The following is a 144,179-nucleotide window of genomic DNA, read 5'->3' as shown; positions in this document are numbered from 1 at the left end:
AGGGGCTTTACCACTCTGCATGGACTGGATTACCAGAGTAGTTTCATCATCACCTATTGAGGCATCCATGTTGGTTTGTTCATCTGAATTGAGTCAGGGTATGTCCAGATGTCTCGTATGCATGCATTTCTAGACTGTGTCATGGAAGAGCATCTGACGAGTAAAGAGCAGAATCAAATTGCTTAAATTGATGGTTGATTTCGTTGGGATTGGTAGAAGTTACATCAGCTGCAACACAGATTTCAGGTATGCCGCTGCTAGCAGCGGATTGTCGAAGCTGATGAGGTAACAACTTACCAACTTTCTCGCCGTGTTCATAGAATTTTTGCCTCAACTTAAACAGAAGCTGCGTCGTTTGTTTGGTGGAAATATTGTCAAATTCCAATTGGTGTAGCAGTCTCTCTTTGTAGAGTTCAGGAGTCAGAAGAGATGCATATCTGTTGTCCACATCTAGAATGAGTTGAGATAGCTCCAATAAGCATTTGGTGCTCTGTTTGTTGTCACACACTATATATGAAATAATTTGGCCCCTTAGTTATACTTTTAACAACTCTCACACAGTAGAGACACGTCAGGGGTGCAGTTTATCTGTAAAAAGACAGCTACGCGTCTTCATTTTGTGCATGGCTTTCTGATGATCAAACAACGAATGTAACGGAGTTTCACGTTTTTGAATAGCCTAAAAACGTAAAATAGACTAATAATGAGGGAGAACAAACAATATCAATAGCCTTTAAAGAAATCGAATGACAAGTTTAATCTTATTAAATGCGAGGTTGAAAATCAAATGGCCAATAACCTCTGTCATGCCTGCTCCAGCTCTTCCCCGGGTGCCAGGCTGCCCTGCATTACGCACACCTGCCTTCCCTCGTCACGCGCATCAGCGCAATTGGACTCACTCAATCTCTTGTTTATTACCTCCCCTATATTTGTCAGTTCCCCAGCTCTGTTCCCCGCTGCTGTCTTTGTGTTTCCCAGTTCTGACGCTGTTCCTGTCCTGTTGCACGTCCTTTCCTAATTAAATGTCAACTCCCTGTACCTGCTTCTATTCTCCAGTGTCATTCCTTACAGAATGCCGCAGCCAACACACAAAGCATCGGGGAGTACTTGCGTTCCGGTTGGTGGTGACGCCGGTCCTGGGTCGCCGCTGATGGAACCGGGTGTGCCTAGCCAGCTCATTGGGCTTCCACGCCCTAGCTGGCTCAAGAGGTTTCCTCGCCCCGGTTGGCTCGGAAGGTGCCCATCCCTTGTCGGGCCTCAGCCGGATCATTAGGTCTTGTTCGCCCAGAGGGCCCAGGAGTTTTCTTGTTTTGTTGGTGATGTCGAGCTTGGATTTCGCCGCCGATGGAACCGGGGGTGCCTAAGCCAGCTGGTCGGGCTTCAACATCCTAGCTGACTCGAGAGGTTGGCTCGGCAGGTTCCCATCCCACGTCATGCTCCGCCAGATCTACAGGCTTCCACGCCGCAGCGGGATCGACAGGCGTTCATGCCTCAGCCAGATCGTCAAGCTCCTATGCATCAGCTGGCTCGCCAGGCTCCCACACCCCTGCCGATTTGTGGGGAGTTTACCCCAGCCGGCTTTCCCAGCACCCATGTCTCGGCCCTGCTCGCCCAGGTGGGACGCTGGATGGCGCTCCTAGAGGGGGGTACTGTCACGCCTGCTCCGGCTCTTGTTGCCCTGCATTACGCACTCCTGCCACCATCATTTACGCACATCTACCTTCCCTCGTCAACGCGCATCAGCGATATTGGACTCACCTGGACTCACCCAATCTCTTGTTTATTACCTCCCCTATATTTGTCAGTTCCCCAGCTCCCCGCTGCTGCATTGTTTGTCGTCTATCTTTGTGTTTCCCAGTTCTGACGCTGTTCCTGTCCTGTTACATGTCCATTCCTAATTAAATGTCAACTCTGTCAACTTTCAAGTGTAAGGCCAAGGGAAGTGGCTTACCCAGATCAAAATTGAACATGCAGTATGTCATCAGCACGTTACCCCATCCTGTACTCCCTGATCACCCATGACTATGTGGCCCCCACGCACGTCTCCAACTCAATCATCAAGTTTGCAGATGACACATAAGTGGTAGGCCTGATTTTCAACAATGTGGGCCTTGGTGGAGTGGTGCAGGGAAAATAACCACAACGTCAACAAAAACGAAAGAGCTGATTGTGGACTTCAGGAGACAGCAGAGGGAGCACCTCCCCCATTGACAGGCCACAGTGGAGAAGGTGAAAAGCTTCAAGTTCCTCAGCATACACACCACTGACAATCTGAAATGGTCCACCCACACATAGTGTGGTGAAGAAGGTGCAACAGTGCCTCTTCAACCTCAGGAGGCTGAAGAAATTTGTCTTGGCCCCTAAGACCCACAAACTTTTACAGATGCACCATTGAGAGCATCCTGTCGGGCTGTATCACCACCTGGTGCAGTCATTACAGGGGCATCAGAGCTGGGACAGAGAGACTGAAAAACAGCTTCTATCTCAAGGCCATCAGACTGTTAAATAGTCACCACTAGCCGGCCTCCGCCTAGTAACCTGCCCTGAATTTTAGTCACTGTCACTAGCCGGCTACCACCTGGTTACTTTACCATGCATCTTAAAGGCTGCTGCAATATGTACATAGTCATGGAACACTGGTCACTTTAATAATGTTTACATACTGTTTTACCCACTTCATATGTATACTGTATTCTAGTCAAGGCCTATCTTGTTTAACTATTGCTGTACATATACTATTCTTCAGCTATACTACATATTCTATCCATATACTGTCCATATTGTCTATACAGTGCATTTGGAAAGTATTCAGACCGCTTGACTTTTCCCACATTTTGTTACATTACAGCCTTATTATAAAATGATTTAAAAAAAGGTTATTAGAAATGATTGCACATTTATTACAAATAAGTATTCAGACCCTTTACTCCGTACTTTGTTTAAGCCCCTTTGGCAGTGATTACAGCCTTAAGTCTTCTTGGGTATGACGCTACAAGCTTGGCACACCTGTATTTGGGGTGTTTCTCCCATTCTTCTCTGCAGGTCCTCTCAAGCTCTGTCAGATTGGATAGGGAGCGTTGCTGCACATCTATTTTCAGGTCTCTCCAGAGATGTTCGATCGGGTTCAAGTCCGGGCTCTGGCTGGGCCACTCAAGGACATTCAGAGACTTGTCCCGAAGCAACTCCTGCGTTGTCTTGGCTGTGTTCTTAGGCTTGTTGTACTGTTGGAAGGTGAACCTTTGCGCTAGTCTGAGGTCCTGTGTCACACTCTGATCTGTTTCACCTGTTCTTGTGCTTGTCTCTCCCTCCAAGTGTCGCCCATCTTCCCCATTATTCCCTGTGTATTTATTCCTGTGTTTTCTGTCCGTCTGTGCCAGTTCGTTCGTCTTGTTTGCCAAGTCAACCAGCGTTTTTCTCCTAGCTCCCGTTTTACCCAGTCTCTGTTTTTTTCTCTTCCTCCTGGTTCTGACCCTTGCCTGTCGTGACTCTGAGCCCGCCTGCCTGACCATTCTGCCTGCCCCGTACCTCGAGCCTGCCTGCCGCCCTGTACCATTTTGGACTCTGACATGGTTATGAACTCTTGCCTGTCCCTGACCTTCCTGTTGCCTACCCCTTGGACTATAATAAACAGAGCGAAAATCATCTGCCTCCTATGTCTGCATCTGGGTCTTGCCTTGTGTCGTTATATCCTGGCCGCTCTAGAGCAGGTCATCAAGGAGCTCTCTGTACTTTGCTCCATTCATCCTTCCCTCAAGTCTCCTAGTCCCTGCCGCTGAAAAACATCCCCACAGCATGATGCTGCCACCACAATGCTTCACCGAAGGAATGGTGCAAGGTTTCCTCCAGATGTGACGCTTGGCATTCAGGCCAATCTTATTTTCATTACACCAGAGAATCTTGTTTCTCATTGTCTGAGAGTCCTTCAGGTGCCTTTTGGCAAACTCCAAGCAGGCTGTCATGTGCCTTTTACTGAGAAGTGGCTTCCGTCTGTCCACTCTCCATAAAGGCCTGATTGGTGGAGTTCTGCAGAGATGATTATCCATCTGGAACGTTCTCCCATCTCCACATTGGAACTCTGGAGCTTTGTCAGAGTGACCATCGGGCTATTGGTCACCTCCCTGACCAAGGCCTTTCTCCCCCAATTCCTCAGTTTGGCCAGGCGGTCAGCTCTAGGAAGAGTCTTAGTGGTACCAAACTTCTTCCATTCAAGAATGATGATGGAGGCCACTGTGTTCTGTGGGACCATCAATACTGCAGACATTTTTTGGTACGCTTCACCAGATCTGTGCCTCGACACAATCCTGTCTTGGAGCTCTACGGACAATTCCTTCAACCTCATGGCTTGGTTTTTGCTCTGACATGCATTGTCAACTGTGGGACCTTATATAGAGAGGTGTGTGCCTTTCCAAATCGGCTTTTTTGGTCCTCCAATAATCGGTATCGGCGTTGAAAAATCATAATCAGTCGACCTCTAGCATGGACCATGTTAGTTTGTTTGTGAAGTGTGGACACCAAGGAACAAAGCTCTCAACTTGCTCCACTGCAGCCCCTTAGATGAGAATGGGGGTGTGCTCGGTCCTCTTTTTCCTGTCATCCACAATCATCTCCTTTTGTCTTGATCATGTTGAGGGAGAGGTTGTACTGGCACCACACGGCCAGGTCTCTGGCTTCCTCCCTATAGGCTGTCTCGTCGTTGTCGTGATCAGGCCTACCACTGTTGTGTCATCGGCAAACTTAATTATGGTGTTGGAGTCGTGCCTGGCCGTGCAGTCATGAGTGAACATGGAGTAGAGGAGGGGACTGAGCACGCACCCCTGAGGGGCCCCCATGTTGAGGATCAACGTGGCGGATGTGTTGTTACCTATCCTTACCACCTGGTGGCAGCCCGTCAGGAAGTCCAGGATCCAGTTGCAGAGGAAGGTGTTTTGTCCCAGAGTCCTTAGCTTATTGATGAGCTTTGAGGGCACTATGGTGTTGAACGCTGAGCTGTAGTCAATGAATAGCATTCCCACATAGATGTTCATTTTGTCCAGGTGGGAAAGGGCAGTGTGGAGTGCCATAGAGATTGCATTATCTGTGGATCTGTTGGGGCGGTATGCAAATTGGAGTGGGTCTAGGGTTTCTGGAACAAAGGTGTTGATGTGAGCCATGACCAGCCTTTCAAAGCACTTCATGGCTACAGATGTGAGTGCTACGGGTCAGTAGTCATTTAGGCAGGTTACCTTCGCTTTCTTGGGCACAGGGACTACCTAAAGGTTTCTGCCAAGGAACACAAGCATGTTGACCTTTTCTGGCTTTAATAGACTGCGGAGTGGGGTAACAATATTGCCTGCTGTAGGCCTACTGAAAACACGTTCAGACGGAACGGTACCACCCATCACCATATGCTTGCTTTATATTTATTTATCTGCACACAAGAAAATACAATATTGGTAAGGTGATTTCCACATTGTAGTTGAATGACTAGATTTTAAATTGGTGGTTTGTGCATGACACAGGCTGCATTACACATTGTTTACATCGTTGATATACAATCGTATACCGGCGATGTTGGGACAGGTTGATGGGACGATGTGTCATTCCAGTCTCCACCCAACCCTAATCTACATAATGGGACAGTTCCAAGGACAGACTGGGATGGGATGGGATGGGATTAGAAGCTATTTAATTGTTAAATACGAGACAGCCAGGTTCAACAAACGGCACCGTAAAAAACTAAATTCATCTGGCTGCACACTGGTTGGAGTATGTTCCCAAAACTGCTGTTCTTATTCCATGACGGACAATGGTTTGACCATTGTAATGATAGAAAAATCCCCCCCCCCCCCCCAAAAAAAAACTTGCCATTGAGAGTAATCCTCTCCACTGCAAAAAAGGCAGTGAGTGTTGACAAAGAGGGGAGAAAATCATGAGTTTCTCCTCGCTCTAAACTTAATTGAAGATTCATTTGAGAGGGAAACAAAATGTCGTGTTTAAAATCACAGAGCTACAAGTCATCCATTCACGAACACTTGCTGACATTAGCATAGAGATGGTCGGCTAAACAAATAGGCCCTTGTTGACCACGGTCAAGTGGAGCCCAGAGTATGTATCGTTTTAAGCTGTGTGTGTTTGTGCTAACTGCTTTGATCTCTGTATATCGCGATCACGTTACAAATTTATACTAACATTAAATAACCTTGAAACAACACTTGATCATTAAACTCCCCCCTCAGGCTGACAGTCTCTCAGATTGAGCAGTGTATCTGGGGTTCCCTGTAGAGGCAATCTGCTCATCTGATGCAGTGGTTAAAGTGGAACTGACAGCGTTTTTAACTACTTTACAGTTCTGAAACAAACAGACAATCATAATAGTTTAAAAAAATATACAATTCCTAGTTTATGCTACAAAACCAACTTCATAAGAGGTTTTTAAAATAGGTTCTATTTGATTAATAAAATCCATGACTTACACTAAGGCATTGTTGGCTGAATAGATGGATGCAAATCAATGCATTATTAATATAATTCACCAATACATTTCTTGGTAATCCAAATAATATTGCTCTCACGTTGTAAATCACAGCTGGCCTGGAACATTGTTTGCTGCCATTCGTGATGCATTGTTTCAGTTTCAATGACTCACTATTTGGAACAAAAAAGGACGACTATAACTCAGGCTGGGAATGTCAATACAATAAAACTAGCAATGTGAATCATAATGTGGCTAATGGGCCCATGTACGTGTCATGGGCCCATTAGGACACAAGCGAGTTAACAGTTGAGTCATCTATAAAATTGCAGCCTAATGTTCTTGCATAGGTGAATTCAACTTCAATTGGGCTGCTTTTGTTAGTCCCGTTTACAGCGTGCAGCAGAGGGAAAGTGTGTAGACACATGCCACAATCCTGGCTAGTCTACTAAAATGTTGCAGTCTGGCTTCAGTTTTTAAAGCTTGATAATGAATTACCAAAAAAACTAAACCTGCAACAAAACACCATGCAAAGGTGAAACATGTAGGCCTTTACAGCTACATTTGAGCAGTAGCCAAGGCTGAGCTAGCTAGCTGCTGGGAGGATGTCATGTTATTGGAGGAGTGGGTGAGTGACCGACTTCCAAATGGGCAATGACAGCAAGTATACTTTCAAAGTTGTGGCAAAATTGCTTAAGGACAACAAAGTCAAGGTATTGGAGTGGCCATCACAAAGCCCTGACCTCAACCCTATAGAACATTTGTGGGCAGAACTGAAGAAGGGTGTGCGAGCAAGGAGGCCTAGTAACCTGACTCAGTTACACCAGCTCTGTCAGGAGGAATGGGCCAACATTCACCCAACTTATTGTGGGAAGCTTGTGGAAGGCTACCCGAAACATTTGACCCAAGTTTAAATTGTTTAAAGGCAATGCAACCAAATACTAATTGAGTGTATGTAAACTTCTGACCCACTGCGAATGTGATGAAAGAAATAAAAGCTGAAATAAATAATTCTCTTTACTATTATTCTGACATTTCACATTCTTAAAATAAAGTGGTGATCCTAACTGACCTAAAACGGGGATTTTTTCCTAGGATTAAATGTCAGGAAGTGTGAAAAACTGAGTTTAAATGTATTTGGCTAAGGTGTATGTACATTTCTGACTTCAACTGTAAGTGCTCACTTGTCATAAAATGTTTTTAACAAGTGTCATATTGTCCCTATGGGTGTGTATGAACAGATTTGAATACGATTTCATGTTGCTAAAATGCTGTCAGTTCCCCTTCAAGCTCTGATCACCTAATGCTATTTGCGCCATTAAATTGACATGGATCCCTGTCCGCCTCCCGACACCCTCAACCCTACGCTTCCTCCCCATACACGCCACAGGAGGGGAGTCATTAACACCCATCGCTAAGGCCAAAAGGCTTCCATTTGCACCCCCATCAGATGGAGAGAGAGGGCAATTCGTATACGACCACATTAGAGGAGAGAAGAACAGATATCCTGTAGTGATACAGTAAAGGTGATACTGTAGAAATAGAAAGGAGAGAGGGAGAAAGAGAGTGAGAAGAGAGACAGATGAGCACATTCAACGTGCTTTCAGCTGGATATAACACCTACTCTGACAACTAATGGTGTTACTTTTCTCATGTAAAAATGTCTTCGATATAATTGGTTCACAAGCAATGTCCTTTGAGTTTCCATGGTAAAATTAAGCTTTGGAGGAAGCTTCCTAAATTGGCAGCCTAAACTGAGGCATTGTACAGTAGGAAATGCTCTGTACAAGAAAACTGAAAACTCTTTAGGTATTTATGGCCGACAGTGCATTATTTTGTGAATTTCCTTTTGGCATGACATTTCAACATAAGATACATTATTAAATAAAAAACATGTGGCTCCGAGAGAGAAAGGAAGAGAGAAAGAAAAAGACCCATGAATCCAAGAGAGAGAGAGAAATCCAAGAGACAGAAAGAGAGAGAAAGAGAATCAGTGGGCAAGGCATGGGTTGTGTGCTGACGCATGTAAGAGCCCTCATTGAAAACTTCCAGAACAGATCAGAACATTACACATTAACCATGACTCACTAAATTAAGGGCCCCCTGTCTGAATCATTAGCATAATAAAGGCTTTGAACCCGACACCATAATTTGACTCCCATGCATAAGCTTGGTGCGCTCAGCTAGGTGTTACGTGCAATTAGGTAGTCTAGGAGTGCACTTAGACTGGCTTAGGCGAAAGGGAGGACTGGGCTTCCTGGTTATGGCTGACGTTTGATAGAATTACTTAATATAATTCATTTTATGAATGAACCCAGCTGCTATGAGTCTGAAAGCTACAGATGTTACATGCAGAGACAGTGGCTATCGAGCTGGCTGGTGTGTGTGTGTGTGTGTGTGTGTGTGTGTAACAATGGGTATCAAGACACAGCTAATGTGTGTTCAGCTCATGAGGTCCATTTCCACATCACACGTAAAAGTTTACTAGTGTACACTTGTTCTGCGATTGCACAACTCTCTACTCCAGGTAAAACATATGTAGCCCCAAGGCACAGATCTGGGATCTGTTCACTGTGCCAAAGTTTAACGTTAAACATTACACTACAGCAACATGTCTCATTAGCTCAGTAAGCTCCTAATGGGCTTGACCCAAGGAGAGCAGCCTTGACAGTGAAGGGATGCCATATGTACACAGTTTGATGTCTCCCTTTACAGTTCAAGGCAAAGAATTTGGAGCGTCTCCCACTATACAAATGTCTACCAGCTACTGCATGTATTAATCCACAAACCGGGCTTTAAATACAGTTGGCATCTCATCACATTCACAATCAACACAACATAGGCTATTCATGATGGTTTTGTTATTGCACTGAGGTTACCAAAGAAAGGTCAAACTAAACAAAAAGTATGTAGATTGTTTCAGATTTGACATCTTACAGGGGCCAGATGTAAAAAAAAAAGAAGGTTAATTGCAGGGGGTCCGGACATTTTCCATATGCGATTATTCTTCGGAAGAACTGTATACAAAAAGCAACGCACACACACCAATAAAGCACTTTTCTTCAAATGAAATGTTGCTAAAGTAATTAGGAAAGAAGTGGAGAGTGTTCAACCAACGAGTCGAGGTGCAACCAAAACATTTGATCATCATTGAAAAGGAAAAGGCACAACGCTCGCTCACCATTTTATTTTATTTGAATAACTATTAAAAGCTTCTTAATTAAAAGTATATCGGTTTTAAAAAGTAAGTCATTTTAAAATCATCTGAAAGCTAAGTATCTCAAATCAGGTAATGTAAAATTCCAGGCTGAAGGAAGTATGCTTTGAATTAAATTTCCCTCAGTCATTTCCCTCACACTCCCTTTTAACGAGTCCTTGTGAGCATCAGAGAGGAAACTAGAAGGCATGTTCCTGAGAGTCATAGGTCTCAGGAATGGGGTCATACTATTTTGTAGCTTAAACTGTTTAAACACTAGAGCCAAATTCATATGAAGAAAAAATTATCAACATGCCACATAGGTGCTTGAAACCACTAGAAACCACACCACAGACAACGACAATAGTGCTTGTAATTTTGGAACAGAACTTCAGATTTTGGCAGATATTTTTTTGCATTTATTTTATTAATGTTCAATATTGATCAAAGGCCCAGTCTAAATTAATAAACGGTCCGGATGGTTGGTTGGTTTACATCCCTGTTAGTGAGCATTTCTCCTTTGCCAAGATAATCCATCCACCTGACTGACAGGTGTGGCATATCATGAAGCTGATTTAACAGCATGATCATTTCATAAGTGCACCTTGTGCTGGGGACAATAAAAGGCCACTTTAAAATGTGCAGTTTTGTCACACAACACAATGCCATAGATGTCTCAAGTTTTGTTGGAGCGTGCAACTGGCATGCTGACTGCAGGAATGTCCACCAGAACTGTTGCCAGAGAATTGAACGTTCATTTCTCTACCATAAGCTGGTTCCAACGTTGTTTTAGAGAATGTGTCAATACGTCCAACCGGCCTCAGAACCGCAGATCATGTGTAACCACACCACCCCAGGACCTCCACATCCAGCTTCTTCACCTGCGGGATCATCCGATGGGGGTGCTGAGGACTACTTCTGCCTGTAATAAATCCATTTTGTGGGGAAAAAGTAATTCTGATTGGCTAGGCCTGGCTTCCCAGTGGGTGGGCCTGGCTGCCAAGTGGATGGGTCTATGCCCTACCAGGCCCACTCAAGGCTGCACCCCTGCCCAGTCATGTGAAATCCATAGAGCTGAATGAATGTATTTCAATTGACTGACGTATATGAACTGTAACGCAGTAAAGTCCTTGAAATTGTTGTATGTTGCGTTTTATATTTTTGTTCAGTCTAATTTATTGTCCATTTAGATGGAAATTCAGCATACAATTCACACATGCAACAAAATGCATACATGCAGTGTGGGAAACTGGAAAGTTAGCACACAAAGTTGAAAATGTAACCTTTAAGAGCACTAAACTAACACAGTTAACACAACATCTAGCAACGAAATTTGTGTAGCACTATCTGTACATTATAAGGCAGTATAATAGCCTATTTTCATCTCCTATAGATAGAAATGTTACGGTGAGTGAATGAGGACCCAAAAGCGAATTAACTTAAACAGAGCTTCTTTAATTACCAAACATAGGTAGGCTCAGACGGACCGGCAGATTCCGACAGGACAAGACAAGGTTGCAGCAAACATGACGACAGTCTGGTTCAGGCATGAAACACAACAAACAAGAATCCGACAAGGACAGGAACAAAAACAGAGAGAGATATAGGGGACTAATCAGAGGGAAAAAGGGAACAGGTGGGAAAAGGGGTGACGAGGTGGTTAGGGGGAGACAAGGCACAGCTGGGGGAAAGAGGGGGTGGAAAGGTAACCTAACAACGACCAGCAGAGGGAGACAGGGTGAAGGGAAAGGACAGAGACAAGACACAACATGACAGTACATGACAGTACCCCCCCACTCACCGAGCGCCTCCTGGCGCATTCGAGGAGGAAACCTGGCGGCAACGGAGGAAATCCTCGATCAGCGCACGGTCCAGCACGTCCCGAGAGGGAACCCAACTCCTCTCCTCAGGACCGTACCCCTCCCAATCTACGAGGTACTGGTGACCACGGCCCCGAGGACGCATGTCCAAAATTCTACGGACCCTGTAGATGGGTGCGCCCTCGACAAGGATGGGGGGGGGGGGGGGGGGGGGAAGACGAGCGGGGGCGCGAAGGACGGGCTTGATGCAGGAGACATGGAAGACCGGGTGGACGCGACGAAGGTATCGCGGAAGAAGAAGTCGAACTGCGACAGGATTAATGACCCGAGAAATACGGAACGGACCAATGAACCGCGGGGTCAACTTGCGAGAAGCCGTCTTAAGGGGAAGGTTCTGAGTGGAGAGCCAAACTCTCTGACCGCGACAATATCTAGGACTCTTAGTTCTACGCTTATTAGCAGCCCTCACAGTCTGCGTCCTATAACGGCAAAGTGCAGACCTGACCCTCTTCCAGGTGCGCTCGCAACGTTGGACAAAAGCCTGAGCGGAGGGGACGCTGGACTCGGCGAACTGAGATGAGAACAGCGGAGGCTGGTACCCGAGGCTACTCTGAAAAGGAGATAGCCCGGTCGCAGACGAAGGAAGCGAGTTGTGGGCGTATTCTGCCCAGGGGAGCTGTTCTGACCAAGACGCAGGGTTACGAAAAGAAAGACTGCGTAAGATGCGACCAATAGTCTGATTGGCCCGTTCTGCTTGACCGTTAGACTGGGGGTGAAAGCCGGAAGAGAGACTGACGGAAGCCCCAATCAAACGGCAAAACTCCCTCCAAAATTGAGACGTGAATTGCGGACCTCTGTCCGAAACGACGTCTGACGGAAGGCCATGAATTCTGAAAACATTCTCGATGATGATTTGTGCCGTCTCTTTAGCAGAAGGAAGCTTAGCAAGGGGAATGAAATGAGCCGCCTTAGAGAACCTATCAACAACCGTAAGAATAACAGTCTTCCCCGCTGACGAAGGCAGTCCGGTGACAAAATCTAAGGCGATGTGAGACCACGGTCGAGAAGGAATAGGAAGCGGCCTGAGACGGCCGGCAGGAGGAGAGTTACCGGACTTAGTCTGCGCGCAGACCGAACAAGCAGCCACGAAACGACGCGTGTCATGCTCCCGGGTGGGCCACCAAAAACGCTGGCGAATGGAAGCAAGCGTACCCCGAACGCCAGGGTGGCCGGCTAACTTGGCAGAGTGAGCCCACTGAAGAACGGCCAGACGAGTAGGAACGGGAACGAAAAGAAGGTTCCTAGGACAAGCGCGCGGCGACGGAGTGTGAGTGAGCGCTTGTTTTACCTGCCTCTCAATTCCCCAGACAGTCAACCCGACAACACGCCCCTCAGGGAGAATCCCCTCGGGGTCAGTGGAGGCTACTGAAGAACTGAAGAGACGAGACAAAGCATCAGGCTTGGTGTTCTTAGAGCCCGGACGATAAGAAATCACGAACTCGAAACGAGCGAAAAACAGCGCCCAACGCGCCTGACGCGCATTAAGTCGTTTGGCAGAACGGATGTACTCAAGGTTCCTATGGTCAGTCCAAACGACAAAAGGAACGGTCGCCCCCTCCAACCACTGTCGCCATTCGCCTAGGGCTAACCGGATGGCGAGCAGTTCGCGGTTACCCACATCATAGTTACGTTCCGACGGCGACAGGCGATGAGAAAAATACGCGCATGGGTGGACCTTGTCGTCAGAGAGGGAGCGCTGAGAAAGAATGGCTCCCACGCCCACCTCTGACGCGTCAACCTCGACAACGAACTGTCTAGAGACGTCAGGTGTAACAAGGATAGGAGCGGATGTAAAACGATTCTTGAGGAGATCAAAAGCTCCCTGGGCGGAAACGGACCACTTAAAGCACGTCTTGACAGAAGTAAGGGCTGTGAGAGGAGCTGCCACCTGACCGAAATTACGGATGAAACGACGATAGAAGTTCGCGAAGCCGAGAAAGCGCTGCAGCTCGACGCGTGACTTAGGGACGGGCCAATCAATGACAGCTTGGACCTTAGCGGGATCCATCTTAATGCCTTCAGCGGAAATAACAGAACCGAGAAATGTGACGGAGGAGGCATGAAAAGTGCACTTCTCAGCCTTCACAAAAAGACAATTCTCTAAAAGGCGCTGGAGGACACGTCGAACGTGCTGAACATGAATCTGGAGTGACGGTGAAAAAATCAGGATATCGTCAAGGTAAACGAAAACAAAGATGTTCAGCATGTCTCTCAGGACATCATTGACTAATGCCTGAAAGACAGCTGGAGCGTTAGCGAGGCCGAAAGGAAGAACCCGGTATTCAAAGTGCCCTAACGGAGTGTTAAACGCCGTCTTCCACTCGTCCCCCTCCCTGATGCGCACGAGATGGTAAGCGTTACGAAGGTCCAACTTAGTGAAAAACCTGGCTCCCTGCAGGATCTCGAAGGCTGAAGACATAAGAGGAAGCGGATAACGATTCTTCACTGTTATGTCATTCAGCCCTCGATAATCTATGCAGGGGCGCAGAGACCCGTCCTTCTTCTTGACAAAAAAAAACCCCGCTCCGGCGGGAGAGGAGGAGGGGACTATGGTACCGGCGTCAAGAGCTACAGACAAATAATCTTCGAGAGCCTTACGTTCGGGAGCCGACAGAGAGTATAGTCTACCCCGGGGGGGGGGTGGTTCCCGGAAGGAGATCAATACTACAATCATACGACCGGTGTGGAGGAAGAGAGGTGGCCCTGGACCGACTGAACACCGTGCGCAGATCGTGATATTCCTCCGGCACCCCTGTCAAATCACCAGGCTCCTCCTGTGAAGAAGAGACAGAGGAAACAGGAGGGATAGCAGACATTAAACATTTCACATGACAAGAGACGTTCCAGGAGAGGATAGAATTACTAGACCAATTAATGGAAGGATTATGACAAACTAGCCAGGGATGGCCCAAAACAACAGGTGTAAAAGGTGAACGAAAAATTAAAAAAGAAATGGTTTCACTATGATTACCAGAAACAGTGAGGGTTAAAGGTAGCGTCTCACGCTGAATCCTGGGGAGAGGACTACCATCCAGGGCGAACAAGGCCGTGGGCTCCTTTAACTGTCTGAGAGGAATGTCATGTTCCCGAGCCCAGGTCTCGTCCATAAAACAGCCCTCCGCCCCAGAGTCTATTAAGGCACTGCAGGAAGCTGACGAACCGGTCCAGCGTAGATGGACCGACAAGGTAGTGCAGGATCTTGAAGGAGAGACAGGAGTAGTAGCGCTCACCAGTAGCCCTCCGCTTACTGACGAGCTCTGGCCTTTTACTGGACATGAAGTGACAAAATGACCAGCGGAACCGCAATAGAGACAGAGGCGGTTGGTGATTCTCCGTTCCCTCTCCTTAGTCGAGATGCGGATACCTCCCAGCTGCATGGGCTCAGCACCCGAGCCGGCAGAGGAAGATGGTAGTGATGCGGAGAGGGGGGCGACGGAGAGCGCGAGCTCCTTTCCACGAGCTCGGTGACGAAGATCAACCCGTCGCTCAATGCGAATAGCGAGTTCAATCAAGGAATCCACGCTGGAAGGAACCTCCCGGGAGAGAATCTCATCCTTTACCTCTGCGCGGAGACCCTCCAGAAGACGAGCGAGCAAGGCCGGCTCGTTCCAGCCACTGGAGACAGCAAGAGTGCGAAACTCAATAGAGTAGTCTGTTATGGATCGATTGCCTTGACATAGGGAAGACAGGGCCCTGGAAGCCTCCTCCCCAAAAACAGATCGATCAAAAACCCGTATCATCTCCTCCTTAAAGTCCTGATACTGGTTAGTACACTCAGCCCTTGCCTCCCAGATTGCCGTGCCCCACTCACGAGCCCGTCCAATAAGGAGAGATATGACGTAGGCGACACGAGCAGTGCTCCTGGAGTAAGTGTTGGGCTGGAGAGAAAACACAATATCACACTGGGTGAGGAACGAGCGGCATTCAGTGGGCTCCCCAGAGTAACACGGCGGGTTATTGATTCTGGGCTCCGGAGATTCGAAAGCCCTGGAAGTGGCCGGTGGATCGAGGCGGAGATGGTGAACCTGTTCTGTGAGGTTGGAGACTTGGGTGGCCAGGGTCTCAACGGCATGTCGAGCAGCAGACACTTCCTGCTCGTGTCTGCCTAGCATCGCTCCCTGGATCCCGACGGCTGAGTGGAGAGGATCCGAAGTCGCTGGGTCCATTCTTGGTCGGATTCTTCTGTTACGGTGAGTGAATGAGGACCCAAAAGCGAATTAACTTAAACAGAGCTTCTTTAATTACCAAACATAGGTAGGCTCAGACGGACCGGCAGATTCCGACAGGACAAGACAAGGTTGCAGCAAACATGACGACAGTCTGGTTCAGGCATGAAACACAACAAACAAGAATCCGACAAGGACAGGAACAAAAACAGAGAGAGATATAGGGGACTAATCAGAGGGAAAAAGGGAACAGGTGGGAAAAGGGGTGACGAGGTGGTTAGGAGGAGACAAGGCACAGCTGGGGGAAAGAGGGGGTGGAAAGGTAACCTAACAACGACCAGCAGAGGGAGACAGGGTGAAGGGAAAGGACAGAGACAAGACACAACATGACAGTACATGACAAGAAAACTTCATCTGAAAAATATTATTAATCCATTTTTTTTGTATTTAAGCATTCACTTTTAAATACATTTTCTAAAGGCAAAAAGCTAAATTAGACAGACTATTTTAGTAAAATTATTCTAATAGTTCTAATAATAATATAGTTCTAATAATTTTCGCCCAATGCTATAATTACATTTAATAATATATACAAAATATATAAGTGTCAAAAAGTAGGTTAATATGAATAAATGTAGGTTTAATTGACCTGATATAATTTATTTCGACTATAAAGACAAGTAAAAGCATAATTAAGTGCAAGAGCTCTCATTTTCAGCACCCCAGACAGCGGTTTTAGGCTACATGGAAATCCTTGTCTGCAGTCGCTGATTTGCTCTCAATTTGACAGCAGCGCGTCCCTGTAAAACGTGTAGGCTGGCAACTGTACTAAAACTTTTCATTATACACTGGGTTATATTAAATTGGGTTGGTCATGTAGTAAATAAAACCCACGACAACTTGTGCTTAGCCTACAACTTCACCCAAATACAATAACAGACACACAGACGCTTCCTTAGTTGCAAATCAATTTCCTCGAGCAGAAAACAACATGGCTCAAATCAGAAACAACAAGTGATTCCCCCCCGCAGGGTATCAACCTCAGAGCATAATTGGGATTAGCGAAGTACACGTCATCCCTCTCAGGCAACACACTGTGCGCCGACTAATAATATTAGACTGGATTTAGAGAAAGAGGGGTCGGTCAAGTGTTTTCCCGGAGGACGTACCTTTGTGTCTTTGCAAGGCAGAGAGCTGCGCAGCTCCGTGTATGACTCGGCAGCTGGAACGTTCGGACAACAAAATGTCAGTCAATAATGCTTTTCAAGTGGCTAACATTCCATGGAGGAATAACAATTTTACCATGTCGAATAAAGACCCACCTTTCTCGGATCAAGGGGAGACCATTATAGGAATATACCTGCTGGTGCTAGGTGGGAGAACTTGCTCATGTAGTTGGAATGTAATTTCGTTTTTGAAATGCAGCTTTGCTTTTATGCTGCAAAGACTTGCTTTAGTTTTGCTTTCATGGCAAAAAAATCTGGAAATATGTCACTAATGGCTTGTTTACCACTTCATCATTTATATTTTATTACCTAAACGTAAAGGTAAGATGAATGACAGTACATTTGACCAATTGTCAAAATAAAATATTCAGATATCTTGTTCATTTTTACTCTCCCAAATTTTGGCATCGCAATATACAACAATTGGATGAAGAGTTCGATTGCACTGCAGAATACAAATCACCAATACCAGCAACCTTTGTTATTGCAGTTGTTATACTACTGTTACTGTCATTGTAGTGTATGGGCAACGGTTAGTGGATTTGGTGCTATAAGTAGACCAGGACAAATCTTCTCCTGGTAAAGAGGGGTGGATCCTGCAGTCATTCAGATCCCGTCTAAGCTGTGGAAATCGTCAATCAAGAAGGGATGGCAGCCAGCCAGCCTGACCTTCTTTAAGAGAGGGCAGAAAGACTTGTAATTACCTGTTATTAGGTGCAAATAGATTTGAATTGATCCTGACTTTTGAAACCAATAGGGCGACTGTAATTTTATTTACAGTATAGGTAGGCTACTCAGTGCACCAACTATTAACTCAAAAGGAAATTTAATGAAGGAAGGTTTATGCTCCTTTTGGTATTTGAATATGTAGTGTCTGAAGAGGTCAGTAGGTTAAAATCACCGATGAGGCACTTTGTCACCTCAATGCTTCATGCTGCTTTTATGAGCCGCATTTTGTATGGTGTGACTACATTTCCATGACATTTCACAAAACTGACAAGGCCTTTGTTCATTTGGTAGTGTGGGACACGCTGGTGATAGATGGGGTGAGCTTCCATCCACGTAGCGCTTTTAGTGTCTGGAAAAGAGTTATAAAGCCAATCGGTTTGTATGTCAATGGGTTTTCTCCTCGTCAGGTTGGATGTCGTGGTTCGGCAACAGTATCGTGATCTTCGTCCTGTACAAGCAGCGTGTGTCACTGCAGCCCACGGACTATCTGACCTTTAACCTGGCCATCTCCGACGCCAGTATTTCCGTCTTCGGCTACTCCCGGGGGATCCTGGAGATCTTCAATGTGTTCCGGGACAGCGGATACCTGGTTAACTCCATCTGGACATGCCAGGTAGGCAAAGAATATATCTGGTTGGAGGGGGAAAAGTTGTTTTGAGAATTGAGAGGCTTCAAATTTGTTTTGTACGTGAATGGTAATGTGTTGCATGTGTCATCCTACTGCAGGATCTGATACTATACACTCACTCACAGCAATACTCACAAGACACAGACATTACCGCTATCCCATAAAACATGGCGTGATTGGACACGACTTTAGTAGTTCAGGTCTCCTGGAAGGTGATGTCACGGAGAGATGCTAACTTCGCCATCCTTTACACAAATATCAAATACACAAACAAGACAACTTAACTTTGCGATTGCAGATGTGCAAAAACACCGCTCTATGGCTTTGTTTCTATTGCCAGTTCTTTGTCATTTCCTGCTAATTGCCTAGTTAAGAATATCAATGGTCCACTCAGAATGGAAGACTAAGTAAACATAACACAATGGAATAGAGCATTGAAATGTGTTGCAACAGATCATTATATTCACTGCACTACAATGGTTCTTTGGGGAGATGGTCCTTTTTATTATTACTTGGTTACGAATAGAACATTAACAATGGGTGCACCGGACAGGTGTCACAAAGGTATTGTACTGTTAACTACAGTACAGGAGAAACGGTCTGTAGGCTTTACCTGAAGTAACAGAATTGTAACACTATCTTAGGGGGGAATAAGAATGCTTTAGCCACATCAACAGCCAAACATAGTTGGATGGTTAAGGTCTGGCACATGCTTATAGCATTTGATAAAGAGGAAGCGTGATTTGCACAAGGGCTTGCGTACACGTGATTGACAAGCACTATCGATTACCTTGTTTTGTCGGGGCCTCTTGAAAATATACATTTTAGTTCAAGCCTATCAATCAATTTACATTGGTGCACAATGTGAGAAATGACCACCTTAAAAAAAAGTCCAATGAATGAATGCAATGTCTGTGAAATTACAATGTTATCCTTGTTCTATTTGTATCAAATGTGTTAACACAACAACAGTGTGTGTGTTTTAATGTTAATTACAGTTATTTCCCCAAGCAGGTGTTTCTGTTTGTTTGGGACAAATCGTAGTTGAATAATGTCCAACTAACACTGAACAATAATATTTTAATTTACTATTGGCCAAAGCTAAATACAATAGGAAAACAACCACATGAAAACTACAGTAAAAGGAGAGACAGAAATTATTAAAAAAATACAATAAGTAACAGGGCAGAGAGGGCAGATGAGGAAGAGAGAGGAGAGAGTTTCTTCTGAGAAAGAAAAGTGGTCCTGAGGTCAGGAGACACTGAAAGCTGGATTATAGAATGTATGGGTCAGAGTGAGGGGAGAGTTGTCAAAGATGAGATGGCGGACTATAGTGTACCTATTAAGGCCACCAAAATCTAAGTTTAGACATTTCTAACATATACTTGTCGTAATTGTTGTAGGAAAGGTGGAGATAATACGAAAGATGAATCTCTCATGTTAAATTGTATGACTTGATTTACCCTATTGTTTTATGTAAGAGAAACATATTTGTTAAAATATGTGGAATGTCTGGACTGGGTCCCACCTGTGGGACGTTTGAGCTAATATGCGCTAATGCAATTAGCAGGAGGTTGTAAATAAGAAGAACATTTCCCAGGACACAGACATATCTGATATTGGCAGAAAGCTTAAATTCTTGTTAATCTAACTGCACTGTCCAATTTACAATAGCTATTACAGTGAAGGAATACAATGCTATTGTTTGAGGAGAGTGCACATTTATGAACTTGAAAAGTTTTTAATTAAACCAATTATGCACATTTGGGCAGTCTTGATACATCATTTTGAACAGAAATACAATGGTTCATTGGATCAATCTAAAACGTTGCACATACACTGCTGCCATCTAGTGGCCAAAATCTAAATTGCGCCTGGGCTGGAATAATACATTATGGCCTTTCTCTTGCATTTAAAAGATGGTACAAAAAAATACAGAAAAACGGTTGTTTTTTCTTTGTATTATCTTTTACCAGATCTAATGTGTTATATTCTCCTACATTCATTTCACATTTCAAGTCTTTCAAATGGCATCAAGAATATGCATATCCTTGTTTCAGGTCCTGAGCTACAGGCAGTTAGATTTGGGTATGTCATTTTAGGCGAAAATTGAAAGAAAGGGTCTGATCCTTAAGAGGTTGGGTACCGAATGTACCTTTTAAGCCCATAGGTGTCCCAACAATATTGTCACAAGTGTAGAGAGGAGTAGGCAGGAGGCAGTCACAGGTTTAGAACTACTGAATCTATTAAAGCCCTATAGATAAAAGCAGCACGAAACTCCAAAATAATAAAGTACTCAGGAAATAGTACGAGAGATTCCTCTACAGGAAAACAAGCAACATATACAATGACCGACAAAGACATATGACAGAGGGAGTATATATACAGTGATAGAGTAGGGATTGGAACCAGGTGTGTGTAATGATGATGAGACAAGTCTGGGGTTGATGAGTGAAGGGCGTTTGCCAGCAGCAGGTTCGGCAGCAGCTAGAAGGCCGGCAACGCCGAAAGCCTGAGCTGGAGAGGAGGGAGAGCCAAAGCGAAGGCTGGTGTGACAAATATGACTAATGCGCCTGGCTCTAACTGCACAAGTAGTCATCCAATAGTCATCTTCATGTCCCTCATTTGTTTCCATTTTTTGTCCACTACTTGTTGGTCTTCCATCCCTGATACCCTTCAACCCTGATCTTATTCTTCTCTCTCTGCATCAATCAAACGTCTTAGGGAGAGTACAGAGGCTTTTAAATGTTCTTAATTGTTTTTAATGTTGGTAAACATAACAATGAATAGATGCATAAATGTAATTTGAGTATTTTAATGAAAATAAATGTGAAGAAAAAACATTTATGCTCAGATTCATTGAATTTTAGTGATATCATCACACAATCTCCATGTGTTTCAATGCAAACCGGGCTACTGGACTTAATTGGAACAGTGATTTATGGTTAAAAAAAAATCTGAATAACAAAGTTCAATCATAAAATATTTGGAAACCAATGGTTTGGGGTATAAATATACACTACAATATTATGTGATGTTAGTATTGAACAATATTATTTTATTTTCATTTACATTCTGTTATGTTGCTACTGTATTGACTGACGTGGTACGACCACTAGTATGAAAAATCCATATTTGCAATTGGCAAGAAATAGGCATTAATACCTATGTAGTATACTATCTTGTGCATATATCAACACATTCATCTCGCAATTTTACATGAAATGTGATCACATCCGAAATGGTACAGAAAAAGTTTTTTTTTTTTTTGAATAAAGTGAGTCACCTCCACACCAAAGTTTCTTTGAAGCTTTGAAATGGACCACTAGTAGGAACATACACAACTGTCAATAACTTAATAAAAAACATCTGATTGTTATTTCCAAAACATGTTTTATTCTAAGACAATCAGATGAATTGGTTGAAACATTAAACAGCAGGAAATGTGTTTATTTATTTTTTTGTCCAAAGATGGAAGTGGGCTTAATGGGTATGTGGGCTTAATAGGTACGCTTACCCTAACAAGCAGCAAGTAAAATGCATGATGGGACATGAACTCTGACATGTAACTACTTTCCAACCAGACCTGGGTTCAAATACATGTGTATTTGAGTATCTGGTACTTAAAATACTTTTTTTCTGTGTATTTTAGTTTTTTTTTAGATACACAGCCCAAAACAAGTACTTTTATTGAAGTATTTGAATGGTTCTTTGTAAAAACCAAATCTACCAAATTAACTGTATTTAGAGTATTTTCAAGTACTTTCCAAGTGTATATCCAAATACATTAACATATTCAACTACTTTCCTTTTCAAATAAACTATATCTGTATACTTACAGTGCCTTGCGAAAGTATTCGGCCCCCTTGAACTTTGCGACCTTTTGCCACATTTCAGGCTTCAAACATAAAGATATAAAACTGTATTTTTTTGTGAAGAATCAACAACAAGTGGGACACAATCATGAAGTGGAACGACATTTATTGGATATTTCAAACTTTTTTAACAAATCAAAAACTGAAAAATTTGGCGTGCAAAATTATTCTTCACAAAAAAATACAGTTTTATATCTTTATGTTTGAAGCCTGAAATGTGGCAAAAGGTCGCAAAGTTCAAGGGGGCCGAATACTTTCGCAAGGCACTGTACTTTGAATATATGTAAAAGGAATTGAGATATTTGAAATAGCATTTGAACCCAGGTCTGTTTCCAATTATGGAGAAACCCCATTTGCAGAAAATGCTATGTTGCTCGAAGCATCCCACCAGATGTTTTTGAAATTATGGGCCAAGGTTTTTCCTCCAATAGACTTTGCATTGTCCTCCAAAGTGTATCTGACCGTTAGGCAAAAGTGAATGGGGCTTGGATGTAAATATATTAGATTAGATGAAGTAATCCGATCAGTCAAAGTACATTTGGTCCTGTCTCTACTAGGAAGAGAAGTTAATTCGGTAGAAGCTGTCGATCTTGATCAGACATACTCACCACTGCTGACCATAGCTGTGATGGACCGATCTTTAACTCCATTCAATGTAGCTAGATCAGCTCTTCTGTGTTCGGGCTATATAAATGTCCAACAGGGTCAACTGAAAACTGAACAACCAAGAAAAGGAGTTGGCAAAAGTAGGGAGGAGCCCTATTCACACAAAATCCGTAATTGGTTAATGACGGATTTGTCAAGTACATGAGAATCCAGACGACTATTCAATAGCAGAATAATTGTTTTCAACTTGATATTCTGAGTGATTGGGGTCCTTCAACTTCTGCAAGAAAGTGGATGTCTGTTTTTTCTAATGTATTTGTTTTGAGATTTTCATCCCTGTACGTTTCCCCTCTAAGCTTCCCTAACAGTATTGTTGGTCTTTCCCAGGTGGACGGCTTCTTCACCTTGGTCTTTGGCCTCAGTAGCATCAATACTTTGACTGTCATCAGTGTCACAAGATACATCAAGGGATGCCATCCGAGTAAAGGTAATGCACTGTGACACAACCTTAACCTTTAATCTTCATCTCAATAATTCCAGAAAAATGCCCCCTATAGGCTAGATGTTCTGGTCAGACATAATGTTATTGTGGGAACCTTTCTTTTAGCTATCAACTCTTTTCCTTTACCTAGCTCACTGCATAACCAACACAACCATGGGCATGAGCCTAATATTCATCTGGTCAGGGGCTGTGTTCTGGTCGGGAGCGCCTCTTCTGGGCTGGGGGAGTTACACAGGTGAGATAAACATGGCTAGTAATCATGTGACATACTATTTGATACAGAGGCACTTACTTGTGTTAGGTTCTTGTAACATTCTGGTTGGGCAACATTTTCAAGATGTGTTTGTGCACAATGACGACAAAACAAGAATAGCCCTTAAACAAGTTATCTAAAACGTTAGCAGAAGACAACCTTTAAACGAGAACTGACCATATTGACCTATGCGGACCTTTTTTTTCACACTTACCCTGACTTCTCTAAGGGCCAAAATACAGGAAATTCTTCGTAAATGTTCAACAATCTTCACATGAACAATGTGTTTGTGTCTCAATCTCCTTCTTTTAGATCGTGGATATGGAACGTGTGAAATCGACTGGGCCAAAGCCAACTACTCCACCGTCTACAAGTCCTACATCATCTCCATCCTCATCTTCTGCTTCTTCGTCCCCGTGCTGGTCATGCTCTTCACCTATGTGTCCATCATCAACACAGTGAAGAGAGGCAACGCCATGGCCGCTGAGGGAGACCTGACGGACAGGCAGAGGAAGATTGAACGGGACGTCACCATTGTGAGTAGGATTCAAATCACAGCCATGTTTATTGGTCACATACACAGATTTGCAGGAATTACAGCAGGTGCAACGAAATGCTTATGTTACTAGCTCCAATAGTGCACTAGAATGTCTTGCAAACACAATACAAACATCTAAAAAAGAAATCAAGAAATGACAGTGTCCAATAAACAATCCAGAGTACATATATTAGAGTGTGTCAGAATCCAGAAAATAACATGTACAAATAATACTACATATAGACCAAGCTTTAAAGGAAGGGTTATGATTTAACGGGCAACCTAATTTAGGTCATTCTCCCAGGTATCCATTGTCATCTGCACAGCATTCATCCTGGCGTGGTCGCCGTACGCCGTGGTCTCCATGTGGTCGGCCTGTGGCTTCCACGTACCCAGCCTCACCAGCATCTTCACCCGCCTCTTTGCCAAGTCGGCCAGCTTCTACAACCCGCTCATCTACTTCGGCCTCAGCTCCAAGTTCCGCAAGGACGTCGCCATCTTGCTGCCTTGCACCGGCGATGGCAAGGACACGGTCAAGCTCAAGCGTTTTAAGCCGAAAGGCGAGGCTCACCAGGGCTCCGGAAGAGGCAATGGACTCAAAGCACATCCTCATCACCAGAAGGAGATGAAGGAGATGAAGTATGCCCCTGGAAATCCGTATCTGCTCACGGCGACTAAGGCTGCCCCAAGCCCAGATTCAGGAGTGGGGAGCCCCCCCTGTACTCCTCCCGCCAACAAGGAGATGTACTTTATCGAGGTGCCCCTTATCGAGGTGCCCCATCTGTCTGATGGACCAGAGTGGGAATGTGACAGACTCTAAGAACAATCCGGGTTTTTTCTTCTGTGTTACCTTTTTATTTAAAAACACATGGGATTTTACTTTAAAGGTGGCTACTTGAATTTTAGGGGATAATGTTAAGGATAACTATTTTGTATTTGATTTGTGTAAGTGTGTATACCTGTTGATACAGTTTGTTATTTTCTTAATGAATTGTGTTTATACTTGCGAATAAAACTGTTTCCATTCAAAGGGAACAAGTTGAAAGATGTTTGCAATATCAATGCTCATATTGTCACTCTTTTGAAATAAATTCCTGTCCAACTCAACCCCATTTAGCAGACATTACAGAAGACATGACAGAAATGTAAGTGTATCTCTTATGAAAATGCTCTGAGATGCTCAGCTCACACATAGGCGACATACCAGTTCTAATGATAACTTTACTTGAGTGAGGCAGGCGTGCCTTCACGGGCTGACTTGTTTTCGTCCAGTGAAAAAATCATCCATCTGTTCCCCATAATTCCAAGGAACTCCACACAAACCAACTTTACCTCAGGTAGGACATGTACCATAAGGAACAGTTGAAGTGAATTAAAGTGCGTTCAACCTTGACAGGCTACAAGTATAAGCTACAATACGCAAGAGAGCTGTATTAAAACAAAACAGAAAGCAGATACTTCTCAAGCCCCTGCAATATGCTCACATTTTTTATTTATTTTTTTTATTTTACCTTTATTTAACCAGGCAAGTCAGTTAAGAACAAATTCTTATTTTCAATGACGGCCTGGGAACAGTGGGTTAACTGCCTGTTCAGGGGCAGAACGACAGATTTGTACCTTGTCAGCTCGGGGGTTTGAACTCGCAACCTTCCGGTTACTAGTCCAACGCTCTAACCACTAGGCTACCCTGCCGCCCCATGTTGGCCACCTGTGGGTTTGGCACGAAACGATCCATTCCACATGCACACTCTACTATCAAATGCGACTGACTGCAAGGTTGATTGTGTCGATGGTGAAGTTGTAGGCTGCTTTAATAAGTAGTCTAAATCAAGTTGAACATTGGAAAGAGGGAGAAAGAAAAAAAATACATTGAAAGGGTCTTCAATGCCCCACAGGACAACTGGCTGGCAGATTTTATTAATGTTTTCTTTATCTTCATGCTTCCCTCAGCTTATTTCATGATGCATCATACGGGATGATTTCTGTATTTTCCTTCAAGGAGCCTACCGTTACTCCTTCAGGTCCAAGGACCTAGTACACTGAACTAGAATATGAATGCTACATACAACAAATTCCTACGATTTTACTGAGTTACAGATCACATAAGGAAATCAGTCAATTGAAATAAATAAATTAGGCCTTAATCTATGGATTTGGCATTACTGTGAATACACATTCGCATCTGTTGGTCACAGATACGTTAAAAAAAGGTAGGGGTGTGGATCAGAAAACCAGTCAGTATCTGGTGTGACCACCATTTGCCTCATGCGACACATATCCTTTGCATAGAGTTTATCAGACTGTTGATTGTGGCCTGTTGAATGTTGTCCCACCCCTCTTCAATGGCTGTGCGATGTTGCTGGATATTGGCGGGAACTGGAACACGCTGTCGTACATGTCGATCCAGAGCATCCCAAACATGCTCAATGGGTGACATGTCTGGAACTGGGACATTTTCAGCTTCCAGGAATTGTGTACAGATCCTCGCAACATGGGGCCGTGCATTATCATAATGAAGCATGTGGTGATGGCGGCAGATAAATGGCACGACAATGGACCTCAGGATCTCATCCCGGTATCTCTGTGCGTTCAAATTTTCATCAATAAAATGTGATTGTGTTAGCTTATGCCTGCCCATACCATAACCCCATGCTACCATGGGGCATTCTGTTCACAATGTTTGCATCAGCAAACCGCTCGCCCACACGATTCTATACACGTGGTTTGCAGTTGTGAGGCTGCCAATTTCTCTAAAACAGTGTTTGAGGCATTCAATTCTCTGGCAATAGCTCTGGTGGATATTCCTGCTGTCAGCATGCCAATTGCACGCTCCCTCAAAACTTGAGACGTCTGCGGCATTGTGATGTGTGACAAAACTGCACATTTTAGAGCGGCCTTTTATTGTCCCCAGCACCTGTGTAATTATCATGCTGTAATGATTATGCTTAATCATTTTATTTAGACGCCACACCTGTCAGGTGGATTATCTTGGCAAAGGAGAAATGCTCAGAGACAGGGATGTAAACAAATTTGTGCACAACATTTTTGAGCATATGGAACATTTCTAGGATATTTTAATTCAACACTTTAAATGTTGCGTTTATATTTGCTCAGTGTTTGATATCTTCGGAGGTAGGTTCTGGCAGCCAAAACAGTCAAATACTCAATCTAAACGTGAATCAATTTTAAATTGCGATACGGTTCTAGAAACATAAAACCATTTACTTTCATACCACATATAAATGCAAAATAAACAGTATCTGTACACTGTTTTAACACATATAAATGCAAAATAAACAGTATCTGTACACTGTTTTAACCTGGCTTTATCACAGTTGCAGCCGATAGTATTTTTCAGTGACAACACATTTCTGGCGTTACACACAGGTGTTTGGCGCAAGCTAGATAGCTAATTCCGCCCGTCTTTCGTAATCACGCGCTGTAACATGTACAGTATGGCCGTGTGGGAACAATAACTCTAACCCTATAAAGGTGGGTGTCAATGTATCCTTTTTTTAAAAAGGTTTTTATTATTTCTCGCAGATATGAAAGATAAGGTCTTTCTGTTTCCAAAACCTTACCGCAAGCGATGCGTGTTAACAAAACTCCCACCGGACAGGAGACACCACCGTCCAGTGACTCTTACGTGTAATGAAATTCAAACTGAGAGTCATGATCAACGTCTAGCAGGACAAGTGTGGACTTGAGCAGCCCTGTGAAAGCATAGCCTACTGTCAGTGCTTTCCCTGCTTTTCCTTTTTAAAGGAACACCCCCATATAATAAGGCTGCTGTTAGGCCTGAGTTAACTCATTGGATAAAGTAAACATTCCAGTGTGCTTTTGAATCTGGTGAACTCAACATGCTGATTTCCAGCGTGATCTGCTTTGATAGCTCTCCTTTTATGGAAAAGATATAGGTCTACATGACTTGACAGAGAAACATGAACTCTTACGTCTTTACCTTGACAAAGGAATGATGTTCTATCCCAATTTAATTTAATTTAATTATTATTCTTTATTTATTCAGGGAAAACCCATTGAGGCCAGGGTCTTATTCCCAACGGTGCCCTGATCACAACAATACAACGGCCAATACAATGTAAAACAAAACAGCAATCAATACAAAACACAACATTTACGAAAGACTGCTGCTAGGTCCTCAATGAACACCCTAAACTGCCCGAGAGGCACGACATCTAATTGTAATGAGTTCTGCAAATTGCATTAAAACTAAAAGTGGATTTACTTCATTCAGTGGAGACCCAAGAAACCTCAAGAGTTAACCAACCCCTGTGAACGGGTTTGGTAACACGTGTTTTTATACTTCAACAACGAAGTCAGATAAATCAGAAGCTTGTGTAGTAGAGCTATATAGTGTAGGGTAATCTAGGATCGTATTGGTCTTTAGGACACTTGCAAAGACCTACTAGCTTTTTGACAGGAACCAGGGCAGCAGATACAGTACATGGCTGTGTGGCTGTGCCTGATGTCACATGGACTGTTCACCTTGCTTCGGCATGAACATACTGGATCTCATTCACAGTCTCCCTGGCATTCCACAGCAGTAGAACCGTACATAAACATACATCTTTAGCAAAATAGCTCCCTGCTTCCAAGATACTGTTTGTCACTGCCGTGACGTACGTATCTGCCACCTATAATAACAGTCAGTGTTATCAACAATCTGTGTCCTTATCCTCCATTGGACATGAATATACTTCCATAGGATGGATGCTAAAGTGTATAGTCCGGCTGTGCTCATACATTTTAACAAACTCCCCCAAACCAGGGTATAAATAAAGTTTTTTTTTTGAGTGCTGAAAAAACGGTGGGCTGGAAGGCCACCAATATATATTATTTTGTAACGCTCACAGGGTGCCCATATTCATATCAATGCTTATGGGTGTGGCCACACAACTGGCCACCTCTGTCATTTGAACCATGTCAAAACTGCCCACCCTGTTGACCCACTAGACTGTTCCTGCTTTCTGTGATTCCTCAGATTGGTAAATAAGTGTGGTCATTACTGCAATTCTTAAAAACTTTCCATTTGTGTACACACACAATGTACATAAACCTGCATAGACTTTATGCCATAATTCAATAGAATGAAAGCAGACTTCAGTCCTCCTCAGGTCTTCAGGGATTCTTTATCCTGATATTGGAGCATGCTGTAGTGTCTGCAACAAACAGTTTACTAGTCTAGACCAAGGTTAAATTAAGATTGTTTCTTTGGGGATATTCCATCACTGGCGTCGTGAGTCGTCGTGACATGTTCTTTCTCCAACTGTGCCCACATGTAGATTCAACTGAAGAGGTACCAAACAGCTTTGGACCGGTTTCAACTCTGCAGTGGTGATGTACAGGACAGGCCTCAACTCTGTTTGTGTCTGTAGGTGTCCTTCAAGAAATCACATTACCCTTTTAATCTCCACCATCACCATTCATTACAGATTACAGGACCACACACAGAAAGCTTTGAACCGAATGCGGCCGGTGGAATTGAATTGAGCCTGATCTGTTGGGGGTTCAGTGGGAGTTGAGGCAGGGGATCAATCTGTTTAACTTCTATTAGAGGGAGGAAAAATAGGGCTTATATTGAAGGGTTGTACAGTAACCAGCTGTTACTTAGCATTTTAGGTGAAGCGCCTCTGCCACCTTGGCTATAAATTAACATATTTCACACACAGCATATGATTATAATGGAATTTGCCTTAAAACTCAGTGACAACAGCAGTAATGTGTACATTTGATTTATTTCCAACACATGTAAATAGTCATTGTACATGTTCATGATGGCCCTAAAACCTCCACGTGCATAACTCAAGTTTACTCACAAATATTCCATTGACATCGGTGGATTAAACTGAAATTGCATCCAACTTTCTATGGCTTGTTTTAAAAACTAGCAATATTTTGGTAATTATTTCATTTTCAAAGAACTGAAAGTGAGAGGTTGTAATCTGAATCAAGGGAAAAAGCCATTCTTGAACATAGGGTGAGACATTCTTACTAATCTGCTAGACAACAAGTTTGGATTTAAGTATAACATTTGTATGACTGACGCCTTTAGTGAGCGGTATAATGCTTTAATATTTAAGAATTTCAGCCCTCCAAATTCACATTAATTATTTTAATTGGCCCGTTTAATTTTGTCTGGCTTGCCGTTCCAAATAAAATTACATTTTTTGCTCATATAATTTAAAAAGCAGGTCGCTACGTGTAGGCCATTAGACCATTAGCAAATAGGTAAACTGGGATATGACTAACGAGTTATTCATGGTGATTTTTCCACAAATAAACAGGCATTTTCCTTTCCATGGTAGCAAGATCTTATCTATTTTTGCTGACTTTATATTAAAATGTATTGTAGTGAGATTATTTATTTATTTCAGGATATGTATACTGAGTATCAGAAGTGGGACCAATTCATTGTTTTACAAGTAAGTGGCACTGAAGTCCCAAATCAAGACAGGTAAGTCCGAGTCAAGTCTCAAGTCAAGAGCGTCAAGTACCAAGTCAAGACCGTCAAGTACCAAGTCAAGTCTCAAATCCTAAACTTTGAGTTTCGAGTCCTAAACAAGTCATAATGTGCTCTTCACCAAATGTAATATATTTTTAACAAGAGTAATAATTAGTATATTAGATTTACGCAAATCATGAATACTTTAAAAAATATCTATGTATTTATTACTTTCAAATGAACGTTATATTTCCATGGAAATACATGGGTAGCCATGAGAAAGACCCCCCCCCCCCCCCCCGTCCCAATAGTGATCGACTATCGAGGATCGCTATGGGGTGCAATCGGGCGATGCAGTCTTGTGCACACACACACACTCTCTCTCTCTGTCTATGGTTGCAGTAGGCTAACATATGTCAATGGTTTAAGGAACAGCAGGCAGGATTTAGGCTACCAACTGCCTAGCCAGTTGTAGCTCAATCTTGGGTGCAATGATCACGTTCCCGCACTGACTGTGTGGAGGCTCATTGATTTAACGTTACGTTAGCCTACATGATACCCTAGTAAAGTAATAAAATATATAGCTGTCAGCTATATTAGCCACAACTTACTTTTTGCAGCTTCAAATGTCGAACAAAGTTGGAAATTGCTGTGCATCGATCAGTAATTTCCTTCCGGCCTGTTTTGCAAGTTGCAATCTGTTTTTTGTTGATACAGCATCGTCTTAATATCCGAAAGTAATAATTTGGGGTATCATCTTTCCAAGGGCTCCATCTGAATCCGCCGAAGTTCCTCTGCACTGCCACGCACAACTTTTTCTCAACTGGCACAATTTGAATGGCTGCTGTCCGATTCAAACTGTAATCCGTTAAATGAATGACTTTTTTTTAATAGCATCATTTTTTATATTTGGGCTTGGGGAGGGTATCAATTCAGGTCGAGTCATAAGGCTCAAGTCCAATTTAAGTCACGAGTCATTGATGTTAAAGTCAAAGTCGAGTTGCAAGTCATCATATTTGTGACTCGAGTCCAAGTCATGTAACTCGAGTCCACACCTCTGCAGAGTATGTCCACATCACTGTCATACCATTTTATTGGTAAACTACTCGGTAATGTTAAAGTTGTATTTTTTTTATAGATCCAATAAGTAATATAGTACACTTACCATAATTTGGATGTAATGCAGAGAGGTTAGAAAAAGTATCTAGCTATTCTATAAACCTGTGGAGGGATCCAAATTGTGGATTTAAAAGAAAACAAGAATCATCAGCATACATTGATACCTTTGTTTTTAAGCTCTGGGTTTCTAACCCCTTGATATTATTGTTGGATCTAGATATGCCGATAGTGGACAACCTTGTTCTACTCCTCTTGACAGTTTAACACTTTCTGAGAAGTAGACAATTTTTTGTATTTTACTACCAAGGGTTACTGTACATAACTTTAACCTAGATTTATAAAAGATTTTCCAAAATATACACTACCAGTCAAACGTTTTTGAACAGCTACTCATTCAAGGGTTTTTCTTGATTTTACTATTTTCTACACTGTAGAATAACAGTGTAATCAACATAATCAAATCTATGAAAAAACACATATGGAATCATGTAGTAACCAAAAAAGTGGAAAACAAAGGAAAATATATTTGAGATTCTTCAAATAGCCCCCTTTGCCTTGATGACAGCTTTGCACACTCTTGGCATTCTCTCAACCAGCTTCATGAGGTAGTCACCTGGAATACATTTCAATTAACAGATGTGCATTGTTAAAAGTTAATTTGTGGAATTTCTTTCTTTCTTAATGTGTTAGAGCCAATCAGTTGTGTTGTGATAAGGTAGGGGGGTATACAGAAGATGGTCTTTTACCAAATAGGGCTAAGTCCATATTATGGCAAGAACAGCTCAAATAAGCAAAGAGAAATTACAGTCCATTGTCACTTTAAGAGATGAAGGTCAGTCAATACGGAAAATATAAGGAACTTTGAAAGTTTCTTCAAGTGCAGTCGTAAAAACAATCAAGCGCTATGATGAAACTGGCACTCACGAGACATCCACAGGAATGGTAGAGTCAGAATTACCTCTGCTGCAGAGGATAAGTTCATTAGAGGTACCAGCCTCAGAAATTGCAGCAAAAATAAATGCTTCACAGAGTTCAAGTAACAGACACGTCTCAACATCAACTGTTCAGAGGAGACCATGTGAATCAGGCCTTCATGGTCGAATTGCTTCAAATTTGTCTTTTGGTCTGGAGTCCAAATTGGAGATTTTTGGTTCCAACCGCCGTGTCTTTGTGAGACGCGGTGTGGGTGAACGGATGATCTCTGCATGTATATTTCCCACCATAAAGCATGGGGGTGGTGGTGTTATGGTGTGGGGGTGCTTTGCTGGTGACACTGTCTGTGATTTATTTAGTATTCAAGGCACACTTAGCCAGCATGACTACCACAGCATTCTGCAACGATACGCCATCCCATCTGGTTTGGGCTTAGTGGGACTATCATTTGTTTTTCAACAGGACAATGACCCAACACACCTCCAGGCTGTGTAAGGGATATTTGACCAAGAATGAGAGTGATGGGGTGCCGCATCAGATGACCTGGCCTCCACAATCCCCCAACCTCAACCAGATTGAGATGGTTTGGGATGAGTCGGACCGCAGAGTGAAGGAAAAGCAGCCAACAAGTGCTCAGCATATGTTGGACCTCCTTCAAGACTGTTGGAAAAGCATTCTAGGTGAATCTGGTTGAGAGAATGCCAAGAGTGAGCAAAGCTGTTATCAAGGCAAAGGGTGGCTATTTGAAGAATCTCAAATATATTTTGATGTGTTTAACAATTTTTTGGTTACTACATGACTCCATATGTGTTGTTTCATAGTTTAAGTCTTCACTATGATTCTGCAATGTAAAAAAAAATGAAGAAAAACCCTTGAATGAGTAGATGTTCTAAAACTTTTGACCGGTAGTGTATATAAATTCCAGTCGTACTTAATCAAACGCCTTTTCAAAGTCAGCTGTGAGTACCAGGCCTGGTTTCCCAGATCTTTCATTGTGTTCAGTACTTGTCTTATATTATCTCCACTGTATTGTCCATGTAAAAAAAAAACTTTCTGATTAGGATGAATAATATCCAACAATATATTTTAAATTCTTTGCGCTTTGCATTTAAAAAATAAATACAATTGCATCACAACACTGCAGTATAAAGGGGCCTCCAGTTTTTGAAATGGACTGGATCTTTATATTTACCACTTGGATCCTGTTTCAGTAATAAGGAAATCAGACCTTGTTGACTATCTGATAGTCTAAAATTTTTATAGGAGTGGTTAAAACATGCCAATAACGGTCCTCTGAGTATATCAAAAAAGGTTTAGTATGCCATCCAGCCCTGGAGTTCTCCCAGACTTAAATGCTTTAATTGCATCAAGAAGTTCCTCCTCTGTAATTTAGCCTTCACATGAGTCTTTCTGTACAGCTGGTAATTTTACATTCTTATTTTTTTTTTATCCATACAATTAACTTCAGTTAGTGGAGATGGAGGAGACAAACAAAAACATATGCTTAAAGTACTTTTCCTCCTCTGTCAAAACATTGTAATACATGTATCACTAGCCACTTTAACTATGCCACTTTGTTTACATACTCATCTCATATGTATATACTGCACTCAATACCATCTACTGTATCTTGCCTATGCCGCTCTGTACCATCACTCATTTATATATCTTTATGTACATATTCTTTATGCCCTTACACTTGTGTGTATAAGGTAGTAGTTTTGGAATTGTTAGCTAGATTACTTGTTGGTTATTACTGCATTGTCGGAACTAGAAGCACAAGCATTTCGCTACACTCGCATTAACATCTGCTAACCATGTGTATGTGACAAATAACATTTGATTTGATTTGTTTGGTGAATCATGGATGACTCCATCAGTTCCATCAAATTTCGGTAAATTATCTTTGGTTGCGTTTCTATGTTGAAGAAAAACATATATATTTGGCGCATTTTCCCCCATTTCCATCCAGTTCGTATTATTGTTTACAATAGATTACACTTGATCTTTCTTGAATAGGTCCCTCAATTTCTTTTTTCTTCTTCATCTAAATCATTCTGAGTAGGGTAGTTTTTATTGCTATCTGTTCTGTTAGTCCTTCCATTTCCTTTGTTAATATGGACTCTTTTGAACGAAATTGCTTTGTTTTAGAGATGAGTACCTGAAATACCCAGCTTCACACAACTGAACTCGATTACAGTGCTGCAAACACTGCAAACATTTCCATTGGGATTTCACTTTAAAACTATTTAAGATATGATTTATTTGCAATTGCCAAGCCTTTACATCTAATTACTACATAATAACCATAATTACTACAGTATTAGGCTGCAGGTATAAGTCATAGTGGCATCTATAGAGGAAAATAGAGAGAAATGTTAAGTATCTCAAAATATTATTTGTCCCCCCCACCCACTGTGCTGATTACAAACAGTATTTTGGACTTTAAATTAATATATATAACTAGCCCCTGTTATAAGTACAGTTTAAACATATTACCTTTATGAGGTATAAGAAAGAGAAGCGGAGTCTGATGGGCAGAAAGGTAAACAAAATACTGGGATAGAGGACAGAACGGGCGGTTGCTATACTGGTTGGAGAAAGGAGGACAGGAAAATAACAGAATAAGATGGAGCAGAAGAAAGATTGAAAGAGGTAGTGTTAGTTGGCAGATGGGCACTACTAATGCATCCCAAATGGCACCCTATTCCTTACATAACCTTAGTGCACTGCTTTTGACCATGTGCTCTGGTCAAATGTGCACCATGTAGTGAATAGGGTGCCTTTTGGGAAGCACACCAGGCCACTCATCCATCTCCTAGGCTTTGATTGGGTGTCAACATGTCAAAGCTAACTGAAAATGGACTAAGGTGAGGTGCTGCCATGTAGTCGACAAACCACTCGTCATCTGTACAGCACTACTCCCCTTAGGGCAGTCAAACAGACTTAAAACAGAGCCCTATGGGTCCTGGTCAATAGTAGAGCACTACATAGGGATTAGTGTGCCATTTGGAACACACCCCAGGCCTCCTCCTTCACCATCATGCTTAATGAACATCCTAGGAGAGACATTTTTGACAGATGGGAGTGATGGATATTGATGGAGAGAGAGAGGGGAGAGGGGGAGAGATAATACATGATGTTGTCAGACTTAACTGCGCTGCCTCCCTTTTCCCCCTCAACTAGAAGAGGACAAGAGAAATGTCAGAACAAGATATTTGATATGGTCATTAGGACATGCGTTCATGCAAACAAAAGCAACTCACAGAACTTTGGTCCCGTGTAGCTCAGTTGGTAGAGCATGGCGCTTGCAATGCCAGGGTTGTGGGTTTGATTCCCACGGGGGACAAGTATGAAACATGTAAGTACTCACTACTGTAAGTCGCTCTGGATAAAGGGGTGTGCTAAATTAATTAAATGTATCTATTAACACTGACAGTGACCCATTACTTCAATAACACCCTGGTGTTGCCAGCACCATGGTCTAACACACTCAGCCATCTTGCAATGTAAGAGATATTTGAATTGATTCATTACAATAGGTAGGCAATATTAACTCGGTTCAAATACAGTACAGGTGTGTTCTTCCCAGTGATAGTTTGGACTGAAGGTCCATCTCAACCCCAAGGATCTTAAAATCAGGCTCCCGAGTGGTTTACTTTTTCCAGGCACTGCATTTCAGTGCTTGAGGCGTCACTATGGACACCCTGGAATTCAGGCTGCATCACAACCGGACGTGATTTGGAGTCCCATAGTGCGGCGCACAATTGGCCCAGCGTCGTCCGGGTTTGGCCAGTGTAGGCCGTCAATGTAAATAAGAATTTGTTCAAAAAATATAAAAATATAAACTTGATAAAGCCTTAAGGCTTATGTCCATTGTGTGCAACAGGATGACAGGCAGGCAAGGTTGACACTCATTGCAACTTAGAAAAACAACATGAATAGTATGGTTTGGGTGGGATGGGTTTCCAGGGATTAGACACAATACGTGTCTAATTGCAAGAATGATTTAAGATTTGTGTAATCCTACAGACTTTGTTTACTTTGTGAAACAAAGATGATGGACTTCCCCGGGAAACCTTTGATTAAATAGCAGGCTTAATCTAAACAAAGAGGCTTCCATCATCAGCATCTATTTAAAAAACACATGAGAATCTCCATCGAAATCGCTTGAAAAACGACAAAAGAAAATGTACATAAAATTGTATTGTAGATCTACTTAAAATTCATATAGTACACATATACTCATTAAAATCCATGAGTGACACCAAGCCGGGAGCCGGGGGAGTTGAATTGTATTCAAGCTCATCCCTTCACAGTACTGTGTTTACATTTTTTTGTTACCTCTCCAACACTCCCTGCTGTTTTAGTTAATGACTGAAATAAGATTCCCTCCAGGATATGCAGCCTCATTAAACAGAGAAAAGGGAGGAAAAAGACTTGGCTCTCTGGTAGTGCTTGCCGTGCGGTAGCAGAGAGAACAGTCTATGACTAAGGTGACTGGAGTCTTTGACAATTGTTTGGGCCTTCCTCTGACATGCCTAGTATATAGGTCCCGGATGGCAGGAAGCTTGGCCCAGAGATGTACTGGGCTGTACGTACTACCCTCTATAGCGCCTTACGGTCGGATGCCGAACAGTTGCCATACCAGGCCGTGATGCAACCGGTCATGATGATCTCAATGGTGCAGCTGTAGAAATTTGAGGACCTGGGGACCCATGCCAAATCTTTTCAGTCTCCTGCGGGGGAAAAGGTGTTGTCGTGCCCTCTTCATGACTTTCTTGGTGTGTTTGACCCATGATAGTTTCTTAGTGATGTGGACACCAAGGACCTTGAAACTCTCGACCTGCTCCACTACAGCCCCGTCAATGTGAATGGGGGCGTGCTCTGCCCTCCTTTTCCTGTGGTCCACGATAGGCTCCTTAGTCTCGCACACGTTGAGGGAGAGGTTGTTGTCTCTGACCTCGTCTCTATAGGCTGGTCTCATCGTTGTCGGTGATCAGGCCTACCACTGTTGTGTCGTCATTGTGTATTGGACAATTTTCCAATCTTTTTGATGAGGAATCTTTCAGTTCATGATTTGAAACATCAGTTAAACACACTTTAACTGACAACCTCCGTCATCTCTTCTCCCTTCCTCAGGTGGTGTCGGGCCGGCGTCTTCTTCTCCCTGCCCTTTGCCAGTTGGTTCTCCTTACTCTCCCCCTTACGGCCCCTGATGGAACGCGTGTTCCATGCCCCACCTGGTGTGTAGCCGCACCTGCCTCAAATGCCCATGACCTCATCTTCCTAATGGATGGCTCCTGCAGGATGGGCACCGCCCACTTCGCCACCCTACTCAAGTTTGTCGCCAATGTTACGCCGACGTTCGACATCTCCACCATGGACACACGTGGCGCTAGTGCAGTACACAAATGAGCAGAGGTTGGAGATATGCCTTGGGGAATATGGTGGAAAGAAGGAGCTGTTGGATGCCATTTTGGGGATAAGCTACTGGAGGGGGGGGGATCAGCACAGGGGTGGCCATTGCGTTCACCACCCAGGAAGTTTCCAGCCAACCTAACAGAAGTAAGCAGGTCATAGTAATCACTGACGGCATTCATATGACGACATCAGGTCCCCTGCTCTGGCCACTCAACAGTTAGGTAAGTAAGGTGGGGAGGGAGGGTCAAGAGCTGAGTGGCTAAGAGGGAACAATGGGGGGTGGGAAATAATTGTAGCAGGGCAGATGCCACATTTGAAGACTGAAAATACACCTCTCCTACATTTTTATTTGGGTGACTTGAGTGAATGAAAGCAAGGTTTCACTTTCCACATTATTGCTTTCATCCATTTAATCACACCAGAGACAACCTTGATGGAGAAAGGGTTCATTTGAATTTAAGTCTTTGAATGGAGCAAGGAACTGATATATGGTGTGTGTATTGTGTGTGTGTGTAAACAGGTATAATTGCCTACTCCATTGGTATTGCTTGGACTTCCCAGGAGCAGCTAGAAGACATAGCCAGAGTGAGCCAGTCAAGGAGCACTCGTTCTTCATGGAGGACTTTGATGACCTCCATAAGCTGGTGCCCACTATCGTACACAACATCTGTCAAGAGTTCAACTCACAGCCCCAAAACTGAACCCTTAAGTTGAACACACCAAAATGACGGTCAGCTGAGCGTACAACAAGAGTGCCTCTGACCAGAATATCAAGTCGCATTTTCTGGTCATTTTCCAACGATCCTACATGTTAAATTGGCAAAGAAAACAGGCACTGCTCCCTATGACCCCACGGCGGAAGTAATTGATGGAACGGCCTACTACTTCGCTCGGCTGACCACCGTTCTGGTGTGTGTGGTCTCTTACACACTGGGAGAAGTACTACATTGTCAACAAATGGTACTTACGTACATACCAGCTCTATATGTATTTAAATAATATACAAGTTAACATAAAACATGTTTTGAAAAGTATTATTGTTAGGACTTTTGAATGGTATAAACATTGCTATTGGATTACAATTAATATGGGGTTACTTAAAGTATTAATCAAATACAAATAATCAATTAATTAATATGGGGTTACTTAAAGTATTAATCAAATACAAATATATAGGTATACACTTGAAATGGGAAATGTGTGAATGTTGAAGCAATGAAAGGCATTATTCTAAAAGGTGGGAAACAAATACTACATTACCAGTATGATATACAACATATTCCTTTATTGTTGTTATTGATAAATCTGTCACTCTCCCATCTGAGAAAAAATACAATACATCATGAAAAAAAGAATAAACTATAACGACAATAATTATATGTACTGTATGTACAGTCCAATTAGCATATTTATCAAATTCACATCTTAAAAGAATTCTCTCTACAACTGGAGGTTAAAAGGGGAATTACTTTGATTTTACAACAGGCAAACTTGGCTCCGCCCAATGCTTTGTGTTTTGTTTTCCCATTGGTTATTAATAGGTTCTTTGTTTTGTGTGATCTCTTTTCATACACTTTGTAGTGCTTGTAAGCAACACCCCCTGCTGCTCAGAACGGACAAGTGAATTTTAGACGCATATCTATGAGTCACCATTTAGACTAGAGCATTCTGCTTTTACACTGCCTATAACAACATGATAATTCTTTGTTCAAATCCTAGTTCTTGTCCGACTCCTGGTTCTGGAGGACCACTGTTTGCTTGGTTATTATTATTCCAATTGAGGACCGTATGCAGTCTTGATGGACAAACAGCGAACTAACAGGTCTCAAAAACGACAGCTCAATCAAACTGGTTTGGAGAAAACTAGTATCTAAAGTGGTTCTCCATGACCAAAAACACACACAAAAAGAAACACTAGCTTATGGTCAAGCCCTCACTATTCTGTCATTCAAATAGACATAAAGCCCATTAAAAGACATGAAATGTGAGCCAACCTGGTGAAATATGCTTCTTCCACATTGTGAGCAGCAGGGGGCCATATACTAACTCCTCTTTTGTTCAACTACTCAGTGTTGTGATGAGACTACTGTACGTTTACCACGACAAGCGCACCCATACATACTGACTCCATTTCACATCACCATGTTTAGCCACTCAATATACTGTGTTAATAAATATCTTCTTTTTTTTAATATATACTTTAAAACTGTACAAGTTTTCTGTTCGCTCCCTTACATTGTCTAAAATTACCTGACACCAAAGAAAAATAAAAAGGAAAAAAAATCTTTGTACAACGCAAGCACACCGAATTCCCCACAGATTTTGATCCATCCTCGTCATTCAACAGTCCTTATTTTAGAGACCAAAGCATTTGGTAGATAGCGAAATTCTAATCTCTCACATGTTCAACTGCAGATGAGACAATTTTGAGAATAAATGACAAAAATCTTTCTTGTTTTGTAGTGCTCACAACCAAAGGCATACAACTTGTGATAAGACCGGCAAATCTCCAACCATTCCACTACAAAATAAACAAAGTACACAAATCCCAAGGAATAACTCCTAAATGTTCAAGTAAAACAGAAAATATTCTTTAAAAAAATATTTACCTGTATTTAACAAGGATTTACCTTTTTCACCAACCAAGTATAGTAAATAAAAAACTAGTAATTGCTCAAAATAATTTGACAAAATTCTATTTTCAAACAGTTATTACCTAAAGCATTTACCCTGCTTTCTGACCAGAGCTGGTCATATCGCCTAAACACAGGAGCGTAGCTTGTGTGCAGTTGAGTACTGAGAGACCTCAGTTCTGCTGTCAAAAATGGGAGCCAAGGGGCTAACTCAGGACAGGGGCAAGCAGGATATCTATGAAGAAACTATCTTAGCAGTCATAGCCAACTTAGCATTAGCAAAATATCTAACTTAGCATTATAAGCTGAAAGAGCCAACTTCACGGTCGCAGGAAACTTTACATGTGCAGGCTCTCTGTGAAGCATCTTGTCGTTGTAAGACAATACTTGGTTGATTCTTTTGGCTTAAATGACACGGAGGCATAAATAAATACACAGCTCAAATAAAAAAAAATAAAAAAAATGAATAAATTGTTTCACTGCAAACCATTTTTCAGTGCAGTTTGTCAGGTTGCTCAACTATAAATACACGATAAAAGCAGCATGTATTCAAATGAGGTCAAACCACAACATTGATCAATCAATTCCATTAAATTGTGAAACAAAGTTTGAGTAATTCATCTACCGCTAGCAAAGTGTCAAAGGACAGATCTTGTTAAGAGTTAACGCTTCTACTTATGTTGGTACAGTATATTACAATGTTGTTGTCCTATTTATGTAAAGAATGGAACATCCAAACAACAAAAGAGGCACTCCTTGTACCTAGGCGAGCTGAAGCTGGAGCATAAAAGCATTTACAATTGAATTGGAAACTAAATGAAGTTGAAGGATGTGGCCTGGTTAAGTCAGTGTTTTGGCTGTGTACAGGCAATTTGTATTTGACCACTGATTCAACACCGAAGCAAAGCAAGCTGGAATACAAGGATGGCTTACTCACTCAGGTGACAGATTCATATGGGCTAATATGTAGGAATTTTGTTAGCAAAGTTTCATCACACAACTCAATTATTTTCATGGGGTTGGCTTTTCAAGAGGGTGCAAAGCAAGAGTATGGACAATAGGCACTACTTAAAAAGCTACATTTTTACTTGTTTTAGAGATGAATTAATGGAGTCATTTCCAATTCGTTGTGATTACATACAAAACCACATGGACATATACAAAAGGCTATAATAAATCCCACACCAAGGAAATGCAGGCTCATGGCCTTTACTTCAACTTCAAACTGACTTTCAGGTTTCTTTAAACTTATTTACCATTTTCTTATTCAGGGGGACTCGAGTTCTGCACGCAACTGTATATTTCAGTGGATTGGAGGGCATTGTGGATCTCAACTCACTTGTTCAATAATTTAAACAGTACTGTGACTATTGACCACTAGCCATATATATGCTGTGTACATCTGATGCAAATATAATTATTTTTAAACTCAGTTTTATGGATCAAATGGAATAGACAATGTCCAGTACTATGTTGGACAATAAATTATAACTTGTTGTTGAACACCCTGCCCACTCCTACTTTGCACACAAACTGTAAAATAACGTTGTCTGCAAGACTGACGAAAAAGGCACATTTTCATGAAATCTTTGAAAACGATGACATTGAAGACACAGGCAGTCTTAGGGGTGCCCGGGTAGGGAGGGGGGGGGGGGGGGCAGAATACGAGTATTGTGTTTCTGTTAGTTAGGAAACAAACGCAATGTTTCTAAACGAGAGTACAGGTCTTGAGAATTTCCTGGATATCCGCTTGGTCTTTGTGATGTTTGACCACATCTCCTTCTGGTTTGGCTGTAGCACCCAGGCCCGCCCGGGTGGAAGGATAGTAGAGTAGCCCTCTTTCTCTCAAAACTCTCACGTTCACCCCTTTCAGCCTTCAAACCATCAGGTGTCTAACCATCCCTCTCGACTGCCACTGGTCAAGACTCAGACACCAGTGGCTAGTTACCAATCCACCTCACTACATTTCCTTTCACACTGCCTTTGAGTTGGGCTCCAACTCCCATCTCTCCCTTCAGTTACAACACAACGCCGGCCCTTTTTGATGGTCTTTCGAGCCGGACGCAGCTGTTAGCCATTGGGATTTGCGGTCATACGAAGACCTTGGCGAGCGCGTCGGCCCCGGCGCTGCCGATGTAGCACTTGGTGGGGTGGAACGCCACGTCGTGGATGGCCTCGTCCGACTTCTTGCGGTGCGCTGTGAATTCCTGGATGCACGTCTTGCTCTCCATGTTCCACAGTCGGATGGAGCAGTCGTGGCCTAACAGGGCGGAGGATGGATGAGAACAAAAATATAAAGAAATAGGGAGGTAGAGTGAGAGAGGACGAAAGAGAGCTAGAGGGAAACGTTACAATTCTAAAACTGCCTTTTAGTGAAAGTTACCACAAGAAAGGGGGCTTCCGTTTCTATGCTCAGATATTTGCCACAGTCAGTTTGTATCTCCAGTTATGCAAGGAACAATATTGCTGTAATTACATGAAACGCTAACCAACATAAACACTAGTACTTCCCCGTTTCCAGATAAATACTTACTGCCAGACATCAGGTACAAGCCGTTGGGATCCACAGCTAAACTGGTGACTGCGTCCAGGTGGGCTACCATGGAGTGAATACATTTCCCTGTAATAGGAACCCGGGATGAGTACAAAATCACTGTCCTCAATGTTGTATTTATACCAACTGTTATAAGTACACTTTATATTGTGACAAAATGTGTTTGGCTTACTATGTATACATTTGATTTAAATTCCAGCTGGAATGCCGGTTCAAAGTGACAGCCTTCTAGCTCACCCGTGTTGTTGTCGAAGAACTGGATGTGTCGGTCCTCCTGGGCCGTGATGGTGATGGGCAGAGTGGGGTGACTCAGCACCTTGTTGATCTTGCACGGGGCTTCTGTGTGTGACAAGACATGGAACTCAATTGAACATTGCCCGATTAACCTTTCTCATTTACATTTAGTCATTTGTCAGAACAACAGGGTAAATGGGAGTTATAAATCGAGACAAACTGATTCTAAAGTAGGGAGTTGAAAGGAAAAGCCACAGAGCTATAACATACTTGGTGGGCACTAGGGTTATATTGCAGACTGTACTGATATACCAGCTGCTATAGCCTATTGCTAATAAAACAAAGAAATAGCTAGGGAAGCTTTCTGAAGAGAGTACACCAACAAAATAAAAGTATGACTTTTAATGCACAAACAAACATTTATGTTGTGACAAGAGGGGTAAAGGGCGTTGACAGGGAGAGCGCAAGAATAGGCAGTGAGCACATAGTGCACTCAATTACTCTCTTTTGAGTTACAAATCTATACAGTCACTGTGTAGAAATGGCAGCGGAGCTTACCAGGCTCTCCGGTCTGGTCCAGCTTGAGGATCAGCTGCCGCGTCTCCATGTTGAAGAGTCCGATCTCCCCCGTGCTGAACGACGTCACCATGTGGGCCGGCTCACTGCACACCAGGTCCACTGACGTGGGGACACCCAGTTCTGAAACCGACAGAGTTGGAAAGGTTATGAGCTAATCTTAGAGCAGGAGTTCTGTTGAAGGGGGCAGGATTTGAGTGTGGTGATCATAGAAATAGAATGCCATTCTATACATCTATTTCTATGGTGGTGACCTGGTCCTAGGTCAGACCTTTTTTATGGGGCTGATAGTGTCCTGAATTTAGCTAATTCTAGATCAGTTTCGCTCTGAATCAGACAGAGGGTTAGGGTTAGGCTGTGGGGACCTGGCTGGTCCTAGGTCAGACCTCTTTTTGGGGCACGTAGAGTTCTGAATTGACTCAAAGGTTCCCAAACTTTTTTGACCCGCGACCCCACCATGTAAAAAAAGTTATGTAATCAACAGCCAATGTTTACTTTTTAAAAAATTGGGACTATGACAGTCTATTACAAAATCAGTCACATTATTTTTGACAATTTTTCAATCTGAAGACAGTATGGTTTGAAGTGACTGAAATGCATCAGAAAGGCATTGGGAAGTTCAGAAGATCAGCAGGCAATAATATTGTATGACTTTCTGTGTAGAAAAGAACATCATTGATGATGTTATTTCCCCCCCCAGTCTGATTTAGTGCCTGGTCTTGTCAATTCTGTTCTAATGGCCTGTGGGCATAGTAGCATAAACCATTCAAAAGAAGGACACATTTGTAGGAAGAAAACAGAAACCCTTCTGATTCTTACAACCGCATCTATCGGCTACCTTCTATGAACCAAGCGTCAATTTTATCTCGCGACACCAAATCCCCCCCCCCCCCCATCAGGCATGGTCTCGCGACCCCTAGTTTGGGAAACCCCGGAGTAACTCTTTATGGAGCGGATTCTAGGTCATTGTATAGAGTAAAATTACAAATATATTTTATAAGCTGATCCCAGAGCAGTGGTTATGTGGGACAGTCCGTGTAAGAGGGTCAATTAGGTGCTTTGTAAGCTAGCTAGAGCAGGCACTGTGGAACATTAGGTGAAAATGTGTGAGGCATCTGTTTTATGAACTGATCCTGGGGCAGTGTTTGTATGGGGCAGCCAAAGTAAGTCTATTGGGGGATCATTTCGTCGATCTGATCTGCGTTCAGCTATTCACCTCCTTTCTCGTTGAAGACGGCGAGTGCGGGGGAGGTGTTGGCAGCGTTCCACAGGCGCACAGTGCCGTCCCCGGAGCAGGAGAGCAGGCGCTGGTGGGCCGAGCTGTAAACCACTCCCCACACTGAGTCAGTGTGACCAAGCAGCGCCCCCCGCAGCACCGAGGGCTCTATGGCAGGAAAGAGAGAAGGAGAGTTAGGAGGGAAAGGGAACGAGAGATGAGGGAGAGATGCAGAATTAAGAGGTGGGGAGAGTTAAGAGGGAGGGGAAAAGGAGAGAGGGAAATGATAGAGAATGAAAGATCATGTGGAGACAGGGGGAGAAAAAAAAGAGTTGGATAAAGAGAAGAGTGAAAGAGGAGGATGAAAGGAGTGTCAGGTGGAAAGTTAGAAGACAGCAATGTAGTGAAAGGGAAAACAGAGGTAGAGAGAGAAAGAAAGAGTCAAGCGATCAGTGAAGAGATGAAGAGAATATGAAACAAGAGAAATGCGCTAATAATCAGAGGCATCTTGGGGGAGTACCATATGAGTCATAGGGGTCGATATTGGGGTTGGGGGTGTTCCAGCTCTGAATGGTTCCATCCACCCCCCCACTGAAGCACTGCTCCCCTGTAGAGCTCATGGTCACACACAACACCGCACCCCTACAGAACACAGGAAAACTCATCTCATCATTAACTACAACTTGTTTTGGCGAAGACAAAACACAACACCTCACTCCTACAGGAGAAAGTGGCAATACCTGGCATTATAAAATTCAACCATTTTTCTTTCACTTATGCAAAGATACAAAGTTAATTTGCTTGAACAAATGATTCATGTATACAAGAGTATCGGTCCAGCTGTCCATTTCTAAAAAGGTTGGGTTAGAGTGGATAAGGAAGGTTACTCACCGATGGGCCCGGAATGTATAGATGGGCTCCACATCTAGGGCAGCACACCTAGGAAGACAGACAGGGGATATAACTACCTTTTGATGTACATATTCAACGAACATAAGCTAAGTAGAACAAAATGGCCCATTACAGCCATCAGAAATGCATAAGCAGAAAAAGGCATGCTTTAGCTATCGATTGTCTTTCCGCAATAGTGCTCTTAACAATTCCAAATGACTCTTACCCCATTGAAAGTGACCAAGTTACCCACGTTCACTACTTAGGTACCTGCTTAAAAGCATCATTGTCTTTGACTGGCAGCTGGGTCGTATTCATTAGTGCACACCGAGAGTTTCTTTACTACTACTACTCTGAATTGTTTTGGGGTCTAGTAAATACAACCCAGGTGTTTGACTGACAACAGTGTAGGCCTATGTGAGCTCTTACTTCTTGGCGGGGGCGGTCTTCTGGAGGTTCCACAGTTTGAGGGTGTGGTCCTCGGAGGCAGTGACCAGGACGGGCTCCACGGGGTGGAAGGCCAGGCCCCGGATGGAGTCAAAGTGGCTCCGCAGCGTGAACTTGGGGCTCCATGTCTTCCGCAGCGCATCCTGACTGTTGGTCACCTGAGTTAAAATGACAAAGAGTTTCAATATCAATTGGAGATAAGCAACAAAAGGCAAGTTATGCCCACAGATGTCCCCCTTCTGACCACCTCCTCCCTTTGCTCAAGCCATGTGGTTCACTCTTGATTGTCTCTCCATCTGTTTGAGGCAACAACTCCGGCTGAAAATCGCAGTCCAGACCTACTGTCTTACAGCTGTTATTTGCTTGTTTTTTGTTGAGCTTTTTCAAGCAAGCACTTATTATTAGGATTCAAGCTTAAGTGCTGTACAATAATGTTTCAGAAGGTATAGCAAGCTAGGGAGTCACTAGTTTTGACTTATTTATTTCAATTTACAAAAAGTAACTTACGTGGTCACGCCAGACTTAAAAAAAAGGGTTGTTCCTGTTTGCAATGCAAGTTCAGTGGCGCTATGATCTTCACAGAGTCTGCTAAATATGTCTGCAATGTGCCTCTTGTGCTTGGCCCCGGTCACTGCTTATCCTTTTAATTTCCTGCTTGTTAGAGCTGCAACATCTTAGTATGAAAGTTACCATACAAACGTTAATGTTATCTAACGCACACAAATCCATTCCTATTTTGCGATGAGTGTGTCCATCATATAAATATAATTCTAACACTAAGGTGTCCTCCCACACTGGGTCCAACTGAGCAATATGACACTCAGTCTCTTCAACCACAACCTCAATCTGCATGCTAGCTCTCCACAGCAATACAACCGCAGTTCACTTCACATTCAATTGATCTGGAGTGTGTATGTGCACGTATGTGCCTGTGTCTCTGTGTGTGTGAGTGTGTGTGTGTGTCAATAAAAGTGAAAGTCAAAGCCCATGCTGACCAGACTAGATAGACTGTTTAAATATTGACATTTCGAAAGCTTTGAAAAATAGTTTGGACCTTTAGATAAATACAGTTCATTCAGAAAATATTCAGACCCCTTGACTTTTTCCACAAAAATATATGAAATATCACATTCACATAAGTATTCAGACCCTTTACTCAGTACTTTGTTGAAGCATCTTTGTCAGCGATTACAGCCTTGAGTCTTCTTGGGTATGACGCTACAAGCTTGGCACACCTGTATTTGGGTATTTTCTGCAGATCCTCTCAAGCTCTGTCAGGTTGGATGGGGAGCATCGCTGCACAGCTATTTTCAGGTCTCTCCAGAGATGTTTGATCGGGTTCAAGTCCGGGCTCTGGCTGGGCCACTCAAGGACATTGAGACTCGTCTCGAAGCCACTCCTGTGTTGTCTTGGCTGCGTGTTTAGGCTCGGTGTCCTGTTGGAAGGTGAACCTGAGCGCTCTGGAGTAGGTTATCAAGTATCTCTCTGTACTTTCCCTCGATGTTGACTAGTCTCCCAGTCCCTGCTGCATGATGCAAAAATGTCTAAAAACCTGTTTTCGCTTTGTCATTATGGGGTATTGTGTGTAGATTGGGATTTTTTATTTATTTAATCCATTTTAGAATAACGTAACAAAATGTAGAAAAGGTCAAGGGGTCTGAATACTTTCCGAAGGCACTGTATATGCCTTTCTACTTAGTGTTCTAGTTTAGAAGCTCAAAGTCTCTAAATCTAGCCAATCAATTTATCTTTTTCTACATGGAAATGTGAAGCAGTAGATATTTGCTGCCCCGAGGGACCTAAGTGCTGAAAGAGTTGTCCATGGGGCTCCACAGGCTTTAGGTCATGTAGATAAATAGCTAATTTACCTGGGTGCGAACACGCCATATTTATATATACAGCAGAAAATGTCATTTGTGAATGCTGCTGCCCGCTGTTTGGTGGTGGCGCCCTTTGATCTGATTAGCTGAATGTTGTACTGTCTGTCAAAATATTGCCTGCCTGTTTTCCTTCATTTTGTTATGATTGCTGTGGTCATCACAACCTCTCCCTCAACGTGATCAAGATAAAGGAGATGATTGTGGACTACAGGAAAAGGAGGACCGAGCACGCCACCATTCTCATCTACGGGGCTGTAGTGGAGCAGATTGAGAGCTTCAAGTTCCTTGGTGTCGACATCACCGACAAACAAACAAACAAACATGGTCCAGACACACCAAGACAGTCGTGAAGAGGGAATGACAAAACCTATTCCCCCACAAGAGACTGAAAATATTTGGCATGGGTCCTCAGATGCTCAAAGGGTTTAACAGCTGCACCATCGAGAGCATCCTGACTGGTTGCATCACTGCTTGGTATGGCAACTGCTCGGCCTCCGACCGCAAGGCACTACAAAGGGTAGTGCGTACGGCCCAGTATGTCACCAAGCTTCCTGCCATCCAGGACCTCTATATCAGGCGGCGTCAGAGGAAGGCCCTAAAATTGTCAAAGACTCCAGCCACGCTAGTAAGACTGTTCTCTCTGCTACTGCACGGCAAGCGGGACACGAGCACCAAGTCTAGGTCCAAGAGGCTTCTAAACAGCTTCTACCCCCAAGCCATAAGACTCCTGAACATCAAATCAAATGGCTACCCAGACTATTTGCATTGCCCCCCCCCCACCCCCACTTTTACTCTGCTGCTACTCTCTGTTTATTATCTATGCATAGTCACTTTAATAACTCTACCTACATGTACATTTTACCTGAATTACCTCGACTAACCAGTGCCCCTGCACATTGACTTTGTACCGGTAACCCCCTGTATATAACCTCGCTATTGTTATTTTACTGCTGCTCTTTAATTATTTGTTACTTTTATTTCCAATTTTTTTAAAAAGTATTTGGCGCATGTGACAAATAAAATTTGATATGTAAATAAAATTCCCTTTGGGACAATAAAGTGTGTTGTTTATGTCATAATAAAGGTTTTCATTAATTTATTAATTCACTGCTAGCTGCCTTGCCATTGCATCTGGCAGTGGTTGGTGCCCAGTGTAAGGAAGGACTAACGCAACTCAAATTGTAGACCAGGCTGTCGGCTTTCTTGGCCACGCCCCCCTTACTCCCCCTCACCCTCTCTTCCTTCCTTATCTTCCCTTCCCTGCAGATGTAGGTACTCACGTCGTAGGCCAGGCTGTCTGCCTCATTGGCCACAGTGAGGCCCGCCAGCTCGCCCAGGCCCAGCTCGCTCTCCGCCGCCTCGTCCGGCCCCATAATGAACGACTTTCCTGACGTGGGCGGAAACGTCATGGCCTCCACTGGGATGGATGGACGGACAGTGAGATAGATGGACAGACCAGACAAAATAGGCAGATGGACAGAGCCAGACAAACAAATTAGACAGATACCAGAAAAATAGGGAAAAATTAACAGACGGACAAACAGAAGTCAAAACACTAAACGACTGCTACTGGTATTTGGGCCTATTAGATATTGTTGTGTAAAATTGTCAATTTGTAAATTAAATTATTTACAGTCAATTGTGTATATTTGGAAATTGTGCACTCTGTAAATTCAAACCCTTTGGGGACAATTAAGCTCTCGTCTTACCTTCCTCGGGGTGGCCCACTTCGTGCTCGTTGAGCCTGGGGACGCTGGGCCGGGACGGCGGTGTCACGGGGGGCTGCATGGAGGGGATGTCCTCGGCGTCTCGCAGGTTGGCCAGCATATCCTGCAGTTTGGACCGGTTAGGCCCTGGGAGGAGGAGGAAGATGAGAAGAGGATCATGGAGAAGGAGTAGAGACAAAGAAGGAAAGGAGAGGGAGGAAGGAGGAGGAAGAGGAGAAGTAGCAGTATACAGAGAGGATCAGGAAGGAAAAGAGTCAAAGAAAGAAAGGAGAGGGATAAGGAAGACGAGAAGAGGAGAATGGAAGGTCATCTTCTTAGAGTAGAAGGGCACGCAATCCTCATCTTAAATACCTTTGGGCAGGGGTCACTGGCTCTTTGGAGTTACTGGGTACACAGGGTTTTGTACCAGCCCAGCACTACTAATCAGTTTCAAATAATACACATTTTTCAGTCTGAACCATAACTAGTTGAAACAGGTGCATTAGTGCTGGTCTGGAACAAAAGACTGCACTCCAAGTAGCTCGGAGTTGGAGACCCATGCTGGAAGGCTGATTGAAAAAAATCTAAAAGTGATGCAGAGAATGGACAAGATAACAGGGCCCGTATTCATAAAGCATCACAAAGTAGCAGTGCTGATTAAGGATCAGATCATTTTTTAGATAATCATTTATATGATTTTATGGACAGGGGGAACCTGATCCTAGCTCAGAGCTGCTACTCAGGGGCGGCAGATAACCTAGTGGCTAGAATGTTGGGCCAGTAACTGAAATGTTGCTAGATCGAATCCCCGAGCTGGCAAGGTAAAAATCTGTTGTTCTGCCCCTGAACAAGGCAGTTACTCCACTGTTCCTAGGCCATCATTGAAAATAAGAATTTGTTCCTAACTGACTTGCCTAGTTAAACAAAGGGACTTTAAAAAATATATTTGTATATTTATTTAAATACTCAGAAACTTTATAAGATTGAAGACACAAATAAGCAGATTGAAGAGCAGATCCATGGCTGATGCTTGGCAAAAGACGACTTCGTAGCTTGAACATAGAAATAACTCATAGAACAACAAAAGCTTAAGTTGGGAGGAAAGGAGAGCGTTAAGTCACTGACACCGGTATACTTTCAGAGAAAATAAGAAGTTGGAATGTTTGAAAAATACAGAGACAGAAAAAAGGAACCAGCACACATACAAAGACACAGGTGTAGCTGATAACCTATGGCATAATAAAGACAGGTACAAACACGACGAAGCGGGATGGAATGTCTCAAGTGTAGGATGGTGCAACCATAGACATAGAATTACTAGAAGGGGCACGCCCATTCAAGACAATGGGGCCATAATGGGTAAGCCATTTCACTCATACAGAGTGTACCCGCGAGGGTGCAGTCAAATTGCTGTGGTCTGGGCTATGCCCTTTTTAGTAATTATATTTCTATGGATGCAACTTAAAACAGCAATGAGTAAGGTCGATACAGCGAGAGGGTTAGGAATGCAGCACAGTGCACTTTTCTTTTAGTGAATGTGGTTATAGTGATTGATCACTTACAAGAGTGATCAAATTGTCCTGCGCGGTTCTGAGCACTGTGAGGAGAGGCAGTGATTGCAATCCCATTAAAATGTTAACATACAAACATGTACGCGCGGAACCACAGAGGCACAGACACAAACATGGAGAAGGTGGTACTAGATGGCCGAAATAGAGCGCCAAAACGAAGCGATGGGAGGAATAGTGTATCTAACGTGCTTAACGTGTCTGTTAAATATAATTTCTGCATGTTATAGTTGACCTCAGAGAGAGAGAGAGAGAGAGAGAGAGAGAGAGAGAGAGAGAGAGAGAGGGAGAGAGAAGCTCTTATCACCAGGACAAGGAGAAAGAAAGCAATGGCGAGAAAGAAAGGGGAGGCCTGACAGACTTACTCTTCACCCCCTTTTTGCCCTTGCGCTCCTTCCTGTACTGCTCCTTGAGTTGGGCTATGAGGCCCTGGTCCACGTCCCAGGCCTCGGGCATGGGGCACTGCTCTTCCTTCTCTACACCCAAAGGAAGGGGTTGGGGGAAGGGGGGGGCAGAAACCGAGAAGCCGGTCAGTGTCCAGAACTTTCTATTGAACCAGACCAAACGAAACTCAAATCCAAAGTGTTATGAAATTAAAAGGTGGTTCAAGTAAAGATGGCCTCTTTAATCCTAATATATGTATATATAGCCTGTAAAATGTATTGCAGAGACACTTGCCTACAACCCTATTGGAGCAGTGGTTAGCGAGTTTGCCTACGGGCAGGGAGATCTGGGTTTGAGACCGGCAATGTATAGTATGTTGCATTATTGCCATTTGCTGCAGTATGTAAAAAAGTGTGTGATGGAAATTCTTCCTGTAATACTCCCCCCCCCCACCCCACCATCTCAAAGCACATAGGGGGTGGTGATGTCAACACATAGGGGTCAGTCAGGAAGAGAATCGGTAAAATTCTCCTCATATGACAACAGACAGGGATGGAACAGGAGAATAGAGTCATGCCTGAGGGTTACCGTCGCTGCGCCACTCGATATGGAAACACAAATGCACAAAACTGCCATTAAACAAAGGATTCGGGGGGGGGGTGTAGTAAAGAGCCAGATTGGCTTCCGACAAAAAAAAAATACAGCTGACATCAAATGCTGAATTTGATAGCCGGCAGAATCCTGCATTTTTTTTGAGTTAATGTATTCAAAAATATTCATGTCAAAGAAAGCTGTGTCCAGCCAAATAAGGTGACAACAAAGCATATGGTGAACAGCCGTCATGCCTCACTCAGTCTCTGCAAGGCTTTGTCCTTTGTGCCGTAACGTCAACAACAGCATAACATGCTAATGTTAAGACAATGCAAATAACATTCAATACCCCCCCCCCCCCCCCCCCACCCCAAAAAAATGCAACGCCATTCAACAATACTCCATCATGTTGTGAAATGTTCTATATATCAAAAGCAGTAACCATGTAGGTTTTATAGTGTAAGCTGGCTAAAGAACTAAAAACACAACATATAATGTATTTCAACAAAAAATGTCAAATTATGTGGGGGCCCTGTATCTATACCTATAAGCATATCACTATTCCTAATTTCAGATGCAGGCATGATCATACATGGTCCATAGGGCTCAGATCAAAAATAGTGCACCATATAGGGAATAGGGTGCCATTAGGACATACCCTCTTGTTCTTTTGCACCCCAGTATCTCTACTTGCAAATCATCATCTGCATAACTATCACTCCAGTATTAATGCTAAACTGTAATTATTTTAATCTCTATGGCCTATTTATTGCCTACCTCCCAACTCCTCTACATTTGCACACACTGTAATAGATCTTTCTAATGTTCTTTTCTGTTGTGTTATTGACTGTACGTTTGTTTCTGTGTAACTCTGTGTTGTTGTTGTTGTTTGTCGCACTGCTTTGCTTTTTGGCCAGGTCACAGTTGTAAATGAGAACTTGTTCTCAACTGGCCTACCTGGTTAAATAAAGGTGAAAAAAATATATATATCTGTAGTGGCAGTGTGTGGGATCAAGCGGAGGAGATGAACACTGGAGAGCACAGAGCTGCTGATGACAACTCTGTTTCATAACTGATCAGCGAAGCGCCTCGCTGCCGCTTGACCTTTTAATTACCATCCATCCATCTAGCCGTCCTTTGCTGTGTGTTCAGCTCATGGCTTCAATTATGGTTAACAGAGGGAATGCAAACAACTCAGTTTCGCATGCAAGCTGACCTAATTATCCCAATAACACAAGAATAGTCTTTAAAAAAAGATTTTGTCACCATTATTTACATGAACTACTATTGAATTATAGTATTGATAAAAATAACTGGATTGTCAACATCTAGTCAGTGGGTCAATGCATCACAGACAATTGGTCATTTGTTGTGGCTGTGTTCTAATGTCAACACTAGCATATTACTTAGTAATTACTATGAACATTGTATGCATATTGGAAGATCGCCTATGCCTTCAACTGGATCCCTCTGGCTTACTCTGTCACACAACCAGCGACGCCACATCATCTGTTCCTCTTTGGCTGTGCAACTCAACTGACTGCTGCCTGACCTGTGACAAGCGGACTCACTGATTGTGTGGGAATGCCCTTGGTCATTGAGTGGAGATAAACACAGGGCATTGCTAGGTGATGGGAGTGAAGGGGCTCCCTGTTAGCTAAAGGGGATAATGGAGCCACAGTAGCCAGGTGGCCAGCTGTGTCTTTGTGTGAAGACTAGGACAGAGAATACAGGGTTCTGTGTGAGTGGGCGATTGAGGGATGGGTAGGTCCCCTCAGTGGGGACTGTTATGTGGAGCTAGAGCAGGAAACCGAGTTACACTCAATGTTCTCTTGACCCAACTGTCCCTGCTATGGCCCACTCGTCCTCCCTTTGGTCTACTGTCCTCTTTCTATGGCCCTCCTGTCCCTTTTGTGCTCTCGTGTCCTGAGAATAAATGCCAGTCCCCACTTACTTGCACACTATAGTCCTACTATTGCCAACATTTCCCCTTCACTGTTGACTAGGCCTAATAAGTTACTTTGGCCCACATGTAAACGTTACCATTCTAGTTTGAGTGTTCATCAAACAACCAACCAAGCCCCCCTCACCCCAGTCTCCTCTGTCTTCGGCACTCCGGACATCGGGCGAGCCGTCCATCTCATCTGGGCTGGCCAGGAAGTCAAAGCCCTTCAGGGCCTCCTCCGTGTCCTGGTCGTCACTCATGTCCGAGGATGAGGAGGGGGAAGAAGACGTCTTCTTCCTCACCATCTGTGGAAAACAGAGAGGGTTGAAGAGACGGAGAGGGGGTCTGAGTGACTGAATGAGTTGAGTGAAAGTGTAGGTCTGAATGAGTAGAGTGTCCAATCAAAAACGGGTCAAAAACGAAGGAAATTGCACTGCATAAACTAGGCTGGAGCAAGAATTAAGGCTACAGGCTACCTAACAAGCTCACTTTCCCGTTGAACTTGTCATCATATTTCTTCAATCCGCAGGACAAAAAACAATATATACAGTTGAAGTCAGAAGTTTACATACACCTTAGCCAAATACATTTAAACACAGTTTGACAATTCCTGACATTAAATCCTAGTAAAAATTCCCTGACTTAGGTCAGTTAGGATCACCACTTTATTTTAAGAACGTGAAATGTCAGAATAATAGTAGAGATAATGATTTATTTCAGCTTTTATTTCTTTCATCACATTCCCAGTGAGTCAGAAGTTTACATACACTCAATTAGTATTTGGTAGCATTGCCTTTAAATTGTTTAACTTGGGTCAAATGTTTTGGGTATCCTTCCACAAACTTCCCACAATAAATTGGGTGAATTTTGGCCCATTCCTCCTGACAGAGCTGGTGTAACTGAGTCAGGTTTGTATGCCTCCTTGCTCGCACAAGCTTTTTCAGATCTGCCCACAAATTTTCTATGGGATTGAGGTCAGTGCTTTGTGATGGCCACTCCAATACCTTGACTTTGTTTTCCTTCTGTTGCCATTTTGCCACAACTTTGGAAGTATGCTTGTCCATTTGGAAGACCCATTTGCGACCAAGCTTTAACTTCCTGACTCATGTCTTCAATATATCCACATAATTTTCCAACCTCATGATGCCATCCATTTTGTGAAGTGCACCAGTCCCTCCTGCAGCAAAGCACCCCCACAACATGATGCTACCACACCCGTGCTTCACGGTTAGGATGGTGTTCTTCAGCTTGCAAGCATCCCCCCTTTTCCTCCAAACATAACGATGGTCAATATGGCCAAACAGTTCTATTTTTGTTTCATCAGACCAGAGGACATTTCTACAAAATGTCCCCATGTGCAGTTGCAAACCGTAGTCTGGCTTTTTTTATGGCTGTTTTGGAGCAGTGGCTTCTTCCTTGCTGGGCGGCCTTTCAGGTTATGTCGATATAGGACTAATTTTACTGTGGATATAGATACTTTGTACCCGTTTCCTCCAGCATCTTCACAAGATCCTTTGCTGTTCGTCTGGGATTGATTTGCACTTTTCGCACCAAAGTATGTTCATCTCCAGGAGACAGAATGCATCTCCTTCCTGAGCGGTGTGACGGCTGCGTGGTCCCATGGTGTTTATACTTGCATACTATTGTTTGTGCAGATGAACATGGTACCTTCAGGCGTTTGGAAATTGCTCCCAAGGATAAACCAGACTTGTGGAGGTCTACAATTTTTTTTCCAGAGGTCTTAGCTGATTTCTTTTGATTTTCCCATGATGTCAAGCAAAGATGCACTGAGTTTGAAGGTAGGCCTTGAAATACATCCACAGGTACACCTCCAGTTGACTCAAATTATGTCAATTAGCCAATTATCAGAAGCTTCTAAAGCCATGAAAAATTACTTGTGTCATGCACAAAGTAGATGTCTTAACCGACTTACCAAAATTATAGTTTGTTAACAAGAAATGTGTTGTGTGGTTGAAAATCTAGTGTTAATGACTCCAACCTAAGTGTATTTAAACTTCCGACTTCAACTGTAGGTAAGATGTATATCGATTTTGAGACATGACATGTAGTATTTTCATATTGTAATATACGCTTTCGTATTCATTTGAAATTCCTGTTCCTGTTTAAAGATTTCTCACAAAAACTAGCTTCTCTGAAATGTCAATGGAGCTTATACCAAGCCTTTTCTTTTAAAAGCCTTTTACATTTAATTCAGCTCGTGTCATGTTAACTTCGCTTTTTGTGACCCACAGAAAGAACTTAGGAGATGACGACCACAAAATGTAAAATCCTCAAAAGTTAAGAGAAACCTGCACCACTATGTAAACACTGATTGGTGCTTATTATCGGATGTATTCGGATACGAACTCTAACTTTTTGAATAGAATGTTAATATGTTAGAGGAAGACCCACTGAATGATTCAGCACATGAATCATATTTGTCTTGGTAAAATGTATTTTGTAACATAAGTGAAATTGTATCACTTAATTTCATCACCACCCTAGAATGAAGTACAAGGAATGAGCCAACATAGCTTGTGACTGCTACTGGTTCTCCTTGACTGTTATTGCTGCCTGTCGCTAATTCAATAGGGTTCTGGCTGTTACTCTATTGTTGTAGCCATTGCTAATGATATCGCTAATGGCTAATTCGAATTGCCCCACGAAGAAGCCCAAGTCACATCATGAATGTGTGTGTGTGTGTGTGTGTGTGTGTGTGTGTGTGTGTGTGTGTGTGTGTGTGTGTGTGTATAAGAGTGTTTGTGTGTCCTTGCTTACAGTGGCCAAGTTCATAATGGTCTTGTCCCTCCCTTCGCTGTCTTCGTCATCCTCCTCGTCGCTAAACTCGGCGGCGGCGCTTTCTATGAACTTGAAGGCCTCAAGGACTGTGGCCGAGTCAGACATGTCAGGTTTACTGATGGAGAGAACAGAGAGAAAGTGAGACAGATGTTAGTGAGAACACAAAAACAATGCAGGACTTCTACACTTGCAGTTTCTAACTGGATTTCCTTGAAGAATGCTAGTTATCCATTAGTGATAGCATTAGCAATGGCTACGTCAATAGCATTAGCTACAACAATAGCATTAGCTACAACAGCAATAGCTACAACAGCATTAGCAATAGATATAACAATAGCATTAGCAATAGCTACAACAATAGCAATAGTGATAGCAATACATTTAGGCCAACTACAACAACAGCATTTAGCAATAACAACAGCAATAGTCATTAGCAGTTGCTCACCTGATCATGCCGCTGTCCTTCAGCAAAGATGGCTCAGTGCCGTTCACCATGGGTTCCGGTTTCCTGTCCGACGGCCTCTCTCCGGAGTCTCCAGCCAGGCCCAGCAGTGCTCTGACCCTCTGGGACTTCACATCCAAGATGGTGTCCGTGTAGCCCACCTCCTGAAGGTACCTGGAGGAGTGGAGAAAGTAAGGCCCGACTGAATGTTACGGGAGAGATTGGATAATAATTTGGAGATTTTGTGCGTAGAGGGATAACTGTCTTTAAGCACTGATCTAGGACCAGCTCTAAATCCTAGGTGCAACTTCCATCTACTCTAGTTTTCACATAACATTGCAGAAGCGACATGACTATATTATATATTAGTTATATTTTTACAACTGCTTATGATATATGGTGTGTCACGCTAATCACTATGAATTAGGTTTCAAAACAGACGATGAGAGTCAAGATTAAAGGGATAAAATTACACTTGAAAGTGTTTCTAAAACTATTTTCATTAATATTTAAGTAGTTATTTGGAGTTAACTGTATTTAAAGTGGAGTTCCTGGTGTGTTAGTCAGACGGAATAGAGCAGGACATTGACCATTTCAGGAGCCAGATGTACTGGATTAGACAACAAAGACAAAATCCTGGAGAAAATAAAGTTTTGTTAAAGGCAAACAAGCTAGAACTAATCAATATGGCCTACTTTATTGGATACAATTTCTGAAGAAAACAAACATGTTCCTTTATATACCATAGTGTCCAAAGAAAGCAATTGACTGAAACTATTCCCCTCTGAGCAGGAAAGAAAATCAGTTTTCAGTCACTGCACAACAAGGGAATGAAACAGCATTGGATAATGGAACCAATTAAAACCACACATGAATAGAATCTTAAGCCAATTTACAAACAACAACTTAATAAGATCAAATGCAAAATTTCATTAAAGCTCTCCAAAACCACAACATACCTCACTTGGTAGGTAAAACCAAAATCAAGATGACACCCTTCTATCCTGATTCCTTCAAGACGCGCTTAAGTTTTGATGCTGATGCTCCAAGGTCGGAGGTTTTGATAAAACAGCGTCTTGTGCAAGCTTTAACAGAACGAGGGAAAGGGGGGGAGAGGAGAAAAAAAGTTCCTCTCCGTCTCTTGCTGTACCAGCCTCTTCAGTTGCAGGAGCCCTGAATGCCCGACACAATCCTCCATTCATGGGCTAACACCATCTCTGTCTCGGACACTGTGCTTCGTTACACAGACACACACCAGAGACAATACACGCACAACACACACACACTTCCTCTCAATGAGACGCTGCATTCACATTCCTCCATCCAAGCAGGTCATCCAAGGATAATACAATTTAGTGCCCAGATTTATTGCTTGATCTATTTTGGCAATAAGCACATATTCTTGCTAACATAAGGCCTTAAATGCTGTAGGTATTGGAGCTATGTGCAACTTCTCAATGGGTAAAACTGCTCATAACATGCACAGACGAACACAAATTAGCCAATACCTCGTATTTAATATTAAAACAAGTTTAAGTTCAATTGTTGAGAAGACGTCAAATATTTTAGTGACAGAAGTCAAGAATATGTGTAACAATGAATGCTGGACTCTGATCAAGTGTCTGAACTTTACTTGGTCTATTTTATTCTTTTAACTGTCTTTAGACTAGCTGCACTCCATGATTCTCTGCTCTGCCCTCTTCCCATCGCTCTTCTCTATTTCCCCCCTATTCTTTCTCTTCTCTCTGTCAGGTAAGGTTCAGTGAGTTCATGGTTCTGATGGGGGGAGTGAGGGACCCTGTCCCTTGAGTGGTTCAGTGCCTGCCTGTAGCTGCCGCTCATGTCACTGTTTGCAACACACACAAGCAGACAACATACACACAAAGATATATACACACACACATCCTCTCTCTTATCCCATTTGAGGGCTTGGTTGCCATTTTGACACACATACACACATGGACTGACACACACACAGATTTTATATATAATATATATATAATATACATAAATATAATACATATATATAATACACACATATACACATATATATATATATATATATATAAAATACATAAATATAATACATAATATATACATACATACATACGGGGAAAAAGGATTGTCAGCCACCAATTGTGCAAGTTCTCCCACTTAAAAAGATGAGAGAGGCCTGTAATTTTCAACTATGACAGAAAAAATGAGAAAAAAAAATTCCAGAAAATCACATTGTAGGATTTTTAATGAATGTATTTGCAAATGATGGTGGAAAATAAGTATTTGGTCACCTACAAACAAGCAAGATTTCTGGCTCTCACAGACCTGTAACAACTTCTTTAAGAGGCTCCACTGTCCTCCACTCGTTACCTGTATTAATGGCACCTGTTTGAACTTGTTATCAGTATAAAAGACAACCTCAAACAGTCACACTCCAAACTCCACTGTGGCCAAGACCAAAGAGCTGTCAAAGGACACCAGGAACTAAATTGTAGACCTGCACCAGGCTGGGAAGACTGAACCTGCAATAGGTAAGTAGCGTGGTTTGACGAAATCAACTGTGGGAGCAATTATTAGGAAATGGAAGACATATACGACCACTGATAATCTCCCTCGATCTGGGGCTCCACGTAAGATCTCTGTATTGACCTGCTCCCTTATTAATTGTGATTAAATATTTAGTTGAAATATTAAGTATAACTCTGACTTGTGTGATAAGTTTGTCTCCTCATTTGATAGTAAAGAAATGAACCACCACACTACATTTGCAACAGAAAAAAGTATTATATTTAGAGTGGTAACAGGAACAATCTATGGCGAAACAGCTGTTACATATGTTGTTGGACATTGGTCTAGTAACGACACCAGGATAAGTTTACATGGTTATGAATGGAGAGACCAGTCAAATAATACGATATGGGAGTGAATTGTCAGACTCGGTGGTGAGATACGTTGCATGCTAAATTAAGCGCACATAAACATTGGGGTACATTAACCTCTCTAGGGTAGGGGGCAGCATTCGGAATTTTGGATGAAAAGCATGCCCAAATTAAACGGCCTGCTACTCGGGCCCAGAAGATATGATATGCATATAACTGGTAGATTTGGATAGAAAACACTCTAAAGTTTTCCAAAACTGTTAAAATAGTGTCTGTGAGCATAACATAACTGATTTGGCAGGCGAAAACCTGTGAATAATCCATTCAGGAAGTTTTGTTTTGTTTTTTTGTAGTTTTCTATTCAATGCTATTACAGTATCCATTGACTTAGGACTCAATTTGCAGTTCCTATGCCTTCCACCAGATGTCAACAGTCTTCAGAAATGGTTTCAGGCTTGTATTCTTATAAATGAGGGAGTAAGACCAGTCTGAATGAGTGGACCCTGACGTGTCACAGAGCTTTTTCATGCGCAATCCCGAGAGAGTGCATTTCTTGTTTACCTTTTATATTGACGACGTTATTGTCCAGTTGAAATATTATAGAACATTTAGGCTAAAAAACACCCTGAGGATTGAATATAAACATTGTTTGACATGTTTCTATGAACTTTACGGATACAATTTGGATTTTTTTTCTGCCTGTTTTGACTGCGTTTGAGCCTGTGGATTACTGAAGAAAACACGTAAACAAAACGGAGGTTTTTGGATATAAAGAGACTTTATCGAACAAAAGGAACATTTATTGAGTAAATTAATGTCTTCTGAGTGCCACCATATGAAGATCATCAATGTAAGGGATTCACTTCTGCTTGGCTGGTTACTGTTTGTAATAATTTGTCAACTGGGCTATGTTCTCAAATAATCGTAAGGTATACTTTCGCCGTAAAGCATTTTACAAATCTGACACCGTGGTTGGATTCACAAGAAGTTAATCTTTAAACCTATGTAAAATACGGTTTGTTTTCGAAATTTTTATAAATTAGTATTTCTGTATTTGAATTTGGCGCTCTGCAATCTCACTGGATGTTGGCCAGATGGGATGCTAGCATCCCACATACCCTAGAGAGGTTAAAACAAATGATTAATGATTTGAGGGAGTACAATGGACTTATCATTATGTTTTGTTTGTAGTTAAAACATTTGGGTTGCTGATTATGATATTAGTATAGTGAATGCTAAAGAAAGACACTTTCGCTTCCAGGAGAAAGAGGTAAACATTTCTCTTTCACTTTGAAATGTCTTGGGAGAGGGGTGAGTGAAATTCAGCAGTTTTATAGATATAAAGGTATCCACATTCGGTGGTAAAGAGGAGTTAAATTAAATAGGGCCTGGCCTGTTTTTACCATAGGGTTTGCAGGGACCCACACACAACACACTTGCTATGAATATTTGTTTGTCATTTTAAAAACTACTATATGTCTGATTTATTGTGAGTGTTCTATTTTATTTGGGTATCTTAAAGGGACATGCACATACACAGAATTTTCTAAAGTTTGTATTTTTTTAGTTTTAATTGAACATGTGAATTATTCTGATAATTAAAAAATGTTTTGAAGAAACTTACTGTGAACCTGAAAATAGAATGTATGAAATGTTTTGACTGTTTTCACATAATTAATCTAATATAGACAGAAACACTTCTTTGAAGGGTTTGAATGACCTCTGTCCTGACTTTCTAGTTTGGTTTGATCACCCTCACTGGAAAGCCGAGAGATGATTGGATGATGATTTAAAGGTCATATTTAATACTGATTTGAATACTGATAATAACGGATAAGTTTTATAACTAATAGGACCACGAGAAGGATATACCTGTCTCTAGTCTATTTGTACTATAAAGTTATAGGTACAAATGTTTATTTTTTTGTTATTAAGGGTAGTAATTCCAATTTGATTTGCAGTGTTGTTGTTTTTACACAGTCACTATGGTGAGTCATGTGTCAAAATGGGGGAATTACCAGTCATTTTGAGGGTTTTTGGATTGAAATTTACACACCTTGAGTGATATGTAGGGATGCACCGAGTGATATATGAATGAGTGTATTGTTGCGTTGTTTGTTCTGTTTTGAAAATCTCACCAGATTGGGTCTGCTGGATGATCAGGATAACTTTCTGTGATAAAGGTATAAACCAATATGGGAATATTGTTTCAACAGAATGTGATATTTTTTTATTTTTTATGTACATGTGTTTTAAACATTGGATAAAGAATATTGGTAGTAGTAATAATTTGTCATACGGTAGATCATTTGTTTGGATTTCTTTCCTGAATCAGAAATGAACTGAACCACAGTTGAAGTCGGAAGATTACATACACATAGGTTGGAGTCATTACAAATCGTTTTTCAACCACTCCACAAATTTCTTGTTAACATTAATTAACAAACCCAAGCTAAACAATTTAAATGGCAATGCTACCAAATACGAATTGAGTATATGTAAACTTCTGACCCACTGGGAATGTGATGAAAGAAATACAAGCTGAAATAAATCACTCTACTATTATTCTGACAATTCACATTCTTAAAAGTAAAGCAGTGATCCTAACTGACACAAGACAGGGAATTTTTTACTAGGATTAAAATTTCAGGAATTTTGAAAAACTGAGTTTAAATGTTTTTGGCTAAGGTGTATGTAAACTTCCGACTTCATCTGTAAACAGTTTTTTTGATCTGTCCTTTCTCAAGATTCTGGATTGTGACTACAGATGGCAGCTAGATGTACGGAAGGGAATTTGACCAAACAGGGTGTGGACCTCAAAACCCCCTCTAACCGGCTCAAGAAATGGCGTTCACTACGGCCCTGTCCTGCACCACTTCTATCGAGAGACCGAGTCCGAGCGAGAAACTGGTGTACAGTATCCAGTTGAAGCTATCCAGTTGAAGCTATCTGAAGAAGAAATGCCAGAAGATTGAGTGCCGGGATAGGAAGGGGGTTGGTCAACTGTGCCCGTAATTGATTTAGACTTGTCTGAAATTGTTATTTTGGGGTATCAGGTTGATTGAGTTTTATACACTGCTACATTTATAGAAATTTAGGCTAAGAATGCATTGAGATACTGACCTGCAATTATAACCCTGACGAGAAACTTAATACTAGAATTATTAGTATAATATATGGTCTAGTAATATAAATGTACATTTTGCCAGTGTTGATGAATGTTAAATTGCCGGTTTTAATTTTGAGTGTTAGAATCAATGTGAATCACTGAGCAAGGCCATTCAAAATTTTGGTTTGAGAATTAATTGGGTTTTGAATTATTATTTGGAAACTGAATGATTTATTTGAGTAAGTTTTAGTATGTTAAAAACTATATGAGTGGAGCAATTAATGTTTTATTGATCGATTGTTTTTATTATTCTTATGCTAATGATGACATTGGTAAAGAAGTTATGTACTATGTTGAGACTATTCTCAGCATGCCTTGGTGAATGGAGGGGTGAACTCTGATCCTGAGAGTGAAACTGATCCTAATCTATTTGATTTATATTCATTAACAAATTGAAATGTTTAATTATAATGGGGCAGCAGGTAGCCTAGTGGTTAGAGTGTTGGGCCAGTAACCGAAAGGTTGCTAGATCGAATCCCCGAGCTGACAAGGTAAAAATCTATCGTTCTACCCCTGAACAAGGCAGTTATCCCACTGTCAAAGTAAATAAGAATTTGTTCTTAACTGACTTGCCTAGTTAAATAAAGGTTAAATAAAATTTAAATAAACCTCAGGAGGTTTATGCTAATGGCACCATAGATTCCATAGGCGATGCCTCATACACAGTGGGATCATGATGCTTGTCCTGGGTCATGTTCATTAGGCACTAAACGGAAAAAATGTATTTTTAAACCTTAAAGGTTAAGTTGAGAGAATTCTCAAAATGGGGGAATATGATAGAAACATCACATATTTACCTGGTTTGTTTGATATTAATAGTTAGCAATTAATAATTAAATAGGACATTTCTGTTGTGTTTAATCCTGTGTTTCTGTAAAGAGATGGTTTCCACTAGTTTCCTGCAGCTCAGTATGGTCACTGGAGATGGCTTGAGCTGACAAATTAGTCAAAAACTGCATTACATAGACAAGAATGTGTTTTACTAGAGATATCTTAGGAGTAGAACAATCCCTCATTGTCTCAAAATCATCCTTGCATCTGGGAAACTAAGCCAGAGTGGGGATAAGACAACAACCCATGTGCAGATAACAACAGGATGAACCCAGAGTGGCATATGATGCCCCAATCTGCATGAGGGGGTTTGAACCAACCATGACTGAGCATTGTTAGTGTCAGTTATATATAGAACGCTGCATTTGTGTAAAGGTTAGGTTACTCTGTCCAACACTGGGGGGGGGGGGGGGGGGTTGACCAGCCTCCCTATTGCAATAATGAATCGATATTAAATAAAGATGATTGTTTGAAGAAATGACCAAATCTCTCAGTACTGAATTTCCACGACAACGCCCACGCCCACTTGTGCATGCACACACACACACACACTCGCACGCAAGCAAGCATAGACACAAGCACGCACACACAGACGCACACAGGTCCGTGCGCACGCACGCACACAGACACGAGCCCGCGCGCATGCACGCACACAGACACAAGCCGTGCGCGCACGCACGCACACAGACACAAGCCGTGCACACAAGCCTGCACACATACAAGCATGCACACTCTCTCTGTATCCCCCTTTCGCTCATTCTACGTCCTGACTACTTTTGACACCCAGAGGGCACCAAAGCACAAACCTTTAATAGCTTTCACACCCCTTTGCATTCACATGATAGGAGTAACACACAGTATGTGAGTGTGTGTGTGTCTGCATGTGTGTGTCAGTCAGTCTTTGTGTATGTATGTGTCTCAGACTGTGGGTGTGAGCATGTGTCTAAGTGTGCGCGCGTATTTTACTGTGTGTGTGTTGCTCTAAAGGTCTCTGTGTGTGCGATCCACACGTCCCACCAGTCTCAGTGGGATTACTCCCTTATTCTATTCATACCGAGGCTCTTAATCTCCATTCAGAAGATTTTTCTCCCTTTGATGGCTTTTTGTCTTAAAACAGACACTTGCAGCCGATGGTGGTGCCCTGTGACTATAGCCACACACACACAGATGGTCAATAGAAACACAAGCACACACAGACAGTCCGGTGGCATACAGTAAACCACTCCCAGAGGCCTTCCCTACTGAGTCAGTGGTTGTTGTGACAACCCAGATGCAGAACACACACATCTCCCAGCTAGAAATGACAAGCTGGAGAGTTTCACACAGCTGCACAGACATAAAAACACACTGCTAAATAGATTATAAATGATTGCATTTAAAAAGGCCCAATGCAACCATGTCTATATCAATACCAAATTGTTTCTGGGTAACAATTATACTGAACAAAAACAAACGCACCATGCAACAACGTGACCACCATTTGCCTCATGCAGTGTGACATCTCCTTCGCATAGTTGATCAGGCTGTTGATTGTGGCCTGTGGAATGTTGTCCCACTCCTCTTCAATGGCTGTGCGACATTGCTGGATATTGGCTGGAACTGGAACACGCTGTCAAACACGTCGATCCAGAGCATCCCAAACATGCTCAACGGGTGACATGTCTGGTGAATATGCAGACCAGGAAAGAACTGGGACATTTTCAGCTTCTAGAAATTGTGTACAGATCCTTGCGACGTGGGGCCGTTGTGCATTATCATGCTGAAACATAAGTTGATGGCGGCGGATGAATGGCACGACAATAGAACTCAGGATCTCGTCACGGTATCTCTGTGCATTCAAATTGCCAATGATAAAATGCAATTGTGTTGGTTGTCCGTAGCTTATGCCTGCCCATACATAACCGCACCGCCACCATGGGGCACTCTGTTCACAACATTGACATCAGCAAACCGCTCACCCACACAATGCCATACCGTGGTCTGCAGTTGTGAGGCTGGTTGGATGTACTGCCATATTCTTTAAAACAACGGATAGAAATTAACATTCAATCATCTGGCAGCAGCTCTGGTGGACAGTCCTGCAGTCAGCATGACAATTGCATGCTCCCTCAAAACTTGAGACATCTGAGGCATTGTGATGTGACAAAACTACACATTTTAAAGTGGCCTTTTTTTTATTGTCCCTAGCTTACGGTGCACCTGTATAATGATCATGCTGTTTAATCAGCTTATTTATATGCCACACCGGTCAGGTGGATGGATTGTGGGCACAACACGGTTGTGCCGTGGCGGAGATCTTTGTGGGCTATACTCGGCCTTGCCTCAGGATGGTAAGTTGGTGGTTGAAGTTATCCCTCTAGTGGTGTGGGGGCTGTGCTTTGGCAAAGTGGGTGGGGTTATTTCCTTCCTGTTTGGCCCTGTCCAGGGGTATCATCGGATGGGGCCACGGTGTCTCCTGACCCCTCCTGCCTTCAGTATTTATGCTGCAGTAGTTTATGTGTCTGGGGGCTAGGGTCAGTTTGTTATATCTGGAGTACTTCTCCTGTCTTATCCGGTGTCCTGTGTGAATTTAAGTATGCTCTCTCTAATTCTCTCTTTCTTTCTCTCTCTCGGAGGACCTGAGCCGTAGGACCATGCCTCAGGACTACCTGGCATGATGACTCCTTGCTGTCCCCAGTCCACCTGGCCGTGCTGCTGCTCCAGTTTCAACTGTTCTGCCTGCGGCTATGGAATCCTGACCTGTTCACCGGACGTGCTACCTGTCCCAGACCTATTAATTGACCATGCTGGTCATTTATGAACATTTGAACATCTTGGCCATGTTCTGTTATAATCTCCACCCGGCACAGCCAGAAGAGGACTGGCCACCCCACATAGCCTGGTTCCTCTCTAGGTTTCTTCCTAGGTTTTGGCCTTTCTAGGGAGTTTTTCCTAGCCACCGTGCTTCAACACCCGCATTGCTTGCTGTTTGGGGTTTTAGGCTGGGTTTCTGTACAGCACTTTTGAGATATCAGCTGATGTACGAAGGACTATATAAATACATTTGATTTGATTATCTCGGCAAAGGAGAAATGGTCACTAACAGGGATGTAAATACATTGTACATGTAAATACGCTTTTTCTGTGTATGGTAAATGTAGGGGATCTTGTATTTCAGCTCATGAAACATGGGACCAAAACCTTACAAGTTGCGTTTATATTTTTGTTCAGTGTAAGTACCTAATGTAGTGGATTTCCATCAAATCAGAAGGCCACCAGGTCTCAAAGTTAAAAGTGTACAGCCATAGGGCACAATTAAGACAAAAAAGGTGTGCGTGTTGCACTCACTGTCTGAGTAGCTGCCGTCCCTGTTTCCAACCCAGCTGACTACTGTTGGGGGGGCTCGGGACCTCGTTTTCATTCCCTTCATCTGATGGAGAGAGAGGGGAAACAAGAATGAGACACACAGACAGAGACAGACAGACACAGAGAGAGATGCACCGTGTTATTAAGGCTCCCACTCACAGTCTTGAAGCATGGACTGACATACAGTATTTGTGCTGCATTCAATTTCATTCCAAAATTCCAATTGAAACATAGTCTAACCTGGATTGCACCATGTGTCCTGACCTATCAGAATACATAAAGTACATCTGAACAAAACATGTCAGTATTGTGACATTTGACAAGCACAAATGTGACTCGTTTCAGGAAACTAGGCATATGTCGCACGTCACTACTTCACAGGAGAGCCATTTGAACATAAACATGATTTTTTTAATGAAAATGTGGGATTTTTTGGCAGAAAGGCCTTCATGCGCTTTAATAACAAACTTGTATTCCATCCGTAAATACAAATATAGGGCCCTATGTTTTCCGCGATGTGGAAAACGGATGGAATCGCGGAATTTGGTAATAAAAATGGAATCAACTGTAAATATGTAATATTGCAGAATTTTCTATAATTTGGCTGAAATTGCTTAAAGCAAATCCAAAGTAGGCCTAATTATTGTAGTAAACTATATGATTTCATAATTGTAAAATTACAGACAATTAGGCCTAGGGAAATAATTCCGGGGGGGGGGGGGTCGTGCGTGAGACCTTTACCTCACAACTTGGCTGTCATTTTGAGAAACATGTCGAAGTCGTTGTCGAAAATGTGATGCTAACCCCTAAATTCAAAGCTGAGCAATACCCAAAGGACTATTATGAGTCAAGCTGTTTTGCAAATTATGTGAACATACTATTGACTGTTCCTAGGCCATCATTGAAAACAAGAATTTGTTCTTAACTGACTTGCCTAGTTAAATAAAGGTAAAATAAAATAAAAATTGGACCTGTAAAAATACGTATGATCACCACTTAAGGTCCAAAGCCCATGTGAAGAACAAGGAAAAGCTCCGTGTTAGCCAGAGCACGTCTCTTCAAATGATTCTTCAAATTCTCTTCTGGTGACAGCTCTGTCAATCCTGGAAGGAACCCACCGTCCCACAGCAGTGTCTGCATACAATTGGAGGATTGTAGGATCTTGCCGAGTGAATGGAACGGCAAAAACATGTGGGTATGGTGCCAAAACAGACGAGCTACTGAGAAAGATGGGGATTGGAGAGAGGAGGGAGGTGCTTGACCAACTCCATGATGCATCCACTTGGCCTTCACAAAGTTCTCAAAGCACTGGGACACACATCCAGCCAGAGAGGTCCAGCAATGGAAAAGAAGATTGAAGCCTACACAACTGAAACCCATGGCAAGCCAATCAACAGAGCTCAGTGAATAATGGATTGCCTATCAGCACTGTGTGTCCAGTGAGCCCTCACCTGCTTTGGAGCTTGCTGATTACTGGAGGGGCCTGAGTGAGAGATTCCCAAGAGTTGCAGAAGTGGCTGTGCCCTACATCTACTTCCCAGTCAGCTCAGTCGACTGTGAGAGGAGTTTCAGCAAATGCAACACTCTACTCACAAACAAGCGGAAGGCACTCACCGAGCTCAACACAAAGAGGCTGACAATCATGTACTTCAATGGAGAGGTCCGTGATAGATGGAAAACATACAATGGACAGACATAGGAGCTCATAAGGTAGTTCCATAGGTTTTGCCTATTGCTGCATTATTGCATGAATATATACTGTTTTAGTATTTATAATGAAACAATTATGTGAAGCACAACATTTTTTTATTTTTACATAAGTATAACTCTAGGTTTTGCCTGTTGCTTGTCGCCTAGATTCTTACATTACTTTTATTCATTTATAATGAAACACTTAGTAGAACTCTGTATTGAAGCACTTGCCTTGATAAAAAAACAGTGCAATGTTGTGTTGCATCATTACAAATTTACTGTTATATCTTATTAAATTGTTAACGTTTTATTAATTTCAAATTATTAGACACTCTTTCTGATGATAAAATTAGTGTAAATCGTAAAACACAGAATTCAGACAGAAAAAAATGAATTTGGGAAAAAATAAATAACTGATTTCATAGGGCCCTAAACATAAAATTGTTAAAATTACGAGCCTAGTTGGTTTGGCCACAGAAAATGACAGTAACCTTCCCGCTAGCCATGATTGGCTGAGATTATGCATGTGCCGGACATGCCGGGAGATGAGTTTGGATTGGTCTGCCATGTAGCATGCTTCTGTCTATTACATGAACTGCTCAGTATGTGTTGATAATCATTTCTACTGCGGCATTTTTGAAAGATATAACGTTAGCCATTGAGAACCACAAAAGTTTTGATACTTTTCTCAACAACATTGATGCCCTGAATTTAACAGGCGCTATCGACAGATCAGTTGGAAAAAGTGATGGGCTACTTTCTGCACATGCCACGGTCAGTGTGAACCAGAGTGACTCGACAACACTGGCCAAACAAAATGTAGCTACAAACAAAACAGAGTTAAATGGTTCCAGTTTGTCGTGAAGAGTTCATCCATGTATACAGGTAAGAGTCTAACTACATTTTCAGATATTATGTTTCTAATTTAGTCAGAAAGTCATTTTCATTGCAAGTTAAAGTGTACTGTTTGCTAGCTAGCGAACGTTAGCTTGCTGGCTAACATGATTAGTGTAGTAATATTACTCAAATCAGAAATCCATTTGCATTGCTAGTTATAGCCTAATGTTAGCTAGCTAACATTGAACCTAGTTGGTTAGCTCTTTAGCTACCTGCAGATTCATACTACAGCTATGACAATGTTTGTATTGGTAGTAGTAGGAGTTGAGATTATTCTGGTTCATTGTTTAGCTAGCTACCTACATGTCTAAACAAAAAGACTCCACGTCGCCAGCTGATTACATGACCCATCAATGTAGCCAGGTCAGCCAGGTATGTCTGGGGGCGATTACAGCCATCTACTGTATTTCATGAATATGTGTACTTGTCAAGACAACAGTGACCCATCCACTTAGCTAGATGTGGCTGTGGAGTGGTTATAGCATTTCCTTCACATAATCCATACATTTAGATTTACCAGAATCATCGTAGCTGGGAGGTTTCATGTCTCCTTGGTTCAACTCTGTTCCATATTTGAGTTTGTGGTATTTTGACCTGAGGGTGAAAGGAAAAGAGAAAAATAGAGGGATAAAGAGAGAGAGAGGAGAAAGAGATAAATAAAAAGCTTTAATGACAAGGCAGCCACAGTGATTTAACAGCTCATTAATGATCTAACAGAAGATAACCATCTCACTGTTGATTGTATCTGTATCTGTAAATTAACTGGCTTCACACATACATTTGAAGAAGTGTCTTGTAAATGGCATATATTATATTAAGAACAGGTGGGAGGGATGCTACGCAAGGGCTGGGGTAAGAAATGCATTTGTTAATTCACTGGGTTGATATTAAATCTAAACCTAAATGGTGGATATTAAACCATTTGAGTTGTTTTCCTTCCATGCCCAAATAGCACACAAACTATATACTACATATGTTATAGGTCGGCCAGAGGAGTGTGTGATATCTTGGTCTTTACTCATAAAGCGTCTCAGAGTACGAGTGTTGATCTAGGATCAAGTCCTTGCCCTGTCCATTCCTTATAATCTAAAACACAAAACTGATCCCAGATCAGCACTCCTACTATGATAGGCTTCATGAATTCAGGCCCTGGATGGGTGCTGTCTTGTGAAGGAAGATGCACTTAAATGTAAACTTAAACTGGCTTAGCTAGACTGCGACTTGACGTCACTCAAACATCTAAATCACTACAAACAAAGGCCACGAGGAGAGAGGATTAGGTGAGTGGAGTGCTTGTAATTCTATAAGAGGATAAGACACTGAGGGGATGATGGATCACTTCACCACCATCATCATTGTCCTCATCAATATCATCATCATAATTGAACTCATTTGTTTTTCAAATCGTTTACATAGGGATTTATAATTAAATAATTGACACATTGAATGTAAAACAGTCAAGTGCATCACACCCTAGCTTATGCTCATTTCCAGTGATTCTTATCATCATCACTAATTGTCAGCCCCAAAAACTAAAAAGGTCAGTAACAGTACTATCAGGAGAGGTCATTCAAAACAAGATGCTGATCTTGGGTCACATTTGCACTTCCCCCACTAATGATTAAGGTAAGGATTGGGGGAGGGGAAGATTAGCCTAGATCTTTACCTAGGAGAAACTTCACCCCGGAGAGCACCAGATGTCATCCAAAACAAGAGCACTCCCCAAAAAGTTGTCAAATACTGTATAGAAATCCCCGATCACACTAGTAGACAATGTCATGGCGAAGTTGGATAGCTAAGCTCAGCCGCAGAAACACGTCACCGGGTCTAACAGTCATCTCGCGCCGAACTGCGCAAGTGCACGCCGTCAAATCAAACGCACTCCTTCCATATAAAGTAGTTTTCGACCAAAATAAAAACTTGTCAGTTTGTCACTTTCACAACGTTAGTATAATAAATAACATGTTCAAATAGTTAAGACATTGGCTTAAATCTAGGTTGTGCCTTTAGATTAAAAAATTAAATAAAACATTTCACTTCTCTCATTGACTTCCCAAACCCCGACCTGGTCTACCTAGTCTGGTTCGCAAGCCTTCCCGGAGGTCTCGCGATGTTGCATTTCATTTGTTGGTTTGTTTAAATTATCTTGTGTGACCACAGATGATCCATTATATCGACCAGATACTTAAGTGGCTGCTCTAACAATGAATATAAATGTCTTGAAAAAAAATGGAAGGCAGTTAGCCGGTGTACCAGTCTCTTGAGCTAATCCACTCCCTGTACCCCATGTCATGTGCCAAAGACTGCAATTCCAACCACAAAACGTCTTATACAACAACTTGCCCAGCTAACAGCTAAATGTTTGTTTTTGACTATTTGAGGCTCCACATGTTGTCATGGAAACATGTGGAGTGAACAACAACCAATGAGCTACTCCGTCGTAAATCCAGCGCATATTGAACATAGAGATCGCCGAAAAGGCAGTCTCTTTGGCAATGACAAGGAGTGGCATGAAGTGGAATGTTAGCTAAAGAGACTGGTACTCAGACTAGAAGGCAGTCAGGAAGAGGCAAGATCAGGTGGGACCATTCTAGCCAATGACAGGGCAGATACGCGTGTGAACAACAAGCACAACTCCGATCAAGTTTTTCCCCCCTCACAGTTATCTACTTATCAGTACACTCATAACAACCTAACAAAACATATATTCTATGCCTTTGTCCATAGATGCCACATATCAAGTTTCCTACAGATCGGTCATTCGGTGCCAGAAGAGCAGCGTTAAGTGTTTTTCACAAAATTCAAAATGGCGGAACATCCGTCATGGCAGACCTTATGGGTCCCTGAGGCAAATTTGTTCCTTGTGAGGTGGGACCAATGTAGCAAATTGCATGACTATAGGTCAAACGGGGTGATGGATCATTACCCGTTTCGTCAAAATCGGGCTAGTGCTGTCTGAGATATCGCATGTGACTAACGGACGGACACACATCCACAGTCCCCTCCCCGATTTCATTGTGGGGGACAACTAAAAATAAACCCTTCTTGCAAACCATGGGGGTGACCTTGCCTGCATCCCAAATGGCACCCTAATCCCTAGTGTACTACTTTTGACCAGGGCCCTTAGGATACTGGTCAAAAGTAATGCACAATGTAAGGAATAGGGTGCCATTTGGGACGCAGACCTTGACTTTGCCACAGTCTAGGGGTTATAGCCCAGTCCCAGATCTGTTTGTGCAGTCTTGCCAACTCCCATGATTTGACATGACAGTGACCATAGGAGTTGGCAAAACAGCACAAACAGATCTTGGACCAGGCTACAGGAGTGGATAATAGTAGTCTAATGTAGTTTCCGCGACTCATCTCATCTCCTCCATCTGCACTGATTTCTACACGGGTGAACGTAATATTGTGGATGCTTCTCTCAAACTAGTCATTCTTTTTTAAACTCTAGTTCTTTCATTTTAGTGTCGAATGCTGATGAAGGAAATGACACAACTGAAGAAGTATTTCGGCATAAATCAATAAATGCCAACACTACGCACAGTAGGTGCAAACTGATACAGATGCACAATGAAATGTTAGCGTTCCAATATCAACGGACAGACCGTTTGATTTCAAATAGACTGAAGGTTGGATGCTCAAGGTTTCTCCTACATGGAAAGGCAAAAACAGAAACATATAATACCAGTCGGAACGCAGAACGATGCAGAATGACTCATGCTCAATTGAGTGGGAGCGAGCGAGAGAAAAAGAGGGAGAGAGAGTGGGAGTGAGGGAGAGAAAAGGAAAGTGTGCAAAAGGGAAGAGATGGAGAACAGAAAGGCGAGGAAAAGAGGGCAGAGAAAGTGAAACAGACGGGAGACGGGCAAGGTCAGAGAGGGGAAAGGATGGACAAGAAGAGAGAGAGCGAGTGATAAGGACAGAAAGAGAAACAGAATGAGAACAAGAGAGAATGAGACCGTGAACGTGAGCAAGAAAAGGGTAGCTGAGTGACGTGGAGTTGCCGGGAACATTTTGTTCCGAGGCTATAATCACATGGCGGCGAGTGGCGGAGGTTCTCAGAAAGACCATGTCATTCAGGTTATCTTCATTCCTTCATCCACCCTACCAGACTCTGTAGGTTTAAGACAGAGTGAGGCTCTAGCTAGCCTGGACTCCAAACTGGCATATTCTGTTTCACCAGTGATTCCTTCCTAGCCTGGAATTCAAAAGGAAACAGAGCATATGAGAGTTCCAGGCTAGGTTTTAGCCATCCAAACCACATGACCAGTCAGTCTCCCATGTAGTCAGTCTAGTCTAATCCGCAGGTCGCCTAGTAGTGTGTAACAGAGAAAGATCCTATTAAATTATTCTAAATGTGCTACATACAATTATATGGTGGAATAGGGGTGTGACGCCATGCTGCATTACCCATGATAAGGTGTGAGCAGCACATGACCGTGGGAATGTTGTTATAGGGGACAGGGCGCCGCCTCGGTGCTGCGTTTTCCCACAATGTATGTGTGCGTCTTTAACATGGGACATAATCCTGTGTAGGGGACAAGGGGTCACGATATGGCACCACAGGGCGTGAGTGTGTGTTTAAGTGTGTGTGTGTGTACATGTGTAAGTGTGCATGAGCAGCAGGTTATCCTGTTTGTATGGTACAGTGCCTTCATAATGTATTCATACCCTTTGACTTATTCCATAATTTGTTGAGTTAGTTACAGCCTGAATTCAAAATGGATTAAATATAATTTCTCACCCCCATCTACAACACAATAGCCCAAAATGATAAATGAAAAGATGCTTTTAGAAATGTATTGAAAATAAAATATAGAAATATCTCATTTAAATAAGTATTCACACCAGAGTCAATAATTTGTAGAAACACCTTTGGCAGCAACTTTGAGTCGTCTTGAGTCAAAGCTGATCTGGATTTGAGGATTTTCTCCTATTCTTCCTTGCAGATTTTGTAGAGATCTGTTAGATTAGATGGGGAGCAGTGGTGAACAGCAATCTTCAAGTCTTTCCACAGATTTTCAAATGGGATTCAAGTCAGGGCAATGGCTGGAACACTCAAGGACTTTCACATTCTTGGTTCTGAAGCCATCCCAGCGTTGCTTTGGCTGTATGTTTGGGGTCATTGTCGGGTTGGAAAGTAAATCTTCACCCCAGTCTAAGGTCATTTGCACTCTGAAGCAGGTTCTCAATGGTTTCCCTGTATTTGGCTCCATTCATTGTTCCCAGTCTCAATTTAATCAATTTTAACACAACAACATGTTGAAAAAGTCAAGGGGTTTGAATACATTCTGAAGGCACAGTATGTGATGGGATAAAATAGTAATGTCCCAATGCTAATATTTCCACAGTGTGTGTGCGCTACTGGGCAGTGTCTCTATTCTGGTCCTGAGAAACCACCGTGATGGATTTCCCTCCAGTAAGACATCAATTTACAGTATAGCAGGCTTTTGTTGTGGAGAAAAATATTGAGTGAGAGATGAGTCCCCCTGGAGTTTTTTTTTGTTGTTGTTGTATTTTACCCCCTTTTCGTGGTATCCAATTGTTAGTAGTTACTATCTTGTCTCATCGCTACAACTCCAGTACGGGCTCGGGAGAGACAAAGGTCGAAAGCCATGCGTCCTCCGAAACACAACCATGCCGCACTGCTTCTTAACACACCGCGCATCCAATCCGGAAGCCAGCCGCACCAATGTGTCGGAGGAAACACTGTGCACCTGGCGACCTGGTTAGCGCGCGCTGCGCCCGGCCCGCCACAGGAGTTGCTGGTGCGCGATAAGACAAGGATATCCCTACCGGCCAAACCCTCCCTAACCCGGATGACGCTAGGCCAATTGTGCGTCGCCCCACGGACCTCCCGGTCGCGGCCGGCTGCGACAGAGCCTGGGCGCGAACCCAGAGTCTCTGGTGGCACAGTGCCCTAGACCACTGCGCCACCCGGGAGGCCACCCCTTGAGATTTTAGGTCTATAAAAATATATTGGATCATAGCTAGCGTACCGCTGCTACATGCTTAAAAAATTACAACGCACCTACAACGCACTTTTGTTTGGCATGCAGTTTGTTGACATATTCGGGACAGCATGTAGCAGGGATGAGTGACTCCAGTTTTGGAGGCATTCTGAGTGTCTGCTGGTTTTCATCTGATTTCGACCTGGGAAACTGGCACTCCCTTCACACTACTGAGCTGAATTGAGCCAAGTTGACCTGTACTGCGCTGACCTGGTTACGTATCCACCGCAGTTCTGGAACAGTACTGCACAGGACAATGTGTAAGGGAAATACTCAAGCCAGCATAGTACGGTTCAGCATGATAGTGTGAAAAGGGTACAAGTGTGGGCAAAAGACAAAAATCAACCAGCAGACACTGACTCAGCCCCCTTAGAACCAAAGCCCCGCGAGTTGCCCATCCCTAGCGTAAAGAATGAAGGTGTGGTGTAGTTTAGTGTAATGTGGTCCTCACCTCTCCTGTTTGAGGGCGTACTCCAGCATCTTGATCCTCCTGACCAGGTCTTTCTTCAGGTTCTCCTGGCCCTTTCTCTCGCCCTGCAGGAAGGCTATCTGGGCCTGGAGGAAAGAAAAGCGAAAAGGTCAATTTCCTGAAGAAAAATGTGTGTGTTTGCATCTTTTTATGGCAGTGTAAGTAGTAGTGATTGCAATGGTAATGTTAGTAGTACAGTAGTAGGGGAGTAGTACAGTTGCAGTAGAGTAGTACTACAGTAGTAGTTGAGTAGTTGTAATACAGTAGTACCAGTAGTAGTGCAGTAGCAGTAGCAGCAGTAGTAGCAGCAGTGACTGTAGGTGTTTAACTCAAGGTGAACATTAGACCAGGAGAGACAAAAGAAGGTACGTAAAGCCATCAGTACAAACAAAGTGGACACACGTCAAACAAAAGTCCACAGGAGCAGGGTGAAACAAAGACCAGCAAAAGAAGAGCAAAAGAAGAGACATACCTGCACATTATTTAGCTAGGTGCTCATTTAGTTGTGCTGATTGTGGCTTTAAAGCTGACAACGTCCACAATCTCAACAGTCTGACACAAATGGCACCCTATTCCTTATAGTGTACTACTTTTGACCAAGACCCGTAGGGCTTAAGTGCACTATATACGGAATAGGGTGCCATTTGGGACGAACACAAGTCATAGGCTACTCAACTGTGATACATTTCCTGTTTGTTTTGATCTGGATTATTTTAACTGTTTCCAGGCATCGTAGCTGGTCAGCTGATTCGTGACATATGGTTGACTGATGGACTCACTGAATGGGTGTTTGTGAAAGTTGCATTTAAATAGTCTTGTTTATCCCCTCGTAATAGTTAAGGTTAGGATAGGCAGAACTGATCCGTCACTGGGGTGAACGGGCTAATTGTGCCAGGCCACACAGGGACAGAACTCTAAATTGCAACTAATACGATTAAGGATAAACACAAAAAAGTAATTGTTTTCTCCCCAATAACACACACACACAAACACACACACACACACACACACACACACTGTCTTCTAGGACTAGAATCGGGCCGTATCGCAATACTGAGCAAAATAAGATACCTCCACCCACGCTCGCACCCCCCAAAACAGCCTATTTTCTTCTCTGTATATTGTACAACAAAATGAAAGTTGCTTTAAATACTTAATGTTATTAATTAGTAATAACTTTGAATTAGTAGAAAATGTCTCTAATTAGAATAATAGGCCTATTTAACACTTCAGTTGAAGTGAGACTGTATATAATAGGCTACAAAACACACAGTATACTGCACGCACACACACACAGTATACTACACACACAGTATACTACAAACACACACACAGTATACTACACACACACACACACACACACACAGTATACTACACACACACACACAGTATACTACACACACACAGTATACTACACACACACACACACAGTATACTACACACACTGATCAAACCCTGTCTCGTAAAAACCTCACTCCAAACCAAAATCAGAATGACCTTTACACTCCCCAACATCTACAGTGAACTCCAGTTACCCAGTTGCTGATGGCAAGGGTTGACCATGGTATCTGTGCTATTCATCTCCAAAATGGCCATCTACTTGTCTCTCCAGACATTCCTGTTGGTTTGTAGAGAACCGCAGGGTGTAACCCCCACGTAACCCATGAACACCGGAATGCCCTGACATACCAAGCACTTCGGCCAAAACCAGCCGCCTATGGTCCAAAAACTCAAACCAGGTCAGACTATGCGTCCTTCTAAGCCATTTAGACTTTGTAGAGTTCATAATTGATGTATTTTGAGTAACAGCAAAAACATTTAAACTAAACTTTAAATTAGGCCTTTGTGGGGTTGAATGGTCTTGAGTTTTGCAACTTTATTCTCAGGCTGGATTATTAGAGTAAATTCTCTGAACACTAGCTACAAACGTTAACTAGCGAAGTCTAAATATTAGCCTATCAATGGCCCGATTTGATTTAAACTTACTCAACATGAGTTAACATGCTACAAATCTGTACCAAGAATCACATTCAGCCAATAGAACACATTTAGCAAACTTGTATACTAAAACATATGCTCAGATCAATGAACTAGCCTGATTTTAGCTTAACTAATATGAGTTAGCCTCACTCAAATATGTTACGCTGTACATTCAAAGCAGACATTTATTGGTCAATAACACAGATTTGCAGATGTTTGTTTGTTTGTATTCCCATCTGACATTGCTTGTTCTGATATATTTCTTAATTTCTTTATTTTTTAGGGATTGGCATTGTCAGTTTTGTTTATGTACAGTACCAGTCAAAAGTTTGGACACTTGTTTTACTCCTCTTGACAGTTTAACACTTTCTGCGAAGTTGCCATTTTTTACTATTTTACCTAGGGTTACTATACATAACTTTAACCTATTTTATAAGAGATTTTCCAAAACATACACTCCTGGTCAAAAGTTTTAGAACAGCTACTCATTCAAGGGTTTTTCTTTATTTTACTATTTTATACACTGTAGAATAATAGTGAAGACATCAATTGATATGAAATAACACATATAGACTCATGTAGAAACCAAAAAAGTGTTAAACAAATAATATATATAACAAAATATATTTGAGATTTTTCAAAGTAGCCACCCTTTGCTTTGATGACAGCTTTGCACACTCTTGGCATTCTCTCAACCAGCTTCACCTGGAATGCTTTTCCAACAGCCTTGAAGGAGTTCCCACATATGCTGAGCACTTGTTGGCTGCTACACTCTGCAGTGCAACTCATCCCAATTGGGTTGAGGTCAGCTGATTGTGGAGGCCAGGTAATCTGATGCAGCACTCCATCACTCTCATTCTTGGTCAAATAGCCCTTACACAGGTGTGTTGAGTCATTGTCCTGCTGAAAAATAAATCATAGTCCAACTAAGCACAACCCAGATGGGATGGCGTATCTCTGCAGAATGCTGTGGTAGCCATGCTAGTTAGGTGTGCCTTGAATTCCAAACAAATCACTTAGTATCACCAGCAAAGCACACCATCACACCTCCTCCATTCTTCATGGTGGGAACCACACATGCAGAGATTATTTGTTCACCACCTCTGCGTTTCAAAGACACGGCGGTTGGAACCAAAAATCTGGACTCAACAGACTGGTCTAATGTCCATTGCTCGTGTTTTATGGCCCAAGCAAGTATCTTCTTATTGGTGTCCTTTAGTAGTAGTTTCTTTGCAGCAATTCGACCATGAATGCCTGATTCACGTAGTCTCCTCTGAACAGTTGATGTTGAGATGTGTCTGTCACTTGAACTCTGTGAAGCACTTATTTGGGCTGCAATTTCTGTTAACACTGATGAACCTATCCTCTGCAGCAGAGTTAACTCTGGGTCTTGTGGTGGTCCTCATGAGAGACAGTTTTATCATAGCGCTAGATGGTTTTTGCGACTGCACTGGGAGAAACTTTCAAAGTTCTTGAAATATTTCCGGATTGACTGACATTCATGTCTTAACTTCTTTGGGACTGGGGGGCAGTATTGAGTAGCTTGGATAAAAAGGTGCCCAGAGTAAACTGCCTGCTACTCAGGCCTAAAAGCTAGAATATGCATATAATTAGTAGAATTGGATAGAAATCAATGAAGTTTCTAAAACTGTTTGAATGATGTCTGTGAGTATAACAGAACTCATATGGCAGGCAAAAACCTGAGAAGAAAATCCAACCAGGAAGTGAGAAATCTGAGGTTTGTGTGAAAGTGCAGGGCGCCAAATTCAAAACAACAGAAATCTCATAATTAAAATTCCTCAAACATACATGTATCTTATACCGTTTTAAAAGGTAATCTTGTTGTTAATCCTACCACAGTGTCTGATTTTAAATTGGCTTTACAGCGAAAGCACCACAAACGATTATGTTAGGTCACCACCAACTCACAGAAAAACACAGCCTTTTTCCAGCCAAAGAGAGGAGTCACAAAAAGCACAAATGGGCACATTTCATCCAAGCTACTCAATATTGCCCCTGCAGCCATAAGAAGTTAAGGGTGGCTACTTTGAAGAATCTCAAATATAAAATGTATAACACTTTAACACTTTTTTGGTTACTATATGATTCCATATGTGTTATTTCATAGTTTTCATGTGTCCACTATTATTCTACAATGTAGAAAATAGTAAAAAGAAAAGACTAGGTGTGTGACTGGTACTGTATATGCTGTACATGTAATGGTGTGTAAGGACATGAATAGAAAAAGGTGTGACCAGCAGCAGTTATACAGGATGAGTCATGACTAGAATACGGTATATATAGTGCATTCGGAAAGTTTAAACTTTTTTTAAGTTACACCCTTATTCTAAAAATGGATTAAATTGTTTTTTCCCCTTCAATCTAAACCCTTGAAATATTTGCAAATTTAATACAAATAAAAACACTGAAATATCACATTTACATAAGTACTCAGACCCTTTACTCAGTACTTTGTTGAAGCACCTTTGGCAGTGATTACAGCCTCGAGTCTTCTTGGGTATGACGCTACAAGCTTGGCATACCTGTATTTGGAGAGTTTCTCCCATTCTTCTCTGCAGATCATTTCAAGCTCTGTCAGGTTGGATGGGGAGCGTCGCTGCACAGCTATTTTCAGGTCTCTCCAGAAATGTTCGATCGGGTGCAAGTCCGGGCTCTGGCAGGGCCACTCGAGGACATTCAGAGACTTGGCCCAAAGCCACTCCTGCATTATCTTCGCTGTGTGCTTAGGGTTGTTGTCCTGTTGGAAAGTGAACCTTCACCCCAGTCTGAGGTCCTGAGCACTCTGCAGGTTTTCATCAAGGATCTCTGCACTTTGCTTCATTCATCTTTCCCTCGATCCTGACAAGTATCCCAGTCCCTGAAAAACATCCCCACACCATGGATGCTGCCACCCCCATGCTACACCGTAGGGATGGTGCCAGGTTTCCTCCAGACTTGACGCTTAGCATTCAGGCCAAAGAGTTCAATCTTAGTTCATCAGACCAGAGAATCTTGTTTCTCACAGTCTGAGAGTTTTTAGGTGCCTTTAGGCAAACTCCAAGCAGGCGGTCATGTGCCTTTTACTGAGGAGTTGCTTCAGTCTGGCGACTCTACCATAAAGGCCTGATTGGTGGAGTGCTGCAGAGATGGTTGTCCTTCTGGAAGGTTCTTCCATCTCCACAGAGGAACTCTTGAGCTCTGTCAGAGTGACCATTGGGTGATTGGTAACCTCCTTGACCAAGGCCCTTCTCCCCCGACTCCCCCGATTTCTCAGTTTGGCCGGGAAGCCAGCTCTAGGAAGTCTTGGTGGTTCCAAACGTATTACATTTAAGAATGATGGAGGCCACTGTGTTCTTGGAAACCTTCAATGCTGAACCTTCAAACCCGTCCCCAGCTCTGTGCCTCGACACAATCCTGTCTCGGAGCTCTACGAACAGTAGAGGCATGGCATGTTTTTTTTCTCTGACACGCACTGTCAACTGTGGGACCTTATATAGACAGGTGTGTGCCTTTCCAAATCATGTCCAATCAATTGAATTTACCACAGGTGGACTCCAAGTTGTAGAAACATCAAGGATGATCAATAGACAGGATGCACCGGAGCTCAATTTCGAGTCTCATAGCAAAGGGTCTGAATACTTATGTAAATAAGGTATGTTTATTTGTAAAAAATTTGCAAAAATGTCTAAAAACCCATTTTTGCTTCGCCATTACGGGGTATTGTGTGTAGATTGATGAGGATATATATTTTTTTATACATTTTAGAATACGGCAGTGGAAAAAATTCAGGGATCTGAAAACTTCCAAATGCAATGTGGGTAAAACAGTGTGTAAACATTATGCAAGTGACCAGTTTCAATGATTATGTACATAGGGCAGCCGTCTCTAAGGTGCAGGGTTAGAGTAACCGGGCGGTAGCCGGCTAGAAACAATGACTAATGTTCAGGGCAGAGTACTGGGCGGAGGTCAGCTAGTGGTGACTGTTTAACAGTCTGATGGCCTGGAGATAGAAGCCGTTTCCCAGTCTCTCGGTCCCAGCTTTGATGCACCAGTACTGTCTCCGCCTTCTAGTTGGTCGTGGCTCGGGTGGCCGGGTACACCTTCAGTTAACAGGGCAAATATAGCCTGTGTGTGGGTGTGCACACAACAAACCAATATTTAGTAATCAAGACATAAATACCAGTGACTCACTCAATACAGAAGAGGTCAGATGACGCGGATGCTATACTACAGGACTATTTTGCTAGCACAGACTGGAATATGTTCCGGGATTCATCCAATGGCATTGAGGAGTATACTACCTCAGTCAACGGCGTCATCGATAAGTGCATAGCCAACGTCGTCCCAACAGTGACCATACATATAGATCCCAACCAGAAGCTATGGATTACAGGCAACATCCTGAGTTAAAGGCTAATGCTGCCGCTTTCAATGAGCGGGACACTAATTTGGATGTTTATAAGACATTCCCCTATGCCCACAGATGAACCATCAAACCGTCAATAGAGGACTAAGATTGAATCCTACTATATTGGCTCTGATGCTCGTCAGATGTGGAAGGACATGCAAACTATTGCGTACTACTAAGGGAAACGCAGCCGCGAGCTGCACAGTTACACTAGCCTACAAGACGAACTAAATGCAAGTAACACTGAAGCATGCATGAGAGCACCAAATGTTCCGGACGACTGTGTGATCACGCTCTCCGTAGCCAATGTGAGGAAGACCTTTAAACAGGTCAACATTCACAAGGCCGCAGACGGATTACCAGGACTCGTACTCAGAGCATGCATGGACCAAATTGCAAGTGTCTTCACTGACATTTTTAACCTCTCCCTGACCAATTCTAATACCTACATGTTTCAAGCAGACCACCATTGTCCCTGTGCCCATGAAAGCCAAGGTAACCTGCATAAATGACAACGCTCAGTAGCACTCATGTCTGTAGCCATGAAGTGCTTTGAAAGGCTGGCCATGGATTACATCAATATCATCATCCCGGAAACCCTAGACCCACTCCAATTCGCATACCGCCCAAACAGAGCCACCTTTCCCACCTGGACAAATGGAACACCTATTTGAGAATGCTGTTCATTGACTACAGCTCAGCATTCAACACCATAGTGCCCACAGAGCTCATCACTAAGCAAAGGACCCTGGGACTAAACACCTCACTCTGCAACTGGATCCTGGACTTCGGGATGGGCTGCCCCCAGGTGGTAAGGGTAGGCAACAACACATCTGCCACGCTGATCCTCAATACGGGGGCCCCACTGGGGTGCGTGCTTAGAACTCCACTCCCTGTTCACCCACGACAGCGTGGCCAAGCACGACTCCAACACCATCATTAAGCCTGGTATGGCAACTGCTCTGTAAGGCGCTACAGAGGGTAGTGCAGTTAGCCCAGTATATCACTGGGGCCAAGCTTCCTGCCAGGACCTATATACTAGGCGGTGTCAGAGGAAGGCCCCCAAAAATTGCCAAAGACTCCAGTCACCCAAGCCATAGACTGTTTTTTCTGCTACTGCACGGCAAGGCGGGACTGTAGCACCAAGTCTAGGACTAAAACGCTTCTTAACAGCTGTGAGAGCAAAATTGCAAGATTGTTATAATACTGTAATTGCATCAAATGGTTGTTCCATGCAATAGAATAGGGGGTTCTTAGAACACTAATCTGTGTGTGTTCTGAGAATGGGTCTCTGGGGGCTTAATTCTGACAGAAGATTTACACTGCCTTGGGTGATAAACCTAACAAGACCAGCATGAGTTGGTGTTTCTGTACTGAGGTACCCGGGTGGAGAGGGCTCCAGTATGGATAATTATGAGAGGAACTTTGTTTTGGGGGCCAGATCCTGGTTTCTACCGTCTTTACAGCAGATACGGTCTGCTGTGAATTATTAGTATCTTTCATACGAGTCCTAAACTTGTGACCCATTCCATACATATGTTTGTCCAGAACATTCAGGAAGATGTACTTTGCTATAAAATGCTGTGGCTCAAATCCGCTCGTTGAACTCTCAACAAATCACCTAGAGGTTTATTAGAATTTCCACGACACAGCTTCTACCCCCAAGCCATAAGACAGCTGAACAATTCATCAAAAACTGCAACCCGGACTATTTACATTGACACTGCTGCTTCCCGCTGCTTATTATCTATCCATAATCACTTTATCCCTACCTACAGCTACAAATTACCTCGAATAACCTGTACCCCCGCACATTGACTCGGTACCGGTACCTCTTGTACAGAGGACCACTGTCATTTTCTTGTGTTACTTGATTTTATTTGTATTTTTTTTACTTTAGTTTATTTAAATATTTTATTAACCAGCAATGCAGTTCCAGAAATAGAGTTAAGGGCTTGTAAGTAAGCATTTCACAGTAAGGTCTACCTGTTGTATTTCGGCGCATGTGACAAACACACTTTTATTTTATTTAATCTAACTTCTAACATTTTACCTTGAACTCAATGTTATGATGCAACATGCCATGAATCATATCCTGAGCAGAGCCCTGTTCACACTAGCCTGATCCCAGATATTTGTTTGTGCTGTCTGGCCAACTTGGAACAAACTGATTTGGGACCAGGCTATATTTGTGCCAGGGTCATGCCTCTAAAGCACTGAGGCTAGTGTATATTTAGCCTGCGCGGCTGAGTCCCCACATACCCCCGTCTTTGCTGGCATGGTGGTGAGAATGCAGACGAGACTCTTGTTAATTAGGTGATAAATGTCTGCCCTGGTCAGTGTCAAGCCAGACTGAGCCTTCCTCTTTCTCTCTACCACTCTTTCCCAATCTACCACTCTTTCCCACTCTCTCGGTCTCCCAGCGTGTCTCTGGATCCCGCCCTCTCCCACTCGCTTTCCCTCTCTGTCTCACTCTTTAGCCATTCCGTTTCTATCTTTCTCTATCCGCCTGGCTCACTCGGTCTCTCCCCATCTCCGCGTATCTCAAGTCAGCCCTCTCTGTCTCTTTCCCCAACTCTCTCCCTCGATCTCTTTCTCTTGATCTTTTGCAGTCTCTCCGCTTCTCCATCTCTTGCTTTAAGACTTCTGGCCTGATTCTAGGCATCCCAGATAGCACAAGCCACCTGGGAAAAGGAGGAGGGGGGATTCCACATATCTAAAACCCGGGCTGGCTCCACTCGTCGAGGACGTGCGCTGACTGCGCACTCGTGACTCGTTAATGAGAGACAGCTTCAAATTCTCAGTCTGTTGATCCAATTTAACTTCAAAAGTGACATGTCAAAATGGTGTTCACTGACTGATGTGACATACGACACTAGCTTAGCTGTGGGAAAAAAAAAAAATGTGAATGATCTTAATATAGCGGCTAAAAAGGGACTTAAGCGCCTATGCAATTCTGCGCCAGCGAACACATTCTAGTAAAATGCCATTTAGCAGACGCTTTCATCCAAAGCAACTAAGTCATGTGTGCATACAATAGACATATTGGTGGCCCCGGGAATCGAACCCATAATCCTGGCATTGCAAGCGCCAAGCTCTACCAACTGAGCCACACAGGACCAGATAGTAAGGAGAGGCTGGATTGGTTGGAGCATATGGGCCAATAACACATTATAAAAGTGACAGTGTTGCGTCAACATGACATACTGAGGTGTACCGGTGGGTAAAAGTACTGTACCTGCCATAGGCATTGCGATTCAGCTTTTGTATAAACAACATTTTCCCCGTATGCTTTGCTCCCTTTCCCCAATATCTGCTCCTACGCTTCTCTTCTCCAGTATCCTCTACGCTTAAGAGTACACTCATCTTCCATTGCCTGAAGCTCCTCTCTCTTGCTGCCAGTTTTTGTTTGCGAGACACCCACAGTTTCCAAATGGAGCGGTATGATGCGGCCAGCTCACTCGCATCCAAACACAAACCGCAGCGGGGAATGCCACCCCTACCCACCACCCACCCTCCTTAGCCCCATGGACACGGCCCAGAATGCAACAATGCCCTGCTTTTCCTTTCTCCAAGCAGTCACTGTCAATTTCCCTTGTTAAACAACTCCTCAAGACGGAGCGTTAGCCACTCCACGTAACCTCTAACGTAGCTGCATTACCCGCTCTCATTTCAAGTCACCGTTTCAACTAAACTCATTGATTTTCTGTGTGGTGGGTGATGGGAGTATCCCCACCCTTACTATGTAAAGTGCTTTCAGCTCTGGAGAAGCACTATATAAATCCAATCAATTCTAATGAATTATTATGCAGTTAGGAACCCAGTTGAAGTCAGTAGGAGGAGTTACGGTCATCACCTCTTAACGACAGTGCATCATTCTTCCCGGACCATCATCGCTCAAGACGGGAGCTTTCACGTTTTGTTCACCCCAGCATGGTTTGATGCTGTACAGCGAGGGCCAACAGCTCAGTGAAAGCCTGCATGGGCCACAGCGGTTAGCGCAGTTAGGTAGGATGCTGACCCCAGCAGAGGCCTCTGGAGCGATGTCACAGTAGGACTTATCCTAAGGCTAATTTTGTCATAATCTTCCCCCACTTTTTCCTTATACTTGGCTTCTCAAATTTGTTTGTGTACGGGAAAATGACTTGGCCAACTGACGTGTTTTGACTATGTGAGCGAGAGAAAGCAAGCCTGCGCGTGTGCGTGTGTGTGTGCATGCATACATGTTTGTGTGTGCTAGTGCAAATGTGTGCGTTTGCTCAGACTTTTTCTTAAATTCTAAGCTCGGGCCCTGATTATCCAGCAGTGATTTAACTAGAGGGAATCTGCTGTGCCTTTGAGCACACTGATCCGTTGTCAAAGTGCATTTCCAGGCGATTACGTGCTTCGACTGAAAAATGCTAAGTGAATGATTTTTCGGGGGGCAAACTGTACTAGTCACCCAAAGGCTTTCTAGGCATAGTGAATTCCAAATTATATAGAAAAAGACAGTAATGATTGGCACATTACTTTCAGGAAAAGTGAGCTCTTTCAACATTATATTGAGCAACTATTGTGAGAAATAAAACAATATCCTATAGCCATTATGCAGTTAGTGAGTCTTGTGATGTTACAGCTTCTTGCCAGTAACCATGGCTGCTCAGAAACATTGCACAGCTAATAATTCTGATCATCCCCCAGTTTATAGAAATGTTCTTATACAATGTTTATATAGTGTACAAAACATTAGGAACACCTTCTTAATATTGAGTTGCACCCCCTTTTGCCCTCAGAACAGCCTCAATGAGTCAGGGCATGGAGTCTACAAGATGTCAAAAGCGTTCCACAGGGATGCTGACCTATGTTGATGCCAATGCTTCCCACAGTTGTGTCAAGATGGCTGGATTTCCTTTGGGTGGTAGACCATTCTTGATACACATGGGGAAACTGTTGAGTGAAAAACCCATCAGCGTTGCAGTTCTTGACACACTCAAACCGATGCGCCTGGCACCAACTACCATGCCCCGTTCAAAGGCACATCTTTTGTCTTGCCCATTCACCCTCTGAATGGCACACATACACAGTCCATGTCTCAATTGCCTCAAGGCTTAAAAATCCTTCATTAACCAGTCTCCTTCCCTTCATCTCCACTAATTGAAGTGGATTTAACAAGTGACATCAATAAGGGATCATAGCGTTCACCTGGTCAGTCTGTCATGGAAAGAGCAGGTGTTCCTAACGTTCTCTGTGTATGATGCTTCATCCACTAATAGAAAAAGGGCCCAAATTTCAACTTCACCCACATGATGACGCTAAGCCTGCCTCTCTGGCAGTCTAATGTGCAAGGTTACCAAGGCAACTGGCACGGTTTTCTGGTCGAGGCAGAGGCACAAGGCAAACGGGCAGAGAGCAGGTCTTCCAATGATGAGCCACCGTCTCTCCATCACCCCTGCACTAGGAACAACTCGATACAGAAACAGATTCAAAAATATCTCATTATGTCATAGTTGAGTCACTGATCTAGTTAGACGACTTTGCTAGAAAACAGTAACCCAGAACATTAAATCCTTGGGCACATGCTTCTGCTCTGTATGGATTCAGGAAGCCCATTTGTTGAGACCTTAGTATTCTAGTTATTTTCAAGTGACTAGAGAAAAAGCCATCCTAAGGCCTTCTTCTTCTTGATTAATACGTTAGACTAGAGGTCGACCGATTATGATTTTTTTCAACGCCGATACTGATACCGATTATTGGAAGACCAAAAAAGCCGATACCGATTAATCAGCCGATTTTTTTTTATTTGTGATAATGACAATTACAACAATACTGAATTAACACTTATTTTAACTTAATATAAAACATCAATCAAATCAATGTAGCCTCAAATAAATAATGAAACATGTTCAATTTGGTTTAAATAATGCAAAAACAAAGTGTTGGAGAAGAAAGTAATATGTGCCATGTAAAATATGTGTCATGTAAAAAAGCTAACGTTTAAGTTCCTTGCTCAGAACATGAGAACATATGAAAGTTGGTGGTTCCTTTTAACATGAGACTTCAATATTCCAATGTAAGAGGTTTTAGGTTGTAGTTAATATAGTATTTATAGGACTATTTCTCTCTATATCATTTGTATTTCATATACCTTTGACTATTGGATGTTCTTATAGGCACTATAGTATTGCCAGTGTTACAGTATAGCTTCCGTCCCCCTCCTCGCCCCTACCTGGGCTCGAATCAGGAACACATCGGCAACAGCCACACTCGAAGCATCGTTATCCATCGCTCCACAAAAGCAGCAACACTAGCAGCGCAAGGGGATTAACTACTCCAAATCTAAAAGCGAGTGACGTTTGAAACAGTATTAGCACACACCCAGCTAACTAGCTAGCCATTTCACATTGGTTCACCAGCCATTAGGCTGATAGGCTTGAAGTCATAAACAGCGCTGTGCTTGCGAAGAGCTGCTGGCAAAACGCACAAAAGTGCTGTTTGAATGAATGATTACGGGCCTGCTGCAGACTGCTCTATCAAATCAGACTCAATTATAACATAATAACACACAGAAATACGAGCCTTTGATCATTAATATGATCGAATCTGGAAACTATCATTTAGAAAACAAAACGTTTATTATTTCAGTGAAATACGGAACCGTTCTGTATTTTATCTAACGGGTGGCATCCATAAGTCTAAATATTCTTGTTACATTGCAAAACCTTCAATGTATGTCATAATTATGTAAAATTCTGGCAAATTATTTCGCAATTAGCCAGGCAGCTCAAACTGTTGCATATACCCTGACTCTGCATGCAATGAACGCAAGAGAAATGACACAATTTCACCTGGTTAATATTGCCTGCTAAACTGGATTAGTAGTTATAACTAGTGATTATGATTGATAGTTTTTTTATAAGATAAGTTTAATGCTAGCTAGCAATTTACCTTGGCTTCTACTGCATTTGTGTAACAGGCAGGCTACTCGTGGAGTGCAATGGTTAGAGCGTTGGACTAGTTAACTGTGCGGTTGCAAGATTGGAACCCCTGAGCTGACAAGGTGAAAATCTGTCGTTCTGTCCCTGAACAAGGCAGTTAACCCACAGCTCCTAGGCAGTCATTGAAAATAAGAATGTGTTCTTAACTGACTTGCCTAGTTAAATAAAAAAGGTCTAAAGCATTTTTTTATTATATATAAATCGGAAATCGGCGCCCAAAAATACAAATTTTCCGATTGTTATGAAAACTTGAAATCGGCCCCAATTAATCGGCCATTCCAATTAATCGGTCGACCTCTACATTAGACTTAAATTAAGAAACCGAGTTTACTGCTCCTAAAAAGTGTTATATTAAACTTTTTCCTCTGGGGGTGGTCTACCAAGAGGGTCCTCTAAATGGAGAGATATATTATCCAGAAAGTACCACATCTCCCCACACCCATGAGTAAAAACATATAGCTATGCTCTTAAAGTAGGAAAATGTATTCCTGAAAAATCTCTCTTAGCCCCAGGGGACTTGTACAGGCTATGTCTGGTCCTAAAAAAAAAAAATTGTATGTTGGCAGTGGGGCCTTCATGTGGAGGTGCCGTCGGCTACATGCAGGAAAACTGGGTAACCCACTTGTTAAAAATTCCCTTTATCTAGTCTTTAGGAGTTGCTGCTCTACATGAAGGGACGGAAGTAGAAAAAAATTGACTGACCGTCTCTGATTCATAGCCTTCCAACAGAGTCTTTGTGCCTTCTGACAACATTACATTTAAATGAAAAGACAGAGAGACTGTTCCGACTCCGCAGAGCAGTGTTACAGTTTCTACTTGACGTGTTTCTCCACATTTCTATCCCAGAAAGTCAGGGAATTTCGGGATATAAAGTGAGCAGCAACAGATTCCTTGAGGGGGAATGTCCCCTCGTCAAAATCTGGAGCAGCACAGCGATGATTCATCAAGAGAGTGGGGAAGGAGGGAGGAAAAAAAGAGAACTAGAGGGGAACGAAAGGATGTGCTGAGCAAGAGAGGGAACGGTGCATGACAAACAGTAGCTTACTCAGAGCACCAGCTCTGACTCGGAGGCAAAGCCATCACATTCAGTTTAAGTATTGCAGGAGGTGCAAAAAGCGTATGCCAAAAGGACCATGGCTGAATTCGTACAGTCTGTATACAAAGTCATATCTATAGGCCTACATGTGTTCAGTCCAAACTAGAATTTAAGTTAAACCATTTGGCAGTGAGCTGAGGACCAGTAAACTTAGGGACATTCCATGGTAAGGGAAATACGCTTTGACTCACATTTTGAAAGAGAAAAAACTATGTCAAACAAAAACCATTGATTTCAAAAGGTTAACCAATCATACAACGCTATACAAAATGACTACTTTTAACAATTTAAACTGAAGAATTTACAAAAACTAATTTAGTGGAAGAACTGTGCAGACGCAAACTTTGTTAATGGAATTAGGGTCAAATCTCCCTCAGTTTTGTATTCGACCACGTTTTCCAAAAACGTAAATATCTGCTCCGAATACACGGTAACGAAATTACATCATGAACTGAACTGTACTACACAGAAATGCATTATGTATATGAATGTCATTCTCATGCTTCACACGTTTGGACATCACAGAGTAGCACAGCAGAGTAGAGTTCAGTATAATAGTAAAAAAAAAATGGTTAGTTACATATCTGGATATTATTTGATGATATTGTATCCATTTGACAACATTGCACTTTTTTTTGCACTACTTGGATGTATCTGCACAAACACTTTTTCCTTTATTGAGTGTTCCCCATCTTTTTAAATAGGGAGCCAATTTATTTTCAGCACTTACTTCCATGACTGATTAAAACTGATCCTCATGGCTCCCTCTTGTCCCTCTGCAGCAGACAATGGTAAGCAATATGGTTGAAACGCAATAAAAATCACAGTATCGAATCGCAATACACAAAGAATAGTGAGAATTATAATACAAACAGTTGAAGTCGGAAGTTTACATACATCTTAGCCAAATACATTTAAACTCAGTTTCACAATTCCTGACATTTAATCCTAGTAAAATAAATCCCTGTTTTAGGTCAGTTAGGATCAACACATTATTTTAAGAATGTGAAATGTCAGAATAATAGTAAAGAGAATGATTAATTTTAGCTTTTATTTCTTTCAACACATTCCCAGTGGGTCAGAAGTTTACATACGCTCAATTAGTATTTGGTAGCATCGCCTTTAAACTTGTTTAACTTGGGTCAAATGTTTCTTGTTGCCTTACATAAGCTTCCCACAATACGTCGAGTGAATTCTGACAGAGTTGGTGTAACGGAGTCAGGTTTGTAGGCCTCCTTGCTTGCACACGCTTTTTCAGTCCTGGCCACAAGTCTTCTATAGGATTGAGGTCAGTGCTGTGTGATGGTCCTCCAAAACCTCGACTTTGTTGTCCTTTTGTTGCCATTTTGCCACAACTTTGGAAGTATGCTTGGGGTCATTGTACATTTGGAAGACCCATTTGCGACCAAGCTTTAACTTCCTGACTGATGTCTTGAGATGTTGCTTCAATATAGCCACATACAGTGCCTTGCGAAAGTATTCGGCCCCCTTGAACTTTGCGACCTTTTGCCACATTTCAGGCTTCAAACATAAAACTGTATTTTTTTGTGAAGAATCAACAACAAGTGGGACACAATCATGAAGTGGAACGACATTTATTGGATATTTCAAACTTTTTTAACAAATCAAAAACTGAAAAATTGGGCGTGCAAAATTATTCAGCCCCCTTAAGTTAATACTTTGTAGCGCCACCTTTTGCTGCGATTACAGCTGTAAGTCGCTTGGGGTATGTCTCTCTCAGTTTTGCACATCGAGAGACTGACATTTTTTCCCATTCCTCCTTGCAAAACAGCTCGAGCTCAGTGAGGTTGGATGGAGAGCATTTGTGAACAGCAGTTTTCAGTTCTTTCCACAGATTCTCGATTGGATTCAGGTCTGGACTTTGACTTGGCCATTCTAACACCTGGATATGTTTATTTTTGAACCATTCCATTGTAGATTTTGCTTTATGTTTTGGATCATTGTCTTGTTGGAAGACAAATCTCCGTCCCAGTCTCAGGTCTTTTGCAGACTCCATCAGGTTTTCTTCCAGAATGGTCCTGTATTTGGCTCCATCCATCTTCCCATCAATTTTAACCATCTTCCCTGTCCCTGCTGAAGAAAAGCAGGCCCAAACCATGATGCTGCCACCACCATGTTTGACAGTGGGGATGGTGTGTTCAGGGTGATGAGCTGTGTTGCTTTTACGGCAAACATAAAGTTTTGCATTGTTGCCAAAAAGTTCAATTTTGGTTTCATCTGACCAGAGCACCTTCTTCCACATGTTTGGTGTGTCTCCCAGGTGGCTTGTTGCAAACTTTAAAAGACACTTTTATTGGATATCTTTAAGAAATGGCTTTCTTCTTGCCACTCTTCCATAAAGGCCAGATTTGTGCAATATATGACTGATTGTTGTCTTATGGACAGAGTCTCCCACCTCAGCTGTAGATCTCTGCAGTTCATCCAGAGTGATCATGGGCCTCTTGGCTGCATCTCTGATCAGTCTTCTCCTTGTATGAGCTGAAAGTTTAGAGGGACGGCCAGGTCTTGGTAGATTTGCAGTGGTCTGATACTTCCATTTCAATATTATCGCTTGCACAGTGCTCCTTGGGATGTTTAAAGCTTGGGAAATCTTTTTGTATCCAAATCCGGCTTTAAACTTCTTCACAACAGTATCTCGGACCTGCCTGGTGTGTTCCTTGTTCTTCATGATGCTCTCTGCGCTTTTAACGGACCTCTGAGACTATCACAGTGCAGGTGCATTTATACGGAGACTTGATTACACACAGGTGGATTGTATTTATCATCATTAGTCATTTAGGTCAACATTGGATCATTCAGAGATCCTCACTGAACTTCTGGAGAGAGTTTGCTGCACTGAAAGTAAAGGGACTGAATAATTTTGCACGCCCAATTTTTCAGTTTTTGATTTGTTAAAAAAGTTTGAAATATCCAATAAATGTCGTTCCACTTCATGATTGTGTCCCACTTGTTGTTGATTCTTCACAAATACAGTTTTATATCTTTATGTTTGACATCACTCACTTACCTTACAGAAGGTAAACAATTTCTCCAAAACAAATTAATAATTGTTGTTATTTAGTTGGCAGAGATCTTCGCATCAACATTGTGCTTTGATGTATTTCTGATAAATTTTCCTGGTAGATGTTTTCTAATACCCACTTTTCCATCCGTTTACCCAGAAATCAAATCCTTTACTTATGCCTGTTTAAGATACATTTTTATTTATGGCTTTATTTCCGCAAAAAATATTGAGACTCTTAGCTTTCGTTTGACACCCAATTCGATATGCTCCTATGACCTTCATGCTTGTACTTATGAGTCCTTTGATAGGTAACCGTAGAAACCTGAAAACACCGACACCAAACGCTATGAGCTCTGGTAACTCAAAATGTACGAAGAACACAGCGACTATTTCATTCGTTCATACTAGGGAGGGAATGCACGTCTTCAGTATTTCCTCTACATGTTTGTTTTGTAATAACAGATGTGTTTTGCGAGATCTGCCTGATTAGATCCATTGTACTAGATCCTGATCTCTGCTCTAGACAGTGTGGATGGTCTGCATTCCCGTAAACCAGCCGTGGTTACACCGGAGTGATGCAAAGTATCTCTATGCTAAAATGTTGGAGCGTCAGAGGAAACAGAGAGAAACCCCCCCCCCCCCAGGGGGAGAATAAATAACAAATAATATTTTACTCTCTCACTCACACACACGCACACCACCTTCAGTTGGATACCCACAGCACTGGCATAGTGATGAACCCAAATTCCCCAGTGCCACAGTAACCGCTACTAATAGATAGGAGGAGGAAGGGAGGAGTGGAGAGTAAACTCAACAAGGCCTTTTGCATTCAGCTCGGATAGAGGGTAAGAGCTGGGCTTCTGGAATGGTATGAACAACGGCGTGACGCAGCAGCCCTGGGGTGAGCGCTGACATGAGAACACTTCTGAGGGCAACAGCTCTTTAATTAGAACAGCGAAACTCTGGGAGCCCGGGGCAGGGAGAAGAGGGGAGGGGGAGCCTTGCAGATTGTGTGTGTTTGAGTTCAGAAAGAGTATATAGAGCAAAGACTAGGCCTACATGTAAATATGCACAACTTACAAGCCGCTCACTGAACAAACTAAGTAAATCCAGGCAGCTTTTCGTTTGCTGACGTTCTTTGGCTGTAGAGTTTTATTGAGTGGACTATCTGAGTTGTAGATAAGTGAAAGGAAGGAGTGAACTGACTACACTATGATGCCAGACAGTCTGCGCCCACTGATGTTCTGACCTTTTAAGCTCACGTGTCGCTTGTTCCCTCTGCCTTACACACGAGAGAGGCTTGAGAAAAACCCTGCAATTTAGTCCTGTGATGTGCAGTACAGCATTGCACAGAACAGAAGGACCAACTGACGAGTGGGAACCAATCATCATGACAGTGGAGAAAATGTGTAACCCCATTACATGCAAGTCGGTTGCGTCCCAATCCTCTACACTTCTGCCCAAGTGCGCATTTGCTAAATACAGTGGAATGCTTTCAAATGCATGGGGAGAAGTCCACAAGTATACAGTTACTAGAGAATTTAGACAGCAGGGAAGGTCTGTAAATTGTACACAGTCGCTGATCCACTAAGCTGTGGCTGGAGCATGGAGGCAATGTCAGAGGGGGTGGAGTTGGGCTTGGGTAGATTGGGGTGGGGTTTGTGTGTCGCCCCAATCACATATAAGTCAGGGTCTTTCATTGCCGATCCTCTCTGTCCCACTAAGCTGCAGGGGAAAGAGTTTTGAGGTGGGGAGGAATGAAAGGGGGAAGGGTTAGAAATGCCTGAGACATGACGTAAGGTCTGGCTCAGCGGGACCATGATGTTTACGGGACTAAAGCCCCCGCTCCCTGGCCAGCTCGCCCAGCTTTGCGGGCACCGCCATATTAGCATTAAATTGGTCCCGGCCGCACTTGTAAACACGTGTACTCAAATACTCCCCTTTGATGTGCGAAAACAGCAAGGCCCTCGGGAAAAGGAGCAGCTATGCTGACATAAGGAACTGAATGCTTGTTAAAACAGTACGTTCTGTTTTTTTCCTTGATGCCCGAGAAGCTCAGTGGAGTGTATGCCTGAAATGCATGAAAACAAACACACACACACACACACACAACTAGTATAGGTAGCTGATATAGCCTATCCTGTAAGGCTTTTAAAAGCTATGCCTTTGTATTGTTGTCTTTGGCATTTCCAAAATAAGTCAATGTTAAGGACATTCATTACCTACAACACAAAAGCGCAGACAGAGTTTATGAGGAAATATGATTTAGGCTCCTACAAAGAGTGTAAGGTGTTACAACATATGGTGCAGTAGTAGGGAGGAGGAAATCCAACACACTAACTGTCAGACAATTATTAATCCATTACACTAAATGACAACACCCAAAATGAACTGGTGAAGGACTGCCTTGTAGAGTGGGACTTCATTTTCCTCTATGTTCAGTAACCTCAGCAGCTCATGGCAGAAGAATGAGAGCAATTAGTACATTCTGGTTCTAACAGACTCCATAAAGCATGCATACACTAGGCTACACCTGGCCCAAATTGAGATTATACACTGCTTATACACCCAGATGGAGTGAGGCACCAAAAACAGGTCTTTCTGCCTGAGAGAGCAGCCAGGACTCACAGACTGAACGCAACATTGCAGTGCTAGCTCGCTATGCTAACACAGGAAGTGGCTGTGGGCGACGGTATGTGGGCGAGCTTAACCAGCGTTACATAGTGGCTCACATAGGCACAAAGCGCCCGTTGTACCTTTGATTCGCAGCGGCTGACAAGAGTCAACTCCCAAGGATTACGGGGCATTGAGCGGCGGCCGTTACGAGGTGGTTAAGTGAATAAGAACGAGAAGATGAAAGTTGTGGTTAGAGCGGTTAGCTGATCACAGCCAGCCAGTCGGGGTTAGCTCTACAGTGAAGTCTTGCACAGGTTGTGTTGAAATAAAACAAAGTGGTCGTGTCTACGGAAGCAGTCTGATTATCCCGCCAAAAACATCAGCCAATCAATGGCGAGGCATTGCAGAGTCCAAAAAGCTTCTCTAGTGTCAGTCACACAGCAGAAGCCAACAAAACTGTTGCGTTTAACCTATTGTGCCACATTTATGCACACGGTCCATAGACAGTCCACGATTCAGGTACACAAGCCACAAAATGTATTTCAACCGTTAAAAGTTTCAGAGCTGCTTAGTTCAAGCAATGCCGCCGCCATTATGTTGACTGATATATCATTAGTATAATGTAACACTTGGTTTCATGGTTTAGTAAGAGACTAAACTCATCTGGAAGTAATAGAATACTACATAATGACTATGGAGTTGTCAAGCTATAGCTCAATTCAAAACCATGCTCAATTTCAACGACCTAAAGGTCTTTGTGGAATACTGAATGTGACAATATGACTGACAGGACGCGGGCCTGTGGGAGAATATACATAGAGGGCACGGCCAAATCAGTATTGCCCTCCATGTCACAATAGAGTAGCGGGGAGCACCGGGGTTAGGGATTAGAAGAGCGTGTGTGATGTACACACACACACACACACAAACAGCTTTGACAGATAAGAGGTGCTGTAAGGCAAACGGAAAGTGGTCACTCACGAGTGGCTGTATTTAGAGGACTAAAAAAACAAAACCCAACAGCTTTAAGATACCAGGGGCCGTATGTATCAAGCACCTCAGCATGAGAGTGCTGATCTAGGATCAGCTGCCCCCATCCATGCAACCTTATTCATAAGGCAAAACTGATCCCAAATCAGCACTCCTACCTCTGAGACGCTTGATACATACAGGACCTGAACAAGGTTTTACTATTACTGTATTTCACCTCCCTGGCACAAGGCGATCCTGAATTCTCCTCTCTGGTCGGTCCTTCAGCACAGCTTAACGAAGCGGACGCTCATTGACAAGCCACAGCGCAAAAGTGTCTCAATTCATTTTGTTTAATAACCTGGATAAGAGCATCCCGCGGGCCATTTCTGTGCCACGCGGCAGCAATTGGAGCCGACAAGGCCAACAGGGAGAGGAGTAACGGCCAACGATTCTTGCGGAGTTAACAGTGCACTCTCAGGGAGAAGTTCAAGTGCATTTGGCAACTGCAGCCTGACTGACCTACAAATCCCCCGGCATCCTAAATGACGACTCCGTGTGATCTGTAGATCGGTCGGTCTGCAAGACAAAGACTCGATCCCAAACTCCTACTGTATGTAACTCTAGGGCTTGTAGTTACCGGCAAAACATCTCCAAAGTGATTACAGGTACATTGGATTTGAATAGTCAGTCTTTTAATGACAATGCAGTTGTTTTATTTACAAAGGAGTGCCAAGATGAAGAGCTAATCAGCGTTCCTAGTTTTGGTATCCCCTGTCCCTTGATGCCTGCTATGCCCTTTTCACACCATCGTGACGATCCAAAGCCAACCGTGCAGGCTCGGGTATTTTATTTTCACATTGTGAAGCACAGTTACAGCAGCAACGCTGGATACATAACCAGGTCAGCTCTGTGCAGTTTGACTCAGTAGTGTGAAAATCCCTCTATAGGTAGCCTGCTAGATGAAGTCTTGAGAGAGCACCGACTTTCCCAATACAAAACAAGAAACATGACAGCCAACAGCAGACTTTGCCAAAGTGGTATTAACGTCGGCTCGGTCTCTCTCCAGTGCTGAACCTTAATTCAGATGAATACCGAAACGGCTGGAGCAGTCCCCTGGCACGCTCTGTCTGAACTAAGGACACACACACACAGAGTGTAAACACCAACGCTGTGTGTGGAGACTGCGGACCACAAGAGTGGTCCCCGAGGCACACACACACACGTTGTCTGCTCAGATTCCTTTTAATCTGGCAACCGACATTGAAGAGCATCTGGAGGATAGAGCACGCATACGCCTGTGTGATTACTTAACTCAAAAGGAAACATTTGTGTTTAATGGTATGGTTAATTCAATACACCCAGATCTATTTTATATTGCTCGACAGTCTCTAGAAATTATGTCAATATTTTCTTTATAAAATCAGTATATACTTTAAAACATCAGAAACAAAAATGTATCAAAACAATTCCTAAGGAGAAGGACCAACCAGGGGCTTTGACAAACTGAGGAGATTTTTTGGGAGACTAGGAAAGCCGCGGGTGTTTTGTTTTTAGTCCTCTTGTTTACATCAAAATGGAAATTACAGGATTCATAATCCCCTTTTGGTTTTCGGTTTCCCCTGAGGGGCACGAAGAAGGGAGTAGGAAGGAAGTACTTTCTGTCTGGAGAACGCCACAGGGCCCTCTCTTCCATCTCGCTCTGTGGTGCGAGCCTGACGACTTCTCACCCTCCTCTCATGTTCTCTCTCTATGCCTCGCTCTCAGCCTGTTGTCATCTGGTCCACACGCTTGAGGACCAAATGACAACTGCCATATGAGTTGTAACCCATGGATAATATCACAAGGGCCAGAAAGAAGTTAACCGTGCCGACTAGTGAGAACTGACGACTCCACGTGAAGTGAAGTCTCTTTTAGTCTCTCTCTTGCTTCCACATCATTTTCTTCTACCACTTCAGTTGTCCTTGCTATGTACTGCAGGGGTGGCAGGGTCTCCCACTCTTCCCAAAGCCCTTTCTTAAAGCAACAGCAAGCCCCCCAGAAAGATCTAGGACCTGTATGCATGATTGTGTGTCCAACACGGCTACTGAGCTGGAGCACTTGGCTAAGTGGAGCAACCAGTTAGTTCTCGGAGGGCTATCTAACTGAATCTTGAAATCAGGTCACCAGTCCAATCTCATCCATCACTAATGTGTCATCGCTGCTGCCATTATCACATGATCCAGGTTATAAGAATCAACTGATTATAGTGGTCAAAAACAGTACTATACTTACATGGTAAATCAGTTGGACTGATGACCTGTAATTCATGTGATTCATATATAAAAAATTAATAAAATAAAAAAAAGAGTATAGTAAGTTAAATACTGCATCTCTATACATTCATTAGGCATACATCAGGTTTACAATGCACAGGGATGCCAGAACTCACATCTGCTCTTGCACAAACCCAAACTCTTACACACTCACGGGCCCGGAACACATTGTAAGATGGACGCCTCAGTGCCACTCTCCACAGCGTTGTCTGCCAGGCACCTCCTGTTGTTGACGATAATAGTAAAGTGCTTATGGTGCTTAGGTGTGACCCAGGGTGTGGTGCATTTGGCTCCGCTGTTTGCATTACATGGCAAAACAAGCAGGTGTGCATACCATTCCTTACAAAGGAGCCTCTGAATGACGTCAAAGGGAAGAAGTATAAACCTGGGCTTTGCTTTGGCCTGTGTTGCAGAAGCGAGAGAGTGCTCGTGTGATGCATCATTGCTTAAGAAGCATGCGTTGTCTCAATCCCACGCATCCACCCAAGAATACCCCCAACAAGTGGTCCTGTGTGGCTCAGATGGTAGGGCATGGCGCTTGCAACGTCGGGGTTGTGGGTTCGATTCCCACGGGGGACCAGTACGTAACAGTATGCTCTCACTACTTTAAGTCACTCTGCTAAATTACTAAAATATAAGTTACATTATTTAGACAACGCATCATGGGGTATAAACCTGAAAACCCCAGTCAGCAGCATTACTGCCACAGACTGGGTGGTATTGCTAATGGCAATTGTGAAATGACGCGTGGGAGCCTGCTGTGATTTCCACATGACAAGAGCAGTGTGCATTCACCTGTCCAGACACGTGAGGAAGCCCGCACTCCCTCCATCTCCAATGTCAGGAGACAAATCTATGGAGAATGTGACACTAACTGCTGGCAGGGCTCTTCCGCGATCAAACTGCTGCAGTAATATTATACCTGACATTGTCAGCACTTCAGCTCCACCGCTACAGCGAAGACGCCAAGGTGACGTGAGACATTAGGCCACAGATACTCCATTACTATTAGAGCAAGTGGACACAGAAAAGCTAAACAAATTCCAAGGCGCTCCTGTACAATTCTGAAAAGCCTTTTTGGTGTTGGCATATCTTCAAAGAAAGGGTTAAAAACAATAGCCACCTGCACTCTCCCAGAATAGCAAAAGGGATTTTTTTTTACTGGTTAAAAAACCCCCCCACTAATCTCAAAAGCCTCCTGTGCGTGCTAGAAACCTATCCACCAATAAACGTTAGACAATAACCAGGTTTCCATCCAAACATATTAACTTGGATGAATTAGCTGACGCATAAATCAACTCCAGAACAATGCAGCCCGCCTGGTTGTCAACCATCCCAAGTCACATGATACTTTTTTGGCCGGTGAAATAGATTATGCTACAATTGCATTGGAAGCGTTTTATGAGTGCATATTGAGATAATAACCATTATGTCGAGGTGAACTTGGAGCCACGAGAGGACAAGTTGTGTTGTCCTCCCACCATGACGTGGAAAAGCATGAATAGTTTATTAGGAAGATCAAATCGTATTTGTTACATGCGCCGAATACAACAGGTGTAGGTAGACCTTACACTGAAATTCTTACTTACCAGCCCTTACCAACAATGAAGATAAGAAAAATACATGTTAAGAAAGTTTTTAGTAAAATGAACTTAAATAAAAAAAAGAGGGAAATAACAAATAATTAAAGAGCAACATTAAAATAACAGTAGCGAGGTTATATACAGGGGCATCGATACACAGTCAATGTGCAGGGGCATAGGTTAGTCGAGGTAATATATGTACATGTAAAGTTACTACGCACAGACGGAAATAGGAGTCATGATGAACTTCACAATGGTGGTTTAGAACACGGTGATGAAATGAATGCAAATTTCAAATAGATCCAGGTTATTATTTGTAGGCTGAAGACATGATGATCGGTGCTTGGCTGACTATTATAAAATAAAATAAATGATCTTATCTTTGTCTCATCATACAACATACCCTGTCCACTTTACCAGCGAACTGTTGTCTAGAGCAGTGGTCCCCAAACTTTTACTGTTCCGGGGACCACCAAATCATTGTTAAAAGCTCGAGGACCACCATTTGCAGAGTCACATTTTGAAACAAAATATCTTGCTGGTCGAACTTAGTCAATTATAGCAGTGAATGTAACAACTTAAAAGGACTATTATTATTATTATTATTATAAACAATTAGCATTGTGAAAAGTAATGTAAAATTGCTTATAATACCCTTAATACTCCCAACTGTTATTATTTTTGAAAAAAATAAAAATAAAGACTACATTTGCAGACCACCTGCAGTACAGGTTGGCAACCACTGGTCTAGAGAGCACGCACCAAAAACAGCTTGGGAAAGTTAGCTATTTATCAAATAAGTTTTTGTAACAAAAGCATCAGCAGAGTAAAAAAAAATACTAATAATATTCGGTACATGAAAACGTAAGCGTAGAAAAAGCTTTTTATTTGCACTACATAACTCACATCCACAACAAGTCAGTTTGATGGAAAACCACCTCTGCTGGGAAAATGCAGATCTTACAATATTCACGTGGAAAATCTGTCGCCAATTGAATGGAAACCTAGCTAATTTGGATTATTTCTAGTCTGTCATGCTTTGGAGGTGAGGTACCATTCGTACTGTCACACTTTTAGGATACAAATGGCAGGAGAATATATTTCCAAATTTTAAAATTGGTTTATGAGATTTATTTATGCCTGCCAAATGTTGTGGCAGGGCCAAGTGTTTCTGGAGCTGCTAGACGAGTTCTAATGGAGTAGACCGTCAGCCTCTGGGGGCGCTCGGTCTCAATTCTCCCCCTCCGCCATCGATCCAGAGGTCAGAGAGACTGCTTATAGACGCACTATCCCCAGTCTGATGGACTCCACACCTTCTCCCCAGAGTGGGAAAATTGCTGCCTGGGTGTCAATTGATCTCCTGAACATATGGTGGCGAGTATACCGATTTGTGTCATGTCATCAAAACATGGTGGATGTGCAAATTCGGAGCAAATAAACATACCTCAGACAGCAGAACGATAATAGTCTGGTCTTATGATAAACTACCTCATTACATGGGATGATGACGGGAAGCCATAAAAACAGCGATCTGGAATTTGACGTATGCGCTGCAATGACAGCAAGGTCCAGATTTTGCCTTGACAAGCAGTCAGTTATGCATAATCCCAGGCATACGGTCTACCCACAGCTACGGCTATTGCACATCGGTTTCTTGACGATGTCATTTAATTAGTGAGATGAAAATAGTCTAAAAAAAGAATACTTAAAAAGATAAAGGGCATTGGAATTACACACCAAAGCAGTAATACTTTAAATAGTAGCCTGCAGGCCTTATTCCCCCCATAGCCTATCGCCATTTACATAACTTTGCATAATTTAAGTGTCATGATATGATGGCACACACACTGAAAGCATGGTGGTATGCAAATCATTAAAGTATAAAAAGGTGTTATTCAGTAAAACATTTACATTATGCAGAGTTATAATTGAGATTGCAGAGTTGGTTTGATGTTGCCTTTTCTAACTATTGGCCCGTGACCTCTTACCGTTTTGAATAAACAGCTCCATCTTACTGAGTATCCACGCACAGAGGGAGGTCTGAAACTGAAGTAAAAAGTTATTCATGTCTTGAAACAAGTCGTGAAGTATAATCTCTAAATCATCTAAAGGCTTTGTGGAATAAAATGCTAAGAAATAACACAGTAAAACAAGTATGAATACTGCAGTGTTGTCCACAGTGCCAGACAGTCCCTTCTGGTATAAACACCTGTAAAACACAGTGATGGTGTTCATAGGGCTAGCAGGGTGGCCTCATGTTAGAATACCAGACATGGTTACTCATAGACTGGAGGTGCCGGGCTACTGTAAACCCAACTGCCTGAGAGAACGCTCTCTGGCTACCTTCCAAATGGCACCCTATTCCCTTTAAAAGGAATAGGGTGCAAAAGCTATCTGGTCAAAAGTAGTGCACTAAATAGGGAATGGAGTGCCATTGGAGACAAGCACACACTCTCCTTCAGAGAGGACTTTCTCACACTCCCACATTCACAAATGGACATACTGTTCCAGGGCGGTCGAAGGGAGTCATTGGAATAAACACTTGTGGGGAAATGACAAAATGTGATGACCCAGAAAAGGCCTAGGAAGTAGTAATATCTTGAGTATGCGTAACACGTTGACTAGTATACTAGTCAGTGTGGCGGAATATGTACACAAAAAAAAGCCCTCTCACACCTCACCAGCACTGGGTAGTAGCTACCTGAGATTCAGCCTGGAGCTTGCTTCTGTGAAAAACACCGGGCTCCGTTTTAACGACGGGGCATGGAGCCACGACACCCGCGGTGTCAGATCTGTGGCATGACTCACTTGAAGACAAAATTCATACTGGTTGTTATGGATCGTTGGAGAACACGGGGAAGCCGACAAGCCGTGAGATCCGAAAGATCCCAACGACGCGGGCCGCCTCTGGGCCGCCCTCTCGACGACAAACGCCTCTGAACAAGGAAAAAAATGACTATTATTCAAATGTCGGAGGGAGTTGAATACCAAACACTGACAAGCAGCTCAGATGGGGGGGGGGCTCCCAAGTGCAAGCCAAGGCAAAGAAATAGGCTGAACAGGCCCAGGTACTGTTTCCTCAGAGACCCAGCACTTACAATAAGTGTGGGTTATGCAGAAGAAAAAAAAGCAAGTGAAAAAAAACAGATCTCCCAACATGCTGGTGAGCATTGGTCGGTTCTTTCTCCCATTGGTTGTTTCTTCCTGCACCCACTCCCGTCTTCGCCTACACTGCAATGTATTTATAGTGCGGGGAAGGAGGGAAGGAAAAGTGGTGATGATGCCAGACATCCTCTTGGGCAAAGGAGGAGCAGAGGCAGAGAGAGGCTCACAGTGATTCTTTAACACACTCAATGTGATGTCATGGATTCCCAGTGTTGTGCAACAGCAGTACTTCTGGGTCAAAATGCTAGGCCAGTGCCTGTCAGTGATCGTCCAACTCCGACAGCAATGGTCACGAAGGCACCCATTTCGAAAAGTACCCAGCCCAGAGATACTTTTGTATCTCTAGTGTATGTGGACACCCCTTCAAATTAGCGGCTTTGGCTATTTCAGCTACACCCGTTGCTGACAGGTGTATAAAATTGAACACACAGCCATGCAATCGCCATAGACAAACATTGGCAGTAGAATGGCCTTAATTAAGAGCTCAGTGACTTTCAACATGGCACTGTCATAGGATGGCACCTTTCCAACAAGTAAGTTTGTCATATTTCTGCCCTGCTAGAGCTGCCCCTGTAAGTGTTGCTATTGTGAAGTGGAAACATCTAGGAACAACAATGGCTCAGCCGCGAAGTGGCAGGCCACACAAGCTCACAGAACCGGACCGCCGATTGCTGAAACGCGTAAAAATGGTTTGATCTCGGTTGCAACACTCACTACAGAGTTCCAAATGGCCTCTGGGAGCAACGCCAGCACAATAACTTTTTGTTTCCATGGCCGAGCAGCCACACACAAGCCTGAGAATACCATGCACAATACCAAGCGTTGACTGGAGTGGTGTGAAGCTCGCCGCCATTGGACTCTGGAGCAGTGTAAACATGTTCTCTGGAGTGATGAATCACGCTTCACCATCTGGCAGTCTGACGGACGAATCTAGGTTTGGTGGACACCAGGAGAATGCTACCTGCCCCAATGCATAGTGTCAACTGTAAAGTTTGGTGGAGGAGAAATAATGGTCTGGGGCTGTTTTTCATGGTTCGGGCTAGGCCTCTTTGTTCCAGTGAAGGGAAATCTTAGTAATACAGCATACAATGACATTCTAGACGATTCTGTGCTTCCAATTTTGTGGCAACAGTTTAGGGAAAGCATTTTCCTGTTTCAGTATGACAATGTCCGCATGCCCAAAGTGAGGTCCATTCAGAAATGAGTTGTCGAGATCGGTCTGTAAGAACTTGACAGGCCTGCACAGAGCCCTGACCTCAACCCCATCGAACACCTTTTGGATGAATTGGAACGCCGACTGCAAGTCAGGCCTAATCGCCTAACATCAGTGCCCGACCTCACGAATGGTACTCAGTGTTGTGTTTGCCCCAAACATAAAGTTAATGTCTTGTTTGCAGTATTACTTTAGTGCTTTATTGCAAACAGGACGCATGTTGTGGACTATTTTTTATTCTGCACTGACTTCCTTATTTTACTTTGTCATTTAGGTTAGTATTGTGCAGTAACTACAATGTTGTTGATCCATCCTCAGTTTTCTCCTATCACAACCATTCAACTGTAACCGTTTTAAAATCACCATTGGCCTCATGGTGAAATCCCTAGGCGGTTTCCTTCCTCTCCAGCAACTGAGTTAGGAAGTACACCTGTATCTTTGTAGTGACTGGGTGTATTGATACACTATCCAAAGTGTAATTAATATCTTCCCCTTGCTGAAAGAGATATTTAGTGTCTGCTTTTTTATTTACCCATCTACCAATAGGTGTTCTTCTTTGTGAGGTATTAGAAAAGCTCCCTGGTCTTTGTGGTTGAATCTGTGCTTGAAATTCAGTGCTCAATTGAGGGACCTTACATAGAATTGCAAGTGTGGGGTAAAACCAGAGATTGGATAATTATTCAAAAATTGTTAAGAACTACACTGAACAAAAACATGTAAAAGTGCTGGTCCGATGTTTCATGAGCGGAAAAACCAGATTCCAGAAATGTTCCATACAAACTAAAAGCTTTTTTCTCTCAAATGTTGTGCACAAATGTGTTTACATTCCTGTTAGTGAGCATTTGGTGCTGAGGAGTCTGTCTGTCTGTAATAAAGCCCTTTTGTGGGTAAAAACAAATTCTGATTGGCTAGGCCTGGCTCCCCAGTGGATGGATAATATTTTTTTTTTTTTTAAATGACTGATTTCCTTATATTAAACTGTAACTCAGCAAAATCTTTGAAATTGCTGCATATTGCATTTACATTTTGTTCAGTATATTATTGCACAAAGAGTGAGTCCATGCAACTTGTGTACTTGTTAAGCACATGTTTTGTCCTGAACATATTTAGGCTTGCCATAATACTTATTGCAACTTATGTACTTGTTAAGCACATGTTTTGTCCTGAACATATTTAGGCTTGCCATAATACTTATTGCAACTTATGTACTTGTTAAGCACATGTTTTGTCCTGAACATATTTAGGCTTGCCATAATACTTATTGACTCAAGACATTTCAGCTTTTAATTTTTTATTAATTATTTTGAAAACAAAATTCCACTTTGACATTGTGGGGTTGTGTGTGTAGATCAGTGGCACACAATCTCAATTCATTCAATTTTAAATTCAGGCTGTAACAACAACAACATGTGGGAAAGGTCAAGGGGTGTGAATACTTTCTGAAGGCACTGTATATCCGGTCAATTCGATTTTTACATTTGCTCAGCTAAGACTTTAACCGAATGCAGGGTCGCTACTACACTATATAGTGGCACGGCAGCAGAACAAATGCATTAAGATATTAAATTGCTTTCTGCTCATTGCCAGTGGAGCGATTCTGACACTCATTTGTCACTTGCCAATGAGCTCCCTCTACTACTGATAAGCACTAGAAGTAAATGGGGAGGAAAATTTAAAAAACAAAACCTTCTCCGGAATCAGGAGGGTAACTTTGACATCTAGGTCTATTCGCTCTCCTTCGTCCAGGCATAATAAGAATTGAAAGTCTGCTTTGATTGAGGCAGGACATTTTCAAAGTAAATGATGCACAAATGCCACGTCCAGTTACACATAGTTCATTTAGAATCTGATCAAGCATTGCCCTTTAATGGCTAGAAGGCAGAATTTTAGGGAGAAAATAAGCATACTTTCTTTATGAAACAATTTTACACCACCATTTTCAGACAATTCTGGATGTTGCACACCCTTGGCTGAACACGGTGTACATCCTAAATTGTCTGAAAATCCAAAATGGTTTGTGGAAAATTGTGTTTCATGAAGAAAGTATCCATATTTTTTATTTTTCTCCACCATCCCGCCATTAAAGCTAGTTAAGTAGGAAAATGATGTCTTTGTGGCCTGAATAGAGGATGCGTCATGTACGAGCCGGTCTACGGGGACACGTTTGTATTAACGGGAATGCACATCAAGCCTTGATGATTGTGCAGATCTAATGTAGCGCCCATGCACTATCGGTTGCCTAGCCTAGCACTTGGCACTGGCCTTGGTTAGCAATGTTCGGAGGCACTCATGTACACTGAACAAAAATATAAAAATGTGAAGTGTTGGTCCCCTGTTTCATGAGCTGAAAAACAAGATCCCAGATATGTTCCATATGCACTAAAAGCTTATTTCTCTAAAATGTTGTGAACCATTTTCTGTTTTTACATCCCTGTTAGTGAGCATTTCTCTTTTGCTAAGATAAAAAGTGTGGCATATCAAGAAGCTGATTAAACAACATGATCATTAAACAGGTGCACCTTGTGCTGGGGACAATGAAAGGCCAGTCTAAAAAATGTGAAGTTTTGTCACAACACAATGCCACAGATGTCTCAAGTTGAGGGAGCATGCAATTGGCATGCTGGCTGCAGGAAATGTCCACCAGAGCTGTTGCCAGAGAATTGAACATTAATTTCTCTACCCATGTTGTATAAGAGAATTTGGCAGTACGTCCGACAGGTCTCACAACCGCAGACCACAACAGATGCCCCATGGTGGTGGTGGGGTTATGGTATTAGCAGGCATAAACTACAGACAACAAACACAATTGCATTTTATCAATGGTGTGACGAGGCCCATTATTGTGCCATTCATCCGCCGCCAACACCTTGTGTTTTAGTAGGATAATGCACGGCCCCATTTCGCAAGGATCTGTATACAATTCCTTGAATCTGAAAATGTCCCCGTTCTTCCATAGCCTGCACACTCACCATGTCACCCATTTTGAGCATGTTTGGGATACTCTGGATCGACATGTACGACAGCGTGGTTCAGTTCCCGCCATTATTCATTAAACTTCGCACAGCCACTGAAGAAGAGTGGGACAACATTCCACTGGCCACAATCAACAGCCTGATCAACTCCATGTAAGTAGATCTATTGCGCTGCAAGTGGCGGTCACACCAGTTACTGACACCCCTACTTTTTTTAAAGGTATGTGTATTCCCGGTCTTGTGAAATCCATAGATTTATTTATTTCAATTGACTGGATTACTTACATTGTGTAGAACTTGAGTGAGTTGTAGCTCCCAAATATATAATATATAAATATATATTTGGGAACTACAACTCACTCAAGGCCTACACAATATGCTAATAGCCTTACCTCTGATAGATTTAAGACAAGTCGTAAGGCACAAAAACGAATGTCACTGCCTACTGAGTGCATGAGTCAACTGTGCTGTTCATAAGGATAACTGTCAATTATTCAACAGACTTAAACTGGACATGCCATTGCACTTCACAGGTGAACTCAGCTTTCAATAACATGAAGTGTGTGTGTAGGCCTAATGAGTTGCTTGTTCAATACACTTGTGCTTGACATTTCGACAACCAATATTATTGAGAATGGGATGTAGATCTTTAGACTGCATCATGCAATGTTTCTTTGCATTCCAAGACGTAGGTATTCATCGAGGACAGACAGGTCATTGGGTCTGCCTGACCACATTTGGATAGCCTTCTATCATTTAAAAACAATGGTAGTGAATAATTTGCACACAGAAGGCTACACTTGGAAATTAAAAGTTGTGTACAGTACAATACAGGCAGTGCTCTGCAATAGCAAGGTCCCCCGTTTTGTGTTTTGCCCTAGCACTACAAAACTGATTACATTTAATCAAAGCTTGATGTGTTGGTTATTTGAATAAGCTGTGTTGTGGTGTGGTAGAAACCAAAACGTGCACACAGGGGGGGCCCTGGGCCGAGTTTGGGAAACCCTGAGCTATAGTGACTAATGTCATCCGACCAAGACTACTCTAGTAGCTACGTAGCTCGAGCAGTTCACGCCACAAAAGACCGTAGCGCGCGAGTAGGCTTCCTGACACAAATGTCAATCTTCCTAGAGCGGACTCAGCACCGTAAACCCCCACCAAAAATAAGCGGGACATTTTGACGTGGTTTACCTGCAATTCGGCTCGCTCCACCTCCCATTGCGCTCTATCCACCTCGAAGCGGGCCCATTCGTGTTGCAGAAAGTGCAATATCCCCGGAATGTTGTAATGAGCCCTGGCCGCCTCTCCGCCACCGACGTCGCCAGGCTGATGCGGTCCTTTGCCAGCGCCAGGCAAACCAGAGTTGTTGTTGTTGTTGTTAAAGAACACGCCGGGCCCTGCCTGTTCGTCCATGCCCAGGCCAGGTGTGTGGATTCGGTTCGCGCAAACTGGCACGACCGTGCTCAGACGAATGGGTTTTCCTTTAGCCGCCCCTGTGATATGAAAGGAAATAGCTACCTATAGCTCTCTCTACTGGGCAGGCACACTCACGTCTGAGCAGCCAGTTGTCAATTGGTGACGTTCACACTGAACTCCCACCCACATCCAGAGTTTTCTTTACCCATTGGTCGATTTCAACGATTCACACTGGAATAAGCCAATCGGAAATAAATGCGCGTGGTGTTGACAACTGCCGTATCCTACGCATGATGGAATTTGAAGTTCAAAGAAGATTAGAGATGCATTTTTCACACTAAAATGCGCCTGTTCTCTTTTGCTGTCTTTTTCTTTAGTTGTTTGTATCTGAAATTGGAAATGTCATAATGTATGCTACAGAAGTGTATCTGTGGTAGCCATATTCCATATATTATAGCACATTCCATTCATTTATCGATGCATTCCATAGAGCCATTCATCCAGTTGTTTACATAGCACACACACACACGCCTATCACCCACGACCCCCTGACTGAAGTTCATGCCCTTTGAAATCCAAGAAAATACATGAAACTAAATGTTGCCTACACATGATAGGGCGTACTTTAGTGTGAGAATATTATAAGGCCTCTATGTATGATTTGTGTGTAAGATATTTGAATGACCAAATTACCTCTATATAATGTTTAGTAATTCAAAATGTATTGTTTTTTTCAAACATATATTACATGAAACATTACATTCAGGTATTTCATTAGATCTTAAGCATTTGGATTGGTTTTACACACTTCCGACTCATTAATGAACGGTCAATTCATTAGCCATATGATGCGTGCTGACACAACCCCATGGTAATCATATGATACGTCACTGCAACCACACTATTTAATTTCAGTTCGCCGATCAGCGTGGTCAAATCTTATAGTCTAGATCAGACAGCAGGAATTGAAGAGAGGAGTCACTTGCCCACATGATGCCGCCATTTGAGAAACCACAGCACCCCAAGTCCTTCAAGCAGAGAAAAAGCTTTGGTGATTAATTTTATGTAATGATTTGCATGTGTTAGGCTATGCAGTGCTTTATAATCTCAACCACGTTTTACATCCCAAACAGCCACGAGAAAACAGGAGGTCGCGGGGATCCGAACGAAGTTTCCAACTAAAATCCCGGTAAATTCGCTTATTTCTAAAACGTTATTCTACCCTGAAGTTCCATTGAATTTGCACCTTCTAAAAGTGATCTTTCCAACCATACACAGGTTATAATTGAACGGTATCAACGGGAGAAGTACTTGCCGCCTCTTGATAAAACGAAATTCTTGGTCCCACAAGAACTTTCCATGACTCAGTTTGTTACCATTATAAGGTGTGTCTCTTGATGTGTTTTGCTGTGAATGTTTAACTTGTTAAACGTCGATTATCATGACTGAAATTGACCTAAATCATCATGTTTTTGGTTGGGAGAACTCGTGCGTAATTTCAAACTTGGTAATCACCTGATCTGAATCGGCCACGAGTGCTGGGCGACTGTCACTTTTCTTAAATAAATCATAATGACTTGCGTTTGTGCGTAAATTTCTACATTTGATTAGACTTGTCAATACTTGCTGCACGTTCTCGTTTCAGAAATCGTATGTCTCTGATGCAGAGTCAAGCATTCTACCTGCTCATCAATAATAGCGGCCTGGCCAGCATGTCTCTTACCATGGCGCAAGTCTACAAGGACCACAAAGATGACGATGGATTTCTCTACATGACATATGCTTCTCAAGAAATGTTTGGTTATTGTGTTGAAATCCACGAAGAGTCAGTGCCAATTGCTGGGAATGTTTGAGAAGATCTAAATTGCAGGATTGGATAATGTGAGGCCTCAGCTTTTGGCAGGCCCAATAACTGAACTTCGTGTATAGATATGAAATGCAATTTATATATAATGTTATGTTTTTGTATTGTTTTTAAGGTAATAAATGTTTCAAACTTTATTGAGGATCATGCTCTGATTTACATGACTTTGGCCAGATTAATTTAAGCGGAAATGTGTAACCTTTTGGGCGATCAATCAAATTCGCAAAGAAATAGTTGTAGATTTGTCATTCTCGTTCAAAGCATGTCTAATAAGCGGTAGATCTGTTCTGTGTGCTATTCCTGAGTTGTTTCAATTTTTTGTTTCTAAGCCAGCTTCAAACAGCTGAAGTTAAATGTTTGGTTATTAAAGTGAGTTCACAGCGGGTTAGATGGCACATTGAATTATTCTCTATTTGGTCAAACTAAAATTGGGCAAATTTAGCACTTCAGCAAACGACGTTGCGCAGCGATATCCGCAGCAACAAATATTGTCGCTCATTTTTAATTTCTCTGACGTGTGTAGACCTGGACATTGCCTTCAATAGGAACTCTGAGGCATCAGTTTTAAAGGAAGGACCTGTTGACAGGTTGCACAAATCGACTCCTATACTACCTCAAGGTACTTGTACATATCTGATTGGTCGAAAGATCAGAATTGGGTTGCCAGTGTTAACGCAGAACTATTCATATTCAATCCAGTATGGGTTCCTTTTTGCCATATAGGGATCAGACCTCTATAGTACTATTTGAAATCTGTGCTTGACTAAACTTGCTTTGCTATATGAACCAATAGAGGGTTTGGGGGCTATTCTACCTGCCAATCCAGGCAGGCTTGATGACACATTTGAACCAAGGTCTGAAGATTGAAGTGTCAGGACTGCATTCAAATGGGAACTTCCCAACTAGGAACAATCCTCCTGAAATTGTCGTTTCACTATCTTAAATCTGTATGGTTTGATTTGGGATCTTTTAAGGCTGAAGTTCTTGTGTTTAATAGGCTGCATAGCGTACTGGTAAAAGAACCATTCCAACTTCTAGAAAACAATTTTGGTAGTGTATCTTAACCTAGCATTTGACTGGACTGATGTATTTCAAACAGGAAGACTTGGTGTTCATGTTCATTGTGGCGTGGACCCTGTAGCACCTTGACTTACTGAGGTCCTATTGATCTTAGGGGACCACTTTGTCAGGAACATAAAATGCCTTGATGTCACTTCCTGGATGTAATCAAGCCAAAGCGCAATTAGACCATGCATCCTAATTTAATTTTTGTGCTTTTAGTCTTGGGCCTACAAATAGGATGAATGGGGCCCAATGTAGACTGACTCAGTGACAATGGGGCCGTATGGCAATGAAGTATGAGCAATACTACTGAAGCACAAAGTTTCAAAATCAATGTGAGGTTAATATGACTCAGAGGTCCTATTGAGATGTGTAGAATGCATAGGGTATTAAAATTGTCAATCCACTTTCTATCATGTGGAATAAAACAAGGAATCCCAGATTATGCACAAGTCTGTATGCAGTTCTTAAGGCTGCATTTACTTAGGCATCCAAATTCTGATATTTTGTCCTATTGGCAAAATAACTAATGATTGGTCAAAAGACCAGTTTGTGGGAAAAGATCAGAGTTGGGCTGCCTGTGTAATCTCAGCCTAATTGTTGCAACTTGACTGGACATGTTCCTTGACAGGGCAGGGAGCTGGGTTAACCCAGAGATGTGGCTCACTTTCTGAATTCCAAATCAACCGCTAGCCCCTATTTCCAAGTCACTCCAGATCTAAGAGGATTGAGTTGCGTTTTATTCTGGGTTAAATAATACATCAATTTGATACCAGGGTATAGGCCTAATCACTTGAAACACATTTCCAAAATGGTCCTCGAGGGGTCATAGTGACATGAACAAGTTCATTTTCCTTGTAGAATAAAGGTGTCGCCCCCAACCCCCCCCCCAGCTGCGTATTTCAGGTACATTTGTATTACTTTCTGGATATTAGTGAATATTGATTTCAAGCATTGTATGTGAATAGATTCACGTACAAGGCACAAAGCTTAAGTTACAAAGTATTACAAGGCATTATCCTAAACATGGTCAGAGAGAGAGAGAGAGCAAGAAATCCGCCTGAAAAACCATGCCCCAAAAGTCCATTGGGTGTCCAGAGAAAGAAAGAGTATCTCACCACAGCAGATCAGGAACAAAAAAAAAGAGAGAGAGCAATGAATCTAAGACCCTTTTCTAAGCATCTGAGTTGTTTGGATCCAAAAATCTGAGTTTTTGACCAATAGTATTACTGTAAAGTTAACCTCCGATCCGATATCAGACCTACATGATGTAACCTCTGGACAATGGGGGTCGGAGACATCAACACAGAGAATGCTGAATTCCTATGACGACACAGAGGAAATTCTCGCATACAGTTGATAAAAAGAGTCACTTCAAGGGCTGCCCTACAATACAGAAATGGATGTGCTTCTTTCTGCATGGAGACATTTAAGTGACTATATCACTGACCACAAGGGAGAGCCCAAGATCCATAGAATATGTTGAGCTGCTGTGACGGTTAAAGAAGTTCAATATCAGTCAGCACTGCAGCGCACCTGATATTTAGTCCCAAAATGTGGAAAGAATGGTTTCTTATTTTTCTAAATGTACAGCCATATTGGATTTCACACGTGAATCAGACTACATTACATTATTGCTTTCATCTTTGAAGACTTTGTAGAGAACACTCCTCCCAGTGCTGCATTGTCGAAGTCCAGGACATTGGATAGGCAGCATAAAGTTTTATGGTCCATTAACCGTAATGCGACTAACCAAGTGTATTACGTCCCAACGATATCGACCATCTCATTCTGACCGGGGAGCAGGAGATTTGAATTTCCCTTAGTCATGCGCATGACTCTATTGAATGGCTTTTCTTTGCAACATTAAAACATCTCGTTGTGACATTTAGCCATGGATGCTACCAACTGTTGACGGTGGTTAAAAAAATTGAGACAAAGCTCTGTGGAATATAATCCGAAAGAACTCAGAGGAGCATTCAACAAATACAGTAGTTGGAGAGACAGAAGAGGTACAATTGTCTTTCCTCGTGTCCTCTCTCCTGGCCTTCCTCTCAAAACGCATTGGAGGAGAGGATCCAAGGTTCGTTCCCTCTGACCTTCTCCTCCAATGCGTGTTGAGAAGGAGGTCGAAGAGAGAGGAAAAGGGGTAAGAAATTTGAGAGGGAGAGAGAGAGAACCCTAGTGGATGGATGTTTGAGAGAGCGAATGAGAGAACCCTGGTGGACGGATGTTTGAGAGAGCGAATGAGAGAACCCTGGTGGACGGATGTTTGAGAGAGCGAATGAGAGAACCCTGGTGGACGGATGTTTGAGAGAGCGAATGAGAGAACCCTGGTGGACGGATGTAGAGAAGGAGAGTGGGAGGGGGCCATCGAGAGAGAAAATGAGAGGACCACTTGATTCTCTGCAATCAGGACCACACTATATTATAGTTGTCATTTTTATTCAAGTGGTGCTTTTGTGCATTACCAAATTACATTGATTCATTAGGGGACAAAGAACACACTCTCGCACACACTGTTCATCACAAGCCCCCCTTTTCCAATTCCTGCCTTTTTATCGGTGACTGGGGAAGCGAGTACATCCTTTTCCGCTTTAAAGGAGGGGACGAGGGAGACATTCAGACCTATTTGTTTAATGGCATAAAGATCCCGGCTTAATGTGCCACCGCAATCAGCAAGCAAACATACCTTTTGGAGTACCAATACTGAAAGTTAATGGGGCCTGTTGTTCAACTGAAGAGCTTTAATGTTCCACACTAAACTTTACAAAGTCTCATTTGTCGGATTTGCCAGACCCTTTGTTTTGGCAAATGTTTTAATGTAAGTGTTCCCGGTTATATTGGTCATCATACAAAAAGCAGTGTGCTTCGCTAAGAGCAGTCAAAGGATCGTTACATACATTGCCACCTGCACGAGCGCCCATATGCACGTACACGCACCAAGTCTGACTGTCCTACTGTCTGTCCTCATCATTGAGTTGTTAGAGGGCTATATGTCAGTACACAATTCTAGTCTTCTAGAAACATGGTAGGATTTCAGGATATTGGGCTCAGTTACCCCATGTCCTTCAGACTCTTTATACTGCTGTTTGGTTATGACCTAGCACAGCAGACAGGTCATGGAGAGAACTGTGACAGGTGACAGGCATCCTGCTGGTGTGTGTGTGTTTAATTGTCCTAAAATGCTCGGTAGCCCAGGAGGTGTACACACACACACACACACACACACACACACACACACACACACACACACACACACACACACACACACACACACACAGTGTAATTAGCAAGCTGCCATAGCAGTAATAGCAACCCTTCAGCAGGCCAAAGGGAGCCTGCTGTGTGGGGAGAAAGTAGGCAAAGCAGCATCTGGAGGAGAGAAAAGGGTTTCTTCTCAAGGTCGGAAAAGTCATCTAAACACTTTGCTAACTTTGTGATCAGGGCTTTGCCTCCCCCTCTTTAGGCTGTTGTTGTGAAAACTCTATTTGTGATGTGTCATGTGACTTACATATGTAGGATCTTCATTTGATCACTCTTTTGTTGCTCAGAATGTTCCTGCACAGCAGGAAATGCAAACTTGTAGTGTATTAGTTTGTTATTTCCACTTTAACATTTCAGACTTGATCTGCTGAAAAATAAACAATTCATCAACCCCTACAAAAAATGTCCATTAATTATAATCCACATAATAATTCACATTTTCTGTTGCTGCGGGATTATCTTCCTGCTGTAGCAAACTGGCTCATATTAAGATCATACATCTATAGATTATAGGGGGTAGCAAAACAGTCACTGTTTTCCGTGTCTCCTTTTCTGTCTGACCACTGATCTAAATAGCCTTGAAACAGTAGGTGTAAGAAATATGGTTATACCCAGATCCATATACTGAATCCTCTAGTGGAATCTATTCCGTTTTTTCAGTTATTTGTGGTCATGGGGGAGAGGACTCCAGGAACATTTCTTTGTATTTGCCCAATGTCATTTTATAATAAATAAAAATAAGCATCACTCATGTACAGTTCACCTGGCACTTTTTAATAAACCGCAAACACAATATAATCAGAGCTAATTGATATACTAGTTTAATTAGCCGTAATGACATGCACGAAAAAGTGTTTCACAAGGTCTCAAAGTGCTTCAATAATTACTACACTGTTACGATCATAATCTGGCTTCAGGGAAACCTGACGTGTCATCAAGGTATGATCTTAAGGGACCACTTTTTGGCAGGAACATGAAATGCCTTGACTTCACTTCATGAATGTAATCAAGCCAAAGACCAAATAGAATATGCATCATCGTAATTGAGTTTTCGTGGTTGTTATAGTCAAAGTGGGGAAAGGGGCCTAATGCAGACTGACTCAGTGACTACAGGGTCATATGGCAATGATGAAGTATGAGCACTACTACTAAAACACCAAGTAAAAGTTCCAAAATCAATGTGAGGTTAATATTCATGACCCTTTTTCTAGAAGTGTAAATTACCTGTCCAAACCCCAGAAAAATATATATTAGTTAATACATTTGTTTGCCGAGACTAATTCAGATTCAATGTCGCAAAATTAACTAATTAGGACTATTAATGTTCCGCTTTTTCTAACAGTGAACATTTGAACTGAACACAGTGGAATGATTTCTTTTTGTTTGAGAATGTTTTCTGGAAGCGATTCGTTTTTGTTTTTTTTGCATCAGAAGATTTGCTCTACTTGAATGTCAACAGGTGCAGGTTGTCATTCTCAGTTGTACACAGTGGAATTCCTAACCTGTAGTTGTTGACATGTATACATTGTGTGTACGTGAGATTGTGGGTCTATCCATAAATGTACGCACGCACGGGGGTGTTCTAAAGTGAATGCATTCATCATAAGTGTCTCTCTATAATGTTATGTTGTAAGCTCCTGCCAAAGGCAAGCTATGTAGATCTCCATTTTAGTCCAGACATTCCCACAGACAGTCTACTGAGTAGACTGCTAGTCTGCATCCCAAATGGTACTCTGTTTCTTACACAGTGCACTACGTTTGGCCAGAGCCCTAGTCAAAAGTATTGCACTCTACCAGGAAATGGGTGCCATTTGAGATGAAACTCTAGACTCTGCTGCATTCAAGTCATACATTATTACTTCATGTGATGTCAGTCTTGAGTCTAGACTCCTTGCTGGCTCTGATTTTCAGTCCCAAGTATGATCGATCAGAAGGATGACAACATAACCAAGCAAATCTGCCCTCTGGCCAGGAAGCGATGAATTACTACTGCACAATGACATCATACAGGTCAGGTCAGTTGGGCTATAGGTGTGTCCCAAATGGCACCCTATCCCCTATATAGTGCACAACTCTAGACCAGCTCTGGTCAATAGTGGTGCACTATAAAGAGAATAGGGTGCCATTTGGGAAGCAAACTATACAGTATATTGTGCTATAAGCATTGTCTGTCCCATATAGCTAGCTACGTACTGTAGAGTCGATAATCCAGAATATTACATTTTTGCCTCCATACTTGTAACATGTCTTATTATCTGAGTAAACAAACACAACATACCACAGTAATGTATCAGTTTGTCTTGTGTCTTCTTCTCCAAACTCATTGGAGATATCCAGCTACTCTTAACCATACCTATCTCTTATATCCAAAACATTAGACACTGCATGCAAATGCATCAGTTTGGCTATTCTTTACTAAACTCTCTATCCATATGTGACTTCCATATCAACCACAGACACTGCCATGTGATCTCAACCTGACCACCTGACCCTTGACTCCTAATGATCCCCAGTGTGTGGGCGGCCATCTTTCAAAAAAGGATGAGGACCCTGAAGGTCTGGAAGCTTACGTGGAGGTGAGTTCTGGAGTGATACATTTTTCAACCTCTCTCTCTTTTAAAGACAGCTAGCTGTGACATCACTTCTCCCAGCATGCTATTGGCCCCATCAGAGGTGGCTGTGGCTTCAGGAAAGAGGGAGAGAATGAGAAAGGGGAGAGATAGAGAAACGGGAGATGGGAGGAGAGAGCAAGAGAGAAAGGAAAGTAGATATTGTGAATGAGGGAGAGAAAAAGGAGCGAGCGCAATGTAGCAAGGGAAAGTGACAAGGGCAGTGAGAGAGGGAGATCTACATTTTTTTGTTCTATTTTTGTGTGTGAATCTTTCTCAGAGCATGATAAATATTTAATAACTGTCCTTGCGTGCCAAACCACACCCTATTCCCTATATAGTGCACTATTACTTTTGTGTGGGTGCCGTTTTGGGACACAGCCCATATATTCCCAGAGAGCCGTAAAAGGAATACATTAAAATTTAATAAGAGCTCAGGTTAAACAAGACGTTATATGTCCATAAATGGTTCATCGACGGGTGGCTAAATGTTTGGTGAATAGCAGTACGGTAAAGCGAGGCATCACACACACAGGGATGGGCAAACATGACAAAACACCAGATCAATGTATCAAAATAAACATACCAAAATGAACTGCAATGCACACTGGGTATTATTATTTGCCTTGTTTCGGGGCAGAGCAGAGTGTACAAAACATTATGGACACCTGCTCTTTCCATGATATAGACTGACCAGGTGAATACTGGTGGAGGCTATGATCCCTTACTGATGTCATTTGTTAAACCCACTTCAATCAGTGTAGATGAAGGGGAGGAGACAGGTTAAATGATTTTTAAGAAGCCTTGAGACAATTGAGACATGGATTGTGTATGTGTGCCATTCTGAGGGTGAATGGACAAGCCAAAAGATGTAAGTGCCTTTGAACGGCGTATGGTAGTTGGTCCCAGGCACACCAGCTTGTGTCAAGAACTGCAACACTGCTAGGTTTTTAACACTCAACAGTTTCGCATGTGTATCAAGAATGGTCCAGCATCCAAAGGACATCCAGCCAACTTGACACAACTATGGGAAGCATTGGAGTCAACATGGGCCAGCATCCCTGTGGAACTCTTTCGACACCTTGTAGAGTCCACGCCCTGACAAATTGAGGCTGTTCTGAGGGCAATAAACCTGAGGGTTTTGTACAATCAGTATACATTTATGTTTAGTTAATTTAGCACACTCTTTTCACACCATAGTGTCATCAGACTTCTGATTCCAATGCAGGGTGAAAGGGGGCCACAAAATGTGAACCGCTGTAAAAAAAAAAAAAAAATAAATGGTTTAGAAAAGTATTTTGTATTTTGAAAATACAAATCATAGCTCTCAAGTATCTTGTAACGAAATACAAAGTGTAGTTCAGCTCAGTGTAATACAAAACACTCAGAAGTAATTCAAATACATATTTCAAATACTCATAACAGAAATCCTGCACATCTCAACACACACACACAAACACATTACACTGACACTCACTGTAAGCATATTATCCCTTGAGGTTTTGTACAGTTGTTTCCTATTATTTCGCGGCGGCAGGTAGCCTAGTAGTTAGAGCGTTGGGCCAGTATCCGATAGGTTGCTAGATTGAATCCCTGAGCTGACAATGTAAAAATCTGTCGTTCTGCCCCTGAACAATGCAGTTAACCCACTGTTCCTGGGCCGTCATTGTAAATAAGAATTTGTTCCTAACTGACTTGCCTAGTTAAATAAAGGTTAAATAAAAAATAACAAATTGTGGATCCCAAAAGATCAACATAAGAAAGATAAGTAATGAAAAGATTTGTACTGTAACCAAAGAAGTGACAGGTGTGTCGCCTGGGTTGTAAACACTATGTTAAAGTGGGGGTGTGTGTGTACCTGCACATGTGTGTGCATGAGTGTTTACACACAGTATATCAATGTTTGTGTCAGAGGAGAGGGAAGTACAGTGCCTTCAGAAAGTACTCACACCGCTTGACTTTTTCCACATTTTGTTGTGTTACAGTTTGAATTTAAAATTGATTAAATAGAGATTTTTTTGGTCGCTGGCCTACATAAAATATCCCTTAATGTCAAAATAGAATTATGTTTTTCTAAATGTTTACAAAAATGTATTAAAAGCTGAAATGTCTTGGGTCAATAAATATTCAACCCATTTGTCATGGCAAGCCTAAATACGTTCAGGAGTAAGAATCTGCTTAACAAGTCACATAATAAGTTGCATGGACTCACTTTTGAATGATCTCTGTACCCCACACATACAATCTGTAAGGTCCCTCATTTGAGCAGTGAATATAAAACAGATTCAACCAGAAAGACCAGGGAGGTTTTCCAATGCCTTTCAAAGAAGGGCACCTATTGGTAGATGGGTAAAAAAAGAGGGGGAAAAAGCAGACATTGAATATCCCACTGGCTCCAGGTTATCTACAAGTCTCTGCTATGTAAAGCCCCGCCTTATCTCAGCTCACTGGTCACCATAGCAGCACCCACCGGTAGCACCGGTAGCTCCAGCAGGTATATCTCACTGGTCACCGCCAAAGCCAATTCTTCCTTTGGCCGCCTTTCCTTCCAGTTCTCTGCTGCTGGAACGAACTGCAAAAATCACTAAAGCTGGAGACTCTTACCTCCCTCCCTAGCTTTAAGCACCAGCTGTCAGAGCAGCTCACAGATCACTGCACCTGTACATAGCTCAACTGTAAATAGCCCATCCAATCTACCTCATCCCCATACTGTATTTATTTATTTATCTTGCTCCTTTGCACCCCAGTATCTCTACTTGCACATTCATCTTCTGCACATTCTACCATCCCAGTGTTTAATTGCTATATTGTAATTACTTCGCCACCATGGCCTTTTTATTGCCTTACCTCTCTTATCCTACCTCATTTGCACATGCTGTATATAGATTTTTCTACTGTATTATTGACTGTATGTTTGTTTATTCCATGTGTAACTCTGTGTTGTTGTATGTGTCGAACTGCTTTGCTTTATCTCGGCCAGGTTGCAGTTGCAAATGAGAACTTGTTCTCAACTAGCCTACCTGGTTAAAAAATATATATATATATATATACAGTGCCTTGCGAAAGTATTCGGCCCCCTTGAACTTTGCGACCTTTTGCCACATTTCAGGCTTCAAACATAAAGATATAAAACTGTATTTTTTTGTGAAGAATCAACAACAAGTGGGACACAATCATGAAGTGGAACGACATTTATTGGATATTTCAAACTTTTTTAACAAATCAAAAACTGAAAAATTGGGCGTGCAAAATTATTCAGCCCCTTTACTTTCAGTGCAGCAAACTCTCTCCAGAAGTTCAGTGAGGATCTCTGAATGATCCAATGTTGACCTAAATGACTAATGATGATAAATACAATCCACCTGTGTGTAATCAAGTCTCCGTATAAATGCACCTGCACTGTGATAGTCTCAGAGGTCCGTTAAAAGCGCAGAGAGCATCATGAAGAACAAGGAACACACCAGGCAGGTCCGAGATACTGTTGTGAAGAAGTTTAAAGCCGGATTTGGATACAAAAAGATTTCCCAAGCTTTAAACATCCCAAGGAGCACTGCGCAAGCGATAATATTGAAATGGAAGGAGTATCAGACCACTGCAAATCTACCAAGACCTGGCCGTCCCTCTAAACTTTCAGCTCATACAAGGAGAAGACTGATCAGAGATGCAGCCAAGAAGCCCATGATCACTCTGGATGAACTGCAGAGATCTACAGCTGAGGTGGGAGACTCTGTCCATAGGACAACAATCAGTCGTATATTGCACAAATCTGGCCTTTATGGAAGAGTGGCAAGAAGAAAGCCATTTCTTAAAGATATCCATAAAAAGTGTTGTTTAAAGTTTGCCACAAGCCACCTGGGAGACACACCAAACATGTGGAAGAAGGTGCTCTGGTTAGATGAAACCAAAATTGAACTTTTTGGCAACAATGCAAAACGTTATGTTTGGCGTAAAAGCAACACAGCTCATCACCCTGAACACACCATCCCCACTGTCAAACATGGTGGTGGCAGCATCATGGTTTGGGCCTGCTTTTCTTCAGCAGGGACAGGGAAGATGTTTAAAATTGATGGGAAGATGGATGGAGCCAAATACAGGACCATTCTGGAAGAAAACCTGATGGAGTCTGCAAAAGACCTGAGACTGGGACAGAGATTTGTCTTCCAACAAGACAATGATCCAAAACATAAAGCAAAATCTAAAATGGAATGGTTCAAAAATAAACATATCCAGGTGTTAGAATGGCCAATTCAAAGTCCAGACCTGAATCCAATCGAGAATCTGTGGAAAGAACTGAAAACTGCTGTTCACAAATGCTCTCCATCCAACCTCACTGAGCTCGAGCTGTTTTGCAAGGAGGAATGGGAAAAAATTTCAGTCTCTCGATGTGCAAAACTGATAGAGACATAGCCCAAGCGACTTACAGCTGTAATCGCAGCAAAAGGTGGCGCTACAAAGTATTAACTTAAGGGGGCTGAATAATTTTGCACGCCCAATGTTTCAGTTTTTGATTTGTTAAAAAAGTTTGAAATATCCAATAAATGTCTGTAACGGTTTTCTTGATGAGAAGGAGAGTCGGACCAAAATGCAGCGTGTCTATTGCAATCCATGTTTAATGAAGGAACACACTAAACACAAACACTACCAAAACAATAAACTTAACGAAAACCGAAACAGCCTATACTTGTGTAACCTAACACAGAACAATGACATCAGGACACTAAGGACAATCACCCACGACAAACTCAAAGAATATGGCTGCCTAAATATGGTTCCCAATCAGAGACAACGATAAACACCTGCCTCTGATTGAGAACCACTTCAGACAGCCATAGACTTAACTAGAACACCCCACTAGCTACAATCCCCATACATACACACCACATACAAAAACCCATGCCACACCCTGGCCTGACCAAATAAATAAAGATAAACACAAAATACTTTGACCAGGGTGTGACAGAACCCCCCCCCTAAGGTGCGGACTCCCGAACGCACCTCAAAACAATAGGGAGGGTCCGGGTGGGCGTCTGTCCATGGTGGCGGCTCCGGCGCGGGACGTGGACCCCACTCAATCAATGTCTTAGCCCCTTCTCCTCGCGTCCCTGGATAGTCCACCCTCGCCGCCGACCATGGCCTAGTAGTCCTCACCCAGAACCCCACTGGACTGAGGAGCAGATTGGGACTGAGGGGCAGCTCGGGACTGAGGCAGCTCGGGACTGAGGGGAAGCTCAGGAGTGAGAGGAAGCTCAGGAGTGAGAGGAAGCTCAGGAGTGAGAGGAAGCTCAGGCAGGTTGATGAATCTACCAGATCCTGGCTGGCTGGTGGTTTCGGCAGATCCTGGCTGACTGGCAGATCCTGGTCGACTGGCAGATCTGGAAGATCCTGGTCGACTGGCAGATCTGGAAGATCCTGGTCGACTGGCAGATCTGGAAGATCCTGGTCGACTGGCAGATCTGGAAGATCCTGGTCGACTGGCAGATCTGGAAGAGTCTGGTCGACTGGCAGATCTGGAAGAGTCTGGTCGACTGGCAGATCTGGAAGAGTCTGGTCGACTGGCAGATCTGGAAGAGTCTGGTCGACTGGCAGATCTGGAAGAGTCTGGTCGACTGGCAGCTCTGGCTGCTCCATGCTGACTGGCTGCTCCATGCTGACTGACAGCTCTGGCTGCTCCATGCTGACTGGCAGCTCTGGCTGCTCCATGCTGACTGGATGCTCCATGCTGACTGGCAGCTCTGGCTGCTCCATGCTGACTGGCTGCTCCATGCTGACTGGCAGCTCTGGCTGCTCCATGCTGACTGGCTGCTCTGGCTGCTCCATGCTGACTGGCTGCTCCATGCTGACTGGCTGCTCCATGCTGACTGGCGGCCCTGGCTGCTCTATGCTGACTGGCGGCCCTGGCTGCTCCATGCTGACTGGCGGCCCTGGCTGCTCCATGCTGACTGGCGGCTCTGGCGGCTCCTTGCAGACTGGCAGCTCTGGCGGCTCCTTGCAGACTGGCAGCTCTGGCGGCTCCTTGCAGACTGGCAGCTCTGGCGGCTCCTTGCAGACTGGCAGCTCTGGCGGCTCCTTGCAGACTGGCAGCTTTGGCGGCATCCTGCAGACAGGCAGCTCTGGCGGCTCCTTGCAGACTGGCAGCTCCTTGCAGACTGGCAGCTCCTTGCAGACTGGCAGCTCTATGCTAACTGGCAGCTCTATGCAGACTGGCAGCTCTATGCTAACTGGCAGCTCTATGCTAACTGGCAGCTCTATGCTAACTGGAAGCTCTATGCTAACTGGCAGCTCTATGCTAACTGGCAGTTCTGAACAGGCGGGAGACTCCGGCAGCGCTGTAGAGAAGGAAGGCTCTAACAGCGCTAAACAGGCGGGAGACTCCGACAGCGCTGGAGAGGAGGAGGGCTCCGACAGCGCTGGACAGGCGAGGCGCACTGTAGGCCTGATGCGTGGTGCTGGCACTGGTGGTACTGGGCCGAGGACACGCACAGGAAGCCTGGTGCGGGGAGCTGCTACCGGAGGGCTGGGGTGTGGAGGTGGCACAGGATGGGTTAGACCGTGAAGGCGTACTGGAGATCTTGAGAGCGGTGCTGGCACAGGACGTGCAAGGCTAGGGAGGTGCACAGGAGGCCTGGTACGTGAGACTGGCACCATCTTCACCAGCCGACTAACACGCACCCCAGGACGAGTATGGAGCGCTGACCCAGGTGCCATCAAATCCCCGACACGCTCCGTCGGGCGAATTCCATGTTTAAAACACCAACACAGCAACTCCCTCATTTCTCTCTCCTCCAATTTCCCCATTAACTCCTTCACAGTCTCTGTTTCGCTCACCTCCAACACCGGCTCTGGTTCTGGTCTCCTCCTTGGCTCCTCACGATAAACAGGGAGAGTTGGCTCAGGTCTGGCTCCTGACTCTGCCACACTCTCCCTGAGCCCCCCCCCAAGAAATTTTTGGGGCTGACTATGGGGCCTCCGTCCGCGCCGCCTTGCTTGCTTCGCAAACTCCATTCTCCTATATCCTTCCGCGCACTGCTCCATCGAATCCCAGGCGGGCTCCGGCACTCTCCCTGGGTCGACCGCCCACCTGTCTATCTCCTCCCAAGAAGTATAGTCCATACTGTACTCCACTTTGGGCTGTTCTTGCCTGTTGACACGCTGCTTGGTCCCTTTGTGGTGGGTGATTCTGTAACGGTTTTCTTGATGAGAAGGAGAGTCGGACCAAAATGCAGCGTGTCTATTGCAATCCATGTTTAATGAAGGAACACACTAAACACAAACACTACCAAAACAATAAACTTAACGAAAACCGAAACAGCCTATACTTGTGTAACCTAACACAGAACAATGACATCAGGACACTAAGGACAATCACCCACGACAAACTCAAAGAATATGGCTGCCTAAATATGGTTCCCAATCAGAGACAACGATAAACACCTGCCTCTGATTGAGAACCACTTCAGACAGCCATAGACTTAACTAGAACACCCCACTAGCTACAATCCCCATACATACACACCACATACAAAAACCCATGCCACACCCTGGCCTGACCAAATAAATAAAGATAAACACAAAATACTTTGACCAGGGTGTGACAATGTCGTTCCACTTCATGATTGTGTCCCACTTGTTGTTGATTCTTCACAAAAAATACAGTTTTATATCTTTATGTTTGAAGCCTGAAATGTGGCAAAAGGTCGCAAAGTTCAAGGGGGCCGAATACTTTCGCAAGGCACTGTATATATATAAAATATATGTATTCCAAAACTTGCATCCTGTTTGCAACATTAGATTTTTTCCCCCCTCCTAATAAAATGTTATGAAATGTTACATAGACAGTATGTCACATTGGATTTTTTAGGGTTAATCTATGCATTTTCATTCCTTAAACAGGCCAGTAAACCTAGAACCAGTGCTGATTTACAATAACGGCCTAGCCAAGGGACAAAACACAGCAACACAATTAAAACAAAACATGGACAATACAAGAGTTAAATACAGGAGTACAAGGAATTCTGGGTTAATAATTACATAAAATCGCATTTACCAGCATCCTTCACTCATATTTTCTTTGCACGAATACAGTGTCCATATAAGGTCAGTCTCAGTCTCAACAGTACATGAGTCAGTCTGAGGCTGTCTTAGTATGGATACCATAAATTCATGATATGGGTGGAGAATGCCTATGCGTGCTAAACTGTACAGCTGTGCCCTTCATAGGATTCCAATCTTGTCATTTGAGGAGAATATCTGATAGCAGACCTGGGCCAGTCAGAAGAAAACTGACTGAAACAGGGAGGGACTTTCTGGATTTGTCCAATAAGAATGGCTAATTTTTGTTTTTCGTGTTAATTATTTTTGCATTGTGTGTCCTAATGAATACAACCTTGGCTGACGCGCACACGCACGCACGCACGCACGCACGCACACACACACACACACACACACACACACACACACACACACACACACACACACACACACAAATCCACCAATTCTGCATGCATGCTCACACACAGATACCCATGCAAACATTTATACAAACATGCCATTGTTCCGAAAGTATACTCCTCTTCAGGTGCAACATCGTATCATTCATTATGTCTGCTTACAAACCTCATTTGAGGCCCTTGCAGGTCAGACGGTAGTACTGTACACCAACCCCAGGGGGCACTGTTGCTCCAGGCTGAAAAGTGTACTCTGGAATTCAGACGTTTCCACCAGCATTTCACTTCCTCCTTAACAACAGTTAACCTCCACAATATCTGATTTCACTTGACTCTCACAACTAAAGCTGAGGTGGAAAAACAAGTTGCCCCGAAATGATTATTTTTCCTACAAATGTTGATGTTATTTAAGAAACCCCTGTAGTCTCTACAGCGCCATCAAGTGCATTGTTCAGTCGTGTTGGTGTCCACGTCCATATGTAAACTAGCCTGGTCGGAAATCTGTTTGTGCTGTCTTGCCATGCAACCCATCTGGCTTTCATCCTCCAGACCCATGCGAGCGCTACAGACAACCTTGAGGAGGGGAAAGGCAAAGCTAAGGGCTTGTTGCTATGTTAACCGCACTTAACTTCCTCATGTAACCAAACCCCTATTGAGGAAAATTGAAAATCGAAACACATTCATTACTATCTCATATCTCAAATCTCTTATTTCATAGCCTTGAGGTGTTGCAGAAAAAGCACAGGACTTGTGTGGTGGGTGAAACTCCTTTCTGATACATTATGTATGCAGTATATAAGAAATATACAGAAGTATCGTGTTAAAAATACACAGAGCTCGTAAAGTAGATATCATGTTCAGAGGCTTTGAAGTCTTTGTTGCATGTTACGGAGGACAGGGATACTTCGTAAGGGGGCCTCGAGGCAATGTTTTCTGGGCATGTTCAGGAACGGAAGGTATTGGAAACATTCTGAACCGCACCTACTTTGTCTCTCCCTCCTCCTCCCTTCTCCTCACTTCCCTCTATCCCTCCCTCCCAAGTTCTGAGATGATGAAAGGCACTCGCCTTTTTCCCCCTCCCTCAGATTCATCATCAGCCCTTTTTTTGTTTCCTGTTTACATGGCTGGGGGCCGGCAACCTCCGAATGAAAGAGACGAGCCCTCTTATGATGCAATCTGCACTCGCTGCCCTCTTCTCCCTTCCCTCCCTCCTTCCCTAGTCTGATGTCGACAGCACCAATAGAGAGAGAGAGCGACAGAAGTGAGGGGGGCAAAAAATCTGTTTTTCCTTCTTCCTCTTTTCTTCCTCTCCTGTCTTTGTTGTGTGACTCGGCTGACTGAGGTCTCGGCATGTGTAAAGCACCACCCACTCTCTCTCTCTCTCTCTCTCTCTCTCTCTCTCTCTGACTTGAATGAGCTCAAACATCTGCGGGAGTTCATCTCTACGGAGTTCATCTCTACTGCACCCCCTTCAAACCCACAAACATGCACGAGCACCCACACACACACACACCTCTCTCCCAAAAAGGATGGAAGATTGAGCAAGAAGGTCCACTTGTGTGTTACAACAATACCCAAATGGGGATTTTAATTGCGTGGTGTAGTGGTGGATTTGGTGTCGATGCTATAGGTTGCATTTTTGTTCCAATGCATTGAATTGAATACATTGTAACAGGACAAAGAAGTAAGGTAGTGAGAAGAGGTCAAAGGTCAATGTTCTTTGAACATTTGGTCAACACTCTTAAAACATTAATTATTCTTGCCTTGTATTCAACCAGTTAAGCTATTTGACTTTGACCAATTTATCTAGATTCAGAGCAATGATTTTGAGAAATACAACTAAAATTGATTGTTGCTAGGCAGTTTCTTCCTCTAAAAGACCAAGAGTGAGTCAGTACAACTGCTGCATTTGAACCCTTATTCTCCTGAGTGAACATTTGTGGCAACATTATTTTCCTTTTGAAAACAACTTAGCTATATCCCTGCTGCTGCATTTCCACATACTTCTTTGAGAACGCTGACTCCACATTTTGATCCGTGGTATTCAGCCTTACTCGCTTTAGTCAAAGGTCAAACGTTCATATTCAGCTAAATGTGACATTCTTTCATTGTTTTTTGTGCTTAGAGTCTCAGTCAGTCTTGGCTATTCTCCCAGAATGGGGTATACGCAGCTGCGTAGCGAACCACAATTAGCGTTAGCCTGAGACTAACTCATATCCTGATCTCCATGGTGAGATTAAGCTAATTTGAGGCCTGGTTCGTTGTGTCACAAACACAGATGGTGTAGCCAATCTAGAGGTAGACCGTATGCGTGTATTTTCATGCCAGTATGCGTGCGTGATACTGAGAACCCGAGGAATTGGCATATTTTGATATTGGACTGGTTGAGCATCAACAGTAACACTATACAGTAGTCCTTTGATGGAGTATCTCACAGCTGTGTCTTCTCACTGGCTCCATGTTCCTGGCCGTCTACGACTTGGTATTAGATCCCACAGTCCACTGCTGCTGTTTGTCAAACAGCCCTTTGAAAATGGCTCCAAGCTGCCCATCAAACAAAAAGATGAGCCCAATGTAAAAATAGTCAAATAGTCCACCCTCTTCAACTCCCTCACAACTCCCTCACCCCTGACAAGGAAAGGGCAACTGAGTCGATATCCCTTTCCACATGGCCAGGGTTACCCTGCCGAGCGCTCGCCACGTTGTCATCGGAGAGAGGGCCGCGGAGTGCATGTTACAGGAGAGCAGTGACAGATGCTGTGGCGTGAGTCGGTCTGACTATTACACGCGGCAAGCCAACACGACTATACGCTATTATGTCTGACCAACATTTGTGGCTACTTTGACTATTCTATAGGACGAGCCAATGCGACTATTCTGACAATTCTCTATGATTATCCTGTATTGCTATTCTGTGTGACTATCCTGATTATCATATATTGTGAGCCTCCATGACTATGTGACTATTCATCCCTATTCTGGCTTACAATTCCATGCGACTTCCCTATAAAACAATTCGGTGTGACTATTTTGACTATTCAATGTGAGTAGTCTGTGCTACGTTGCGTTGTATCAATTAGCATGAGCATCCTATGGAGTTTTTTTATGCACACAAATGAATAGCGTAAGCTAGGTTACCCTGGACTTTAAGCAGTTATGCTATGCTAGCAATGATGGTTCCTAAAATAGGGCCTTTATCAATGGTTATGGATATCTTTTGGTTACAGGCTGCACCCTCGCTACCTTCTTTGGGGCACGTGGGTTTTACATTTGCATTTGCACGCACACACACACACACACACCCCCCTGACTCCCATTACAAATGAGCTGAACTAGATACTGCCCCTTCAGCAAACAAGTGTTGTTTTCCCCCGCACCCCCCATAATCCTATCAGCCCATTGTGAAAGCTTGACTAATCCACCCCCGTCCGTCAAGTTACCCCCCACCCCCTCACCCCATCCCCAAATAAGGAAACAAAAAGCCCCTCACATCCTCTCTTCAGCTGGTGTAGAGAGAGAGTGTGTGTGCCAATGAATAATTGTGACACCGTGGAAACATGTTTATTTTTGCACACAAGCGCAAAGAAGCGGCGCCTCTGTCCGCCGCCTGAAAACCCAATTTACATCTGAAAAGAAAATAACTCTCTTTTGATGCCTTTATCTGAGACGCGAGAGCTTTGAAGCTTCCGACTGTAACCGTGTTTGTTTTGCCAATGTGATGGTTGGGGGAGAGGCGGGGGAGATTAGAGGGAGGGTAGGGGACGAGGAAAGTGGGGATCAGAAGCGAATCGCGAGTGGGCCAAATATTCATAGCAAGACACGCTCTTTCCCTCTTTTCCTCCGTGCATCATCCCTCACTCTCTTCCTCGTAGCTAATCTGTCTTCGCTAATTCGCAGCCCTCCTGAATTAAATTGACACAAAGCTGATTAACAAATCAATGAATGTGTTGTTTTTTCGATCCCGGGCCTGACGTCGACCCCCCCCCCCCCCCCCCCCCGCCCAGCGTAGTGGGTGATATAACACCCCAGAGAGATGACTAGTGGCAAGAGGTTCACGGAATGACATCAATAATTTAACAACACTTTGGTCTCGGTAATGACTTATTTGAGCTTCCCTTTCTGCCCTCTCTCTCTCTCTCGTTTGTCTGTTGCACGGTGAGGTCGTCCCAAGCTGATGTTGGCATGGGGTGGCTACAGCATTGTTACATAGCATACCCCATTGATTTACAAGCTACATAAACAGACAGATAGTTGTGTTTGTGTGGGCTGTTATACAACATTCAGTACAAAGATGAAGTGATTACTGCAAAGGGCTCATATTAATTAGGGCAGAAAAAAACGTTTCAAAATGTTGAGCAACAGAAAACAAAAATGAATGGACAACTTCAGATAGTACCTCCCCATTTCGGCCTGTTTTATAACCTAGCTGTCATATATCAGTTGTCAGTGAGTATCTCCCTGTTCGGTACGGAATTGTGTAAACACAAGCTTTGGATATAAAGTATGCGCCAGTGAGCTGCTACCTCCTTAGGGTTTTTTCCCCATGGCGTTGTCCCTCAGCATTATAAGGTTAATCCCCAGTTAAACTCTGTGACTTGACTTTGGATGTGGAGATTGGGTAGGCTCTCACACACTTTAATGTCACTTGGGCATTAAAGACAGACTCATCTTTGGGACATTTTGTAGAACATCACAACCAATTCCTGAATAAATCGTGAATAATGATGAGTGAGAAAGTTACAGACACACAAATATGATACCCCCAATAATGCTCTCACCATTATAATAACAGTGGTTAGCACATTTTTTTGGAGGGGGGGGTGTGATATTTGTGCGTCTGTAACTTTGTCATTATTCCCTATTCATTCAGGCTTACCCGTAATCATATTAGCATCTAGATTCACATACAGTGCCTTGCGAAAGTATTCGGCCCCCAAATCCGGCTTTAAACTTCTTCACAACAGTATCTCGGACCTGCCTGGTGTGTTCCTTGTTCTTCATGATGCTCTCTGCGCTTTTAACGGACCTCTGAGACTATCACAGTGCAGGTGCATTTATACGGAGACTTGATTACACACAGGTGGATTGTATTTATCATCATTAGTCATTTAGGTCAACATTGGATCATTCAGAGATCCTCACTGAACTTCTGGAGAGAGTTTGCTGCACTGAAAGTAAAGGGGCTGAATAATTTTGCACGCCCAATTTTTCAGTTTTTGATTTGTTAAAAGTTTGAAATATCCAATAAATGTCGTTCCACTTCATGATTGTGTCCCACTTGTTGTTGATTCTTCACAAAAAAATACAGTTTTATATCTTTATGTTTGAAGCCTGAAATGTGGCAAAAGGTCGCAAAGTTCAAGGGGGCCGAATACTTTCGCAAGGCACTGTAGAAGTGTTTATAAACATATTCTATTCTTATTTAGAATAATAGTGACTCCATAATGACATAGAAATGAAGGGTAAATAATGTACTATTGGGCACAAAATCATCTGAAACACAGCCAAAACAAAAAGCAAATGCATCCAACAAATGTGTCACAAGCTTGATGTAGTCATTGCGTGCTATAAATATGGGACCAAATACTTAACTTTTTATTACTGTAATACACATATACAGTGCCTTGGAAAGTATTCAGACCCTTTGACTTTTTCCACATTTTGTTACGTTACAGCCTTATTCTAAAATGTGTTAAATAAATGAAAACCCTCAGAAATCTACACACAATACCCCATAACGACAATGCGAAAATAGTTTTTTTTAGACATTTTAAGAAACTTATTTACATAAGTTTTCAGACCCTTTGCTATGAGACTCGAAATTGAGCTCAGGTGCATCCTGTGTCCATTGATCATACTTGAAATGTTTCTACATCTTGATTTGAGTCCACTTGTGGTAAATTCAATTGATAGAACATGCTTTGAAAAGGCACACAACTGCCTATATAAAGTCCCACAGTTGACAGTGCATGTCATAGCAAAAAAACAAGTCATGAGGTTGAAGGAATTGTCTGTAGAGCTCTGAGACAGGATTCTGTTGAGGCACAGATCTGGGGAAGGGTACCAATGCATTTCTGCAGCATTGAAGGTCCCAAAGAACACAGTGGCCTCCATCATTCCTCAACGGAAGAAGTTTGGAACCACCAAGACTCTTTGGCTGCCCGGCCAAACTGAGCAATCAGGGGAGAAGGGCCTTGGTTAGGGAGGTGAACAAGAACCCGATTATCTCTCTGACAGAGCACCAGAGTTCCTCTGTGGAGATAGGAGAACCTTCCAGGAGGACAACCACCTCCGCAGCAATCTACCAATCAGGCCTTTATGGTAGAGTGGCCAAACGGAAACCACTCTTCAGTAAAAGGCACATGACAGCTCACTTGGAGTTTGCCAAAAGACACCTAAAGACTCTCAGACCATGAGAAACAATATTCTCTGGTCTGATGAAACCAAGATTGAACTCTTTGGCCTGAATGCCAAGCGTCACGTCTGGAGGAAACCTGGCACCATCCCTACAGTGAAGCATGGTGGTGGCAGCATCATGCTGTTAGGATGTTTTTCAGTGGCAGGGACTGGGAGACTAGTCAGGATCGAGGCAAAAACTAACGGAGAAAAGTTCAGAGAGATCCTTGCTAAAAAATTGCTCCAGAGTGCTCAGGACCTCAGAGTGGGGCGAAGGTTCACCTTCCAACAGCACAACAACCCTAAGCACACAGCCAAGACAACGCAGGAGTGGCTTCGGGCCAAGTCTCTGAATGTCCAACCAGAGCCTGGACTTGAACCCGATCTAACATCTCTGGAGAGACCTGAAAATAGCTGTGCAGCAAAGCTCCCCATACAACATGACATAGCTTGAGAGGATCTGCAGAGAAGAATGGGAGAAACTCCCCAAATACAGATGTGCAAAGCTTGTAGCGTCATACCCCAAAATACTAAATTCTGTCATCGCTGCCAAAGGTGCTTCAACAAAGTACTGAGTAAAGGGTCCGAATACTTATGTAAATGTGATATTTCAGTTTTTTATTTTTAACAATTGTTTGTAGATTTGAGGGGAAAAAACGATTTAATACATTTTAGAATAAGGCCGTAACGTAACAAAATGTGGAAAAAGTCAAGGGTCTGAATACTTTCCGAATGCACTAAGTGAATTTGTCTCAATACTATATACAAAAAGGGCTGTAATTTCTACACGGTTCACCTGGCATGGATGAAAATACCATCACATTAAAGCTGACCGTCTGCACTCTACCCTCTTAGTCATTGTTTGATTTCAAATCCAAACGTTTGGAGTATAGCATACTTTGTTTACCTGCTCATCCATCACACTATTGTTGGAAGTTAGCGAAGGGATAAACATTGATAGCTTGACCGTGAGAGTGCTAGGTTACCCCCTGATATGGCATGTAGGAAAGAGTTCTGAGGCGAGCCCTGGAAATAATGCCAATACAGAGTCAATGGAGGGTGGTTGCCAGGACAACCGTTAGAGAGCGCCAACCCTTTGAGAACCCTTTGAGAACCTCTGTGCGCATATTTTGGTGTAGTGAAATTCTTCCCAGCAGGGATTGAGAAACGAGTGCCTTTCATATAGGTAGAAGTGAAAGGGTAACTAGATGAGACACAAGTTCATGTCTACAGGGAAGCCTGGGTTATTTTTATTCCTCAAAATGTGTAAGACACAAAGAATTCAAAATGTCTTGACAATGAATGTCAGAAATGGACTTAGACAAATTGTTAGTTGTCAACACTGATTGTTCCACTGAGACCTAGGAAATATGAGTCATCTGGGGGATTTTCTGGTGTGGCGGTGTGTTGACAACATCCCCATGCGACACTCATCAGCCTCGAAAGAACGTCTAGAGATCAAACTGCAGTTGGAGGTTTGTTTCCCGCCCCTTGACAATAACTGCAGCAGAAAACACCCCACTTGCACGTGAATTGCGTTCTGTTGACATGGCAACGAGGTGTTCCATGCAGGAGCTGGGTTGCCAGGTAACGGCTGGGTTATGTGCGTGGGTGCATGAAGGTCGTTGGGTGGGGAGTAGGGCGTAGGAGGATTCACATGCTAGTACACCAAAAGGACAGGCGGGGGTTTGGAGTGAGTGAAATCGCTCCCAGAGTTACCAGACAACAGGCACTGATCAAACCCTTTTTTTTGTCTCTGTCTTCTTTCTTGTGTAGCCTAGCCTACATTTCCTGGTATGAACATACACTTGTGTCTTCATGCTTAGTGAATCGACGAGAACATGTGCTTCTCATATGCTAATGCACTACATATAGGTAACCTAGATTGAGCTAGCTGAGCTTGAGCAAGCTAAGCTAATGCTGGAGCTAGCTTAGTGACCAACTGTAGCAAAAGTAGCCTTGGCTAACAATCTTTTTTGTGCCTTTCCGAAAGGCTACTATTTTGAGTAGACGCCTTGCTTTGATGAAATGAGAAATGAACTGCTTGTGAAACTATACCTAAAAAATTTAAACAGCTAACATGCTCTAACATGCCCTGAAGCCAATGAGCAAAATGTTAGCGCTGTCAAGTATTACACTTGGCTGTGTTACCATATTAGCCAACACAGACACACCTGTAGGTCAAATTCTTTCAGGTAGGCAAATCCATTTGGACATTGAGTTTTTCTTGCTGAGACAACATTTCGTAATAGGCCATATTTGAATATGTTTAAAATATATATATTTTACCCCTTTTTCGTGGAATCCAATTGGTAGTTACAGTCTTGTCCAATCGCTGCAACTCCCGTACGGACTCGGGAGATGCGAAGGTCGAGAGCCATGCGCCCTCTGAAACACAACCCAACCAAGCCACACTGCTTCATGACACAATGCCCGCTTAACCCGGAAGCCAGCCGCACCAATGTGTCGAAGGAAACACCATACACCTGGCAACCATGTCAGCGTGCATTGCACCTGGCCCGCCACAGGAGTCACTAGTGGGAGAAGAACATCCCTGCCGGCCAAACCCTCCCCTAACCCGCACGATGCTGGGCCAATTGTGCGCCGCCCCATGGGTCTCCCAGTCGCGGCCGGCTGTGACAGAGCCTGGTAGGTGACATTTAAGATGAGGGAGGACAATAATTGTTTTTATGAGCATGGCCTTATTTCTATTACAGCATATTGGATGACTGTCATTAATATTCCTTTCACCCAGCTCAATATAACATCAATAGGTTTATGCTACTACATGATACTCACATTTTCCCTATACTCATCATGAGGTTGCTAAAACTAGCCTATGAATGAAAGTTTACAACGTAGGTGCACAGGTCGAGAGAAAAATGTAAGTAATCAAGGTGACAGACAGTGACACATTCAATACCGCCTTGCACACTCTTGCCTGCATCTAGCTGATCTAGGGTGTAATCATTAGTCCAACAGTAGCAAACAAGAGTTTCTATTGGACAAATTCAGGTATGTTTATCCCTGTTTCGTTCTGTTTGCTTCCATTTAAGAAATGTTTTTCAACAGAATCGGCGGAATGAATCCACCCCTGATTCACTTATATAGCAGCCACATACAAACAGCATGAACATTTTGCTTATTGTATAATTCCTTCTTGAATTTGCTTGCTCTCCTCCTCTCACCTTTTCCCTTCGCTTGTGGACTTCAGTGCACAACACATCAGTTTTCTGTGACCAGGCAAAAAAAAAACGTTCCAAGCTGAACCTTCATATCATAACGGCTAACCACTACACACAGCCTACATTGTTGTCACCAAATTAGCTAACAAAGTTAGCAACGTCATTGTCAACATAGCTACTAGAACAAACATGTTAGTAAACCCACTACAATCATGCAGTACAGTGTACAGTCTGCAAGCAGTTTAGCAGTTACACCGTCAGTTCCCAGTGGCAATAAATTAATAAAACCAAAAGCTTAACTTGACTTGGAAGAGTTCCAGTGTTGGATAGCCATAGCCAGCTAGCTAACGTAGCATCCCTCTCTGTTTGATCTGAGTGTTTGAGTAGGCTAAACCAGCTAGCTCCATCTATCTCTATCTCTCTCTCTCTCTCTCTCTCTCTCTCTCTCTCTCTCTCTCTCTCTCTCTCTCTCCCTCTCTCTCTCTATCTTTCTCCTCCATTGCAGCGCTAGCTAGCTATAGTTTATATGTTCAGTACTAGATTAATAATCTGATACTAGGGTGGACAACATGTCAGTTAATGCTGCAAGAGCTCTGATAGGTTGTCCGTAAATTGTCATAATTACTGTGTAAGTCCATGTAAGGGGGTGACAACCATGAGCCTCCTAGATTTTGTATTGAAGTCAATGTACCAAGAGGAGGGCGGAAGTTAGCTGTCCTCCGACTACACCATGGTGCTACCATACAGAGTGCTGCTGAGGCTACTGTAGACCTTCATTGCAAAACAGTGTGTTTTAATCAATTCTTTGGTGACGTGAATATATTTAGTAAAGTTTTATCTAAAAAGGAAAACTTTTTTAATGTTTCACAATTTGTATTTTTATGAAATTCCCTGAGGAGGATGGTCCTCCCCTTCCTTCTCTGAGGAGGCTCCATTCGTGAATACATGGTTTTCTGTAACTGTGCACGGAATGTTATGTCTGTCTAGAAAAATTATGACAATGACTTTTGACGGAGTAGCCTGCAACTTTTAAAATGCTACCATGTGTCTGTGTTGATATAGGCCCACAGTCTCTGTGACAAGTAGACAGTTGTGTGTACATGGATGTAATTCAAGTGAAACTGCTAGAGACCTGAGGCACTGACTCAATTGCATTTCGCTGTTAGGAAACAAAAGAAGAAGTTACTCAACCTGATGTTGCAATTCCAGAAGGTTCCAGAGAATGCTTTGTCATCGTCCCTTCTACACCATAGTTTAGAAGCAAAGCATGCTTACTGACTTGGCCAAAAATGTAACCCTTTCCTACATACAGTGGGGCAAAAAAGTATTTAGTCAGCCACCAATTGTGCAAGTTCTCCCACTTAAAAAGATGAGAGAGGCCTGTAATTTTCATCATAGGTACACTTCAACTATGACAGACAAAATTAGAAAAAAAATCCAGAAAATCACATTGTAGGATTTTTAATTAATTTATGGCAAATTATGGTGGAAAATAAGTATTTGGTCAATAACAAAAGTTTATCTCAATACTTTGTTATATACCCTTTGTTGGCAATGACAGAGGTCAAATGTTTTCTGTAAGTCTTCACAAGGTTTTCACACACTGTTGCTGGTATTTTGGCCCATTCCCCCATGCAGATCTCCTCTAGAGCAGTGACGTTTTGGGGCTGTTGCTGGGCAACACGGACTTTCAACTCCCTCCAAAGATTTTCTATGGGGTTGAGATCTGGAGACTGGCTAGGCTACTCCTGGACCTTGAAATGCTTCTTACGAAGCCACTCCTTTGTTGCCCGGGCGGTGTGTTTGGGATCATTGTCATGCTGAAAGACCCAGCCACATTTCATCTTCAATGCCCTTGCTGATGGAAGGAGGTTTTCACTCAAAATCTCACGATACATGGCCCCATTCATTCTTTCCTTTACATGGATCAGTCGTCCTGGTCCCAGTGCAGAAAAACAGCCCCAAAGCATGATGTTTCCACCCCCATGCTTCACAGTAGATATGGTGTTCTTTGGATGCAACTCAGAATTCTTTGTCCTCCAAACACGACGAGTTGAGTTTTTACCAAAAAGTTATATTTTGGTTTCATCTGACCATATGACATTCTCCCAATCGTCTTCTGGATCATCCAAATGCTCTCTAGCAGACTTCAGACGGGCCTGGACATGTACTGGCTTAAGCAGGGGGACACGTCTGGCACTGCAGGATTTGAGTCCCTGGCGGCGTAGTGTGTTACTGATGGTAGGCTTTGTTACTTTGGTCCCAGCTCTCTGCAGGTCATTCACTAGGTCCCCCCGTGTGGTTCTGGAATTTTTGCTCACCGTTCTTGTGATCATTTTGACCCCACGGGTGAGATCTTGCGTGGAGCCCCAGATCGAGGGAGATTATCAGGGGTCTTGTATGTCTTCCATTTCCTAATAATTGCTCCCACAGTTGATTTCTTCAAACCAAGCTGCTTACCTATTGCAGATTCAGTCTTCCCAGCCTGGTGCAGGTCTACAATTTTGTTTCTGGTGTCCTTTGACAGCTCTTTGGTCTTGGCCATAGTGGAGTTTGGAGTGTGACTGTTTGAGGTTGTGGACAGGTGTCTTTTATACTGATAACAAGTTCAAACAGGTGCCATTAATACAGGTAACGAGTGGAGGACAGAGGAGCCTCTTAAAGAAGAAGTTACAGGTCTGTGAGAGCCAGAAATCTTGCTTGTTTGTAGGTGACCAAATACTTATTTTCCAACATAATTTGCAAATAAATTCATAAAAAATCCTACAATGTATGGATTTTTTTTCTCATTTTGTCTGTCATAGTTGAAGTGTACCTATGATTAAAATTACAGACCTCTCTCATCTTTTTAAGTAGGAGAACTTGCACAATTGGTGGCTGACTAAATACTTTTTTGCCCCACTGTACATGAGAGTCGGGCATGAAGACTAGAAACACATTGATAATGTGGAATTCAGCCTCTGCCATTGGTTTGCTAAACTGAAGGTTTAAATGCATATTAGTCTATCTATAAAGCTTTGGTAAAAAGACAGTGTTTTTTACATTGGTATTTGGTTTACATCACATAAAGTTCAGGAAAGATGAAGGGAGGCAGTGACGATGGAAGGGAGGCAGTGACGACGGAAGGGAGGCAGTGACAACGGAAGGGAGGCAGTGACAGCGGAAGGGAGGCAGTGACGACGGAAGGGAGGCAGTGACGACGGAAGGGAGGCAGTGACGACGGAAGGGAGGCAGTGACGACGGAAGGGAGGCAGTGACAGCGGAAGGGAGGCAGTGACAACGGAAGGGAGGCAGTGACAACGGAAGGGAGGCAGTGACAACGGAAGGGAGGGAATACCTTTGACCCGGCCTTGGTGTCACTGAACCTTAGTATCCATTATGGATCCATCCTGACCCGGGCTACTAGACACACACAAAATACACAATACACACACATACCACATCACCCGAGTGGGGTTTCCGGAACTTTCCCTGGCCTTTGAGCCCTATGACGCAAACAGAAGGGCTAGGAGGGCCATTGCCCCACATCCAATCAATCAAAACGATGCAGCAAAGCTAACTGACACGGTTGTGCATGGCTTTATCAGCTGACCAACTGTCTCAACACATACACACACACAACCAGCCTCAGCTACATGACCTTCTCCCTGCAACTCATAACCGGCTCCACCCCCTTTTCTCAGAAATTGTCCTCTGACCAATGAGGTTCTCACATGTTTAATTACCCAAGCTCAGGCCACCAATTATGCTGTCAGCGTTTTTTCTTTGCCCCCTCTTTCTGTTTTATTTTGTCTGACCTTGTTTTTTTCACTCTTTAGACCATTGCCAGGTTTTGTTGATAAAGTTATGAAACACTGATTGCGATTTTTCCTCCCAACATACTTTTCTTTCTTTGTTGGATCAGATGGTGACCTTTAACTGCACCCTGTGTGTGTGTGTGTGTGTGTGTGTGTGTGTGTGTGTGTGTGCGTGTCTGAACGGCATACTATGTGGGTGTGAGCGCTAGAGGTGTGAGTGAAAAATAATAGTGGATAACATTGGCAGATGGCCATAAAAACAGTGGTACTCCTGGCATCGGGCCAAGCACTGTAGGAGGTAGAAATGTGTTATGCCCTCAAATGCACACACACACACATACACATAAGCATTCAGTTTGTATATCTGCGCTCTGGAAACTGACACCTGTCAAATCCGACATACACATCAATATATTTTCTACACCTGTAACATACATTTACACTCCATAACAACTCAACTCTACTAGCCCGCAGGTGCGAAAACACAAACATAAATGTCATCGCTGTGTTGCTTAGTATGCCTTAACAACCAATGCCCTGCCAATGAAATTCAAGGCACATATTACCTCCAGGCCCATAGACGATGAATAGGGGGCCTTGTTGGAGGAGGATGGCTGGAGAGGGAGGGCCCCTTGATGATGGCCTTTGAAATGAGTGACGTTCCGGGCCGTGTGACCCTGCGCTCACCCGTAGTGTGGGCTGCCAATATGCCAAGGACGTGGACGGCTGGATAGGACAGCTACTTGGCTTGCAAGACCTCGTTCTGATTGGAATGCGAGCGCGTATCTCACGCTACACCTCGTGCATTTAGATAGAAAAGCCCAATCCCCCCTCACCCCCTCAGCTCCCGTGCCCCTGGGAGCTAGCTGTGTCAAAAATATCTCTCCGCTACAAGTTGTTCTCATGCTCTCTGATAATACGTGAGGCCTTGAAAAACGTTTGTCTGAGTATGATGATGTAGCGGTTTCTGTTTATATACTCGAGGCTTGTCGACAGCTAGTCAGATCGTCGGTTTTGTTTATCCTTACATGATTCTGTCTTCTTTCTCTTTTTTTCAAGGAAGACCTGTTGAGGAATTTGCAGTAACAATGCAAACATTGACGCGCTAGCACCCAGATAAGGGTTTAAGTTTGTTAGATAGGGCTCGGCAAATTCAACTGAACTCGACAAATCGCAGCAGTCAAATAAAACGCTTTGTTCAAACAGGGAAACTGTCCCTTGGTGCGAGACATTCTTTGCCCATGATAGGGTGTGGAGAGTGGCCTCCGCTTCTATTCACTCACTCACTTTTTTTGTAGTCATCACACAAGAATGCAGTAACACTTCCAGCCCTGGGTTTAAATACTATTTGAAATCTTTCAAATACTTTAAGCGTTTGCTCTAGCCTGCCTGGAGTGCCAGATGAGAGAGGGTTGCAGTTTTGTGGCTATTCTAGTGGTCCATTATATGTCAGGCAAGCTCAATCAAGCACCAATAAATTATTTGAAAATAGTGTTTGAACCCAGGTCCAAACAATTAATCTGAGCTCTTTTCCTTCCTCCCTTGTCAACTCTGGCACACTAGAAACACTGATCTGTCTTTTTCCCAGTGAAAGCGGATGACACGCTAATTCATTGAGTTGTTGCACCCCTCCCAATGTCTCTTTCCTCTCTCTGCTCCTGGGAGTTCTCTGGCCTGGCTTACATTCTCTCTTCTTCTCCTCTTCTCATCTCTTCTCTCGTTCCACCCCTCTTACGATGCAAGCGTTGTGAGTTGGGGCCTTGATGTCAAAGGGCCTGGGGTCTATTTGGAGGAAAAGTACTCTCTCTCTCTCTCTCTTTCTCTCCCACCTCTTTCTTTTTCTCTTTCTCTCTCTTTGGATATCAAGGGGCTTGGGGACTTTTTGGAGGGAAAAAACTCTCTATAACTCTATCTCTATCTAACTCTATCTCTATCTTTCTCTCTCTCAGTCTGTCAGTCTAGCTGTTTTCTTTTCTTTTGCAGACATAGTTACGTGCCGTTGTTTCTCGGGAAGACGTTCTCCTGATTGTCAACAATACTGTCTCTCTTTCTCCCTCTCTTTCTTCCTCTCTCTTTCATCTACTTTCCGCTCATCAACAGTGGCATGTTTGCCGGGAGCAGAGCAGGAGACCCCCTTGTTTTTCTTTTGCTCTCCTCTCCCTCCTTAGCTTTTCCTCCTCTGTCTATTTCTGTTTCTGCCTTTTTTGCGTTCACGGTTTCTCCCTCTGTTTTCCCCTCTGTTTTTGTTGTTTGCTGAACTACTATCAATATTCTTGAATTGCGCTAAGTTTTTATCTTTTCATGCTCTTTCTTGCATTTTTGATGGATGATACTGGGTGACGATAATAAATAGTGCTTGTTACCAAGTAAACAAGCAGTAAACAAACTGCACTAAATCAAAGTTGAGGTTTTGAGTGGTAGAAAAAGAATCGATGCACAGTTCTCCAACACATGCCTCAGGTTCCCTTAAAGAAACCTTCTCTCCGGCGTTGCTATTTGGTTTTCCGACAGAGTCAACAGTTCACCAGCGCAGCAATGGGCAGTGAACATATGGACTTTTCATCATTAGCGTTCCTCTAGTCCTGGCTGCACTCCACCCTCCTCCTCCACCCTCCTCCTCCCTCCCTCCACCCCCCCTTCAAAATGCAGACATGATACAGGCCCCCTCTTGTGTC

General features: G+C 42.9%; 3 protein-coding genes and 1 non-coding gene across 5 annotated transcripts; 3 read left to right on the top strand and 1 right to left on the bottom strand.

The window, feature by feature from the left end:
• The first annotated feature begins 16,880 nt into the window (after positions 1-16,880).
• LOC139369651 (opsin-5-like) lies at positions 16,881-25,095 on the top strand. Its single transcript, XM_071108917.1, has 6 exons — positions 16,881-17,066; positions 18,056-18,261; positions 23,145-23,244; positions 23,390-23,494; positions 23,825-24,048; positions 24,355-25,095. The coding sequence occupies exons 1-6, from the start codon at positions 16,904-16,906 to the stop codon at positions 24,868-24,870; spliced, it is 1,314 nt and encodes a 437-aa protein (XP_070965018.1). The 5' UTR covers positions 16,881-16,903; the 3' UTR covers positions 24,871-25,095.
• A 10,745-nt stretch (positions 25,096-35,840) lies between these two features.
• Positions 35,841-35,914, top strand: trnaa-ugc (transfer RNA alanine (anticodon UGC)). The gene has a single exon. It is a non-coding gene; the product is annotated as a tRNA-Ala (tRNA).
• A 3,338-nt stretch (positions 35,915-39,252) lies between these two features.
• On the bottom strand, positions 39,253-111,038 carry LOC139370539 (striatin-like). 2 transcript variants are annotated; one of them, XM_071110097.1, is made up of 18 exons: positions 110,656-111,038; positions 77,131-77,234; positions 71,183-71,259; positions 68,059-68,140; positions 57,859-58,029; positions 57,393-57,528; positions 54,760-54,919; positions 52,060-52,170; positions 50,130-50,273; positions 49,701-49,837; positions 46,523-46,698; positions 46,094-46,141; positions 45,723-45,844; positions 45,203-45,370; positions 43,969-44,109; positions 43,414-43,515; positions 43,156-43,242; positions 39,253-42,882 (listed from the first exon to the last, which is right to left on the bottom strand). In XM_071110097.1, the coding sequence occupies exons 1-18, from the start codon at positions 110,875-110,877 to the stop codon at positions 42,713-42,715; spliced, it is 2,358 nt and encodes a 785-aa protein (XP_070966198.1). In that variant the 5' UTR covers positions 110,878-111,038; the 3' UTR covers positions 39,253-42,712. The 2 variants fall into 2 exon arrangements, with proteins under 2 accessions (XP_070966198.1, XP_070966199.1); XM_071110098.1 differs by lacking the exon at positions 52,060-52,170 and having other exon boundaries at positions 110,656-111,019.
• An 802-nt stretch (positions 111,039-111,840) lies between these two features.
• Positions 111,841-112,833, top strand: LOC139370540 (microtubule-associated proteins 1A/1B light chain 3C-like). Its single transcript, XM_071110099.1, has 4 exons — positions 111,841-111,931; positions 112,014-112,069; positions 112,159-112,265; positions 112,526-112,833. The coding sequence occupies exons 1-4, from the start codon at positions 111,871-111,873 to the stop codon at positions 112,731-112,733; spliced, it is 432 nt and encodes a 143-aa protein (XP_070966200.1). The 5' UTR covers positions 111,841-111,870; the 3' UTR covers positions 112,734-112,833.
• The last annotated feature ends 31,346 nt before the right edge of the window (positions 112,834-144,179 follow it).

The sequence above is a fragment of the Oncorhynchus clarkii genome, chromosome 17, assembly GCF_045791955.1.
Source record: "Oncorhynchus clarkii lewisi isolate Uvic-CL-2024 chromosome 17, UVic_Ocla_1.0, whole genome shotgun sequence".
Taxonomy (NCBI): Eukaryota; Metazoa; Chordata; class Actinopteri; order Salmoniformes; family Salmonidae; genus Oncorhynchus; species Oncorhynchus clarkii.
The sequence above is the reverse complement of the archived record's forward strand: the minus strand, read 5'-3'. Positions and strand labels throughout refer to the sequence as shown.

Excerpts from the sequence above, each read along its gene's own strand:
- LOC139369651 (XM_071108917.1), top strand. The coding sequence starts at position 16,904 with ATGACTCGGCAGCTGGAACGTTCGGACAACAAAATGTCAGTCAATAAT. Across the intron at positions 23,245-23,389 it reads GGGATGCCATCCGAGTAAAG|CTCACTGCATAACCAACACA; the intron begins GTAATGCACTGT and ends TCCTTTACCTAG. Across the intron at positions 24,049-24,354 it reads TTGAACGGGACGTCACCATT|GTATCCATTGTCATCTGCAC; the intron begins GTGAGTAGGATT and ends TCATTCTCCCAG.
- LOC139370539 (XM_071110097.1), bottom strand. The coding sequence starts at position 110,877 with ATGGACGAACAGGCAGGGCCCGGCGTGTTCTTTAACAACAACAACAAC. Across the intron at positions 43,243-43,413 it reads GTTCTTCGACAACAACACGG|GGAAATGTATTCACTCCATG; the intron begins GTGAGCTAGAAG and ends TTCCTATTACAG. Across the intron at positions 42,883-43,155 it reads CTTGTACCTGATGTCTGGCA|GCCACGACTGCTCCATCCGA; the intron begins GTAAGTATTTAT and ends CCGCCCTGTTAG.
- LOC139370540 (XM_071110099.1), top strand. The coding sequence starts at position 111,871 with ATGATGCCGCCATTTGAGAAACCACAGCACCCCAAGTCCTTCAAGCAG. Across the intron at positions 112,070-112,158 it reads AGTTTCCAACTAAAATCCCG|GTTATAATTGAACGGTATCA; the intron begins GTAAATTCGCTT and ends AACCATACACAG. Across the intron at positions 112,266-112,525 it reads CAGTTTGTTACCATTATAAG|AAATCGTATGTCTCTGATGC; the intron begins GTGTGTCTCTTG and ends TTCTCGTTTCAG.